The following is a 121,896-nucleotide window of genomic DNA, read 5'->3' on the forward strand; positions in this document are numbered from 1 at the left end:
ATGCAGTCTAATCAATTACCTGCCTGTCTTCTGCTACATCTGCTGCTACTGGTGTATCGATTGCCCTGGCTCATTAATTTCCCCTTCAGCCATTCATCAATATTGTGCCGAAGCTAACATTTCGAATTCCTTCAGCCAGAACTCCCATGGGTTCCACTGGGGCGACATGGAGACAGATCAGATCCCTGTGCGCCTCGGCTCGCCTCGCCTCTCCTCTCCTCTCCCTGTGGATGTCAATTAAAATTGTGGCAAACTCAAGTGTCACTCAAACCACGCATCTGTGTTTTGACGCCCGCCCCCGAAAAAGAGCTTGCACACACACACCAACAAACACAGCGAGCCCCAGCGAGGGGCAAGTGCAACGGCAACGCAGCTCCTGCGATATCAAGTCCACATTCGCATGAATGTGCATATGTAATTGCGGCATGGCAGGAGGTCTCCTCCTCTTTGCAATTGCTGTAATGATTGGAAAAGCTTCTCTTCTGCCCTCTCCACCTTTTCCGCTCTCGCTCCGACCGTTTTCGGTTCAATAATTCAAGCGCTTTCACACTTGAAGCGGCGGTTTGTGGTCACCGATTGAGTGCAATGCGGAACTGGCGTGGCCAACGACGATTGCGGTTGTCGCCTCGACCTGTGTGCGCTGTCTGTCTGGCAAAATAATTATAAAAGAAGACAGACGACTGCAGGTTTCGAGGCTATCCATACCCATTGATCAAATAATTGGTAATCTGGTAATTTTGTAGATTAATTTTTATACCCGATACTCAAAATGAGTATTGGGGTATATTAGATTTGTGGTAAAAGTGGATGTGTGTAACGTCCAGAAGGAATCGTTTCCGACCCCATAAAGTATATATATTCTTGATCAGCATCAATAGCCGAGTCGATTAAGCCCTGTCTGTCTGTCCGTCTGTCCGTCCGTCCGTCCGTCCGTCCCCTTCAGCGCCCAGTGCTCAAAGACTATAAGAGCTAGAGCAACGATGTTTTGGATCCAGACTTCTGTGATATGTCACTGCTACAAAAATATTTCAAAACTTCGCCCCGCCCACTTCCGCCACACAAAGGACGAAAATCTGTGGCATCCACATTTTTATAGATACGATAAAACCAAAAACGCAGAATCGGTGAGGATGACCATATCTTCTACAGTGCAAAATCTGAACCAGATCGTATAATGATTATAGCCAGAATCAAGAAAACAATTTCATTCTTTCTCGCTTTGTCTCTCTCTAACACACAGATTTCATGGTCGGTTTTGTCAATTGCAAAATATGAGTTCAAGCATCTCAGAACCTATAAGAGCCAGAGCAACCAAATTTGGTATCCACACTCCTGTGATATCGGACCTTGACCGTTTCGTGTCCAAATTTCGCCACACCCCCTTCCGCCCCCGCAAAGGACGAAAATCTGGGGCATCCACAAATCTCAGAGACTATTAAGGCTTGAGTAACCAAATTTGGTATCCGCACTTCTGTTAGATCTCACTATAAAACGTATATCTCAGAATTTCGCCCCACCCCCTTCCGCCCCCACAAAAGACGAAAATCTGTTGCATCCACAATTATGCACATTCAAGAAAACTAAAAACGCAGAATCATAGATAATGACCATATCTATCAGACTGCTGAATCTGGATCAGATCGGATCATTTTTATACCCAAAAGGAACAAATCAATTTGCAGTGGCTACGCAGCGCCCGACGTCACGCTCAGACTGATTTTGTGTCTCTCTCGCACGCACTCTTTGTCGTGTGGTTCAATATTAGCGGCGTCTGCCGCAGGAGAGCCATACTGACTTAGTATCGGGGATAACTGTAGAGTTGCGGTGTCCGCAGCAACTCACAACGTTCCACCTCGTTTTTGATTATTTTCACAGGCAAACAAACATGTGCTTCTTCTTTCTGGTATTCTTCTACGACAGACATATTTGATATCTGATATATCTGACGGTGGACAAAATCGTAATACCCCTCTACAAGGGTATGAAATGGCGGCGAAAATAAATCAATTAATTTTTGACATTTCCGCAAACAATAAATAAATTGACGGCAGCGCTTATTGAATATATTGGGCCCTTAAAATATTATAATTTATTTTGCATTTACTTGTTACAGGGAGAAGCTTCCATCAATCTATCATCCCCCATTGCTAATTAACAAGATGCAGCGTGAATTATGGAGTGAATTGTGATGAAGAGCAAAAACCACCGCTAGAGGCTATGATCAAAGTAAACATAATTGTTTAGCAAACTCTGAAATGCGCATGAATTTACCAAAAAATAGTTTGCACTATAATCATAAAATGATGTGGGATTAGTCCCCACAGCGCACTCGGTGCAAAGTGTCATAGCAGTGGAACTCTGTTTGTTCTCCACTCAGGCGATTAAAAAACTTTATCCGGGATTACCGCAGAAATTGTTTGGATTAAACAAACAACAAATTGCTTGCACCAATTAGCCCAGGCTTTGAGCCAGCGCTCTTCAGCAAACTACAGCAAACAAAATAAAAGTAAAAACATCAACTTTTTAAACTTGCTTAGCCAAGTGTGTTCTTCTGGCCAACCGAATCATGGATTGACACTTAACGACTATGAGAACAGAGGGGAAGTGCCAGCCATTGTGAAGTGACTTTTTAATGCAATTGAATTGATTGGGAATCCACAATCAAACCCACAGCAGCTGCCTGATGAAAAGGGATTTAACTAAGCGACAATCGAATGAATGAGTCCCTGAATGAATAGAGAATAGAGGAATAGAGAAGAGTACGGACAAAGCCAGATGCCAAATGCTCAATGTAGCTGCATTTAACAAAAATTGGTAGCGCTAGAAAATAGTGGTGGAAGGAACATGCTCCATCCTTTCTCCTCCTGCTTCTCCCAGCCGGAAAAGTCTTTGTTCGCTTAGTTGCGTGTGACTTTCTATAGGTTGACTGTTTAATCGTGTAGCAGCAGCACGAACATCGATAGGGAGTAGCAGCTATGCACAACTCACACCCTCACCCCCAACCCCTCAACACACCACGCTGATGATGGTGGTGTCAAAAGTTAATGCCAACTCGGCGATTTCCATTTGACCTCGTTTAAACGACACGCAGCTCCCTTTGGGTAAGTCGAGGATGGGATAGGAAGGAGCTATGACATAGAATTTCATTGTTTTTGTACGAATCTCGGTAGCCTTCAGTGTCGCTGGTTATCCTAGGATCCAGAGATGATTTCGGTTGCTGTTAGGGAACTCCTATACAAGGCTTATCTTCTGTTTTAGTTTCGAATTTACATTGAAAAATAATTCTCCACCATTTATCCCACAGATCGCTTATAGAGAGCGCTCAAAGCTACAACGCTTCTTGAAAAAATGTCCCGTAGAGGGACATATCCCAAGGGTATCCAGAGTTCAATTTACACTCTCATTTGTTCATTTTCTCTTCGTTAATTATATTGTTTGAGTCTGAAAATATTTGTTGCCCTTTTTTTGTGGCACCTCCGGCCATTGATAGAGAAATCGGGTGCATATTCTCGTATATTGTGTTGGGTGTGAGTTCTGGGAACGACATCGAATGGGGTCAGCGGGATGGTACGATTAAGGGGGTGAATCTCTTGTCAGGATTCGAGTCGCTTGGTCACAAAATCTCCCGCACTTGTTTCTCGTCACCAGCCACCAATCCACACCACACCGCTCCCAGCCCGAGCTTCCGCGACACACAAAATTCCACCCAACCCCTTCTGCGACTAACATTTGCATAAATTTCGCTCTACAAAAAGCATTTAAGCATTTGTTTAGCGGAGAGGATGGCAAAGGATGGTGGGATTGAAATGACATACGATGTACATGTGTATGTAGTCGTGTATGTATATGTATATGCATGAGTGCTACCAAACGTTACGTATACGCACCGATGCACAGGGAAAAGTTTTTATACCCCCTCCTCATTTGCATATTTATTACAACGTTCGGCAGCGGCTTGGGGGAGATATTTAAGTGCCGGTAAATTGTTGCCCTTAAAGTTCGTTATTGGCTTGCGACCTTTTTTTTGTAGTCAGTCTAGAATTAAACTGATAATATTGCAATAGTCTTTTTAAACTTTACCAGCTGCATGACGATATTGTTTTACACAACTCTGTTCACTTTGATTAAAATCGAACACTTCTTTATATAATGCATCTGCGTCAAAGGTGGTCTTTGTTGAACGGCTTCTCCTGTTACACATTCGATTAACTTTGGATTCAATACTCGTATTCCTATGAATGCAATATATAAGGCGAGTGCGTTGGCTTTTATCGAGCTACCGTATGGCTTTAGTCGATGGCTGACCTCAAAATCCACGGCATTCCACAGGAATTTATCCTCCACATTTGGGGGGAAACCAACGTTCTCTCTCTACCGCAGTTTGCGCCGCATTCTTCATGAGTTATGTTTGCGCCTTTCACGTCGGAAACGAAAGAAATTGCATAAGAAATTCCTGTAAGCGATTTTGCGACTTATTTTTTAATGAAGCCAAAACAGCAATTATTACTGTTCGGGCCAGCCGCTGAAGAATAACCGAAACTTTAACATTATTATTGTATGAGCAGAGAGAGCCGCCTATGTTGTAAAACGTTGACATTCTGCAGAGCTGCTGCGCTCTCCCGCTAAAGGGCTCTCTGCCGCCGCCACTTCGGCAACTACTTTGATCTGCTGCCGCCACTTCGGCAATCACTTTGATCTAACGCCGTCGTCTATAGTTTAGTTCTATGCTAACCCCTCTGCGCATTGGTTGCATATCGATCTCGCATAAAGTTTATCTGGCAATAGCAAGCAATCGGCTTCCGCTAAGCCACCAAGATTAAATACGAATTATAAAGTTTAACCCAAAATCTCTTTTAATTTTTGAAACACATAGGTGCCAAAAAAGCTTGGCATTTCAAACATTGGTGACCCCCCGACGTGATATAAAACCATTGCTTAATCGCGTTCCGTTAAAACACTTATTATTTATACAATATTTTGCTGTTGGGTAGTTTAACTACCAACAAATACATTTGGGTGCACGTTGAAAAACAGTTTAAAGTGCAAATTCAGTGAGAGTGCGGCTGGAATATTTATAGACAAATTCCGGTACTTTAAGCGTCGAATCTCTCATTCTCTGCGTAGCTGCAGCCGCGGTTCTTGACTTTTCGTGTCTTGCATTCTCGCTCTCGCGTCTATACATCGTCGCTTAAGCGGTATTTCATTTTCCGTTGTTGTGTCGAATTGCACAACGGTTAACATGGACAACGATCCGAATACAGGCGCGGGCGGAAATATTGTGGTGGCTGATTCCAGACTGAGTCTGTATAAGCGTAAAAGTCAGTCATTATATGATCGATTGCACAGGCTTGGCGAATCCTTCGCGGGGAATAAAATCGATAAGCTGACCGCCGCGGAAGTCGAGGTGCGCCTTGATATGTTGGCAGAAATTCGAGAGGAATTTCATAAGGCCCATAATGAGTTGGAGGCTCTCGATCAAAACGAGATTGGGAGTGAGCTGCGCGAAATCTTCGATACTCTTTTCATATCGTTGAAAGCTGAGTTGCTGGCTGCTGTTGAAGTAAGCCAGTCACACGCCGCTGCCCATTCTACGACTCTGCCAAGCCATTCCGGACATAGTACCATCATCATGGCTCACCAGCAGCGACTTCCTGAGCTGAAGGGGCCTAAATTTTCTGGTGGATACGTCGAGTTCTCGGATTTTATGGCAATGTTCAAATCGGTGATTGAAGCGGATGCGGATCTCAGTGACATCGAGAAATTCCAGCACCTTCGCTCTTGCCTCGCTGATGCGGCTTTGGATTCGGTTCGATCGTTAGAGCTCTCCAGTGCCAATTATCGTGCGGCTCTGGATATACTTAATAAACGCTTTAATAACAAAAGACTTGTTTTCCAGGCACACATCCACATACGGGACGAGGGCTGCATCATTTTTAGCGGTCCGCGCAATGCACCAGCTGGCCATCGACGAGGGTGAGTCCTACCCTCTTGGCTCAGCTGCTCTGCGGCAGGAGTTTTACGTGTATGACCTTATTTCGGGCGGTAATTCGGTCGCACAGGTCATGGACAAGATGCACCAAACATCAGCTTTACTGTCCCGTGGTAATTTTAGACTTAGGAAATGGTGCTCCAGTCACCAGGAAGTACTTGAGGGAACCCCTGAAGATGACATAGAGAAGTTCCTAAAGTTTAATGATGGAAGCGACATTGCCAAAACTCTCGGCTTATCGTGGGACCCTGCTTCGGATCAGCTGCTTTTTGCCTTGTCCGCACTGGACACAAACTCAAAGCCATCAAAGCGGTCGGTTTTATCTACGATTGCGCGGTTCTACGACCCTCTTGGATTGATAAATCCAGTCATTGTCAGGTGCAAAATCTTCCTTCAGCAGCTTTGGAGAGAAAATTTGGATTGGGATGAAAGCCCACCCTCAGCGTTGCATTCAACTTGGATGGACTTGAGAAATAGTTTGGCAAGCATTTCTCGGATCTCATTTCCTCGCTTGGTTCTTCGTTCTAGTGTGGCTACAGAAGTTTACGGATTCTGTGATGCCAGCTTAGAAGCATATGGCGCTTGCGTGTATGTCGTGTCCAGGGAAGCCCAGTCTTTAAACCACGTTTTGTGCTCAAAGTCGCGAGTGGCGCCGCCAAAGACTATATCGATTCCTAAGCTGGAATTAAGTGGAGCCCATTTGCTTGCGAAAATCATGCAGAATGTAAAGGACATGGGAATCTTTACAGGTCGGTTCTATTGCTGGTCGGATTCATCAACAGGATTATCTTGGATTAGGGACGAGCCAGCTAACTTTCAAGTTTTCGTGGCAAATCGAGTGGCATCAATTCAGGAGTTGACGGCAGCCATGGAATGGCGCTATGTTCCCACATCTTTAAATCCTGCTGATATTCTCTCGAGAGGCTCGCTTCCCAACCATCTTATCCAGTCAGAGCTATGGTTTCACGGCCCATCCTTTTTGCTAGGCTCCAAAGATAAGTGGCCTGTATCTCCATCTAACAACATAGCAACTTTGCAGCTTCGCAAGAGAGGATTGCTAATCACGTCTCCACATGCCGATCTCACGTCCGGATGCAAATTTGCGAATTCATTCTTTCGCATGCAGCGCACATTCGCCTACATGCATAAATTTATACATCGCCTTAGGCATCCAGGACTCACCGTTTCTGATATTCGGCAAGGAACGCATCTTCTAATTCGACACATTCAGCTGGCAAATTTGTGGATGGACATAAAGGAGATTCGGCGCAATGGTCAAGTCATGAAATCCAGTTCTATTAGTTCGCTCAACCCGTTCATCGATCATTCTGGACTACTTAGAGTTGGAGGTCGTCTTGGCAACTCATCGCTAGGATTTGACGCTCAGCACCCGCTCATTCTGCCAAAGGGACATTCCATTACCTTTGCGCTGATAAGATATTATCATGAAAGAAACCTCCATGCCGGACCTCGCGCCTTGCTATCCAAAATTCGGCTGGAATATTGGCCCATTGGAGGTGTTAAGGCAGTGTCAAGGATCGTCAGCAGATGTGTGAGATGCTTCAGGACTAGGCCGCGCATGGTCGAACACATCATGGGAGACCTACCTAAGGAACGTTTGGAAGGATCTCGAGCTTTTGAAGTCACTGGAGTAGATTACTGTGGACCTTTTTTCTACCGATCAGAAATCCGCACGAGGCCTCCGATCAAGTGCTACATTAGCGTATTCATCTGTTTCACTTCTAAGGCTATACACATGGAGCTCGTAAAGGATTTGACCGCCGCATCATTTCTAGGCGCACTAAAGCGTTTTACTTCCACTCGAGGAAGGCCAAGTCAAATTTGGTCGGACAATGCGACAAACTTCGTTGGGGCCAAGAACGAGCTTCTGGAGCTAAAGAAGCTTTGTCTGAGCGAACCGCATATGAAGGAGGTCCACGACTCGATCGACTGGCGTTTCATCCCCCCTCGCTCTCCGCATTTTGGCGGGTTGTGGGAAGCGGCCGTGAAGACCGCAAAATATCACCTGTACCGCTCAGTTGGACCATCTGTGCTTAGCTTCGACGAGCTGCGCACTCTGATCTGTCAGATCACTGCAATTGTTAACTCTCGCCCTTTGCTCTCGCTTTCAGAAAATCCTGATGATTTAGACGTTTTGACTCCTGCTCATCTGCTTTTAGGCGGCCCCCATGAGCAAATCCTCGAGCCTGACCTAACGAAGCTGAACTACAATCGTCTGGATGGCTGGCAGCGGGTCACCCAACTACAGCAAATATTTTGGAGCCGTTGGCGCGAAGAGTATCTCACTCTTTTGCAAGAGCGCGCGAAGTGGCGTACCCCCGCGCAAAACATCTGCGAGAACGACCTCGTTCTGGTGAAGAACGAAAAATCTTCCTCCAATGCGTTGGCCAATGGCTAGAGTGGTCGATGTCGTTTTGGGCAAGGACGGAGGGTGTCGCGTCGCTGACCTGAAGACATCCTCAGGAAACATCAGGAGGGCCGTCACTCGGCTATGTTTGCTGCCCCTTAAGGAATCTGTTGAGAGACTAGCTCCCAACGGGGGGAGTATGTTCGGGCCAGCCGCTGAAGAATAACCGTAACTTTAACATTATTATTGTATGAGCAGAGAGAGCCGCCTATGTTGTAAAACGTTGACGTTCTGCAGAGCTGCTGCGCTCTCCAGCTAAAGGGGCTCTCTGCCGCCGCCACTTCGGCAACTACTTTGATCTGCTGCCGCCACTTCGGCAATCACTTTGATCTAACGCCGTCGTCTATAGTTTAGTTATATGCTAACCCCTCTGCGCATTGGTTGCATATCGATCTCGCATAAACTTTATCTGGCAATAGCAAGCAATCGGCTTCCGCTAAGCCACCAAGATTAAATACGAATTATAAAGTTTAACCCAAAATCTCTTTTCATTTTTGAAACACATAGGTGCCAAAAAAGCTTGGCATCTCAGACAATTACAATACACAAACAGAAGGAGAAGTGGGAGACGTTGCAATGTGGCAGGTAAAGACGGTGGTCTTGCGGGGCAGGAACAATATTTTATGTATTTCCTTTGTTCGCTTCACCTTTAGGCGAAGGCTTTTGTTGGCTTCGCCAGCCAAATTGCTTCTCTTCAAGGAGGGAGTATCCCGTACCTGTACTCCCCGGTTCGTTTCAGCGTCCTTCTTTCCTCTTCCTTTTTTGTTGTTGTGTGCTGGTGACAAGTTGCCGTGTCTCCGATTGGGTGTGGCTGGGTGGCTGTGCACCTGGCTGACACAACCCCCTATCCCGCTGTCGCTGTCTCTATCTCTGGCTCTCCCTCTCTTTGTGAAATATATATTGCCGAAATTAAATTTTAAATGTGTGTGTGCTGGTAAAGTTTAATTAAATGGTTTTATTTGCTTTCTCTGACTGACACCCGCGCACCACACCACACCGCCAAAAGCCGGGGACTACTGGAGCTAAGGCGGCTTATTGTGCCGCCATAACGGAACTTCCTCGCTAAGGATTATGCATTATAATTACATCAAAATATTTATTTATGTTTACCAACATATTCCCGGATGTTTGTGCGTGTGTCTGTGGGTCTGAGCCCAGACAAAGTCAACATTCTGTATTCACAGACAACAATTTATTAATAGATTAAAACACATACCACTCACACAGCAAAATAAATTTAAAATAACGCTAAAAAATAGTAATTTGGGAATTCGCCAAAAAAATCAATGTAATTAAATTTTCTTGAATATAATAATTGCTGTACAGACCTGTTGTTCGCCTCAAAAGATGGAAAAGAGAACAACGGAACTCTGAGTGGAGTGACAGCTGGCAATCAGCTGCACTGCTGATCGCATTTCTAAAATATAAATAAACGAGGGGGAACGTTGTGAGTTGCTGCGGAGACCGCAACTCTAAATTTATACCCGATACTAAGTCAGTATGGCTCTCCTCCGGCAGACGCCGCTAATATTAAACGACACGACAAAGAGTGCGTGCGAGAGAGACAAAAAATCAGTCTGAGCGTGACGTCGGGGGCTGCGTAGCCAGTGCAAATTGATTTGTTCCTTTTGGCTATAAAAATGATCTGATCTGATCCAGATTCAGCAATCTGATAGATATGGTCATTATCTATGATTCTGCGTTTTTAGTTTTCTCGAATGTGCAATATTGTGGATGCAACAGATTTTCGTCCTTTGTGGGGTCGGAAAAGGGTGGGGCGAAATTCTGAGATAAACGTTTTATAGTAAGATCTAACAGGAGTGCGGATACCAAATTTGGTTACTCTAGCCCTAATAGTCTCTGAGATTTTTGAATATCCCCAGATTTTCGTCCTTTGCGGGGGCGGAAAGGGGTTTGGCGAAATTTTGAAACAAACTCGTCTCGGTCCGATATATTAGGAGTGTGGATACCGAATTTGGTTGCTCTAGCTTTTATAGTCTCTGAGATCTAGGCGCTAATGTTTTACTCTAAGCAAAGCCGCCTATGCTACGTGTGTGTTAGAGAGAGACAGGGCGAGAAAAAATGAAATTGTTTTCTTGATGCTGGCTATAATAATAATACGATCTGGTTCAGATCTTGCACTCTAGAAGATATAGTCATCTGCTACGATTCTGCGTAGTTTAGTTTTCTCGTATCGTCGAAATTGTGGATGCCACAGATTTTCGCCCTTTGTGGGGGCGGAAGTGGGCGGGGCAAAGTTTTGAAATATTCTTGTAGCAGTGACATATCACAGAAGTCTGGATCCAAAACATCGTTGCTCTCGCTCTTATAGTCTTTGAGCACTAGGCGCTGAAGGGGACGGACAGACGAAAAGACAGACATGGCTCAATCGACTCGGCTATTGATGCTGATCAAGAATATATATACTTTGTGGGGTCGGAAACGATTCCTTTTGGACGTTACACACATCCACTTTTACCACAAATCTAATATACCCCAATACTCATTTTGAGTATCGGGTATAAAAAGGAGGAGAACTTTGCTGCATTCTGCAGAAAGAAATGTGTCAAAGCTAAACTTTCTTCGGGATGACCCTGCAAAAAGTGTCAGCAAAAAGTAAAAAATTATCTAAGTGGCAGAAAGTTCGGCAAGTTTAAAACTAAATATGGGAGAGTTGGAGACCATCCATTACAGAAAATAAATTAGTGGGTACCGAATAGTTACACTTAGACTTAAATATTTATTTTTTTGGGTTGAATTAAATATATTTCCCACAAATTTTATAATATAGTCTTATATTGAAATTAAATATTTTTAAGTCAAAGTGAATTCTATTTTATTTCACAATATGTTTGCATGTACTTCTCTCAGTGCAGATAAGTGGATGCGAAATGAAGAGTATGCGTAGACTAACACCTGTCTAGCGTAAAATATCTAAATACAAACTGAATTAATCAGAATAATCAAGTTGCTTCATGTCCCATAAAGCTCTTACGCCATTCTGCGTCAGGAAAGTTATTTTCATTACAGTCTTCTATTTGCAGGCAGTTGTTTCGAATCGAACGGAACTCCTCAGCAAAACTGCTTGCCTCTCAATAAAAGAAAAACACCAACCGGAAAGCCATACGAAAAAAAAATTAATTAGCAAAGCCAAATTGAATAAGGACATGAGGCTGCAGAGGGTAGTATCCCTCTTGATCTCCGTCTAGGCACGACGAGGACGAGTGCCGGTCCCTGCCAAGGCACGACCGCAGTGAGAAAAATGTGGCATGCCACTTGGACATTTAATGGTGCTCAATTCAAACACAAATACAAATAGAGCACATAAAGGCATAAGTATACGTGAGAAATCAAAAATGTTCCACATTTACAAGAGAACTCAACCTGCGACGGGGACTACGACTTCCCAGCGATTACCACGACGGGATTATCGAGCACGTACAAAAAATCGAATCGAATCGAAGCGAAGGAAAGGAAACGAATCGAGCAGCTTCAAATTTAGATTGAAGTGAGCGTCGAGCAGGAGAAGGTGTGCGGGTGCGGCTGCGAGAGCGGGTGCGGTTGCAGCTGAGAAAAAAAATGGCGAGCATGGAGGTAAAAAGCTTCACCTTGTTAGCAGCTTGTTTGCTTTTCAATTTCAAAGCTGGAGCCGAAAACGGCAATAAATCCATTCACACAAGTGGCGGAGGAGACGCAGCGCAGCGCAGGGGCGAGGGGGAGGGTGAGTGATTGGAATGGGAAGAGCGGAGAGTGTGAAGAATCCTTGACTGAAGGAGCAGCTGCAAGTGGAACATAGCAGCGAGAGCAGCAGCACTTGGGCCCCGCCTGCATGAATTAAACGGTGTGGCCAGAGAGCAAGCGGATATCGGGACAAGTGGAAGATGGCTGCATTCCATATTTTGCATGTGACCCTTTTACCTTGAGCTTAAGCGTCAGCTGCAGATGCAGCATCAGCATCAGCTTCAGCGTTCAGCGCTCCGGCTAAAAGGGAATAGGCAGCTCTGCCCCGGCCAGATGGCCAGAGCAGAATGTATTGGCCACAAATCGATGGCATCGCTCGGCTTCTAACACAAAGTAAACCGACTGCAGGCCCGTGTATTTATTGACCCCCACCCGCAATATATTTGCCCTGAGCACTGTTAACTTTCCACCGCTCCCAGTGCGGTTTGATTTTATTTCTTTGGAGGAAAGCCAATGCTCGAGGCATGATGTGGCAGATAAAATATTGCCCGTGTAAATAAATCAACAGCTTTTTTGCGGGTCTGTACTCGTTTGTTTGTATTGTACATTGTATTAAAGACAATATTTCATTCGACTGCAGCACGGATCAAAAAAGTATGCTTTACTTTTTATACCCGATACTCAAAATGAGTATTGGGGTATATTAGATTTGTGGTAAAAGTGGATGTGTGTAACGTCCAGAAGGAATCGTTTCCGACCCCATAAAGTATATATACTTTGTTCTGTCTCTCTCTAACACACAGGTTTCAGGGTCGGCTTTGCCAATTGCAAAATATGAGTTCAAGGATCTCAGAACCTATAAGAGCCAGGCAACCAAATTTGGTATCCACACTCCTGTGATATCGGACCTTGACCGTTAGTGTCCAAATTTCGCCACACCCCCTTCCGCCCCCGCAAAGGACGAAAATCTGGGGCATCCACAAATCTCAGAGACTATTAAGGCTAGAGTAACCAAATTAAGTATCCGCACTTCTGTTAAATCTCACTATAAAACGTATATCTCAGAATTTCGCCCCACCCCCTTCCGCCCCCACAAAGGACGAAAATCTGTTGCATCCACAATATTGCACATTCGAGAAAACTAAAAACGCAGAATCATAGATAATGACTATATCTATCAGATTGCTGAATCTGGATCAGATCGGATCATTTTTGTAGCCAAAAGCAAGAAATCAATTTGCAGTGGCCACGCAGCGCCCGACGTCACGCTCAGACTGATTTTCTGTCTCTCTCGCACGCACTCTTTGTCGTGTCGTTTAATATTAGCGGCGTCTGCCGGAGGAGAGCCATACTGACTTAGTATCGGGTATAACTGTAGAGTTGCGGTGTACGCAGCAACTCACAACGTTCATAATCATTTATCTTCATAAATGAAGCATAATAATTTTGTTGACTTCAGGAGCTCAGTCCACGGCTCAGTGCGCCCGTTTAGCGAACTTCATTTGCACAGACTTCCTCGATTGTAAAACAGTTTGAATACGTGAACCTCATCACTTCGGGGAGTGGAACGCTTCAGATGCTCGAAATGTATTCGAATGGAAGACAGTTGACACTACTTTTGGGCTTTGACCTGATGAGGCCGGGTAATAAATGTTGCAGGAGTAATTTGTATGCTAGCCCACGTGACTGGAAGGAAGTGGAAGACGACGGACAAGGGACAGCAGACCGAGCCCTGAACCAGACGCAAAATAATGCGATGCAAATTTCATGTAATCATATGCAAAGTCACCGAGACGACAGCTTCAGCGTTGGAGCAGGTGGTCAGGGGGCCAGAGGGCCAGAGGATGCACAAACTTTATGTTCTTGATGAGCAGGGCATGTCAAGGGCTTGCGAGGTCAGTGAGATGAGATGGTACGAACTCAGAGCTTCATCTGGAGCTAGGAGCGAGGAACGAACATCCCGGATACAATAATGTATTTATATGGCCATAAATATTCATTCGTCAAGCCAGCAAGAGTAATAAAATTAGAAGAGATGCCAGAGACGGAGCTGCATAATCAAAGTGACAAATTCTAACAGTTCTGAGGCTAGCCCCAAGCACCCAAAAATTACCAACTGCATCTCATTAAAATATAATATCTCAACTTGTTAGCTCTCTCCTTCTACCCTCCACCCTGCACCCTCTCCCTCTACCGAAAATGTGGGTCAGGGCCGTTGCCAGCAAAGTTGTCACCTCGAAGACTGCGCCACCGAACCCGTCTCGGCTTCGGCTAAGCGGAGACAGGTCCTCGGATAACTTTTGGATAACTTTTGCAAGTCTTCACTTAGCTGATTATGAACATTTTATGCACATTAGCCAACCTAATGAATTGCAATCAACCGAATTTGTGGGTTTCAATTAGTAACATTATCCAGAATGTGGGAGCTAAATTCGGTTTAAGTAAATGGCGCCAGCGCAATTGGGTCGGCAACTGTAGTTAATTGACGTACACCTGATCAAACACTCTGGGCCCGCTCGAGGAGCTGCAGCTGGAACAGCAACAGCATCAGCCGGAACAACACCGCAAGGGCGGCAGGAACAACAAATGTCAGGAACACGAACTTCGAACCACAAGAGGCAGGAGGCCGCAACACAAATCTTTAATGCCGATGCAACCGCACTTTGCAGCTGCACAGTGGTTGGGAAACCATTTACCAATGGTTTCGGTTGATTGTATTTGACACTGTCAAATATTAAAGGTGAAAATCGAGTGCTATCAGATAGCAAAACTTTGGTATCAATGAAGGAGAGGCTAGTGCTTAAAAGTTAAGAAGCTAGAGCTTATAAGTCGAACTATAGGTTGTAGCGTGCAGGTGTGGGATAGCTGTCGTTTACCCATACTAGTATGAAGAGATTTCGTGTGCACCTCTAGCTATGCTCTGACTAAGCTCGCCGGATTGTCGGGGTTCGTTCTACTCTCTCCTATCACATACTGACACACACTCGCATAATGTTTTAGGTACACATTTAAAAATTAAAAATAAAAGAAGAACCAAACATAAAACTAACAACAGAATCCAGGTTTAACCGGAGCAAGGAATTGGTTATGGGACTAACAAGTTGGTTGTGGAAAGTGTGGACATACTTATCAATTACTCTACTCAAATGATGAGAAACTCCGGTGTTAGTGAGAATCTCTATCTTCTCTACCCTCCCAACCTATGCTATCCAGGTAACCTGACCGTATAGACCCTTGAATAACGTTAAACAGTTATCATCCCACCACTTCGATCATGCCTTTCTGAGGACGGACTCCTGAATTTAGAACATATTATGATTGTACTTCAAAATCAATATCATTATATATATATTTCAATAAATCCCTAATCATATAATTAAATTCTTGGAGGGGGGTTTTCTTAACTTATAATTAAATTCATTTTTTTGCTGTGTCTCGATAGCTTAATATATATGTAAAGAATTAAGAAGAAATATTAGGAAAAATAAAGATTTAACGAGGGGGAACGTTGTGAGTTGCTAAGGACACCGCAACTCTACAGTTATAACCGATACTAAGTCAGTATGGCTCTCCTCCGGCAGACGCCGCTAATATTAAACGACACGACAAGGAGTGCGTGCGAGAGAGACAGAAAATCAGTCTGAGCGTGACGTCGGGTGCTGCGTAGCCAGTGCAAATTGATTTGTTTCTTTTGGCTATAAAAATGATCTCATCTGATCCAGATTCAGCAATCTGATATATATGATCATTATCTATGATTCTGCGTTTTTAGTTTTCTCGAATGTGCAATATTGTGGATGCAACAGATTTTCGACCTTTGTGGGGGCGGAAGGGGGTGGGGCGAAATTTTGAGATAAACGTTTTATAGTGAGATCTAACAGGAGTGCGGATACCAAATTTGGTTACTCTAGCCTTAATAGTCTCTGAGATTTGTGAATATCCCCAGATTTTCATCCTTTGCGGGGGCGGAAGGGGGTTTGGCGAAATTTTGAAACAAACTCGTCTCGGTCCGATATATTAGGAGTGTGGATACCAAATTTGGTTGCTCTAGCTTTTATAGTCTCTGAGATCTAGGCGCTAATGTTTTACTCAAAACAAAGCCGCCTATGCTACGTGTGTGTTAGAGAGAGACAGGGCGAGAAAAAATGAAATTGTTTTCTTGATGCTGGCTATAATAATTATACGATCTGGTTCAGATTTTGCACTCTAGAAAATATAGTCATCTTCTACGATTCTGCGTAGTTTAGTTTTCTCGTATCGTCGAAATTGTGGATGCCACAGATTTTCGCCCTTTGTGGGGGCGGAAGTGGGCGGGGCAAAGTTTTGAAATATTCTTGTAGCAGTGACATATCACAGAAGTCTGGATCCAAAACATCGTTGCTCTCGCTCTTATAGTCTTTGAGCACTAGGCGCTGAAGGGGACGGACAGACGGACAGACGGACGGACGGACAGACGGACAGACGGACAGACAGACATGGCTCAATCGACTCGGGTATTTATGCTGATCAAGAATATATATACTTTATGGGGTCGGAAACGATTCCTTTTGGACGTTACACACATCCACTTATACCACAAATCTAATATACCCCAATACTCATTTTGAGTATCGGGTATAAAAATGGCCATCATATATGGGTAACAGATTCTAAAAGGGTGAGAGGTACCAATACATTATGGTTACGGATATATAAAGGTGATATCAATAGAAAAATATATGTAAAACGCAGGTTACTTCCCAGCTCAGTGCATATATGTACTTGTTCTTATTTACAAACTCACAGCGCTTTTGGTAGGCTAGTACCGTTTATTCCATCCGTGATCGTTGAGCTCAATGATGACGTTGGTGTATACTTCTAAGGAAAAGAAAAGATATTTAATACGAGTATATATGCACGTGAGCGTACTAGAGTGCACTGCTTTGTAATCTCAAGAAAAATTAATGTTGCTCTCATACCCATTAGTTTCCAAAAACCATTATGTTGGCTGTGTTACATAACTAACTATAAAACTGTATACATCGTGTGACGAAAGAGAATGGTTTTAGCCTGGCACATGAAATCTAGAGGAAAAGGGGCGTGTGTTACATCAACGAGTAACTACGATCCTCTATTGACGTGGTCGAGAGACATGTCAGCCAGGCTGAGTAGGACTGCGCCTCCGGAAGAATCCAACAATAATGCAATCAATTCGAGTTCATTATTGGGTGTCGCTGGCGCAGCTAAATCAGTTGACGATGGGTACATTAGCTCCTTAGCTTGACTTCAGGTTGCCGATCCGACTCGACGTCGGTCTGCGGACTACACTTTCATTGGAGGCTCGATAACGGGTGCATCAATGACGCCAAAATTAAAGTTCCGGAGGCGCCTCTTGGTTTTCGCCGTGCATCCACACGGTTGTTGAGGCTTTCGACAGACGACGTCAAGCTGCAGGTCTCGCTGTTCGGTGTTTTTTTCCCCGCGGGTTCACTACTTGTCTTTCGACCCGCCCCACAACTCTCGTAGACCACACCGTATATGCACTCCTATGCAACTGATGATCGCACGAGCAGTACCGTGGCTACGGGCCGCCGTCCTATAACACAAATTCTTATATATATATACTACCACGAACACTTTCCAAACTAATCACGGACATACCAGCCAGGTTTTTCTTTACACTGCTTTCCTGGGTAAATCTCCTGATTCTCGGTCTTAACTGTTCGTGAACTGTTCGTGGGCTAAATATATATATGTAAAGGACAGTGTATCAAGCAGTTAGCACTATCCCATCTAAATTAACATTTGAACTTAAGATACCATCGATAAGACCTAACCGATATAACCAGACTTAACCGATGTTTAAAAGACCTAACCGATAAGGGGTTATCGATACGGGAGTCGGTTGTTGGAAGTAGAAGCAGAAAGTTGAACAAAAAGTCGGAAGAACAGACTCATTAATTGCACATCTTAAATCATACACTTTGTACTCTTTTTCGAAAAACACTATTAATAAACGATACATTATTATTAATCTTACATTTGGGGGCTCGTCCGCGTCGAATACAGAGCTCGGAGTGTGTGAAAAAGAAAAACAGAAGAAAGCAGAAGCTGATGCAAGAAGAGGATTGTTGAAAAGTTGTTAAAGTTGTTGTTTGTAGCTACATAAAGTTGTAAAGTTGTTGTTGGTGGCTATAAACATTAAGTTGAACAATCCAAATTCTGTGAGCCTAACAGTAGACACGGAGTTCAATAAAAGATCGGTCGTTTTATTCGGTTGGAAAATTGTGAAATTCATTGTCGCGCCGCAGCGTCGCCTTGTCCGTGCGCAGTACGTACACAAGCAGAAAAAACACGCACAGACACGTTGTGTGTGATACACACTTATAAACAGAAAAGACAAGCACTCGTCGGTTACACAGACACAAGTCGAAAAGAGCCGCAAAATGATGCAAACACCGCCGCCGTTGCACTGGAAAGAGAGAGAGAAGGAAGAAGCTGTACGAGGAACGTCGCGCCCGAGTGCAAACGAGATGGAAGATTTAGAAAATGCAGAAAACAATACTGATGACAAGATTGATCAAATGATAAAGTTGCTAAGTTTGAAACTGCTTTGCGATGAGGAACGAGAAATGAAGATCGCTCCAGATAATTTTACAAAAGTTGTGAGCGATTGTGATGGAAAATCGGTTCCCATAGAAAAATGGTTTGAGATATGCGAAAAAAATGCCGACGCATATGAGCTTACTGAAAAGCAAAAGTATGTGCAGGCCAGAGGAAAAATGCCCGGTGCAGCTAAGCTTTTCCTTGAAGCTGAATGCGTGTGCTCCTATGAGGAACTCAAGAACGTATTATTGGATGAATTCACATGTAGCTATAACAGTGCAGACATTCATAAGCTGCTGCAAGAAAGAAAGAGGAAGAGTAGTGAGTCGATGCACGAGTACTTGCTGCAGATGAGAAAAATAGCAGCAGTCGGACATGTTGAACACGCGGCTGTTGTGAACGGTCTGGACATAAGAAACGAGTATAAGTATGCCATGTATCGCTGTAAGACCTTCAGGGCCTTGAAAGAAGAGTTCGATATCTATGATCGTTTGAACATATCGGAGAAGAAGGGCAATAACGAACAGCATAAAACGAGTTTCAAGCAGCAAAGTAGGCAAAGCGGTAAAAAAGAATATTGCTATAACTGTGGATCAGGAGAACACAAACGCAAAGACTGCAAAGCCGAAACGAAGTGTTTTAAGTGCAATCAGAATGGTCACATTTCGCGTAACTGTCCTTATGAAGCTGATAAAGTTGATAAAGTTCGCGTCATTTTGGATCGCAGTCGCATGAAAAAAATTCAAATAAACGGCATTGTTGTTGACTGTCTTGTGGATACAGGGTCAGACGTAACCATAATCAAAGAGAGTATGTTGAAGACCATGAAAAACGTTAAACTTTTGAAGTGCACAACTATGTTGCGCGGTCTGGGTCAGATATCAACAAAGCCTGTTGGATACTTTAATGCAGAAGTTACCGTGGATAAGTTGCAGACCACACAGAAGTTTTTAGTAGTCCCCAGTAGCCAGATTGATTTCGACGCACTTTTGGGGTATGATTTCATTAAAAAGTTCCGTTTCGTCGCTGATATGCAAGGATATCCTGTGCCAACAGATGAGCATGCTCTTATATATAATGTAACTGAAGAGTCATCCTTTGTAGCTCCGCCGCAATATCGAAAAGACGTTGAACAGATGATAAGAAACAGTTACCAAATGCCCACAGAAGTTGCAAAGCAGTCTCCAATCCAACTGAAGATAGTTCCCGACGGAGTAATCAAGCCGTTTAATCACTCACCGAGTCGTTTATCAACAGACGAAGCCAGTGCCGTAAAGAAGCAAGTCGAAGAATGGATCGAGCAAGGAATCGTGCGCAAGTCGTCTTCAAATGTAGCGAGCAGAGTTGTCATCGTGAAGAAAAAAGATGGTACACTTAGAGTTTGCGTAGACTACAGGAAGTTAAACAGCATGGTATTGCTGGACTGCTTCCCAGTCCCGATCATGGAGGAAGTCTTGGAAAAGCTGCAGTCGGCTAAGTGGTTTACCATAATGGACCTTGAAAACGGATTTTTCCATGTGCCTATGGAAGAGCAAAGCAAGTCGTATACGGCCTTCGTCACAAAGGAGGGATTATTCGAGTTTAATAAAGCGCCTTTCGGATTCAAGAACTCGCCAGCTGCGTTCATTCGGTTCGTAAGCTATATTTTTCAAGAATTAATCAACTCTGACATTATGCAGCTTTACATGGACGACATAATTGTTTACGCCGAGGTATGCATGAGGAAGACGAAGTTGGTCCTGAAGACAGCTGCGCAGTTTGGCCTAAAGATCAAGTGGAAGAAATGTAGCTTCATGCAGCCACGCATTAGCTTTCTGGGCCATATCATTGAGGACGGGAGAATCTGGCCCGGCAAAGAGAAGACAGCAGCTGTCAGTCGGTTTGCTACGCCCAAAGACATTAAAGCAGTTCAAGCATTTCTGGGACTCACAGGCTTTTTCAGAAAGTTCATCCCTGGCTATGCACAAGTTGCCCGGTCGCTCACGAATCTACTCAGGAAGGAAGCAGTTTTCAACATTGGCGAAGCAGAGCAACAATCGCTACAAACCTTAAAGAATCTGCTTGTAATCGCACCTGTATTACATTTATACTCACGAGAAGCGCCAACGGAACTCCACACGGATGCATCCAAAGAAGGTTTCGGAGCAGTTTTGTTGCAGCAGTTTGATGGCAATTTCCACCCGATTTACTATTGGAGTAAAAAGACTACACAAGCCGAGTCCAAACGTCACAGTTACTATTTGGAGGTCAAAGCTGCATACCTCGCACTCAAGAAGTTTCGTCACTACCTGTTGGGGATCAAATTTGATCTTGCCACTGACTGTGCGGCGTTTAAGCAGACAACAACGAAAGTAGATATACCCAGAGAAGTTTCCCAGTGGATTCTGTATATGGAGGACTTTACATTCAAAGCAGTACACCGCCCAGGGGACAGAATGAGACACGTGGACTGTCTCAGTCGTTTTCCGCAGACATGCATGTTCGTGACGACGGAGCTAACAGCTCGGATAAAGAAAGCACAGCAGGATGACGATTTCATCAAAGCCACAGTTGAGATCCTGAAGCAGCACCCATATCAAGACTACAAGCTTAAAGGAGGTCTTCTCTTCAAATCTGTAAATGGCAATGACGTATTGGTGGTTCCAAGGCTGATGGAAAGGGAAATCATTCAAACGAAGTTGGTCATTTCTCCACAGCGAAGACAATGCACTCAGTTCAGCAGCAGTACTGGATTCCGCACCTTGAACGGAAAGTAAATAAGTTGATTACTAATTGTATCAGTTGTATAATTTTCTGCAAAAAGTTGGGCAAACAAGAAGGCTATCTTCATTGCATTGACAAGGGTGACACACCACTATACACGCTGCACGTTGATCATTTGGGACCAATGGATGCGACAGCCAAGCAATACAAGTACATTTTTGCTGTGGTAGATGCATTCTCCAAGTTTGTGTGGCTGTTCCCAACTAAGCCAACAGGTCACGAAGAAGTTGTGAAGAGGCTGAGCGATTGGTCATTTGTGTTTGGTTTTCCCAAGCGCATAGTCAGCGACAGAGGAGCAGCGTTTACATCCAACGCATTCAGCGAGTTTCTCAACGAGAACAAAGTCGAACATGTGTGTACAACGACAGGTGTGGCGAGAGGCAACGGTCAGATTGAGCGGGTGAACCGTTCAATTTTGGGTATCATCGCAAAGCTCTCAGCTCAGGAGTCAACGAAGTGGTACAAGCATGTGCCACAGGTCCAGATGGCGATTAATTCGCATGTGCATTCTACGGTGAAGTCGTGGCCATTCGAGGTCATGTTTGGGACAAAGATGCACAGACAAGCTGAAAGTCGACTATTGGAGGTGCTCAACGAGGGGTTGGTTACGCAGTTTAACAACGAGCGCCAAGAACTGCGTGACCAAGCGAAACAAAACATTGAGAAGGCGCAAGAGGTGTACAAGCGCTATTATGATAAAAAACGACGACCTGAGCACGGCTACAGACTAGGAGACATGGTCGCGATCAAGAGGACGCAGTTCGTCGCAGGACGCAAGTTGGCCAGCGAGTATCTAGGCCCATATGAAGTCACCAAGGTAAAGCGGAACGGTCGCTACGACGTCAGAAAGGTTGCTCAAGTCGAGGGGCCAAATATCACAGCAACGAGCAGTGACAATATGAAGCTATGGCGTTTTGTCTCAGAGAACGATGATATATTATCATCTTGGACAGATGAAGATGAGCAGGAGGGCCGAATGTAAAGGACAGTGTATCAAGCAGTTAGCACTATCCCATCTAAATTAACATTTGAACTTAAGATACCATCGATAAGACCTAACCGATATAACCAGAATTAAGCGATGTTTAAAAGACCTAACCGATAAGGGGTTATCGATACGGGAGTCGGTTGTTGGAAGTAGAAGCAGAAAGTTGAACAAAAAGTCGGAAGAACAGACTCATTACTTGCCCCTCTTAAATCATACACTTTGTACTCTTTTTCGAAAAACACTATTAATAATACTTTAATAAACGATACATTATTATTAATCTTACATATATATAGTGACATATCCATAATTCCCCACATCCCATACACATTATGTTTATATACAATTCATCCACCCCATCCACACAAGTAACAAGACCCCACTCAAGAATCAATAACTGTTTCTTCCCATACTCCAAGCTAGGGCCCCCCATAATATAAACAATGGACCACATTGTTTCACCAACATTAGAATCACGCCACTCTCGAGAAATCGATTCTTTAGAATCACGCCACTCATGAGGACCAATCAAAGCTAGACATAAAACCAAGGAGTATCACATTCCTAGCTCCGTCATGTAATGCAACACCGATCGCCAGCAGTGGATGCCTTTCATCAAAGCCGACGCATCCCCAAATATCGATCCAGGCACGTACGCCACCGACACGAAGATTCAGCCGAGGAAATCAACGCTCGAAGCCAGAGTCGGGAGTTCCAAGAGAAGGGCTCATGGAAACTAGCCAGCAGCAGAGAGATCAGTTCCGTTTGAGACAAGCAGACGTAAAGTTAAGTCGGGGAATTCAACCAATCTTGTGACATAAAGAAATTAAGTACTAAAAATAAAATATTTTTTAAAAACTAAATTTCGAGTTGCGGATATTTAACTGGCGCAGCCGGTAGGATTTCGTTTAAAATTAACTCCTATATTTCGGTAATGGTCAGCTTGTGTAATTTCTCATTACTGTGATCACGTAATCCCGGAATCGTTAATAAAATTGTGAAATCCGCCAAAGAACCTATGTGTTACGAGCACATACGATTTGCAAAACAAAAATTAAGTGAACTGAAGTAAGCGGAGATAGTGATCCACCAAGAACAGTGAAACACTAAATACAAAATCAAAAAACTTACAAGTGAACCAAAATAAAGTTAAAAACTACTGAAAACAAAACAAAACCCAATCAACACCAACAACATGGCGTTACCACCACTATCATTGAGCGAAATCCACTTGAACCAGGCACTGCTGTCCATCAGACAAATACCTGCCTATGACGGTTCATCTGGACAGCTAAGCTCATTTATCAAACGAATCGAATATGTATGCGGATTATATCCAACTGAAGATCTTCGCCAACAAAGGATCCTATTTGGAGCGACCGAGATCCAACTGTCAGGACAGGCACAACGCATATCGCAAATGATACAACCCAACACGTGGCTCGAACTGAAGACGGCGCTGATCAACGAGTTCAAAAATCACACACCATATGAAGAACTCTTACGACAACTATACACCACCAGATTCAACGGCAGTCTTCGTAAGTTTATAGAAGAATTAGAGATAAAAGCATTATGAATAAACAATAAGCTAAGCTTAGAAAACATACCAGAAAATAATGTCATTTATAAAAACGCTTTGAACAACACAATTAAAGATGTCATTACTCGAAAACTTCCTGACAGAATGTTCATGACCTTAGCAAGAAAAGATATTACCACATTGTCTAATCTTAAGAAGGCAGCACAAGAAGAAGGATTGTACGAAGCTAGTACAACAGATTCAGGTACAAATAAAGATCAATCGAAATCGTCTCAATCAAATCGAAAGAATGTTGGAAACTATTATCCAAATTATAATACTACTAACTATCACAATCAAACTCAGAGTTCATCTGGAACAGGTCAGACTAATCGAACAAATCAAAATTAAAATCCTGGATTATACAATGATTTAAAAAATTCCTTGAATCAAGGTAGGGCTCAGAATCCATTCAATCAGCAAATATCTCAAAACCAAGCTAGTGGGAGTGGACCCAACCAACCTACTAAAAGAGGGAGGGAGAGCCAGAGTGGCCAAACGAAGATGGACGTAAATTTTAATCAAGCCGCCTCGGAAGAAACCGAGGAGGACCCTATATAAACATTACCATTAATAAAAGAATATTAAGGTGTATCGCTGATTCGGGATCATCGATCAACATCATGAAAGAAAATTATACAGATTCCGAGATAAAAGACGATAACCTTACGGTCCATACCATCAATGAACCTGTCCGTTTAACTAAGAGTATAATGAGGAATGCGAACAAAACATGTCCGTCCGAACAAAAGTTCTACATACATAACTTTTCCGAAAATTATGATATTTTATTAGGAAGAGAATACTTGATGGCAAGTAAAGCCGTCATCGATTACAGAAATGACACTGTAACACTAGGAGCTAGGTCGTACACAATCATTCAGAGTGGAGAAGCTATTGAAGCCGGCAAGACCGCACAGAAGTGCACTGATCCCTCTACAAAAGAAGAGAAGATCGCACCTAAGTGCCTTGACCCATCTCCAGAGGGAGATCAATACTTCGCTTCCGCTCTAGACAGTGAATTAAGGGAATGTAATCAATTAAGATTGGAACACTTAAACGACGAAGAGAGGGAAGAGTTAAAGAAGGTCTTATATGAGTTTAAGGATGTGCAGTACAGAGAAGGTGACAATTTGACTTTCACAAGTACAATCAAGCACGAGATCAAAACTCAACATAAAGACCCGGTCTACAGACGACCATACAAATATGCCCAGATACATGATCAGGAGGTAAATCAGCAAATCAAAGATATGATCAGGCAGGGAATAATTCGAAAGTCGAATTCTCCTTACTGCTCGCCCATATCTATGATTCCGAAGAAGATAGATGCTTCAGGAAAGCAAAAATATCGAATGGTAGTAGACTATAGAAGTCTAAATGAAATAACAGTTAAGGACAAATTCCCAACTCCACGAATGGATGAAATCCTAGACAAACTAGGTAAATGTCAGTATTTTACGACAATCGATTTAGCAAAAGGTTTCCATCAAATACCCATGGAACCTAGCTCAATCCCCAAAACTGCGTTCTACACTAAGCATGGACATTACGAGTTCACTCGTATGCCCTTTGGGCTAACCACTGCCCCAGCTACCTTCCAAAGATGTATGAACAATCTGCTAAAAGAGTTAATCTTCAAAGATTGCTTTGTATACTTAGATGACATCATTATATTTTCATGAAAAAGGAAACTGAATTCCTAGGTCATGTAGTCACTACTGAAGGAATAGTACCAAATCCAGGCAAAATCTCTGCCATTGTCAAATTTCCAATACCAGAAACGACTAAACAAATAAGGTCATTCTTAGGTCTGTGCGGGTTCTACAGGAAATTCATTCCTAATTTTGCAAACATAGCAAAACCCATGACACTCAAACTAAAGAAAGGAGCTGTCATAGACCCCAAGGAAGAAAAGTACGTCGAGGCATTTGAGAGACTAAAAGTACTCATCACCTCAGACCCTATCCTTGCGTTCCCAGACTTTGACAAAATGTTCACGGTAACAACCGACGCTAGTAACATAGCATTGGGAGCGGTTTTGTCACAAGAACACAAACCGATCTGCTACGCTAGCAGAACCCTAAATGAACATGAAATAAACTATTCAGCCATCGAAAAGGAATTATTAGCGATCGTATGGGCAACCAAGTATTTCCGTTCATACCTGTTCGGTAGAACATTCGAGATACAAAGCGATCATAAACCCTTGATTTGGTTGAACAACCTTAAGGAGCCAAATATGAAATTACAAAGGTGGAAAATAAAACTGAATGAGTTTGATTTTAAAATGAAATATCTACCAGGCAAAGAAAATCATGTAGCTGATGCCTTATCAAGGGTAAAGATTAATGAAAAACTCCTTGGAGAAGCTTCCAATAGCGTTGGTGCAACTGTACATAGTGCACAGGAAGACAATCTAAATCACATTGCTATCACGGAAAGACCAATTAACTATTACAATCGGCAAATTGAGCTAATAAAAGGCAATGAAGATAAGGTAGAAACAATTCGTTATTTTCACAAGCTAATCATCAAGATCACGTATAAGGAAATGACTAACACCTTAGCGAAGGATATAATAAAGGAATATCTATGCACCAAAAAGAGCGCATTATATTTCCATAACGAAATAGATTTTCCTCCATTCCAAAAAGCCTATTTAGAAATCATTAATTCTAACAGTATAACCAAAGCTATTAAATCAAGCACGAAACTACTAGATATTCAGAATCACGATGAATTTAAAGAAACCATATTAAAGAATCATAAAGGCTTACTCCATCCAGGGATAGAGAAAACCGTCAAATGGTTTAGGGGAAAATACTATTACCCGGATTATCAAAAACTAATCCAAAACATCATAAACGAATGTCCTACTTGTAATATTGCCAAAACAGAGCATAGAAATACGAAGTTGGCATTCGAAACTACACCGGAAATACTGAACATCAGAGAGAAATACGTCATAGATTTCTATATGGTTGGTAACCAACAGTTCCTATCATGTATTGACGTATACTCGAAGTTTGCCACTCTTGTAGAAGTAAAAAGTCGTGACTGGTTAGAAGCAAAAAGAGCCATCATGAAAGTTTTTAACGAGATGGAACAAATAAATTCTGAGAAAATACTAAATATAAAAACCTCCATGGCTAAAATCCGATACCAACGAAATTCTAATAATTTCCAACATTCCCAAGGACATTACAAAAGTACCAATCTATAAAATCGTTCCGTATCCAGACGAATTAAATAACATGTTAACAGATATGTCATACGACAAGTACTACATAAAAAATGAAGAAGTATTTGTTAAAGAAACTAGATTGAAAACCAATGACAATTGTATAAAAGGAATTTTAATGCAAATTCCCACTAAATGTCCATATTCCAAAACTTTTCAAAACTTTCAAATAAACTTTATTGGGATGGATTATTACTAATCACATGGAATCTTCCAAAAACAACGCTAAACCAGAATTGTGTAAACCAAGAAATCATAGCGGAAGGAAATACCATTATAAAAATCTACAACTGTTCAATCCGATTAAATGAATTTACAATATCAAACACAATGTTAGATTTTTCCCAGAATGTTTATGTCAACAACAACATAACTAAAATAAAACCACTGTCGTATGTCCAAACTAATGAAATAATTATGCATTACACCAAATATAGTAACCTATAACAAATAAGTCTACTAATTTCATTTGTCATAATTATATTAGTACTACTAAGTTATGTAGCTGTTAAATTTAAGAAAACTTCTAAAAGAGTCACGGTTAAATGTATTAACCCTATAATAGAAGCTGAAGAGGAACCAACCTCAGCCACCGCACTTGACACCCCGTCACTATACCCGAGGGTAATCGCCTAGGGACAGGCTAATAACAAACGTTGGGGGAGTGACATATCCATAATTCCCCACATCCCATACACATTATGTTTATGTACAATTCATCCACCCCATCCACACAAGTAACAAGACCCCACTCAAGAATCAATAACTGTGTCTTCCCATACTCCAAGCTAGGGCCCCCCATAATATAAACAATGGACCACATTGTTTCATCAACATTAGAATCACGCCACTCTCGAAAAATCGATTCTTTAGAATCACGCCACTCATGAGGACCAATCAAAGCTAGACATAAAACCAAGGAGTATCACATTCCTAGCTCCGTCATGTAATGCAACACCGATCGCCAGCAGTGGATGCCTTTCATCAAAGCCGACGCATCCCCAAATATCGATCCAGGCACGTACGCCACCGACACGAAGATGCAGCCGAGGAAAGCAACGCTCGAAGCCAGAGTCGGGAGTTCCAAGAGAAGGGCTCATGGAAACTAGCCAGCAGCAGAGAGATCAGTTCCGTTTGAGACAAGCAGACGTAAAGTTAAGTCGGGGAATTCAACCAATCTTGTGACATAAAGAAATTAAGTACTAAAAATAAAATCTTTTTTAAAAACTAAATTTCGAGTTGCGGATATTTAACTATATATATATATATATTTATTTATTCCCGAGTAAACACGTCCGCTTTAATCAATCGATTCTCAGTCAATAACTCCAGCCCAACTTCTGCAAGTTCAGCTAAGCGGTACCGAACCAAAAGCTCGAAGATCGGATGATCTTAGGAACTTTAACTGTATAATGGGATGATCTTTCGCCCAATTGAGCGAAATTTTGGTCAAGCTTTTAATCTATGCTCTCCCTACGCTACGCTACTCTCTTGGGTCAAGGTAAACGTGACGTCTTTCGCTTAAATGCGTGCGCTGCGCGCCGACTCTCTTTAGAAAGCTTTTCGGAAAGCTTGCAGCTTACGATCCACTTTCGGAGTTACTAAGTATCTGCACTTTTAAGCATTACCAAAAGAAAACTGTGCTTACCCGTGATGTTCCATACTCTTTCCCTAAATTCGGCCCCTACACCACAGTTGAAGACGTAATTGTTCTTACAATGAGACTTAAACTGAAGAAGGCCATTTACTAAGGTTTAAGCTGAATATCTTTTAAGTGATAGACTCCTAAGTTTTTCTTATCTTCGCTAGCTAATTGGTAATACATTGTCCCCACTCGGCGAATAACCTTGGCTGATATAAACACAGGCGCCAGCTTAGCGCTGAACATTTTTAAAGCGTTGCTCTGACAATTCCGGGCATACACGACGTCTCCAACTTTAAGTTGACGGACCCGGCTACGTAAGTTGTATGTCCTCGCATTCTGCTCGTGTGATTCAGCTACCTTTTGCTGAGCGGCTTGTCGACATACTTGTACTACATCTGGATATTCGACTCTGGTGTCATCCGATAGGAGATTTAGTCGTCTGAGTAGTTCATAATCCTTTCCGTTAAGAATCATATTCTGCCCAAATGCCAGAAAATACGGCGAATACCCTGTGCTTCTATGGATATTGGCTCGTAACGCCGCACTAATTTCAGGTAACTTGTTGTCCCAATTAGTATGATCTTTGCCGACGTACGCTCTTATAGCCGCTAACACGGATCGGTTTAACCGTTCAATGGCATTGGCTTGCGGTGAGTATATTGCAGTGCAACGGTGAGTTACCCCGAATCTGGTAAGAAATGACTTGAAATTCCCAGAGACAAACTGCGAACCATTATCGGTGAGTATAGTCTCAGGGACCCCGAAAGTACTAAATAACATATTTTCTAGGAAGTCACACACCTTACTTGAGGTAAACTTCTTGAGCGGACATAAGAAATGAAATTTGGTGTTGTGATCTACGATTGGATACGGGCCCAACAAATCCAGATAAAGCTTTTGAAAAGGTCTTTCTGAATTCATTGGCTTACCCATTGGTGGTCTTAAGACGACATTAGCACTTTTGGTCTGGCGACAAACGTCGCATTGTGATACATAGGCTCGTATTTGTGTAACCATTTTTGGCCAAAACAAGTACCTTTTTACTTTTTCAACGGTTTTCCCAATACCACTGTGGGAAGCGTCTGGGGGGTCATGAGCCCTGGAAATTATATCGCTGGTAAGACCTGATGGAATCCAAAGCTTCCAAGTTTGTTTATCTGCTATCGCGTCCCCTGAGGATGGTTCGGTTCTTTTATACACCAAATTATCGTCAACCTTCAAATCGGGTAATTTAAGTTGATTAAGCCTTATGTGTTCTATTAGGTCCATGTATTCTTTCGATTTAAACTCTGTAGATGTAAGGTCGACTATGGGTCCGTTGCCGTTCAACTCTCGTAGCTCGGGCTCATCTTGGCGTGACAAAGCGTCGATGTGATATTTGAAAATTAAATCCCTGTAATTTTATAGCCCAGCGGGCCAAGCGACCTGACAAAACTTTTTGCCTCATAAGCCATTGTAGGAACGCATGGTCCGTTATAACTTGGAAATCCTGTCCTTCTACGTAAGCTCTAAACTTCTTTATTCCTTTAATCACTGCCAAGCACTCGAGTTCGGTGACCGAATAGTTTCGTTGCGCCTTGGAAAGTTTCTCGGACATAAAAGCTATAGGTAACTCTATCCCTTCCTCGTTTAATTGAGCTAGTACGCAGCCCAAACCAAAAGTGCTTGCGTCACATATTAACAAAAAGGGTTTCTTAAAATCGGTGGTGACAAGGCGTGGTAGCTATCAACTGGTCTTGCCGCAAATTTCCCTGGCAAGCAATGCAAAACGAGTCTTGGTTGATCAATGCCGAAGCTAAATTTTCATTACTACGGTGGACCGCCATGATTTGTATGAATTTCTTAATAATAATAAATAAAAAAAAAATAATAATAATGAAAATAAAATTATGAAACTAATATGCAAATATGAGTTAATGAATATGAAATTTTTCTTATTTCCGTCGGTAAATAATTAATATGTTCGCCCTCTCCAGGCATGATCTAGGTGGTCTACTACTAACTGTACGTTTCCATTTGAATAGTTGAGTAATTAAGTTGGGTATGTTGGCCAGTTCTATTACCAGTTTCGAAGGTATAAGTCCGGATAATGGACAGTCTCTACTTATCATAAATAGACGATCGTGATTCCTAAAATCTGTGAGTTTTTCCTAACACAAACTAGAGTTTGATAAGGGAATCTCTACAGCCAAGCTCGAGATAATTTAATGAATATAACTTTGAGTCGGGGTATCAGTCTTTTGAATAACTCCCGCAGTTCCCTAAGTCAACATCTTTAGTTATCTCGTTGGTGGAGTATATCGTGATATTAGCATATTGTAACTACCTATATAAGCTAGTCCATCCGGCGTAAGAGACAACAGATTATACATAGGTCGACTTTTCCAACCATGAAAAATAGTCGTAGATTCCGTAGGCAACAGCTGTCGTACTCCCACCCGGAGAGATCTATCAGTATGGCATTACCAGAGAATTATTGTTTTGGATGGAATATAGAGCTATGGTGGAGCCTAGCCCCAGAATGACATGCCTCTGGTACTAAAGTTAAGTACCAACTTTACGAGAGATCATGTCCCTTCGGGCCCCACGTTGGGCGCCAATTATTTAGCGTGCAGGTGTGGGATAGCTGTCGTTTACCCATACTAGTATGAAGAGATTTCGTGTGCACCTCTAGCTATGCTCTGACTAAGCTCGCCGGATTGTCGGGGTTCGTTCTACTCTCTCCTATCACATACTGACACACACTCGCATAATGTTTTAGGTGCACATTTAAAAATTAACGAGGGGGAACGTTGTGAGTTGCTGCGTACACCGCAACTCTACAGTTATACCCGATACTAAGTCAGTATGGCTCTCCTGCGGCAGACGCCGCTAATATTGACCCCACACGACAAAGAGTGCGTGCGAGAGAGACAGAAAATCAGTCTGAGCGTGACGTCGGGCGCTGCGTGGCCACTGCAAATTGATTTCTTGCTTTTGGCTACAAAAATGATCCGATCTGATCCAGATTCAGCAATCTGATAGATATAGTCATTATCTATGATTCTGCGTTTTTAGTTTTCTCGAATGTGCAATAGTGTTGATGCAACAGATTTTCGTTCTTTGTGGGGGCGGAAGGGGGTGGGGCGAAATTCTGAGATATACGTTTTATAGTGAGATCTAACAGAAGTGCGGATACCAAATTTGGTTACTCTAGCCTTAATAGTCTCTGAGATTTGTGGACGCCCCAGATTTTCGTCCTTTGCGGGGGCGGAAGGGGGTGTGGCGAAATTTGGACACGGTCCACGGTCAAGGTCAGATATCACAGGAGTGTGGATACCAAATTTGGTTGCTCTGGCTCTTATAGGTTCTGAGATCCTTGAACTCATATTTTGCAATTGGCAAAGCCGACCATGAAACCTGTGTGTTAGAGAGAGACACAGCGAGAAAGAATGAAATTGTTTTCTTGATTCTGGCTATAATAATTATACGATCTGGTTGAGATTTTTCACTCTAGAACATATAGTCATCCTCTACGATTCTGCATTTTTGGTTTTATCGTATCTTTAAAAATGTGGATGCCACAGATTTTCGTCCTTTGTGGGGGCGGAAGTGGGCGAGGCTAAGTTTTGAAATATTTTTGTAGCAGTGACATATCACAGATGTCTGGATCCAAAACATCGTTGCTCTAGCTCTTATAGTCTTTGAGCACTAGGCGCCAAAGGGGACGGACAGACGGACGGACGGACAGACGGACAGACGGACAGACAGACATGGCTCAATCGACTCGGCTATTGATGCTGATCAAGAATATATATACTTTATGGGGTCGGAAACGATTCCTTCTGGACGTTACACACATCCACTTTTACCACAAATCTAATATACCCCAATACTCAATTTGAGTATCGGGTATAAAAATGACCATCATATATGGGTAACAGATTCTAAAGGGGTGAGAGGTACCAATACATTATGGTTACGGATATATAAAGGTGATATAAATAGAAAAATATATGTAACACGCAGGTTACTTCCCAGCTCAGTGCATATATGTACTTGTTCTTATTTACAAACTCACAGCGCTTTTGGTAGGCTAGTACCGTTTATTCCATCCGTGATCGTTGAGCTCAATGATGACGTTGGTGTATACTTCTAAGGAAAAGAAAAGATATTTAATACGAGTATATATGCACGTGAGCGTACTAGAGTGCACTGCTTTGTAATCTCAAGAAAAATTAATGTTGCTCTCATACCCATTAGTTTCCAAAAACCATTATGTTGGCTGTGTTACATAACTAACTATAAAACTGTATACATCGTGTCACGAAAGAGAATGGTTTTAGCCTGGCACATGAAATCTAGAGGAAAAGGGGCGTGTGTTACATCAACGAGTAACTACGATCCTCTATTGACGTGGTCGAGAGACATGTCAGCCAGGCTGAGTAGGACTGCGCCTCCGGAAGAATCCAACAATAATGCAATCAATTCGAGTTCATTATTGGGTGTCGCTGGCGCAGCTAAATCAGTTGACGATGGGGTACATTAGCTCCTTAGCTTGACTTCAGGTTGCCGATCCGACTCGACGTCGGTCTGCGGACTACACTTTCATTGGAGGCTCGATAACGGGTGCATCAATGACGCCAAAATTAAAGTTCCGGAGGCGCCTCTTGGTTTTCGCCGTGCATCCACACGGTTGTTGAGGCTTTCGACAGACGACGTCAAGCTGCAGGTTTCGCTGTTTTTTTTTTTTTTTTCCCCGCGGGTTCACTACTTGTCTTTTCGACCCGCCCCACAACTCTCGTAGACCACACCGTATATGCACTCCTATGCAACTGATGATCGCACGAGCAGTACCGTGGCTACGGGCTGCCGTCCTATAACACAAAAACTAATCACGGACATACCAGCTAGGTTTTTCTTTACACTGCTTTCCTGGGTAAATCTCCTGATTCTCGGTCTTAATTGAAACTCAACTCAAGAGGTATGGCGTAGATGCCAGAACTGTTCGTGGGCATTCCCGAGTAAACACGTCCGTTTTAATCAATCGATTCTCAGTCAATAACTCCAGCCCAACTTCTGCAAGTTCAGCTAAGCGGTACCGAACCAAAAGCTCGAAGATCGGATGATATTTGGAAACTTTAACTGCATAATCGGATGATCTTAGGAACTTTAACTGTATAATCGGATGATCTTTCGCCAATTGAGCGAAATTTTGGTCAAGCTTTTAATCTATGCTCTCCCTACGCTACGCTACTCTCTTGGGTCAAGGTAAACGTGACGTCTTTCGCTTAAATGCGTACGCTGCGCGCCGACTCTCTTTAGAAAGCTTTTCGGAAAGCTTGCAGCTTACGATCCACTTTCGGAGTTACTAAGTATCTGCACTTTTAAGCATTACCAAAAGAAAACTGTGCTTACCCGTGATGTTCCATACTCTTTCCCTAAATTCGGCCCCTATAAGGTATAGTTGAATCCATTGTGATCAAAACATCCGCAGCTAAGTGCCACTGAAGTTTGAGCTCAATAGTTCGGCTTGGTTCCACAGTAAAATTGTTATGTTTGCATTATTTTACGAAAACTCAAACACAAACTTTGGCTGTCCTTGCCCCACTGTTTTCATGGTGCTAAATGTTGTCCTCCGTATAAATAAAATATTTATAGGCAGATAGAGGGTGTGAAGGTTCTCTACTGACCAGAGGCCCTTGGTGGCATCCTTGTTAATCAAAGAGTAGCTACAGCTCCAGAGGTAAGTGAAAGGCACTTAACAAATGCTGGAAGATGGGAGAGTATGCCTAATTTATGGGCAACATGGCATTAAGTTAATTATTTATGCCTGGCCAGACACGAGCCTGAGGAACCGGAGTCGGGCTCAGTCCAGGTCCACACCAGCGCAGTCCTACCGTCTTCCGCATGTCCTGCAGCATTAAATCTTTTCCCCGAAAAAAGCAAGAAAAAAACCGGAGAACGGACAGCGGACAGCGGACTCCAGACCACCGCGCAAGTGTTGTTCTTTAATTTCAAAGTGATAAAAAGTTAACACGACAGACAGAGTGGCAACTTTGGGCCGGGCCCAAGGACATGCGCCAACTCCCACAGAGCGACAGACCGACTGTCAGACAGACGGGCATTCTGCAAAGGATGAGAAATGGTCCTTCTATTGGGTGCCTGCGCCACTAGTGCGTCTCTTTCCAGTACCATTGCCTTTTCTGCTTTATCGCAGTGAATAAGTGGGCTACAGATTGCGTCGAAAGCTTCTATATAATCAGTCTCAAACTGATGTACTGATATGTATTCGCTATGCGAATTTAAAACTTTAATCGCATTAATGCGAAAATTTGGATAGCTTTCGTAGACGTGATCTATTTTCTCTTTATTCATTTCTAGATATTATCTAGGTTATTTGTTATTAGGTTATTTTGTTATGCTTAACATAGAGTGTAAGCAGAAATTGCAAAACCAATACTATCGTGATAATTAATAACAGGATCCACAATGAGTTTATGTCATCCGTGTGATCAATTATCTTGACGTTGTTTACAACGTTGGCAGTATTGTCTTTTGCCTCACTAGAATCACTAAACCACCCCATTATGTAGGTTTAATTGTTTTTATATATTCAATGAAAAGAATTTTTTTTTCGTTCTAACGTTCGTGAAAGAAAAATGAATTTTATTTCCAAAATCTTGATTTAGTCTTTCATTTAAAATTTTTCTTTTAATCTATATGGGATTTTATAAAGAAAGAGAAAATATATATCCTGTCACGGTCGCCATGTAATAAGTGTGATAATAATAGTAATAATGTGATAATAAGATAACTTCAATTCTTGGAGCGTCTGCTCCGCAGTGTTACTTTATTCCGAATGATTCTTATAATTTCATGTTGGGTTCAGCTAACCCGAAACATGCAATGCTTATATCTATGTCTTATATTTATGTGTAAGTATATTGGTGTATGCATATTTGTATGAATGTACATGCAGAAGGCATGGATTTTCCCTAATTCCCGATTACACCGATTGCATTGACTTGTGTGGAGGATTCTGAGGGCACACAGACGGAGACAGAGGAGGGCCCCAAGGAGACACCCAGGCACACAATCAAGGAAAATGAATTGCTAACGATTTATTTGCAGCTCAGCTCGCAGATCTCAGATCTCAGGTCTGTCTTTCAGCTCCATTTTTCGCCTCCTCCAATCTTCACATTTAGAGCAAATTTAAAACAAATGAATCTGAATCGATTCGACTAGACTCGAATGAAACTAAATATCAACAGTGTGCATATGGAATCACGTCCGCGTTAAAAGCGATTCTGGACAGACCTCATGTCGGGTGGTGCAATGATGCATCAATTTTGATATTAAATAAAATACAAATTTATCAATTTTGCACCGACATTCGAGCAGAATTCATTTGCACACTCTCATTTGTTGCACCGACCGCAGGAAATTCAAATTTTTCCTTTGATTACATTTGGCTGTGAAATATGGAGTAATTATGACAAAAATGTTTTTTAATTTGAAACTAATGGAAATTCATAGATCAATTAGACCCTTTTGTTTCCCCCAAAAGGGAGAAAAATGATATGATTTCGAAATATGAAGTACAATAAACACATTCAGCTCATCTTTCAATCATGCGTTAAGCAATGTTTGCTACCAAATTTGGTTGCTCTGGCTCTTATAGGTTCTGAGATCCTTGAACTCATATTTTGCAATTGGCAAAGCCGACCATGAAACCTGTGTGTTAGAGAGAGACACAGCGAGAAAGAATGAAATTGTTTTCTTGATTCTGGCTATAATAATTATACGATCTGGTTGAGATTTTTCACTCTAGAACATATAGTCATCCTCTACGATTCTGCATTTTTGGTTTTATCGTATCTTTAAAAATGTGGATGCCACAGATTTTCGTCCTTTGTGGGGGCGGAAGTGGGCGAGGCAAAGTTTTGAAATATTTTTGTAGCAGTGACATATCACAGATGTCTGGATCCAAAACATCGTTGCTCTAGCTCTTATAGTCTTTGAGCACTAGGCGCCAAAGGGGACGGACAGACGGACGGACGGACAGACGGACAGACGGACAGACAGACATGGCTCAATCGACTCGGCTATTGATGCTGATCAAGAATATATATACTTTATGGGGTCGGAAACGATTCCTTCTGGACGTTACACACATCCACTTTTACCACAAATCTAATATACCCCAATACTCATTTTGAGTATCGGGTATAAAAATGACCATCATATATGGGTAACAGATTCTAAAGGGGTGAGAGGTACCAATACATTATGGTTACGGATATATAAAGGTGATATCAATAGAAAAATATATGTAACACGCAGGTTACTTCCCAGCTCAGTGCATATATGTACTTGTTCTTATTTACAAACTCACAGCGCTTTTGGTAGGCTAGTACCGTTTATTCCATCCGTGATCGTTGAGCTCAATGATGACGTTGGTGTATACTTCTAAGGAAAAGAAAAGATATTTAATACGAGTATATATGCACGTGAGCGTACTAGAGTGCACTGCTTTGTAATCTCAAGAAAAATTAATGTTGCTCTCATACCCATTAGTTTCCAAAAACCATTATGTTGGCTGTGTTACATAACTAACTATAAAACTGTATACATCGTGTCACGAAAGAGAATGGTTTTAGCCTGGCACATGAAATCTAGAGGAAAAGGGGCGTGTGTTACATCAACGAGTAACTACGATCCTCTATTGACGTGGTCGAGAGACATGTCAGCCAGGCTGAGTAGGACTGCGCCTCCGGAAGAATCCAACAATAATGCAATCAATTCGAGTTCATTATTGGGTGTCGCTGGCGCAGCTAAATCAGTTGACGATGGGGTACATTAGCTCCTTAGCTTGACTTCAGGTTGCCGATCCGACTCGACGTCGGTCTGCGGACTACACTTTCATTGGAGGCTCGATAACGGGTGCATCAATGACGCCAAAATTAAAGTTCCGGAGGCGCCTCTTGGTTTTCGCCGTGCATCCACACGGTTGTTGAGGCTTTCGACAGACGACGTCAAGCTGCAGGTTTCGCTGTTTTTTTTTTTTTTTCCCCGCGGGTTCACTACTTGTCTTTTCGACCCGCCCCACAACTCTCGTAGACCACACCGTATATGCACTCCTATGCAACTGATGATCGCACGAGCAGTACCGTGGCTACGGGCTGCCGTCCTATAACACAAAAACTAATCACGGACATACCAGCTAGGTTTTTCTTTACACTGCTTTCCTGGGTAAATCTCCTGATTCTCGGTCTTAATTGAAACTCAACTCAAGAGGTATGGCGTAGATGCCAGAACTGTTCGTGGGCATTCCCGAGTAAACACGTCCGTTTTAATCAATCGATTCTCAGTCAATAACTCCAGCCCAACTTCTGCAAGTTCAGCTAAGCGGTACCGAACCAAAAGCTCGAAGATCGGATGATATTTGGAAACTTTAACTGCATAATCGGATGATCTTAGGAACTTTAACTGTATAATCGGATGATCTTTCGCCAATTGAGCGAAATTTTGGTCAAGCTTTTAATCTATGCTCTCCCTACGCTACGCTACTCTCTTGGGTCAAGGTAAACGTGACGTCTTTCGCTTAAATGCGTACGCTGCGCGCCGACTCTCTTTAGAAAGCTTTTCGGAAAGCTTGCAGCTTACGATCCACTTTCGGAGTTACTAAGTATCTGCACTTTTAAGCATTACCAAAAGAAAACTGTGCTTACCCGTGATGTTCCATACTCTTTCCCTAAATTCGGCCCCTATAAGGTATAGTTGAATCCATTGTGATCAAAACATCCGCAGCTAAGTGCCACTGAAGTTTGAGCTCAATAGTTCGGCTTGGTTCCACAGTAAAATTGTTATGTTTGCATTATTTTACGAAAACTCAAACACAAACTTTGGCTGTCCTTGCCCCACTGTTTTCATGGTGCTAAATGTTGTCCTCCGTATAAATAAAATATTTATAGGCAGATAGAGGGTGTGAAGGTTCTCTACTGACCAGAGGCCCTTGGTGGCATCCTTGTTAATCAAAGAGTAGCTACAGCTCCAGAGGTAAGTGAAAGGCACTTAACAAATGCTGGAAGATGGGAGAGTATGCCTAATTTATGGGCAACATGGCATTAAGTTAATTATTTATGCCTGGCCAGACACGAGCCTGAGGAACCGGAGTCGGGCTCAGTCCAGGTCCACACCAGCGCAGTCCTACCGTCTTCCGCATGTCCTGCAGCATTAAATCTTTTCCCCGAAAAAAGCAAGAAAAAAACCGGAGAACGGACAGCGGACAGCGGACTCCAGACCACCGCGCAAGTGTTGTTCTTTAATTTCAAAGTGATAAAAAGTTAACACGACAGACAGAGTGGCAACTTTGGGCCGGGCCCAAGGACATGCGCCAACTCCCACAGAGCGACAGACCGACTGTCAGACAGACGGGCATTCTGCAAAGGATGAGAAATGGTCCTTCTATTGGGTGCCTGCGCCACTAGTGCGTCTCTTTCCAGTACCATTGCCTTTTCTGCTTTATCGCAGTGAATAAGTGGGCTACAGATTGCGTCGAAAGCTTCTATATAATCAGTCTCAAACTGATGTACTGATATGTATTCGCTATGCGAATGTAAAACTTTAATCGCATTAATGCGAAAATTTGGATAGCTTTCGTAGACGTGATCTATTTTCTCTTTATTCATTTCTAGATATTATCTAGGTTATTTGTTATTAGGTTATTTTGTTATGCTTAACATAGAGTGTAAGCAGAAATTGCAAAACCAATACTATCGTGATAATTAATAACAGGATCCACAATGAGTTTATGTCATCCGTGTGATCAATTATCTTGACGTTGTTTACAACGTTGGCAGTATTGTCTTTTGCCTCACTAGAATCACTAAACCACCCCATTATGTAGGTTTAATTGTTTTTATATATTCAATGAAAAGAATTTTTTTTCGTTCTAACGTTCGTGAAAAAAAAATGAATTTTATTTCCAAAATCTTGATTTAGTCTTTCATTTAAAATTTTTCTTTTAATCTATATGGGATTTTATAAAGAAAGAGAAAATATATATCCTGTCACGGTCGCCATGTAATAAGTGTGATAATAATAGTAATAATGTGATAATAAGATAACTTCAATTCTTGGAGCGTCTGCTCCGCAGTGTTACTTTATTCCGAATGATTCTTATAATTTCATGTTGGGTTCAGCTAACCCGAAACATGCAATGCTTATATCTATGTCTTATATTTATGTGTAAGTATATTGGTGTATGCATATTTGTATGAATGTACATGCAGAAGGCATGGATTTTCCCTAATTCCCGATTACACCGATTGCATTGACTTGTGTGGAGGATTCTGAGGGCACACAGACGGAGACAGAGGGGGGCCCCAAGGAGACACCCAGGCACACAATCAAGGAAAATGAATTGCTAACGATTTATTTGCAGCTCAGCTCGCAGATCTCAGATCTCAGGTCTGTCTTTCAGCTCCATTTTTCGCCTCCTCCAATCTTCACATTTAGAGCAAATTTAAAACAAATGAATCTGAATCGATTCGACTAGACTCGAATGAAACTAAATATCAACAGTGTGCATATGGAATCACGTCCGCGTTAAAAGCGATTCTGGACAGACCTCATGTCGGGTGGTGCAATGATGCATCAAGTTTGATATTAAATAAAATACAAATTTATCAATTTTGCACCGACATTCGAGCAGAATTCATTTGCACACTCTCATTTGTTGCACCGACCGCAGGAAATTCAAATTTTTCCTTTGATTACATTTGGCTGTGAAATATGGAGTAATTATGACAAAAATGTTTTTTAATTTGAAACTAATGGAAATTCATAGATCAATTAGACCCTTTTGTTTCCCCCAAAAGGGAGAAAAATGATATGATTTCGAAATATGAAGTACAATAAACACATTCAGTTCATCTTTCAATCATGCGTTAAGCAATGTTTCATGGGTCGCCTTTTTAATTTCAGCAATTTCCCCACATGCGGCTGCAGCCCCACCAATCGACTCCGCCGTCTGTGGAGGACTGAATCCATGGTTATCCTGTGGATGCTGTCCCCCTTTTCTGTGCATGGCTATCCTGTGGATGTTGTCCCCCTTTTGCCAGCAGCATCGGAGTCTGCGTACTGGCGTAACCCAAACAAATACTGGAAACACTTCACTCTTGCATTCGAGGCAAATTACTTGAATTTCATTCGCGTTTGCACCTGTTTTTCGGGAGCTGTTCCACAAAACTCTCTATAAAAGCATATGTAATGAGTATCAGATCTGCGTAGAACTCATTCCCCACCGATTACATATTCACAAAGTATAGGTACTAAGGGGAACAAGAAGAAACATAAAAGAGAAGTCAAAAAGCCTTGTGGTCGCGATTTAAAATGCTAAGTCTCCTGTCGGCAGTGAGAAAAGTCAACTCTTGAAAGTGAAATATTGTTTAGCGCATGAGGGCAAATTGCGGTAAAATTAATCCCGCCTCCAGCCGCCATCAAAGCCCCCTCAAAGCCACGTTTATGTGTGTCCGGCCGTGCGCAATTGTACGATTAGGCTAATGAGGTGTGCAGGGCACGAAGCGACATGGCCCGGCCCGGCCTGGCCTGGCCAGCAGACCTGATTGATGGTCCTGATTATTCAGCCTGTCAGGCTAGCAGAAGCCAACTGGAATGTTTGATGCAATGAATATTATCTGTCCAATCCGAAAACCAAAATGTTCGCCCATTTTTAAACCTGATTCTGCTGTTGTTGCCGCCTGCGGCGTGGCATGTGTAAAATTACCCAATTTAAAATGCATTTTGGTGCATTAGGCAGGGCGAGCGTGGGCTTGGATGACGGGGACAGGGAAGGGAACGGGGATGACCAGCATGTGCATGTCAGGACGACAAATTTGAATATTTTCGACGTTTCTAGTTTCTAGTTCTCTGCCGCAGGTATCAGGGGAAACCATTCTTATGAAACCCTTTTCAGGGTGGCAGTAGCACATATTATATATAACACATATTATATTATATATAAAGGGTGGGCGCTTGAGTATGAGTGCCATTATGGCTGCAAGGTTCCATTAGGCCAATACTGTTGACTGTTGGCTGTTGTTGTTGCTTTGCTCGACCCAAATATTGCTTCCTAAGTGGCAGGCATCAAAACCGTTAGGAAGAAATATTGATGCACTCAAGCGTTATGGGAAAACGCTCAACCAAACACCATGATAAATTCAATAAATTATTCAATCGAATATGGCCAGACGAGAGATCAGGCGGTAGCCAAGTCTTAAGTTTTGTTTGCTGGAACTTTGCACATTTAAAATTCTCACAATTCGGTCTTCCTCATTGTTGAGGCACTGACGCTGGCACTGGCACTCGCAGCGCCAACGTAGCGGATGTGTAATATGTTATATATTATTCTTGCAACCTCAATGGCAGGCAGTCTCGTTGCATGCAACAGTCTCCAAGAAAGACAGAGGGCGAGCGAGAGAGAGAGACAGAGAGCGTGGCAGAGAGGGAGAAGCGGTAGCAACACTTCTTGGTGACACATTCATAATTAAGCTTTCTACACGAAAACATCATAAAATATGAACAAACACTTCCTTGACACTGACAAGAAGTTTTAATTGCTTTTCCGCATGCAACTCTGCTCTCTCTCTCTCTGCCTCTCTCTCCATCGACTGTGTGTGTGTGTGTGTGTGTGTGTGTGTGTGTGTTTGGGTGTTTGTTTGTGTATGGGTGACTGGAATGAAGACTTCTTGGTATTCGATTAAATTGCTTCCCCTGCATGCAGCCTTCCATCCGGCCATCCATCCATCTATCTATCTATCCTTCCAGCCTCTGCCACTAGACACACGTGCCAAAAACGCTGTGCAACATTCACGGGTACGTTTTCGGAATCTACTCGTATTTTGATGAATACACTTCATGCATAACTGAGGCGTTTGCGTCAGGACCAGAACCCCATAAAGTGACAATGCTTAAGTAGGAGCTGCCATGGGGTATGGAGTCAGGGGTCAGGGGCCACACTAGAATCAAATATACCTTAATCAGGGAGTTTCGCCCCAGCCTCTCTGAAGGGAAAACTTCATTGTCAAGTTGACAACTTTTTCCAGCAAAATGTGATGTTAATTACTCGTGTGCGCATTTAACCCTCTTCTTACTTTCTCTACCCCTGACGGGGAAAACTAACCAGATCTGACTTAAAAAAAAATTTGTGGTTTGTTTTCACTATTTTAATGGCATAATTTTTCATCTAAAGCCAAAGTTTCTGGTATCCCTACTCCGGTGGGGGGCGAATTGGCTCGTTAACACAGCCATAAAGAATTGAATCTAGTCCTGCTCTTGACATTTACGAAGCATCGTTGGCTGCGACTTGTACTCTGACTGGGACTTGGTCCTGTTACAACTGCCCTTCCTACCCTATCTTCGTACCTTGATGCCGCCCTTGCAGCTCAGCATTCGCCCTCTGGATGTATACGTTTCCACAGAACACGTCGTAATCATTTGCGCCAGTTGTCTTATCGCTTGAAAGATGGTCGAGAGCAAAGCTTTTTGTAATTGGTTTTAGATGGCCCCCTTAAACCCAACTCCTTAAAAACCTGCTCCCCACCCTCACCAACCTACCACAATGCAATGCGTTGTAGCATCTTGTTAGACAGTTGTAGACAATTTGGTAAGTCTTTACAAGAGATAATACCAAAAGATAAAGCGTGAAGACAAGGGTTTAAAAGTCAGACAGTATCTGTTAGTTTTTGATTCGACATCAAGAATGTCGCATCATACAATGGCAGCATGATAGATATCTTATTTGGAGGCGGACATCCAACCTGCTTTTATTTGATAGGTTTTCCACACTTTTTAAACACACTGTACCGCACAGTCGGGGTCAGAGGAGAGAGCACAATTGCATTGTTGACTCGCCACAAAAACAAGAAGGCAGAAAGCAGATGGAATCCACGTGCAAAACATTAAGAGCGATGCAATTTTGCAAATTGTCTTCAACTGTGAGAATGCTTTTCACTCCGCTTTTACCCTTGCCGTTTCTCAGTGTGCCCTCCCCATTTTCTGTGGTATTGCCAAACCCTTCGGGCTGTTTCTGAGATGGTCGGCAGATGGCAAAAGATGCGGATGGAGAGGATGTCGAGCAGAAGGCGGACGAAGGACGAAGAAGGAAGAACAGAGACACCGTGCTCCTGCTGAATGAATGCATGTATGCAGCTATGCATTGCTCCGAATAGCTGTGTGCGAAAATTAGTCGCTTCACGTGCACGTTGAGGTCAGTAATTAACGCAGGGAAAGCGAAGGCAAGCGTGTCCGTGACCCGGCCTTGGCCACGGCCACGGGAATTTGCCCCAGAAGTGCAAGACGACCGAGAAATGTGGCATGTTCGATAGTTAACCGTAAACGGAAACGAACGCAATGGGGGGCCAGCCAGAGGAAGAGGAGGAGGCAACCAGAATGTACTTCCCCCGAGCTGCTACCGTAGCAGGAAAAAGTAATTTTGGCCAAAATGCTCTTATTGACATAAAATACATCGTATAAATAAGGGTGATACTTAGTACACTCTTAGGGGTGGCCCTTTTAACCAAGAAACTTAGTTAATTGCATTAAGCACGGACAGAGTATACTATTACGGACTTTGCGATGGACCCATCTGCTCGCTCGCAGGACGGCAGCTGTGAGAGTTCCACGAGTACCAAGGAGAAGATGCTTAAGAGAGTTAAATTATGCATATATATACATATATATACATATATACATGTAAGATATTATTTAGAGTATTGTTTATTCGTATTATTATCGCGGTGGCCTGGTATGTGTGCTTACAAAAGTTCTTAATGTTACGGCTTATTTCTGATGATTTTCTGCTGCTGCTTGAGTCGCGTCCGTAATCTGCTGTTCTCTCCTTCTTACACTCGGTCATCCTGATTAGTCATCAGTCCCTGATGACCATGCGTCCTCGTTTTCTACAGAAAAGCTCCATAGTTTCATGTTATCATTGACAAACTCCTCAAAGCTTGAAGATGTAAATGCTGCTCCACGATCGCTTACTATGCGTGCCGGATTACCAAATACATCAGACCACTCCCTTAACTTCTTGAGAACTTCGTCTGCTCCTGTTGTTTTTGTGGGATACATCCATACGAACTTACTGAAGCTATCAACCATTGCGAAGATGTACTTGTACTGCTTTGAAGTAGCATCCATAGGCCCAAGTGATCCACGTGTATAGTATAAAGCGGCTGTGATCCTTTGTCAATTTGATGCAGAAATCCCTCTTTTTTGCCAAGCTTTTTGTTGTAGATTATACATTTCATACAGTTTCCTATGATCTGCATTACTTTTCCTTCCAGATGTGGAATCCAATAGCTCTGCTGTACGGTATGCATTGTTTTTTGAGCGGCAAAGTGTCCTGCGTTGTGAGCGTCGGTTATTATTTCTTTTTCTAATGACTTCGGTATTGCCAGCAAGTCCGTGCCTTGCACCACTTTGTATACGAGACCAGCTTTCAACTTAAAGTTGTCATATGGTTTACTTTTCAAAATTTCGGAAACTGCTTTGATCATCGTATCCTCCTGCTTGGCTTTCTTAATTCTTGCTGTGACTTCCGAAGATACCATCATGACATCAATTGGGTACCTACTCAGGCAATCCACATGCTTCAGCCGTTCTCCTGGTCTGTGTTCCACTTCAAAGTCGTAGTCCTGCAAGTACAGGACCCATTGGGCTAGCTCCCGCGGAACGTCCTTCTTGCTTAACGTTTGCTTGAAAGCAGCGCAATCCATTACGAGCTTAAAGTTGGTTTCAAGTATGTACTGACGAAATTTTTTGCACGCTAGGAAAATTGCTTTGGCTTCCTGTATATAGCTATGCTGTCGTGCTTCAGATTCCGAGGTTTTCTTACTCCAGAATAAGATCGGATGCAATTGTCCTTCGTGCCATTGTAACAACGCCGCTGCAAACCCGTCCTTTGACGCATCAGTGTGTATCTCGGTTTTTGCATTCCTGCGATAAAGTTTCAAGACCGGCTCTTTCACCAATGCTTCCTTTAATGTAGCGAACGCCTGCTGCTCCTCCAGACTTATTTTAAATGGGACATCTTTTCGCAGCAGATTGGTCAGTGGTTTGGCGATTAGCGAATAGTTTCTTATGAATTTACGTAAAAACCCAGTTCATCCTAAAAACGACTGCACAGCCTTTATGTTTTTCGGCATCGGGAACTTGCTGACGGCTTTGGTTTTCTCCAATTCAGGCTTGATTTCCCCTCCTCCAACTTGATGACCCAAAAATGTAATGGTCGACTGCAGAAATCGGCACTTCTTCCTCTTTATCTTCAGCCCGTATTCAGCTGCTGCATCAAAAACCTTCTTCAGCTTTCCCAGGCATATCACAACGGGCCAAAACCGGCCTAAGTGTGCTGGGCTCCGAGCGAGCTTGGCGGCCGTCTCTACCTAACCTAACCTTTCCCAGGCATTCGTCGGCGGTTTCAGCGTGTAAAACGATATCGTCCATGTACAGGTCAAGAATGTTTTCATTTATAAGGTTTTGAAATACAAAACTTATAAAACGGATGAAAACTGCTGGCGAATTGCAAAAACCGAAAGGCGCACGGTTGAACTCAAAGAGCCCTTCCTTCGTTATGAACGCCGTATATTTTTTGCTGCTTTCTTCCACAGGAACGTGGAAAAACCCATTTTCTAAGTCCATGATGGTGAACACCTTAGCATTTTCCAGTTTTTCCAGCACCTCTTCAACGACTGGAACGGGAAAGCAATCTTTCAAGACCATCTTGTTCAACTGACGATAGTCCACGCAGATCCAGCTGCTCCCATCCTTTTTCTTGACAATTACAGTCCGACTGGCGAAATTTGATGATGAGCGTCGTATTATCCCAGCGTTGGCCCATTCATCGATCTGCTGCTTGACAACGTCGGCTTCGCTGATGGCCACTCAACTTGGCGAATGTCGAAACGGCGCTATTTTCTCGTCCGGTACGATCTTCAGCATGATCGGGCACACTGCAGTCTGCTTCTTTTCAGTAAAGTCCTGAATCATTGATTGGACGGCATCTCTGAACTGCGATGGAATGTTTATGTCAGTATTTGCTTCGACCACGTTGTAAATATTTATCTGTTTGGTGTCCTCAGTTTCCTCCCCCGGCAGGGGAGAAAACTTATATCCTCCTGGCGTTGATGTCATTGTGAACTTGGATATAAAGTCGTGTCCAAGCAACAATTCGCATCCGACGGCATGATCGGCCACCACAAGGAATTTGTGTGCCAGTCGCATTCCGTCGATCTCCACTTCTGCCGTAAACTGCCCAGCGGAGCGTGTGATGTTGTTTCCAAGTCCCCTCAAAGTTGACGAACTGGCTTGCAGATGGATACCACTCATTTTGCCGAGCACTGACATCTTTAATAGGGAAACATCTGCACCGGTGTCTATGAGCCCCTTGACTTGCACGTCGTTAATTTTAAGAGACTTCAGGCGTTTTTCCTCGTATGCAACGTTTACGGCAGCAGCACTCGGGCAATCCTTAGACATGTGTCCAGTCTGATTGCAGCGGAAACACTTTAATGCAGCTCGGCAATCCTTGCGTAGATGCTCCTGGGATCCACAATTGTAGCAGTGTTGCTTCCTTTCATATTTGGTGAAATTGGACTTCTTTCCGAACGGCTGTGTTTCGTCTTTTTGTTTCGGGGCCAAGCCCCCATCCACCGCGAGCGTTCTTTCGTAGATTTCGTACTTCTCTCGCATCTGCTTGTATGAGCTGCATCCATATAAGGTGTACTTATAATCCGTTTTTACATTCAGTCCGTCGACAATGTATCGAATCACCGACTCCGTGTCTGTTGTCCCACGTGCAGCAATGCGTTTCATCTGTAGTACATATATATGTATTCGTGAAAACTTTCGCCGGCAATCTTCACTCGCATAGACAATTGATTGTGAATTTGCGCACTGCATAAACGCTCACACTCAAACTCCTGTAAAAGTTGGTGACGCAATTGGCCGTACTTATACACTGCTGTGGACTCGAGAAAAAGAGCGGCTGTACCTGTCATTTTTGCTCGGGCTTGCACGTTTTTTTTTTTTTTGTCATTTAGTCCGTATGCTTCAGCGTTTAGCTCGAAGTTAATAAACCACTGCTGTACCGACATATTTTCTCCGTTGAATTCTGGAATAATTTTGTCAAAATTTTCCACTACCAGCTTTGCATCATTTTTCTTGTTTTGCTGCATATTCCCGGCTGGTGGTCCACTTGTATTTTCCATTATAATTCTACTGCGCAATACTCTTGTGGGCAGCCGGCTTGAAACAAGCCTTTTTTCTCGGTTCTTCTTTTCACCCACTCGCTGTCTCGCTTCCTCTGCTTGCGGCTTCTGAGAGTCTAATGCGCAGTTTTTTTGCACCAAATTTTTGCTTTTCCGTCTCGCTTCGTCTGCTGCCGGCTTCTGAGACATGAGACACACAATTTTTGATTTTTTTCCACTTTACACAGGCAGTACGCGACTGGTTGAGCCCCCAAATGTAAGATATTATTTAAAGTATTGTTTATTCGTATTATTATCGCGGTGGCCTGGTATGTGTGCTTACAAAAGTTCTTAATGTTATTGCTTATTTCTGCTGATTTTCTGCTGCTGCTTGAGTCGCGTCCGTATGCTGCTGTTCTCTCCTTTTCACTGCTTCGCTCGGTTCCTCTTCTTCTCTGTCCGCTGTTGATCTGCTGCTGTTACTACTGCTGTTGCTGCTGCTGTTACTACTGCTGTTGCTGCTAATCAGCTGCTCCTCTGCTGCTGTTATTACTGCTGTTGCTTATCTCCGCTGCCCCCTCAATAGGCCAGCTGGCCCACTCCTTCTTACATACATATAAACAACATTATGTACAATGAGTTCTACCAGAAGTTGATTCAGTTGAAGAGTTTTTTCTTTTCAATTAACATTCAAGAAATGCTCAATATTTTGTTAGTTATTCCAGCAGCGTTTGATATTTATCCTCAGATCTTGAAAACATATGTAATACATTCGCTAATGTATATTTAATTTACGATTGAACTTTTCATTTATTATTCAAATAACCGAAATTTTGTATGGGTTTCATATTTATTATTCAATTCAATTACTCAAGTGTTTCTTTTTGTGGGGTCCAACGGCTAGATGGAACTGATTTTCATTCGAATTTTTCTTTTTGGTGGTCAGCAAATGATATGCATGATATGGCAGTTTATTTTTATATGTGCTCACACACACATACACATACACAAATGTAAGCGTTAAATAATTTAGCAAGCACTGTATTTGCAATTTTGTGGTAGAACTATTATGTTCTATTATTTCTCACTGAGGGAATACATTTGAGCTATTTCGACTTCGCTTTACTTTTCTGCTGAACTTTAGCGTTAGACCCTGGGGATACAGTTCTCGTGTATGCCACATGGCTTCATTATCGGAAATCCCCGGCTTTTCTATGGCAAATGCATTATGCTTTATGTCAACCTGTGGTGATCTTTTCCACATGAAGAGTTCTACGAGGGGTTTCAGAAGAAGAAAGTAAAAGATTTCGGCCAGTGAGATTACACTAAAGCCCATAAACAGGCCCATGACGCCACCAATGTTAGCTGGAGTGCACGAAAGAGTAGAATAAAGTTATCTGTCATAGAGACAGTAGTGATCAACTTACACATGAACTCTGTCTATCCGACATAGGCATTCTTCATATTGCCGTAGTAGACGGACTCACGGTAGTAGACATTGATGACTGCTATGTTCTCACTCAGATACGATTTGTTCTTGCTCTCCACCAGAGGATTGGCCAACTGGAATTTGCTAGTGGCCAGGGGAAAGGAGAAGCTGGCCAAGTAGCTGAGGTCGAAGCATTGTGGCGTTGCTGTAGATCTGCGGATAGTCAAAGGGTATGCAGGCACACGACTCGTACAAGTATCCAGCCATGCAAGTTAACGTACCCAATTCTATTGAGCTCTTATACGAGTTGTAAACAATCTTTGGCTTTCCAAAACGAAAACAATTTCAATCTTGGGCCTCCGCCTAATTGATTTTTAAGTTAAACAATCTCAAGGGCTCCCGCCGCAATCCCAATCTTTGACACTCGCCTAAATGGAAAACCAATGTTTGCCCACACCCGGCTTCTCATAAACAATCTCACTCCCGGCTTTCTGCAGATCCTGCACTTTAGGCATTTTACAGTTCTCTCTTTGGATGACGAAATCCAATACTCGGGATGGCGAAATCAATTGAAATGTTTATAGAAAAACTATTCCCGAAAGGTATCAACGCTGCAAAGATCAGAAAGTTCAAGTCAGTCTTGATCCAGAAGCGACACCGCAAAGTCGAGCTAAAAATTAAGATCGCGCAAACACTTTGCCCGGAATCCTTTGTGACCCTCTACTTAAATCTATATCAGTGAAGTTAGAAGTAAAATAAAAACTTTTTAAAAACACAATCCGCTACCGCAGTTATTTAATTGGCGCCCAACGTGGGGCGACGTTGTATAAAAAGCACCGAATAATAAAAGTGTTGCGTCGTGCCGAAACCCGAAGGACAATTAATTAATGGAATAAATCCTTCAGATATAAAAACGCGGAGTGACTGTGAGATATAAGATAAGAAAAAGTGAGATAAAAAGGAAACAAACCGGAGCTTAGGGTGTGCAAAAATAAATACAATATACAATACAAATACAAATACAATACAAAATACAAATAAATACAAAAGCTAATCAAGACAATTCAAAAATACAAAAAAAACAAAAAAACCAAAGTTTTTAAACAAAACCAACCAAACCAAAACACAAAGAAAGTGAAACTATCAGCTAAACCAAAGAAGGAAGACCCCCAGAAGACCCAGTTAAACAAAGAAATTTAAGAAGGAAGACCCGTTCGAAGACCTGTCAGCCAAATCAAGAAGGAAGACCCGTTCGAAGATCTGTCAGCCAAACTAAGAAGGACGACCCCTACCGGATAGTTCGTGAGCAAAAGTTGTATTAATAAATATATAAGTTCAATTAGGTTATATTAGATTATAAAAACAAAAATATAAGAAAAATTTAAGGTGGTTCAACTAAATTTAGATTTAAAAAAACTAAAAATGATTAACTCACAAACAAGGACCGATCTCACTGCAGATCTGGTCAAACAATTGATAGCATTTCAAATTTCACAAGTACAGGAGCAAATTGTAAATTTAAAACAACAAATAGAAACTAAATCCGATCAGGTATCAGATTATCAGGCAGAAACAATAGACGAGACAATAAAAGATGACACCACATTAAAGGTAATAGAATCCCTACCAATTTTCAATGGTGGATTAAACCAATACGTAGGATGGAGGGAAGCTGCAGAAACTGCAGTGAAGTTATATAAGAAAGGAAGTAAGCAATATTATATTGCCTTAACAATTTTGAGAAACAAAATAACAGGACCAGCACATGACGCACTGACCAATCACGGGACAGTTTTAAATTTTGATGCCATACTTTCACGACTTGACTTTGTTTACAGTGACAAGAGACCAATTTACATAATAGAACAGGAGTTAAGCGTTCTCCGACAAGGGAACCTTTCAATAATAGATTTCTATAACGAGGTTAACAAGAAAATGACCTTGTTAATAAATAAGACAATAATGACTCACGGAAAGGACAGTGAAATCACGAAAGAATCAAATAAGAAAATTAGAGACAATGCCTTACGCATTTTTGTCACTGGCCTAAACGGCCAGATTTACCGAATGCCTTGGCAAAGGTACAGGAATTGCAATCAAATAACATTCGGGCCCAATTTGCCTACCAATTCAGTGGCCCCAGAAATTCAGGGAATAATAACTACAATACATTAAGATTCAACCAACGACAACCAAGGACTAATAGTTCACCATTCGACCAAAAAAAGGATCTTCAGAGGAATAACATGTCATGGGGACAACCCTATTTCTTGGGTAATAGACAACAAAATCAGGCCCCAGAACCAATGGATGTAGACGAATCGATACAAATCAAGAACCGACAGAACAGCAATCAATTCAGGGGAAATAATAATAATAGAAATTATCGGGAGAATACTAACGGTTATTATAGGAGAAATAATAACAATTATAACCAAGCTCAGCATTTTAGGGCAAACGTAGTACCTAATAATCAGTCTAACGAAAATCAGGCGCAGAAACGAAAGCCAAACGAAATGTCGGAACAACCGGCTAATAAAGCAATGCGGATAAATAACATTGAGGAGGACCATTTTTTAGATCAGCCCCCGAAGTAGGTCTGCCCTACTTAAAAAGATTGGATAAAAAAATAAACAGAGAATTAAAAGTTTTGATAGATACGGGAGCAACTTTCTGTTATATAAAAAAGGGAATTTACGAAAATAAAAAAGAATTATCAATTTATAAAAAAGTTGCTACAGTGAATGGGTTTTCAATAATTAAATATTTCCATAATATAACTATTTTCAACACAAAACAAGTGTTTTATGAAAAAGATGGAATGGAGGCAGATTTACTAATAGGATTTAACCTATTAAAGAAAATCGGAGCTGTTATTGATACAGGAAAGGGGACTTTAAGTTATAAAGACAATGAGGAGAAACTAATATATGACGAGGTACTTTCTTTAAACAAATTAACCTTTATAGAAGGAAAAACCATCCTTCCGTTGAAGGAATATATAATAAAAAAATATTTTGAAGAAGAAAAAGAAATGAAAAGTGATTCAGTAAAGGTAGAAGGAAGTTTATATAGCTTGGGATCAAAAAATCCTGAGAACGCCGACGAAGAATTATCCGTCAATAGTTTGGGATTCAAATATCCTGAACCCGCCGTCGTTGAATTATCCGACATCCAAAGTTTTAATAGTTTGGGATCAAAAAATCCTGAGCACGCCGACGTTGAATTATCCGACACTAAAAGTTCGAATAGTTTGGGATTAAAAAATCCTGAACACGCCGTCGTTGAATTATCCGACAATGAACAATTTAAAAGTTTGGGATGCAAAAATCCTGAACGCGCCGTCGTAGAAATATCCGACATTCAAAATTATGCAAATTCTGAATTGAAAAAAATGAAATTGTATAACACAATAACCTACAGAGAGGACAATTTAGAAAATCTCAGAGAGAAAATGGTATCTATCATCGAAGAAGACCATGCCAATATAAATTTACAGTTACCGTTCAGAACGGATATAAAAGGAGAGATTAACACTGAACATGATAGACCGGTATATGGCAAGCAGTATCCATACGCTTCTTCGGTTAACGATTTCGTTAATAACGAAATAAGTAAAATGTTAGATGAAGGTATAATCAGACCTAGTAAAAGCCCATATAATTCACCGGTAATAGTAGTACCAAAGAAGGGAGTAAATGAGGACGGAACTCCTAAACATAGATTAGTAATAGACTTTAAGAAACTTAATGAAAACACCATACCGGATAGATACCCTATGCAAGATCCTTCAGTAATCCTTGCCAATTTAGGTAAGGCAAAGTATTTCTCGGCCATTGATTTAGAGTCAGGTTTCTATCAGATTTTAATGAGGGAATCAGATATTGAAAAAACATCTTTTTCCATAAATAACGGCAAATATGAATTTCTAAGAATGCCTATGGGATTGACGAACGCTCCCAGAATTTTCCAAAGAGCAATGGACGATATACTTAGAGAACAAGTTGGGAAAACTTGTCACGTCTATATGGACGATATAATAATATTTTCAAAAACTATAGAACAACATAATAAAGATCTAATTCATATAATACAGATATTGCAAAACGCTAACATGAAAATTTCCCTAGAAAAGTCTAAATTCTTTCAATTGGAAACCAAGTTTCTGGGATACATTGTTTCCCAAAATATCATTAAAACAGATCCAGACAAAATCTCCACAATACAAAACTATCCAATTCCTAAAAATATCAGAGAGCTACGTAGCTTCTTAGGACTAACAGGGTATTACAGAAAATTTGTCCGAAATTATGCTACAATTGCCAAACCATTAACAAAATATCTCAGTGGAGTAAATGGGAAAGTTTCACGAAGGGCATCCAAGAAAACATTAATACAGCTGGATGAACCAGCAATGGGAGCATTTAATAATTTAAAGGACAGTTTAATAGCACATATTGAATTAGTACAACCAGATTACAATAAAAAATTCACATTAACCACAGATGCATCGGACATAGCAATAGGTGCAGTTTTGTCGCAAGATGGGAATCCCATAACATTTATTTCTAAAACTTTAAGTAAAACCGAGCAGTTATATGCTACTAATAAAAAGGAATTATTAGCTATTGTATGGGCATTAAAAATTTGCGAAATTATTTATACGGAGTGAGTGGAATTGAAATACATACAGATCACCAACCTTTGTCCTTTGCAATGTCGCAAAAAAATCCAAATGTTGAAATGAAACGTTGGTATTACTTCATAGAAAGTTTCACACCAAAAATCATTTATAAGCCAGGCTCAACTAACGTAGTAGCGGACGCTTTATCTCGGATTAAAATAAATCATATGACAGATAGTGATGTCGACCAGACAGAATCAGAATCAGACATAAATACTTAGCATTCAGCAGAGAGTAGTTTTGAAAACGTCATTCAAGAGACTAGCAAGCCTCTAAACCAATTTAAACAGCAGCTACTATTAGCGCAAGGGAGATTCACAGTTCATGAGTTAGTAAGAGTTTATGAAAATACCCGACATATTATTGAATTTGATACGGTAGACAATCTGCTAATCATTTTAAAAGAATTTATTCAGCCTCACTTAACCACAGGAATACACTGCACTTTAGAAGATTTATACCTTATCCAAAATAAGCTAAAGGAAAACTTCATAAATAAATTTCTCTTCACGAGAAAGTTCCTCCAAGATGTAGTAAATTCAGAAGATAAAGCTATAATTATAGAAGAAACACATTGCAGAGCCCATAGATGACTAGACGAAAATTACAAGCAAATAACTAAGCTGTATTATTGGCCAAACCTGCACAAAAAATTAAAAGAATATATAAAAAATTGTGAGATCTGTAACAAAAACAAATATCACAGACACCCTGTAAAAATTCCAATTGGGGAAGCTCCCATTCCAGCAAAAGAAGGAGATCAATTACACTTAGACATATACTATGCCCAAAACCTAACATTCATAACTTGTATAGATTCTTATTCCAAATACTTGGTGGTCAAGGAAATTCAAAGTAAATTAAACATTGAAAATAAGGTAATGGAAATTTTGCAACACTTTCCGTTAGCAACATCTTTAATGACTGACAACGAACCAAGCTTTACTTCAGCACAATTTAGATCATTCATACAAAGAAGTAACTTAACTATTTATTATGCTGATCCCAGCCACAGCACCTCAAATGGTCAGGTAGAAAGGGTATATTCCACACTAACAGAAATAGCGCGGTGCATCAAGGATGAACTAAATCTAACAGATTATTCAGAAATAATAATAAGGGCGCCACTGAAATATAACCTGACGATACATTCAACGACCAATCAAATGCCATATGACATATTGTATAACAAAATAGAACACAAGCATAATCCAATATTACTTAAGGAAGCTCAGACCAAAATGCTTAAGCTACATAACAAAGATAGAAGAGAAAAAGATTATAAAATAGGAGAAGTAGTTTATGAAAAGAAATTCGGGGAAAGGAATGAACTTCAATCCCGATACAAAAAGCAGGTAGTCAAAGAAAATCGACCGAATAAAATTATAATCAACAATAGAAACAGAATTATACATAAAGATAACATCAAATATTAAAGATTTTTTTTCCAGAAAATGTATGCGAATATACTAATACTGACTTTTGTTATATTGACGACTTCGGAAGTAATTGACTATACGCATAGTGACTATCTATTGCTCAAAGACGACAGAGACGTTTACACTTATGAAACATACGCTGAACTTTTCCATATTACTAATTTGAGTTTTTATAGAGAGATAATTGATAAAGAATCCAAATATGTCAACAAATCAATTAATTCAGACGATGAGTGGGAAATATCAATGGACTTAAGTCTATTAAAATTAATGATTTCAGAATTAGTTCCAAAACGGAATGAAAGGGGAATAAATGAATTAGGTACCATTTGGAAATGGATAGCAGGCAGCCCTGATCATGACGACTTTTTGAAAATACAAAATAAAGTAAATTAATTAACTGAAAATAATAATAAACAATTTGTAATAAATTCCAAATTTTTCAAAGAAATTGAATTGCTATCAAATTCATTAAAAAATGTCATCTTCAATGAAGAAACGATACTGAGAAAGCATCGTTTAAAATTAATAACTTTTGACCTACTAAATTTAGTTGATACCATAACCCTCTTAAAAGTAAACATTTTCAATACAAAAATTTTAAATAAAAACGAAATAGAGGACATTTATAAGCATGAAAAACATCCTGTTGAACTGTCTGATCTGCTGGACATTGCAACGGTTAAAATAATTCGAAATGCTGATTTAATAATCATTTACATAAAATATCCTCAAATTAGAGATATTTGCAAATTTTACCATGCAAGAGCCATCTCACAAAATGATGGAATGTTAGTTATGAGTGAAAAAGTTTGTGAATGTAAGGAGAAATACTATTTAATGAATAATTTTAAAAGTGAAACTTTTAACAATTACGCACAAATAAATTTAAAGAAGACCTGTTTCACCAATTTACTTAATGGCTTTAAAGCCAACTGCACTAAAAAAAGGGAAAAAAACAAAGAAATAGACATCATTCAGGATTGTGCCATATTAGTTTCAGGCAAAAATATCGTAGACAATACTACTTTGTTAGGATCGTATCTCCTTATATTCAACAACACAATTGTAATAAATAATATAACCCACATAAATGATAAGGGTAAAATTCTAAGATATATATCGCATCATAGATATAGCGATTTTGAATTAGTTGATTATATACAATCGAATGATAAGCAATTTTCTTTTGATAATGTTAATATTTTAAATCCCCTTATAACATTAGGTAATACGGCCTTACCATTAACAACATTATTCTTAATCATTTTGATATTGATAATGTTATTTTACTTCGGCTATAAATTAACCAAATTTGTACTTATTAAATCAATAAGAATACCGTCAGAAGAAATAGTGGAAAGCAACATTCAAATACTGTCAGAAGAAATTAGAGCTCTATCAGAACTTTAAAATGTATCGGGACGAAACATTTAAGAATGGGGGGAGTTAACGTACCCAATTCTATTGAGCTCTTATACGAGTTGTAAGCAATCTTTGGCTTTCCAAAACGAAAACAATTTCAATCTTGGGCCTCCGCCTAATTGATTTCTAAGATGTACAATCTCAAGGGCTCCCGCCGCAATCCCAATCTTTGACACTCGCCTAAATGGAAAACCAATGTTTGCCCACACCCGGCTTCTCATAAACAATCTCACTCCCGGCTTTCTGCAGATCCTGCACTTTAGGCATTTTACAGTTCTCTCTTTGGATGACGAAATCCAATACTCGGGATGGCGAAATCAATTGAAATGTTTATAGAAAAACTATTCCCGAAAGGGATCAACGCTGCAAAGATCAGAAAGTTCAAGTCAGTCTTGATCCAGAAGCGACACCGCAAAGTCGAGCTAAAAATTAAGATCGCGCAAACACTTTGCCCGGAATCCTTTGTGACCCTCTACTTAAATCTATATCAGTGAAGTTAGAAGTAAAATAAAAACTTTTTAAAAACACAATCCGCTACCGCAGTTATTTAATTTGCATTCGTGCTCGCAATTCAGCCGGCTGTAGGTCTTGTAGAAGATCAGTTCCTTCTCGTTTCCGAAAAGCCACTGGCGACCATCCCGAGAAATGGAGCGAATGGCTGGCACTGCCTCGGCTCGTACCACCTCCATGCGGTAGTTGGTTTCATAGCCGATGGCGGTGATGAGTCCTGCCTCCTTAACAACAGGTACTTCGGTTGGATTGTGGAAGTAAACCTGCAAAATAATTTAAACACAAGATTACTTGATGGATATCAGATCAATCTTACCTTGAAGCCGGGTCCATTAGTAGAGGAGCAGTAGTACTCGCTCATCTGGGCATCGAGAACAGCACTAAATCCCAGTGTAATCCCAGTCCCTAGAAGTTCTTGCACTAATTACATATATTTTTTTCTATTATCCATAGCCACTCAACAATGGCTGTCGCTGGATAATATTTGGCTGGTAATTTGTCGGGATAACCTGTCTCTGGATTCCATTTGACCGCCTCAAACCCATTTTTATACCCGATACTCAAAATGAGTATTGGGGTGTATTAGATTTTTATACCCGATACTCAAAATGATTATTGGGGTATATTAGATTTGTGGTAAAAGTGGATTTGTGTAACGTCCAGAAGGAATCGTTTCCGACCCCATAAAGTATATATATTCTTGATCAGCATCAATAGCCGAGTCGATTGAGACCTGTCTGTCTGTCCAACTGTCCGTCCGTCCGTCTGTCCGTCCGTCCGTCTGTCCGTCTGTCCGTCCCCTTCAGCGCCTAGTGCTCAAAGACTATAAGAGCTAGAGCAACGATGTTTTGGATCCAGACTTCTGTGATATGTCACTGCTACAAAAATATTTCAAAACTTTGCCCCGCCCACTTCCGCCCCCACAAAGGCCGAACCACTTGGCGTAGATGTTCACGATGAGATTGCATGTGATCACCAAGGCGACCACAAATGAGCAAAAGAAAAATGATCTAATGTCGGTTGTAGGGGTTGTATTTTTAATTCACATCTCCTCTCACCTCTCCCAACTGCTGAGACCGGAGTCTCCCACAAACTTCAGTCCATGCGGGCCCGTGCTCTTGAGGAATTCTTTGAGACTCCTGCCAAAGCTCCTCAACAGAAACATAGAGGATCCCTCCCTTTCTGGTTTCTTTGATGACTCCATTGCAACTATTGAGCTAATTCCTGCTAACGTCTTCCCACATTAAAGACCCAAATAATTAATGCGTCCTATCGATTGCGGTGATTTGAGTCGAGTCAGAGAAGATCCTTTCAAGTTAATTACTTTGACAACAGTTGCCGCAAGCATTTTCATTCAATTAGGTTTACGTACACTTGTCGTGCGGTCGTGTCTGATAGGATAAGCAAATTGTATCCGCTTCCACAAGTCCCACATCAAATTGTTGGAGCTTCTCTGCCCTGTGAAATAGTTTTTAATTGATTTAAATATACTTTTAATATGATAAAGTTTCACTCTACCTCGACTGAAGTGCAGCTCTCGCTTGCGAAGTTTTCCGCAACAAATATGTGGCGCTTTGGCCCCAAAAAAGCTTTAGCCTCATTTGCAATGAAAGCTTGGCCGCACGTGATGAAAAAGCGAACCATCGTCAGTTCTGGAACTCCAAGCCCTGCGATCGTTGTTTACCTTAAGATATATGTATATACTAAAATGAAAATCCGGAGCAATCCGCTGCCCCGGCGGCTGGCAGATGTCTTGTGCTTCCTGCTCATCGGCGTCTTTCTGCCGATTGTGTTCATGTTCGAGATTATTGTGGTTCTGCCGGCATTCCACGAGCCGGGCGGCTTCTTCCACACCTTCACCTTCCTCATGGCCATGTTTCTGGTGTTCAACATCAAGGGGAACATGATCGCATGCATGATGATCGACACCAGCGTAATCGGTGAGCCAGACAGTGTCCAGCCGATGGCCCAGTGATGGGAACTACTATGAACCATTTCAATCCACAGTCAAGCAAGTAAAGCCGCCGCCGGAGCAGTCGGCGGAGCGCCTTGAGTGGCGCGAGTGCACAGAGTGCAAACGGCTGGCCCCGCCCAGATCGTGGCACTGCAAGATATGCGGCGCTTGCATACTGAAGCGGGATCACCACTGCCTATACACGGGCTGTTGCATCGGCCACCAGAACCATCGCTTCTTTATGGGCTTCATTTTCTATTTGTTTGTGGGCTCTGTGTACGCCCTGGTCTACAACTCGATCTACATGTGGATAATCCATAGCAGCATATACTCCAATTGGCTGACAGTCCTCAAGCTGACCTGCCCCATGTTGCTGCTGTGACCGGCGGCTTCTGGACCAACATCTACCTGCTCTTTTACAGCCTCAATGTGCTGGCCTTGGCGTACGGCATCCTCCTGTTGGGCTATCATGTGCCGATTGTGCTCCGTGGCGGAGTTCCCGCCGACCGCACGAAGCAGCGAAAGCTCAAACACAAACGAGGAGTCAGGCAGAACCTAAGAAGTGTCTTTGGAGTGCGCATGCACATAGCCTGGCTATCGCCACTCATTCGCAGTGATCTACCCGACGATGGCTACCACTGGAGGGCCTCTACCTCTACCAAGGAGAGCGAGGACTGATCTGTGTTTGAGCTAGGTTAAGATAGATGTATTTTTGGGGCCTCCCAACTGGGCAGTCCGTAGATGAGTACCGTGACTATTGCTGGAATTTCTTCGGGCTGGATGCAGGCAAATTGCAGTATGGTGTAGTTGCAGCCGACTCCGCCCGTGAGTATGGTTGCCACCACCACCCGTTCCACTTGACTCTCGTCCAAGACCAAAATCAGGTTGTGAGGGAGCGTACGCTCCACCCACATTTTTTCCGCCCATCAGTTCGCCGTAATTTTCCCATTGGAGGGACCCGAGATTACGTTACTAGAATTCAGATTTTTGACTTTTCTTTATTGACTTTTCAGTTTTAGGTTAAGGGGGGGGAAGGCCACGAAGGCTACATGACATTAATTTTATATATTATACGGCCCGAGGGGTCTCTAAGCCCCAGGTAGCTAATTATCTTCTTTAAAGGGTGGGGGGGGGGGGGGGGGGGACAAGAACCAAAACCCAACAACAACGACGCAGCAGCAGCCAAAACGAGAGAGGAATACACCGAGGACCGAAAACCAACGGCATCGACGCAGCAACGGCGTGAATACACCGAGAAAGCATAAAACCCAACGACAACGACGCAGCAGCAGCCAAAGAGGGAGAGGGATACACCAAGAATCGAAATCCAACGGCACCGACACAGCAACGGCGAGGAATACACCAAGAACCGACACCTAACGGCACCGACGCCAAAACGGGGAGGAATACACCAAGAAACAAAACCCGACAACAACAACGCAGCGGAAGCCAAAGAGAGAGAGAAATACACCAAGAGCCGAAACGGTAGCCAACAGCATCAATTCAGCGACGGCCGAAGACGAGAAGCGCCGAAAAGATAAGCCGCCAGCGTCGACGCAGCAACGAAGCGCTGGAACAGTAAGCCCACAGCAGCAACGGCAGAAGAGAGGGGAAGAGGAGGCTTTCGACGAATACAAGCGTGGGAGTTCAGGGGTAAGCGAGTCTCTGGACGTGCAAATTAAATAACTGCGGTAGCGGATTGTGTTTTTAAAAAGTTTTTATTTTACTTCTAACTTTACTGATATAGATTTAAGTAGAGGGTCACAAAGGATTCCGGGCAAAGGGTTTGCGCGATCTTAATTTTTAGCTCGACTTTGCGGTGTCGCTTCTGGATCAAGACTGACTTGAACTTTCTGATCTTTGCATCGTTGATCCCTTTCGGGAATAGTTTTTCTATAAACATTTCAATTGATTTCGCCATCCCGAGTATTGGATTTCGTCATCCAAAGAGAGAACTGTAAAATGCCTAAAGTGCAGGATCTGCAGAAAGCCGGGAGTGAGATTGTTTATGAGAAGCCGGGTGTGGGCAAACATTGGTTTTCCATTTAGGCGAGTGTCAAAGATTGGGATTGCGGCGGGAGCCCTTGAGATTGTACATCTTAGAAATCAATTAGGCGGAGGCCCAAGGTTGAAATTGTTTTCGTTTTGGAAAGCCAAAGATTGTTTACAACTCGTATAAGAGCTCAATAGAATTGGGTACGTTAACTCCCCCCATTCTTAAATGTTTCGTCCCGATACATTTTGAAGTTCTGATAGAGCTCTAATTTCTTCTGACAGTATTTGAATTTTGCTTTCCACTATTTCTTCTGACGGTATTCTTATTGATTTAATAAGTACAAATTTGGTTAATTTATAGCCGAAGTAAAATAACATTATCAATATCAAAATGATTAAGAATAATGTTGTTAATGGTAAGGCCGTATTACCTAATGATATAAGGGGATTTAAAATATTAACATTATCAAAAGAAAATTGCTTATCATTCGATTGTATATAATCAACTAATTCAAAATCGCTATATCTATGATGCGATATATATCTTAGAATTTTACCCTTATCATTTATGTGGGTTATATTATTTATTACAATTGTGTTGTTGAATATAAGGAGATACGATCCTAACAAAGTAGTATTGTCTACGATATTTTTGCCTGAAACTAATATGGCACCATCCTGAATGATGTCTATTTCTTTGTTTTTTTCCCTTTTTTTAGTGCAGTTGGCTTTAAAGCCATTAAGTAAATTGGTGAAACAGGTCTTCTGTGGTAATTGTTAAAAGTTTCACTTTTAAAAGCCCTTGAGAAAGGCCACTGCGGAAGCACTAACGAAAGCGTTCCGAGAGCGCATCGTGTCCCGGTTTGGCGTGCCGAAGGTGGTGATCACGGATAATGGCGTCCAGTTCACCAGTAGAGCTTGTAAGAGGTTTTTGGAGCAGATGGGTGTACGGCATCAGTTCCCGGCCCCGTACACGCCGCAGGAGAACCCGACGGAGCGAACTAATCGGACAGTGAAAACTATGATAGCTCAGTTCACCGAAGGGAACCAGAGGAACTGGGATGAGAAATGGCCAGAGATAATGTTGGCCGTAAATTCAGGGGTATCCGAATCCACCGGGTACTCGCCGGCGTTCGTGGTCCAAGGGAGAGAGCCGAGGCTACCAAAGGCTCTATACGATGACGAAGCGCTTGGCACAGGACAGGGCACGCACACTCCGGACGAGAACGCGGCCAAGTTGAGAGAGGTGTTTCAACTGGTGAGGCGGAATCTCGAAAGAGCGGCGCAGGACCAGGCGAGGTATTATAACCTGAGGAGGAGAGCGTGGAAACCCACGATTGGAGACAAGGTATGGGCCAAGCAACACCATCTATCCAACGCGGCCGAAGGGTTTGCGGCAAAACTGGCCCCGAAATATGACGGGCCCTACACCATAATGGATTTCGTGTCCCCGGTCATTTGTAACTTAAAGAAGGACAGCGAGAAACGGACGCGGACCGCGCATATAGGGGATTTAAAGCCACAACCCGGGGAAGGAACCCCCAAAACAGGCCCGGGAGCCGAAGCGTAGACGACGCACAAGGAGGGGCAACGGGCGAGGCATACGGAGAAGGGTGGACGAGCACGGAAGACAGAGACTAACGGCAGGGGCAGAAAGGAGAGTCCCAGCTGGATGCCACGCAGGACAAGGTCGTACGAGTTACTCTTACAACTAGGGTTCAATAAAACTAAGAACCACGCGTGTCACGCAGGACATGAATCGCCCACAAGGGAGGAGCGGGTGGCCCAACTTGATGCCACGCAGGACAAGGCCGTACAGGATGCTCTTACAACTAAGGTTCAGTAAAACGGAGCAGCAGACGGCGGCCGGCGGACCAATACAGCTGGACCTACAAGAAAAAAAAAGGGAGGATTAGCTCGTCAGCCAATTGGAACTGATCAAAGGCAAAGAAGGTAGAAGACACCCGGGTTACCACTATCCCGGGGGGGCGGGTTGCGTGGTGCGTCGACGGACGAGGGGGCGCCCGAGAAGGGGGTTCCGAGATGAGCAGAAGTTCGGGTCCGGGTCCAGGGCATAGAAGCCAGCTGCTAACGTCGGGGATGGCGGGACAAAAGCGGATGCCGCCCGTGCGCGGTCTACCGGCTGGGGAATCGGATGATCCCTGGGTCCGAGGCGCTGCACGAGTGACATCCGCGTCTAAGCCGATCCAGAGACGGGCGGAGCTGGCCACGGGGGGCGGGCCGATGTTTGGCAGCACGGGCGAAAGGTCGGAGGACCTATTGGTCACGGGCTGGGAGATCGGTCAGCACCCTGGACTGGAACCCAAGGACGGGCTGGAAGAAAGGCAAGGTGAGATGAGGAACCCAAGAACTCGGGAGGCTTACCAGATCCAAGGCGGAGCCGGGCAACACGTCGCCAGACCTGGAAGTAGAAAGGGACAAAAAAAAAAAATAAAAAAAAGGGGAAAAGGAAGAAAATTGGGAACCGGAGGAAAGCTAACAAAATTAGGGGGCACCCTAAGGTTAACGCGGCGAGAGGCGCGGATAACTTTCAAAACGGGAGCGAGCGAGAGAGCCAGCTGGAAGGCAAGAGAGAGCCGTCCCACGGGCCCATGTAAGGCACCGTTACATGGAACGGTGAACACCGGCACGAGCCCTTATAAAGGCGGGAGCAGCGCTCGATCAGGTCTTTTCAAAAGTTGACCACGTGGAAAAAAAGAAAAAGGGTTAGATGCAGCAGCATTTAATGAGGTACCTAGCGAAGCAGCGAAAATGGATTCGCCGCGGGTATCAGGCTATGGGTTATACGCAAAGTCGGCGGCCAGGCGTACCAGGTCGAGCGCGAGGAGCAAAGGTCGAGTAGGAGTAGGTCCCCGGAGCTACAATTGTTGGCCTCACCGCTAGTGTCAACCGCGGGATCCATGGGACCGACGGTGTCCCCCATGGTATCGCCGGGGTACACCGAGGCGGAAAGTGACCTAGAATTGGTGAGCTGGGAGCCGGCGCCACGGAGAGAACGCAGACGCGAGGAGCCCCACCCCAAGCGCGAGGAGCCCCGGACCAGCAGTAGCAAGGAGCCCCGCACCAGCAAGCGCGAGGGGCCCCGCTCCAGCAAGCGCGAGGAGCCCCACACCGGCAAGCGCGAGGAGCACCGGGCCAGCAGACGCGAGGAGTCCCGCACCGGCAAGCGCGAGGAGCCCCGGACCAGCAGGCACGAAGAGCCCCGCACCGACAAGCGCGAGAAGCCCCACCCCAGTAAGCGCGAGGAGCGGCCTGAGGGAGGAAGGAGGGGGCGCACGGAGACGCGGAAGGAGGAGCCCAGTGAGCGGGCCTCGAAGCGGGCGTCCACGCGTTCGACGCGTACGGCCAAGGAAGAGGGCGCGCGGCGAGGGGATCAGCGGCCGACAGACCCACAGGTCGAGGAGCCGCAGCCAACGCCGGCCGAAACCGCGGTCAAAGAGCCGCAGACAACGCCGATCGAGACCGCGGTCAAAGAGCCGCAGTCAACGCAGGCCGACATCGCGGAAGATAACGCGGCCGCTGAGGCACGACGCCTCGCGGAATGGCACCGGCGGTTCGCGCTGGCCGCGGCGGCGGAGGAGCGGAGACAACGGCGTGTATGGGAGGACGCCTTGACGCTGGCAAAGAGGCTGAAGGCCACGCAGGAGGCTGAAAAGGCGGCGCAAGAAGCGGAGGCGGAGCGCCACGAGCGAGACGTCGCGCACCAATGGCGGTGTATTAGCCGGGTCGACGCAGCGGAGCGAAGGGAGACGGCGCGTCTGCGGGCGGAAGCGGAGAAGGCAAGGGCGACGCGGGCGGAGGGCGCGGCCGGCGGGCTGGCGGTGATCTCCAGCGACGAGGAGGAGGCGGAGTGCCCACCAGCGCCGAAGGCGGCTCGAGTCCAGTCGCCCGAAGAGGAGTGGCAGGAGAGGCTACGACGAGCCGAGGTGGAGGAGGAGGAGCTCTGGCAGCCACCCCCTGAACACGTCGAGTCCGAGGAGGAGCCACGGCCGCAGGCCCCACCGTCACCGGGGGCAGAGGAAGAGCTGTTCCGGCGTCGGCCGCCGGCTGACGACGCGCGCGGTCAAGGGGGTCAGCAGCAGCAGCGTCAGCATCAGCAGCAGCAGCAGCAGCAGCAGCAGCAGCGTCAGCAGCATCAGCAGCAGCAGCAGCAGCACTGCCACGGGCCACAGGGAGCCGCCATCGGGCCGTTCGTCTCGCAGGAGGTGCGCTCCGCGGTGCGAGACGGCATGATGTGGCACGTGCAAACGCTGCACATATCGTGGGCCTCTGGGCCCGCGCCCCAGCAGCCCGGGCAAGAAGCGAGGGAGGCTCGACTGTGGGAGGAGGCACCACGCGCCAGTGACGAGCGGGACCCGAGGCGGCGGGCACGGCCACAGGAGTCGACAGGCCCAGCGGTGGCACCCACCGCCGAAGAGGTGCCCGAGGAGGCGCCCGGGAGGACGGCAGAGGTCGAGACGGAGGGCACGACGAACACGCCAACATCACTGACGGCGGAGGGCCCAGCGGCGGCGCCCGAAGCCGAGGTGGCGGCCGACGGCGAAGCGGATGACGGCGCAAGAGCAACGGCGGAAGCGAAGAAGGACGAGGCCGCGGACCAACACTCACCTGAGCCTTGGCGATGGCCGGAACCCGGCCAGGGCGAGCGTCCGAAGCTGGGCCGACAGGCGTCGTGCCCAGGGGAGCGGGCGGAGGCGCGCCGGCCCGAGCTCCAGCGCCAGGCATCGTGGCCCCAGACGAGGTCGGCGGACAACTCACGGTGGCGGGCCGTCAACCGCGAGGAGTGGCCGGCCGTCGTCACGCGCTCTCTCGCGCGGATAAAGCCAACCGCGAGGAAGGTGAAGCGTCTGGTCAACGACGGGGGCGTCCGGTACCGGCTATTGGTGTCCACCGACCGGCAGGAGGTATTCCGGGCTAGTTATTGAGGAGAAAAGAAGAGTAGAGAAGAAGAATGGAGAAGAAAGTAACTTAAAACAAGAACAAGTAAAAAAGGAAAAAAAAAAACAAAAAAAAAGGGTGTTTTAAAGAAAAAAACATGGTCTTACCTTGCAGCAGAGGGACAGCGGGGAATCGGGGGAGCTTGAATGAAGGCGGCGGAAGGCGTCAAAGCGGGGGGAAAACTTACCCGAAGCATCCAGAGGGCCGGCGGAAAGCAGGCGGCCCAGCGAAGGGTAGTAGAAAAAACCAGACGCGCACAAGGTAAACGAAGAAAACACCCGGCATCGCGAGAAAATGGTACGTTTCCAGTCCATTGAGGAATTCGCGATCCGGAAGTAGAATACGCACGCTGCGACATATCGAGTAGAGCACAGAAACGACCCTACGCTGTATCGAGTGGAGCGTAAGGGCAACGCTGTGTCATATCGAGTAGGTCAGAATAGCGACCGTATCCTATACCGGGCGGGGCAAAGGAAAAAAGCTCCTATGCGAACTATCGGTAAGGGGGAATCGAATCGATCGCGCTCATCGGAGAGGGACGGCAACACCGCAAGGCGTGAAGCCGAAAGAGGGCGCCAGGGGGCACCCGGGTCGAGAACAAAGCACGCGCACCGGTCGCGCGGGGCTTTTGAAGCATCCCAAACCTGGGACGCGGAAAACCGGGGTTTTCCACCAATAAAAGAAAGGGGGAAGTGTGAGGAAAGGTATTCCCACACGTAGGGGGCAGTGCAGGGTTAAGCGCTAACGGCCGTTATCCGGGGATATCCGGAGGCGGCGAATTCCCGAGGAGAGCTCTCCCGGGGACCCAAGATGAGAGGGGAGGACCCCTGGAGAGAGAGCCGCGGGATGACGGGATCGGGCCGGCAGTGGCCCAGCGCATGACCAAATATGGTCATGAGATCACGCCACCAGCCAGGTCCCGTTGGAAAGCGACAAGGGAATGAAGGAACGCCGATGGAAAAATACGGGCACCGCATGGCGGAAAGTGCCGTTAGCGCCAGGCGGCATCGGCGGCGCTGACGCAGAAGCGAGCCTATAAGAGGAGGGCCGCGACCAGGAACAAGGGACAGTCAGCAAACGGAGCTAGCAAGAGTGAAGTGCACAGTGAGTGACAAGAGTGAGACCAAGCGAAGGGAAAAGAGCGTTAGAGGATCACACGTTGTGTGAGGATTGAGAGGCGGACTCGAGCGTGAAGCCAAGAGCCAAAGACCCCAATCCCTTGAACCAACGGTGCCACGCTTGACGCGCAACCCACCAGGAGTGAGGCACCCTCGGGCCGCAAAGCCAAGGGAGTCGAGTGAGAGCGAACGCGTCAGGCGCCTGACTGAGAGGCGGATTTGGGCCACGTGCCAAGTATCGCTAGCCCCAGTCAGTAGAGCCGGCGGTGCCACGCTCTGCGACGCCGTGGGGGGCCCAGGGAGCGCCACGCTCATCGAACCCCAGAGGAGAACCCCGAGGAGGACCCGCACCGGAGTCGGAATAGAGTAAGATAGACTTAAGATACCAATAAAGCATACTAGCATACCAGTACAAGACCCAACCCGTGCCATCTTACTTGTCGTCGGGGCAACATACAAATATTGTTGCAGCGAGCCTACCGACCGCTGAGCCAGCCCAGCTGCATCAGACGGGAAAAGAACGGAACGTTACAGTACCTAATTCATTTATCCCCCTTTCATTCCGTTTTGGAACTAATTCTGAAATCATTAATTTTAATAGACTTAAGTCCATTGATATTTCCCACTCATCGTCTGAATTAATTGATTTGTTGACATATTTGGATTCTTTATCAATTATCTCTCTATAAAAACTCAAATTAGTAATATGGAAAAGTTCAGCGTATGTTTCATAAGTGTAAACGTCTCTGTCGTCTTTGAGCAATAGATAGTCACTATGCGTATAGTCAATTACTTCCGAAGTCGTCAATATAACAAAAGTCAGTATTAGTATATTCGCATACATTTTCTGGAAAAAAAATCTTTAATATTTGATGTTATCTTTATGTATAATTCTGTTTCTATTGTTGATTATAATTTTATTCGGTCGATTTTCTTTGACTACCTGCTTTTTGTATCGGGATTGAAGTTCATTTCTTTCCCCGAATTTCTTTTCATAAACTACTTCTCCTATTTTATAATCTTTTTCTCTTCTATCTTTGTTATGTAGCTTAAGCATTTTGGTCTGAGCTTCCTTAAGTTATATTGGATTATGCTTGTGTTCTATTTTGTTATACAATATGTCATATAGCATTTGATTGGTCGTTGAATGTATCGTCAGGTTATATTTCAGTACCGCCCTTATTATTATTTCTGAATAATCTGTTAGATTTAGTTCATCCTTGATGCACCGCGCTATTTCTGTTAGTGTGGAATGTACCCTTTCTACCTGACCATTTGAGGTGCTGTGGCTGGGATCAGCATAATAAATAGTTAAGTTACTTCTTTGTATGAATGATCTAAATTGTGCTGAAGTAAAGCTTGGTTCGTTGTCAGTCATTAAAGATGTTGCTAACGGAAAGTGTTGCAAAATTTCCATTACCTTATTTTCAATGTTTAATTTACTTTGAATTTCCTTGACCACCAAGTATTTGGAATAAGAATCTATACAAGTTATGAATGTTAGGTTTTGGGCATAGTATATGTCTAAGTGTAATTGATCTCCTTCTTTTGCTGGAATGGGAGCTTCCCCAATTGGAATTTTTACAGGGTGTCTGTGATATTTGTTTTTGTTACAGATCTCACAATTTTTTATATATTCTTTTAATTTTTTGTGCAGGTTTGGCCAATAATACAGCTTAGTTATTTGCTTGTAATTTTCGTCTAGTCATCTATGGGCTCTGCAATGTGTTTCTTCTATAATTATAGCTTTATCTTCTGAATTTACTACATCTTGGAGGAACTTTCTCGTGAAGAGAAATTTATTTATGAAGTTTTCCTTTAGCTTATTTTGGATAAGGTATAAATCTTCTAAAGTGCAGTGTATTCCTGTGGTTAAGTGAGGCTGAATAAATTCTTTTAAAATGATTAGCAGATTGTCTACCGTATCAAATTCAATAATATGTCGGGTATTTTCATAAACTCTTACTAACTCATGAACTGTGAATCTCCCTTGCGCTAATAGTAGCTGCTGTTTAAATTGGTTTAGAGGCTTGCTAGTCTCTTGAATGACGTTTTCAAAACTACTCTCTGCTGAATGCTAAGTATTTATGTCTGATTCTGATTCTGTCTGGTCGACATCACTATCTGTCATATGATTTATTTTAATCCGAGATAAAGCGTCCGCTACTACGTTAGTTGAGCCTGGCTTATAAATGATTTTGGTGTGAAACTTTCTATGAAGTAATACCAACGTTTCATTTCAACATTTGGATTTTTTTGCGACATTGCAAAGGACAAAGGTTGGTGATCTGTATGTATTTCAATTCCACTCACTCCGTATAAATAATTTCGCAAATTTTTAATGCCCATACAATAGCTAATAATTCCTTTTTATTAGTAGCATATAACTGCTCGGTTTTACTTAAAGTTTTAGAAATAAATGTTATGGGATTCCCATCTTGCGACAAAACTGCACCTATTGCTATGTCCGATGCATCTGTGGTTAATGTGAATTTTTTATTGTAATCTGGTTGTACTAATTCAATATGTGCTATTAAACTGTCCTTTAAATTATTAAATGCTCCCATTGCTGGTTCATCCAGCTGTATTAATGTTTTCTTGGATGCCCTTCGTGAAACTTTCCCATTTACTCCACTGAGATATTTTGTTAATGGTTTGGCAATTGTAGCATAATTTCGGACAAATTTTCTGTAATACCCTGTTAGTCCTAAGAAGCTACGTAGCTCTCTGATATTTTTAGGAATTGGATAGTTTTGTATTGTGGAGATTTTGTCTGGATCTGTTTTAATGATATTTTGGGAAACAATGTATCCCAGAAACTTGGTTTCCAATTGAAAGAATTTAGACTTTTCTAGGGAAATTTTCATGTTAGCGTTTTGCAATATCTGTATTATATGAATTAGATCTTTATAATGTTGTTCTATAGTTTTTGAAAATATTATTATATCGTCCATATAGACGTGACAAGTTTTCCCAACTTGTTCTCTAAGTATATCGTCCATTGCCCTTTGGAAAATTCTGGGAGCGTTCGTCAATCCCATAGGCATTCTTAGAAATTCATATTTGCCGTTATTTATGGAAAAAGATGTTTTTTCAATATCTGATTCCCTCATTAAAATCTGATAGAAACCTGACTCTAAATCAATGGCCGAGAAATACTTTGCCTTACCTAAATTGGCAAGGATTACTGAAGGATCTTGCATAGGGTATCTATCCGGTATGGTGTTTTCATTAAGTTTCTTAAAGTCTATTACTAATCTATGTTTAGGAGTTCCTTCCTCATTTACTCCCTTCTTTGGTACTACTATTACCGGTGAATTATATGGGCTTTTACTAGGTCTGATTATACCTTCATCTAACATTTTACTTATTTCGTTATTAACGAAATCGTTAACCGAATAAGCGTATGGATACTGCTTGCCATATACCGGTCTATCATGTTCAGTGTTAATCTCTCCTTTTATATCCGTTCTGAACGGTAACTGTAAATTTATATTGGCATGGTCTTCTTCGATGATAGATACCATTTTCTCTCTGAGATTTTCTAAATTGTCCTCCTTGTAGGTTATTGTGTTATACAATTTCATTTTTTTCAATTCAGAATTTGCATAATTTTGAATGTCGGATATTTCTACGACGGCGCGTTCAGGATTTTTGCATCCCAAACTTTTAAATTGTTCATTGTCGGATAATTCAACGACGGCGTGTTCAGGATTCTTTAATCCCAAACTATTCGAACTTTTAGTGTCGGATAATTCAACGACGGCGTGCTCAGGATATTTTAATCCCAAACTATTAAAACTTTGGATGTCGGATAATTCAACGACGGCGGGTTCAGGATATTTGAATCCCAAACTATTGACGGATAATTCTTCGTCGGCGTTCTCAGGATTTTTTGATCCCAAGCTATATAAACTTCCTTCTACCTTTACTGAATCACTTTTCATTTCTTTTTCTTCTTCAAAATATTTTTTTATTATATATTCCTTCAACGGAAGGATGGTTTTTCCTTCTATAAAGGTTAATTTGTTTAAAGAAAGGACCTCGTCATATATTAGTTTCTCCTCATTGTCTTTATAACTTAAAGTCCCCTTTCCTGTATCAATAACAAATCCGATTTTCTTTAATAGGTTAAATCCTATTAGTAAATCTGCCTCCATTCCATCTATTTCATAAAACACTTGTTTTGTGTTGAAAATAGTTATATTATGGAAATATTTAATTATTGAAAACCCATTCACTGTAGCAACTTTTTTATAAATTGATAATTCTTTTTTATTTTCGTAAATTCCCTTTTTTATATAACAGAAAGTTGCTCCCGTATCTATCAAAACTTTTAATTCTCTGTTTATATTTTTATCCAATCTTTTTAAGTAGGGCAGACCTACTTCGGGGGCTGATCTAAAAAATGGTCCTCCTCAATGTTATTTATCCGCATTGCTTTATTAGCCGGTTGTTCCGACATTTCGTTTGGCTTTCGTTTCTGCGCCTGATTTTCGTTAGACTGATTATTAGGTACTACGTTTGCCCTAAAATGCTGAGCTTGGTTATAATTGTTATTATTTCTCCTATAATAACCGTTAGTATTCTCCCGATAATTTCTATTATTATTATTTCCCCTGAATTGATTGCTGTTCTGTCGGTTCTTGATTTGTATCGATTCGTCTACATCCATTGGTTCTGGGGCCTGATTTTGTTGTCTATTACCCAAGAAATAGGGTTGTCCCCATGACATGTTATTCCTCTGAAGATCCTTTTTTTGGTCGAATGGTGAACTATTAGTCCTTGGTTGTCGTTGGTTGAATCTTAATGTATTGTAGTTATTATTCCCTGAATTTCTGGGGCCACTGAATTGGTAGGCAAATTGGGCCCGAATGTTATTTGATTGCAATTCCTGTACCTTTGCCAAGGCATTCGGTAAATCTGGCCGTTTAGGCCAGTGACAAAAATGCGTAAGGCATTGTCTCTAATTTTCTTATTTGATTCTTTCGTGATTTCACTGTCCTTTCCGTGAGTCATTATTGTCTTATTTATTAACAAGGTCATTTTCTTGCTAACCTCGTTATAGAAATCTATTATTGAAAGGTTCCCTTGTCGGAGAACGCTTAACTCCTGTTCTATTATGTAAATTGGTCTCTTGTCACTGTAAACAAAGTCAAGTCGTGAAAGTATGGCATCAAAATTTAAAACTGTCCCGTGGTTGGTCAGTGCGTCATGTGCTGGTCCTGTTATTTTGTTTCTCAAAATTGTTAAGGCAATATAATATTGCTTACTTCCTTTCTTATATAACTTCACTGCAGTTTCTGCAGCTTCCCTCCATCCTACGTATTGGTTTAATCCACCATTGAAAATTGGTAGGGATTCTATTACCTTTAATGTGGTGTCATCTTTTATTGTCTCGTCTATTGTTTCTGCCTGATAATCTGATAAATGATCGGATTTAGTTTCTATTTGTTGTTTTAAATTTACAATTTGCTCCTGTACTTGTGAAATTTGAAATGCTATCAATTGTTTGACCAGATCTGCAGTGAGATCGGTCCTTGTTTGTGAGTTAATCATTTTTAGTTTTTCAAAATCTAAAGTTAGTTGAACCACCTTAAATTTTTCTTATATGTTTGGTTTTATAATCTAATATAACCTAATTGAACTTATATATTTATTAATACAACTTTTGCTCACGAACTATCCGGTAGGCGTCGCCCTTCTTAGTTTGGCTGACAGATCTTCGAACGGGTCTTCCTTCTTGATTTGGCTTACAGGTCTTCGAGCGGGGCTTCCTTCTTAAATTTCTTTGTTTAACTGGGGCTTCTGGGGGTCTTCCTTCTTTGGTTTAGCTGATAGTTTCACTTTCTTTGTGTTTTGGTTTGGTTGGTTTTGTTTAAAAACTTTGTTTTTTTTGTTTTTTTTTGTATTTTTGAATTGTCTTGATTAGCTTTTGTATTTATTTGTATTTTGTATTGTATTTGTATTTGTATTGTATATTGTATTTATTTTTGCACACCCTAAGCACCGGTTTGTTTCCTTTTTATCTCACTTTTCTTATCTTATATCTCACAGTCACTCCGCGTTTTTATATCTGAAGGATTTATTCCATTAATTAATTGTCCTTCGGGTTTCGGCACGACGCAACACTTTTATTATTCGGTGCTTTTTATACAACGTCGCCCCACGTTGGGCGCCAATTAATTAACTGCGGTAGCGGATTGTGTTTTTAAAAAGTTTTTATTTTACTTCTAACTTCACTGATATAGATTTAAGTAGAGGGTCACAAAGGATTCCGGGCAAAGGGTTTGCGCGATCTTAATTTTTAGCTCGACTTTGCGGTGTCGCTTCTGGATCAAGACTGCCTTGACCTTTCTGATCTTTGCATCGTTGATCCCTTTCGGGAATAGTTTTTCTATAAACATTTCAATTGATTTCGCCATCCCGAGTATTGGATTTCGTCATCCAAAGAGAGAACTGTAAAATGCCTAAAGTGCAGGATCTGCAGAAAGCCGGGAGTGAGATTGTTTATGTGTAGCCGGGTGTGGGCAAACATTTTTTTTCCATTTAGGCGAGTGTCAAAGATTGGGATTGCGGCGGGAGCCCTTGCGATTGTACATCTTAGAAATCAATTAGGCGGAGGCCCAAGATTGAAATTGTTTTCGTTTTGGAAAGCCAAAGATTGTTTAAAACTCGTATAAGAGCTCAATAGAATTGGGTACGTTAACTTGCATACGGGCTGCTGAGCGGTGCGATAGGTAGGGAACCCAGAAAGAATAAAGTGAAATGTAGTATAACAGAAACATAGCACGACCACCAACAATATATACACTAGGGAACCTGGAGGCCCGAGGCTTCATCTTCCCTGCCCTTCCTCCCGCCTCTTGCCCGAGTCTGTGTGATTCCATCCACTAGTTCGTAGCCCGACCGGATCCTGAGGCCGCTGTCCGGCGATTGCCTAGGCGTTCCCGGTGATACCTGTCGGCGTTCCTTCCGCATGATCCCATCCCGTAGTTTGTGACCCCGCAGGGTCCCGAGGCCGCTATCCGACGATCGTCTAAGCGCCCCCGGTGACTCCTGTTGGTGTCTCGCCTGATCCCCGTAGTTCCCTGGGTCCCGAAGGGGCTGTCCGGCGATTGCCTAAACCCTCTCGGCGATACCTGCCCTGTATGATAAAGACTTTCGGCGATTGCCTAAGCGCTCTCGGCGATACGCGTCGGTATTCTCGTACTCGTAGTAATTCTTAGTTCGGCGGTGTCCCGTAAGTGCTATCCGGCGATTGCCTAGGCACTCTCGGCGATGCTTGCCGGTATCCCCGACCCTCGTAGTAATTCTAGTAAAAATATTTCACAACTTTGCCCCGCCCACTTCCGCCCCCACAAAGGCCGAACCCCTTGGCGTAGATGTTCACGATGAGATTGCATGTGATCAACAAGGCGACCACAAATGAGCAAAAGAAAAATGATCTAATGTCGGTTGTAGGTGTTGTATTTGTAATTCACATCTCCTCTCCCAACTGCTGAGACCGGAGTCTCCCACAAACTTCAGTCCATGCAGGCCCGTGCTCTTGAGAAATTCTTTGAGACTCCTGCCAAAGCTCCTCAACAGAAACATAGAGGATCCCTCCCTTTCTGGTTTCTTTGATGACTCCATTGCAACTATTGAGCTAATTCCTGCTAACGTCTTCCCACATTAAAGACCCAAATAATTAATGCGTCCTATCGATTGCGGTGATTTGTGTCGAGTCAATGAAAATCCTTTCAAGTTAATTACTTTGACAACAGTTGCCGCAAGCATTTTCATTCAATTAGGTTTACGTACACTTGTCGTGCGGTCGTGTCTGATAAGATAAGCAAATTGTATCCGCTTCCACAAGTCCCACATCAAATTGTTGGAGCTTCTCTGCCCTGTGAAATAGTTTTTAATTGATTTAAATATACTTTTAATATGATAAAGTTTCACTCTACCTCGACTGAAGTGCAGCTCTCGCTTGCGAAGCTTTCTGCAACAAATATGTATGTGGCGCTTTGGCCCCAAAAAAGCTTTAGCCTCATTTGCAATGAAAGCTTGGCCGCACGTGATGAAAAAGCGAACCATCGTCAGTTCTGGAACTCCAAGCCCTGCGATCGTTGTTTACCTTAAGATATATGTATATACTAAAATGAAAATCCGGAGCAATCCGCTGCCCCGGCGGCTGGCAGATGTCTTGTGCTTCCTGCTCATCGGCGTCTTTCTGCCGATTGTGTTCATGTTCGAGATTATTGTGGTTCTGCCGGCATTCCACGAGCCGGGCGGCTTCTTCCACACCTTCACCTTCCTCATGGCCATGTTTCTGGTGTTCAACATCAAGGGGAACATGATCGCATGCATGATGATCGACACCAGCGTAATCGGTGAGCCAGACAGTGTCCAGCCGATGGCCCAGTGATGGGAACTACTATGAACCATTTCAATCCACAGTCAAGCAAGTAAAGCCGCCGCCGGAGCAGTCGGCGGAGCGCCTTGAGTGGCGCGAGTGCACAGAGTGCAAACGGTTGGCCCCGCCCAGATCGTGGCACTGCAAGATATGCGGCGCTTGCATACTGAAGCGGGATCACCACTGCCTATACACGGGCTGTTGCATCGGCCACCAGAACCATCGCTTCTTTATGGGCTTCATTTTCTATTTGTTTGTGGGCTCTGTGTACGCCCTGGTCTACAACTCGATCTACATGTGGATAATCCATAGCAGCATATACTGCAATTGGCTGACAGTCCTCAAGCTGACCTGCCCCATGTTGCTGCTGGTGACCGGCGGCTTCTGGACCAACATCTACCTGCTCTTCTACAGCCTCAATGTGCTGGCCTTGGCGTACGGCATCCTCCTGTTGGGCTACCATGTGCCGATTGTGCTCCGTGGCGGAGTTTCCGCCGACCGCACGAAGCAGCGAAAGCTCAAATACAAACGAGGAGTCAGGCAGAACCTAAGAAGTGTCTTTGGAGTGCGCATGCACATAGCCTGGCTATCGCCACTCATTCGCAGTGATCTACCCGACGATGGCTACCACTAGGCCCTCCAGTGGAGAGAGAGCCATCTCCTCTACCAAGGAGAGCGAGGACTGATCTGTGTTTGAGCTAGGTTAAGATAGATGTATTTTTGGGGCCTCCCGACTGGGCAGTCCGTAGATGAGTACCGTGACTATTGCTGGAATTTCTTCGGGCTGGATGCAGGCAAATTGCAGTATGGTGGAGTTGCAGCCGACTCCGCCCGTGAGTATGGTTGCCACCACCACCCGTTCCACTTTACTCTCGTCCAAGACCAAAATCAGGTTGTGAGGGAGCGTACGCTCCACCCACATTTTTTCCGCCCATCAGTTCGCCGTCATTTTCCCATTGGAGGGACCCGAGATTACGTTATTAGAATTAAGATTTTTGACTTTTCTTTATTGACTTTTCAGTTTTAGGTTAAGGGGGGGGGAAGGCCACGAAGGCTACATGACATTAATTTTATATATTATACCCGAGGGGTCTCTAAGCCCCAGGTAGCTTATTATCTTCTTTAAGGGGGGGACAAGTCGCGATCACGGCGGACGCCACTGGCATTTCAGAAGCAAAACCCAACAACAACGACGCAGCAGCAGCCAAAACGAGAGAGGAATACACCGAGGACCGAAAACCAACGGCATCGACGCAGCAACGGCGTGAATACACCGAGAAAGCATAAAACCCAACGACAACGACGCAGCAGCAGCCAAAGAGGGAGAGGGATACACCAAGAATCGATCCCCACCGACACAGAAACGGCGAGGAATACACCAAGAACCGACACCTAACGGCACCGACGCCAAAACGGGGAGGAATACACCAAGAAATCGGTGAGCCAGACAGTGTCCAGCCGATGGCCCAGTGATGGGAACTACTATGAACCATTTCAATCCACAGTCAAGCAAGTAAAGCCGCCGCCGGAGCAGTCGGCGGAGCGCCTTGAGTGGCGCGAGTGCACAGAGTGCAAACGGCTGGCCCCGCCCAGATCGTGGCACTGCAAGATATGCGGCGCTTGCATACTGAAGCGGGATCACCACTGCCTATACACGGGCTGTTGCATCGGCCACCAGAACCATCGCTTCTTTATGGGCTTCATTTTCTATTTGTTTGTGGGCTCTGTGTACGCCCTGGTCTACAACTCGATCTACATGTGGATAATCCATAGCAGCATATACTGCAATTGGCTGACAGTCCTCAAGCTGACCTGCCCCATGTTGCTGCTGGTGACCGGCGGCTTCTGGACCAACATCTACCTGCTCTTCTACAGCCTCAATGTGCTGGCCTTGGCGTACGGCATCCTCCTGTTGGGCTACCATGTGCCGATTGTGCTCCGTGGCGGAGTTTCCGCCGACCGCACGAAGCAGCGAAAGCTCAAATACAAACGAGGAGTCAGGCAGAACCTAAGAAGTGTCTTTGGAGTGCGCATGCACATAGCCTGGCTATCGCCACTCATTCGCAGTGATCTACCCGACGATGGCTACCACTAGGCCCTCCAGTGGAGAGAGAGCCATCTCCTCTACCAAGGAGAGCGAGGACTGATCTGTGTTTGAGCTAGGTTAAGATAGATGTATTTTTGGGGCCTCCCGACTGGGCAGTCCGTAGATGAGTACCGTGACTATTGCTGGAATTTCTTCGGGCTGGATGCAGGCAAATTGCAGTATGGTGGAGTTGCAGCCGACTCCGCCCGTGAGTATGGTTGCCACCACCACCCGTTCCACTTTACTCTCGTCCAAGACCAAAATCAGGTTGTGAGGGAGCGTACGCTCCACCCACATTTTTTCCGCCCATCAGTTCGCCGTCATTTTCCCATTGTAGGGACCCGAGATTCCGTTATTAGAATTAAGATTTTTGTGTTTATTTTATTGACTTTTCAGTTTTAGGTTAAGGGGGGGGGGAAGGCCACGAAGGCTACATGACATTAATTTTATATATTATACCCGAGGGGTCTCTAAGCCCCAGGTAGCTTATTATCTTCTTTAAGGGGGGACAAGTCGCGATCACGGCGGACGCCACTGGCTTTTCAGAACCAAAACCCAACAACAACGACGCAGCAGCAGCCAAAACGAGAGAGGAATACACCGAGGACCGAAAACCAACGGCATCGACGCAGCAACGGCGTGAATACACCGAGAAAGCATAAAACCCAACGACAACGACGCAGCAGCAGCCAAAGAGGGAGAGGGATACACCAAGAATCGATCCCCACCGACACAGAAACGGCGAGGAATACACCAAGAACCGACACCTAACGGCACCGACGCCAAAACGGGGAGGAATACACCAAGAAACAAAACCCGACAACAACAACGCAGCGGAAGCCAAAGAGAGAGAGAAATACACCAAGAGCCGAAACGGTAGCCAACAGCATCAATTCAGCGACGGCCGAAGACGAGAAGCGCCGAAAAAATAAGCCGCCAGCGTCGACGCAGCAACGAAGCGCTGGAACAGTAAGCCCACAGCAGCAACGGCAGAAGAGAGACGCGGAAAACTAAAGCGAAGTAACGACGCGCCAGCAGCGAGACAGAGACGCGAAAGCCGGCCCTCTGCCGCCGCGGAAGATGACGACGCTAGCCGCCCACGCTGACGCTGGATCGGAGAGCCAGCAGAACGCCGGCTCTGAGCTGGGAAAACGTGAAAGAAGAAAGATTCGTTTGGAAGCAGTCGTAGGAGTCGGACGTGTTTGCGGATAAAATTCGAGTGGCGTACGAAAAGTAAGGCACGTGGCGGGCCAGATCCACGCCAACGCGATCAGTGACACAGAGGAGATCCTGCATCTACGCCGTACCCACGGGGAAGAGGAGGCTTTCGACGAATACAAGCGTGGGAGTTCAGGGGTAAGCGAGTCTCTGGACGTGCATACGGGCTGCTGAGCGGTGCGATAGGTAGGGAACCCAGAAAGAATAAAGTGAAATGTAGTATAACAGAAACATAGCACGACCACCAACAATCTATACACTAGGGAACCTGGAGGCCCGAGGCTTCATCTTCCCTGCCCTTCCTCCCGCCTCTTGCCCGAGTCTGTGTGATTCCATCCAGTAGTGCGTAGCCCGACCGGATCCTGAGGCCGCTGACCGGCGATTGCCTAGGCGTTCCCGGTGATACCTGTCGGCGTTCCCTCCGCATGATCCCATCCCGTAGTTTGTGACCCCGCAGGGTCCCGAGGCCGCTATCCGACGATCGTCTAAGCGCCCCCGGTGACTCCTGTTGGTGTCTCGCCTGATCCCCGTAGTTCCCTGGGTCCCGAAGGGGCTGTCCGGCGATTGCCTAAACCCTCTCGGCGATACCTGCCCTGTATGATAAAGACTTTCGCAGTAATGTTTAGCCCGATAGTGTCCCGTGAGTGCTATCCGGCGATTGCCTAAGCGCTCTCGGCGATACGCGTCGGTATTCTCGTACTCGTAGTAATTCTTAGTTCGGCGGTGTCCCGTAAGTGCTATCCGGCGATTGCCTAGGCACTCTCGGCGATGCTTGCCGGTATCCCCGACCCTCGTAGTAATTCTTAGTTCGACAGCGTCCCGTAAGTGCTATCCGGCGATTGCCTAGGCATTCTCGGCGATGCCTGTCGATATCCCCGACCCCCGTAGTAATTCTTAGTTCGGCGGTGTCCCGTAAGTGCTATCCGGCGATTGCCTAGGCACTCTCGGCGATGCCTGTCGATATCCCTGACCCCCGTAGTAATTCTTAGTTCGACAGTCTCTTGTAAGTGCTATCCGGCGATTGCCTAGGCACTCTCGGTGATGCTCGTTGATATCCCAGACCCTCGTAGTAATTCTTAGGCCGACAGGGTCCCGTAAGTACCGTCCGGCGATAGCCTAGGTACTCTCGGCGATACTTGTCGGTATTTCCGCATAGCAAAGTTCCCCTTTCCGCGTCGTAGTAATTCTTAGGCCGACAGGGTCCCGTAAGTACCGTCCGGCGATAGCCTAGGTACTCTCGGCGATACTTGTCGGTATTCCCGCATAGCAAAGTTCCCCTTTCCGCGTCGTAGTAATTCTTAGGCCGACAGGGTCCCGTAAGTACCGTCCGGCGATAGCCTTGGTACTCTCGGCAAGACTTGTCGGTATTCCCGCATAGCAAAGTTCCCCTTTCCGCGTCGTAGTAATTCTAAGGCCGACAGGGTCCCGTAAGTACCGTCCGGCGATAGCCTATGTACTCTCGGCGATACTTTTCGGTATTCCCGCATAGCATAGTCCCCCTTTCCGCTTCGTAGTAACTCTCAGGCGATAGCCTAGGTACTCTCGGCGACACCTGTCGGTATTATCGCATAGTAAAGACCTCCGTATTGATTCTGAGTTCGGTGGGGCCCTGAAGGCGCTATTCGGCGATAACCGGAGTGTTCGCGGTGAAACCAACTGCCCCGTCCATGCTACGATCGCTCCCGTCCGCGGGACTGCGGCCCCGTCCCCCATCGTCGGTCCGAAATACGGAGTCCCGGCAAATTGTAAATATTGCTGTAATTTCGACCCTGGAGTAGACTGAGATATGTACCCCAGCCCAGGATCGCTTCCTTACAGATGGCGCCCGAGCAGGGACTCCGGGATTCCGTTATGTTTTGGGGCGCTAAGTGGAACAGTCGATCAGAAAAACGTGTAGCAGGGGGAATCGGGACTGTACCATGCGCAAGCACGGCCAGTCGGAATCATTAGGACAAGAATAGCTGTATATCTCTGTAAAACCGCACGTGAGGCCGCCCATCATTCACGTACAGCCGAGGCTGGCTTCCCTAACCTCCGGGAAGCAATAGCGTCAGCACGTGAGGAGGAGAGCGCCGCGGCGAGGCGGCAGAGAAAGAGAACCGAGCCGAAGCTGAGCAGAAATCGCTAGAGAGAGAGCGACACGTACGCGGCGAGCAGCGAGTTGTGAGCGGTAGAGGTCGAGCGAGCGTCGGAATCCTCCCGAAGACCAACCAGCCCGGCTAGATATTTCGTACTCAGATCCAGAAGACGATAGTCAACGCCCGGCCCTCAGCGAGAATAGTCAACGCCCGGTCTTCAGAGCAGTCAGTCAACGCCCGGTCTTCAGCGCGATCATTTAATGCCCGGCCTACAAAACGATAGCCGAGAGTAAACGCCCAGCCTTCAAAGTGATCAGTCAGCGTTCAGCCATCAACACGGGACGAGATACAACGCTTAAATCAACGAACCCAGCACGACCAGGACCACAAGGACAATCCCCAGGACGACGACAGCAAGGACTATCGACCGGCCTTGCCAGGATCAACAGTCAGGACAATTCCAAGGAAAACGATAGCAAGGACTATCGACCAGGACCCCAAGCAGCAAGGACGCCAAGGACGCCTCCACTGGACAACCGTGTTAACCCAAGGACTCCGGTATTCAGTGCGTTACCTAAGAAAAGATTCTACCGGAGGGTCAATACGTGATACTACCGTCGGAAACGCGAAAGACCTCGAAGTGCCAGTTCGACCACCGTGTTTCGACATGGGAGTACAGTGGATTTCGTATCGGCGCAAGGACGAATTGCAGGCCATCGCCGCCGAATTCGGCCTCGGCCTGTCCACCGGGACAGTGGACGAACTACGCAGCCGGATCTCGGCCTTTATTTCGCGCGGTGAGCATCCAACTGCCATCGAAAAACGGATCAAAGAGCTCGGAATGGTCTTCGACAGCGCGCCCAGCCCGAGAAGCCCGAGGAACACGTCCCCGTCGCCGGGACCGAGTCAGCGAGAGCGAAAGGAAGGGATCTGTGCGGAGCAGCCTCTATCTATCATAATTCCCGAGTTCCCACGTGCAGCTCACGGCGACTCTGGCCGGCTTGAAACCACGACTGCCCGGCGACATGGTGACAATCACCACCAGCACCGCTTCCCCGAGGAAGCCGGAACTTCGCGACCCGGAAGGGAAGAAATTTCCTGCGCCGCCCTGGCCGATAAACTGCGCAATTGGGGTCTGAAGTTCGACGGACACTCGGATGCGCTGGCTTTCATCGAACGGTTGGAAGAAAGGGTCGACTCATATGGCGGAAGCCCAGCACAACTGCCGCGAGCCATCTCCGGGCTACTAACTGGCAAGGCAGAAGGATGGCTTAGGACGTTCCAGATGCAAGGCAAGCCAAGTTCCGGACCAAGTTCCGGAAGGAGTTCTTGGAGTTCTTCCTACCCCCGCGATACTTTCAGCGCTTGGAAGATACGATCCGCTCCCGTCGCCAACGACCCCGAGAAGCCTTTCAGGACTACTTGATCGACCTCCGACTCATGAAGCAACGAGCTCAGTATACTCCAGACAGGGAGCTGGACAGGATCTACGAGAACCTTCGGCCGGAATACCAACTGTTCACCCGTAGACATGAGTTCGAGACGTTGCGAGAACTGACCCAATTGATAGTAGCGTACGAGACAACGCGGGACCGCGAACAAACCCACCCAGCTAACGACCGCCCAAATACGAAAGCCAGAACGCCAGTCGAAGGCTCTTGAAAGCAGAAGAGAACTACTCAGCCACGGAAAAGGAGTGCTTAGCCATCGTCTGGGCCATCAGGAAATTACGATGCTACCTGGAGGGCTACCACTCCGACGTCATCACCGACCATCTCGCCTTGAAGTGGTTAAACTCGATCAATAATCCAACCGGTCGCATCGCCCGTTGGGCGCTGGAACTCCAACAGTATCGATTTGACGTGCTTTACCGACGCGGAAGCCAAAACATCGTAGCAGACGCTCTTTCCCGGCAACCTATCGACCCCATACAGCGAGCCCTAGAAGACCTGCCCACCTGCCCCTGGATACAAAGGTTGCTCAAACGTATCCAGTCACGACCTGAGGAATGCAGAGAATTTATAATCGAGAACGGACAGATCTACCGGCAGCCTGGACACCGACCAATCGAGGAAGAATCTCACCAGTGGAAGTTATGCGTCACCAGTGGCCATCGTAGACGAGTGTTAGAAGAATGCCACGTGGGGGGGCCACGAAGGCTACATGACATTAATTTTATATATTATACGGCCCGAGGGGTCTCTAAGCCCCAGGTAGCTTATTATCTTATTTGAGGGGGGGGACAAGTCGCGATCACGGCGGACGCCACTGGCTTTTCAGAACCAAAACCCAACAACAACGACGCAGCAGCAGCCAAAACGAGAGAGGAATACACCGAGGACCGAAAACCAACGGCATCGACGCAGCAACGGCGTGAATACACCGAGAAAGCATAAAACCAAAGACAATACCAAGATGTCGCATGAGCGACCAAAAAGCTGTTCTATGGCGGGGCCTAACATTAGGACCCCAAAGGCACGAGGGAGCGCGCGGGGTTTCAATTCCCTTTTCGCCTGTACTTCGTCTCTACCGCGACCCCGCTGCCCATCGGTTTCGTCTGTTCGGCAATGCCTTCACCGTCGAAGCGGTGGTCGCGGATCGCCGATGTCATTGGAGCGGCACAGTGGGACCTTTGGCCGTCTCAGCTTGCTAAATTAGTTCATCAATAAATATTTACACACTGAAAAAATGTTAAACTTTGAGTGCTTATATCTCCTAAACTAAAACTATCTTGAAAATTCGATTGGAAAATTCTCTATTAGATGCGTACATTAAATTTATCTAAAGCACTCATACAATTTTTGGACTATTTCGGCTGAGTCCCCACTGTGCCGCGCCAAAGACATCAGCGACCACGCTGCCCTACGGTTTCGGCACGCAGCACTGACATGCTTTCAGTGCGCTTGTGTGTGAAGCTAAAAGCCGTATATGCTGCGGGCGAAACCGGTTTATGGCCGTGCCGACCTAGGACATACACACATATACACAACTACAAGCATATTTCTGGGTTGGCTCGAGCATGATGCAATTATACAAGGTGGTCTCGTCGGCAAAAGTTAGTCCCTTAACGTATGCTAGCAATAAGTGCGAGTGAAGGGCACATAGTATAGTGAGTGTGAGTGAGACGGTATATGTTGATGTTGATTAACCCTTAACAGGCCCGTGGGTTTTAAAATTTTAAAATAAAATGATTTTACTGATATATTAATAGTTAAATTTTATGCAGCCATTAATAATTTTTCTTCAACATTTTTAGTTATATTAAAATGTTCTTTTACATAATATATAAAGATTACTTCTAATTCTGTGGTATTTTTTTTATATGCTTTTTTATAATTTTGTTGTTGTCGGGACATAAGGGTTAAGAATATATCAAAAAATTCGTCCGTGAACAACCTTCATCATCAACAAGCAAGCATGCACTGACGATAAGGGACAACACGAACGAACTTCGGCTCCCGACGAGACCACCTTGTATAATTGCATCATGGGCTCGAGCTCGTGCTGACCGAGGCATTGACGAAGCCGAGTAGCACTTCGGAGGCGAAGGTAGCGTAAAAGAGAATTGAAGTACTATCCCCGCGCGCCCGTACCATGAAGCGTCAAACGAAAATTGAACGAGGGGGAACGTTGTGAGTTGCTGCGGACACCGCAACTCTACAGTTATACCCGATACTTAGTCAGTATGTCTCTCCTCCGGCAGACGCCGCTAATATTAAACGACACGACAAAGAGTGCGTGCGAGAGAGACAGAAAATCAGTAGCCACTGCAAATTGATTTGTTCCTTTTGGCTACAAAAATGATCCGATCTGATCCAGATTCAGCAATCTGATAGATATGGTCATTATCTATGATTCTGCGTTTTTAGTTTTCTCGAATGTGCAATATTGTGGATGGAACAGATTTTCGTCCTTTGTGGGGGCGGAAGGGGGTGGGGCGAAATTCTGAGATATACGTTTTATAGTGAGATCTAACAGAAGTGCGGATACCAAATTTGGTTACTCTAGCCTTAATAGTTTCTGAGATTTGTGGATGCCCCAGATTTTCGTCCTTTGCGTGGGCGGAAGGGGGTGTGGCGAAATTTGGACACGAAGCGGTCAAGGTCCAATATCACAGGTGTGTGGATACCAAATTTGCTTGCTCTGGCTCTTATAGGTTCTGAGATCCTTGAACTCATATTTTGCAATTGGCAAAACCGACCATGAAACCTGTTTGTTAGAGAGAGACAGAGCGAGAAAGAATGAAATTGTTTTCTTGATTCTGGCTAAAATCATTATACGATCTGGTTCAGATTTTGCACTGTAGAAGATATGGTCATCCTCACCGATTCTGCGTTTTTGGTTATATGGTATCTTTAAAAATGTGGATGCCACAGATTTTCGTCCTTTGTGGGGGCGGAAGTGGGCGGGGCGAAGTTTTGAAATATTTTTGTAGCAGTGACATATCACAGAAGTCTGGATCCACAATATCGTTGCTCTAGCTCTTATAGTCTTTGAGCACTAGGCGCTGAAGGGGACGGACGGACGGACGGACGGACAGACGGACAGACAGACAGGGCTCAATCGACTCGGCTATTGATGCTGATCAAGAATATATATACTTTATGGGGTCGGAAACGATTCCTTCTGGACGTTACACACATCCACTTTTACCACAAATCTAATATACCCCAATACTCATTTTGAGTATCGGGTATAGGTTAGGTTAGGTTAAGGCGGTAGCCGGAAGGGGGGGGATAAGAGCCTCCCGCCCCCAAGCTCACTTGGACCTATAAAAGGTCCGTTGTGTTGCCGCATGGGCATGTGCCCCTTCGCGTTGCCCGAACCGTGAGAGCATACTACTGCAGGTTAAGGGCAGTCCCATCCGGTGGCTTGGATGTATTTGGACAAGGTCCCTGGTTTGATTACGGACAGGTCCGAAATGTCCGTGAGGAAAGCGGCCCCGAGAATACGAAGACGACGATTTCCAAGGGCTGGGCAGTGGCAGAAGAAGTGGGGGACCGATTCCTCCTCCTCCTCGTCGCGACAACTCCTGCAGAAGTCGTTATGAGGGATTGACAGTCTAGACGCGTGAGTGCCGATCTGCCAGTGTCCCGTAATGGCTCTAGTAACTGCAGAGCACTGTGCTCTGCTGAGTTTATACAGCTCTGCTGAGCGCTTCTTCGATCGATATGGCCATATCAATCTTGAGACTTTACAGGAAACGGTTTGCTGCCATCTCCTATTGGCATTTTGCTCGAACAATTCGTGCGTTAGGAGCCTGCAGGTAGCCAAGGGCATCGCTACTTGCTCCCTCTCCGGTAGGAGAGGAATCGTAGTACCCTGCCTGGCTAGCTCGTCGGCGGCGTCATTCCCCTCGATGTCCCTGTGGCCGGGGACCCATATAAGGAAGAGATCTAACTGCTCTGCGATCTCGTGCAGAGACCTGCGGCAGTCATTTACAGTCGCTGAGTTCGACGATATTGAGCCTAGAGCTTTGATAGCTGCTTGGCTGTCCGAGAAGACGCACACTAAGTGCGTATCTAGAAGTAATTTGGAGACAATCGAAATGGTCTCCTTGATGGCTTCAACCTCCGCTTGGAACACACTACAGTGATCCGGGAGCCTGAAGCAATGACTGATGTTCAGCTCGCTGCAGTAGACTCCGCCTCCCACGCGGCCGTCTAGCTTTGAGCCATCAGTGTAGAAGTGGACCGCATTTGCAGGTCCTGGTTCGCCCATCTCCCAGTCCTCCCTAGATGGGATTGATACCTGGAAGGGCGTCGAGAGGTGATCACTGGGGATACAGTAATCTGTCCTCTCTGGTAATTGCGGGAGTCTCATCAGGATTCCCGAGTGCCCAACCGCGGATGCTTTCCACAGTCTGGCTTCTCTCATTCTGAGGGCGGAAAGTGTTGCCACCTTCTTTCCCATGAGATCCACAGGGAGGAGGTCCAGCACAGTATCCAGGGCTTCCCCTGGAGTAGTGCGTAGCCCGCCAGTTATGCATAGCTCTGCCATGCGTTGAACTCTGCTGAGTTTATTGAGGCATGTCCTTCTGTCCAAGGCTGGCCACCATACCACCACTCCATAGAGCATGATTGGTCGTATGATGGCGGTGTAGAGCCACCGAACTATATAGGGGGTCATTCCCCATTTTAGTCCGATGGCTTTCCTGCAGGTATAGAGGGCCACTGTGGCCTTCTTTACTCTATCCTCTATGCTCAATTTCCAATCGAGCTTTCTATCGAGGATTAGGCCAAGATACTTGGCGTTGTTGCTGAAGACTAGCGTTTCCCCACATAGTCTTGGGGGAATCAGTACCGGAACTTTGTACTTCCTAGTGAAAAGCACCAGTTCCGTTTTAGACGGGTTGACGCCTAACCCGCATTTGTCTGCCCATTTCGACATTTTCGTGAGAGTAGTTGTCATGCACTCACACAATGTCTGCGGAAATTTTCCGGAGAATGCTATGGCAACATCGTCCGCGTACGCCACCACACGGCAGCCACCCCCTCTATCTCCCGCAGCAGTGTGTTCACTGCCACGTTCCATAGGAGGGGCGAGAGGACTCCGCCCTGCGGTGTGCCTCTGCTGACAAATCTGGTACACGTTGACGTCCCCAGTGATGCCTCAACCGTCCTGCATTGTAGCATCTGATCGATCAGGCTCACCGTCCTGGAGTCAACGCCCAGATCCGTCAGTGCGCCCGTGATGGCGGTCGGAAGGATGTTGTTAAAGGCGCCTTCTATGTCGAGGAAGGCTACTAGGGTGTACTCCTTAAAATTAAGGGATGCTTCGATGATCGATGTGATCGAGTGTAGGGCCGTTTCGGTGGATCTTCCCTTCCGATAGGCATGCTGGGAGTCTGAGATCAGACTGGACGGAATGCACGCCGTTAGATGCAGCCCCAGGAGCCGCTCCATCGCCTTTAGAAGAAAAGACGATAGACTTATGGGTCTGAAATCTTTTGGGGCAGTGTGCGAGGGCTTGCCTGCCTTGGGTATGAATACGACTTTGGTCTGAAGCCAGGTGTCAGGAATGCACCCGTGGGAGAAGATTCCCTCGTAAATTATTTTGAGCCAGTTAATGGCTTTATGTCCCGCGTGAATCAGTTGGGCAGGGAAAATGCCGTCTGGCCCCGCGGACTTGTAGGGTTTAAAGCTTCTGATCGCCCAGGAAATGTTTTCCTGGCTTAGCAGTCCCAAGATGGCATTTGAGGCGACAGAAGGAGGCGCGAGGTAGTTGGGTCTGTTTTCATCGCAGCCAGGGAAGTGGGTATTTAGGAGAAGATTTAGCGACTCCTCGCTGGACGTAGTCCACGACTGGTCGGTGTTCTTCAAGTAGCCCAGGGTGGGTGTTGTCTTCGAGAGAACTCTGCGCAAGCGTGAGGCTTCTGAGTTACTCTCGATTTCGCTGCAGAACTTACGCCAGGAGGCGCGTTTGGCTTTTCTAAGTTCTTTGTTGTAGGTTGACAGACTGGCCTTGTATTCGGCCCAGTTTTGCTCAACGTTTTCAGCCTTAGCTTTATTGAAGAGTCTCCGGGAGGCTTTCCGGAGTTCACCCAGTTTCGGATTCCACCATTCAGGTTTCTTCCGGCCTCTGTTCTTGCCAGAGGGGCATGCTTTGTCGAGCGCCTTATTGCAGGCGTCGGTAAAGATCTTAAGAAGACGAGTCGTGGCCTCCGTGGAGAACTCCTCCTCAGATGGGGGCTCAGGGAGAACACGACAGAGGTAATCAGAGTACCGAGTCCAGTTTGTCCGCCTGATGTTTCGGAATCGGACTGGCTTCGGTACTGAGAAGGAGAAGACAGTTTCCACGTACCTGTGGTCCGAGAAGGAGTGCTCTTCCAGGACCCTCCAGGATACAATGTTACGCTGTATCTCATGAGAGGCAAGCGTGAGGTCCAGGACCTCCTTGCGGTTTTTAATGATAAAGGTGGGATCACTACCCCGGTTTAGTAAGACCATCTGAGTGGTCAGTAAGTAACTGAAAAGGTACTCACCCCTTTCGTTTGTGTCAGTGCTTCCCCACTGACAGTGATGTGCATTGGCATCGCACCCCACAATTAGGCCGATGTCCTTGGCCGAGCAGTCTGCGATTAGAGCCCGGAGAGGCGCGTGTGGAGGGGGGTCTGGTTGTTCATGCCCCATGTATGCGGAGCAGATCCTCAGTGAGCGCTCCTGGCCTTCGAGGCTCACTGCGGTGTGGTCTTCATTGCTGAAATTTGGGAGCAAAAATAGGTGCAACTCTCTTTTTGCAAGAATGCAGGTACGAATTTTACCTGCGGTTTCAGCTACATATAGCTTGTAGTCAGAAGTCCTCAGACCGGAGACCCTGTTTCCGAGGATCCAGGGCTCCTGAATGAGGACTATGTCGGCTCCATCATTGGCCAGGTGGAGCAGTAGAGCAGCGCATGCTGCCTTACAATGGTGGAGGTTTATCTGCAGGAGCGTCAACGACATTCCTGAGGCTCGCCTCCACCATTGTTACTTCTAGATCGCTGTCAGGGGACTCCGGCTCCTCCCCGACAACGATGTGGCTGAGACCTCTGGCTAGGTCGCTCTCGTCGAACGCGTAGTCGTCCAAGATATCGTCCGACATCATGGACGCCGCATCCGACGCCGGGTTGTCTTCCTCGCACGAGGCCCTCTCTTTCGGGATCTCCGGCAGCTCCGGGTCTGGCTCGACCTCCACTTGCCTGCCCTTGCGATCGGACTTGTAAGTGGATATGGTGACCTTCTTGTAGCCATAATCCACTACACCGTCCGACTTTGCGAGGAGATCAATGGATTCCTCATTTAGGACGAGGATAACCTGGCGCCTCTGCCCTTGGATATCCTCCACCTTTGCCACCTTCCAATCGGCTGTAGGAAGGTGGGGGTTGCAGACCTGCAGTAACCTGAGGATCTTCTCAGGCTCTGCAGGCTTAGCCGAGACCCACGCTCTGGCTCTCGGGCGACTAGGGACATCTTCCCACTTCACGGCCTCCAGTTTCGCCCCTGGATAGACCTCTTTTAGGGCCGCCACCGCCTTCATGTAGAGGGCCGCAGAGCGAGCGTCTTGGCAGGCGATGGCTTTCACCTTGCCTTGATGCCACCCTGCGTCCTCACACTTTGGCGGTGGTCCGCCGTTCTCCTCCAGTTCCAGTAGGAACCGGTCCTGGAGCTCGTTCTCCACCAGGTGCCACTTATCGCGAGGGACATGGCCGTCCTCGGCGCCCCTGTCCAGGACACCGATCAGGGTCCTGCCCCTCGCCACCTCAGCGAACGACCGGTTCGTGAGGTGGGTCTTCACCCGCTTGGCTTGCTGGGCTTGGCCTGGCTGATTTGCGGGGTCCTCCGCTGAGCGTTGCCGCTTGTTGGCGGCCTTGGCTGCGCCCTTTCCGGCTTTGGCTGGCTGGAACAGTGGAAGGATTGAGCAGGCCCACAGCCTCTGCTCCTTTCCTTCGGCTGACGCCTTGAAGTTCGGGTCTTCGTTGGACAGGATGAAAGCCGCTCGTCTCCTGTCCTGGTACGACGGCTTTCCACCCCGTGGTGCAGAGACGCTGCCCGCCGGGGCTCCCATGGGTTCTTCGGTCCCGGTGCGCTCACCAGCCGCGATTACGCTCTGCTTGGCAGCCACCCCGGTATCCGCTTCGCCCTTGGAGCCACCCGACTTGGAAGGACCCGATTGGCTTTTCGGGCCCCCCCTCACTGCGGCTGCTGCCTGAAGACGGTGGACCGACTCAGTCTCCTTCCCCGTCTTCTTTGGACCCGGTTTCCCAGGCGCTGGTGCAGAGGGATTAGCTTGTCCCTCCGGTACTTTAAGAGGAGTACCGAGCTCCTTTGCGGCTTTGTTGGTTTTTATTTGTTTATTATTTGGCATAGTAGTTCCCACGAGTAGGCGGGAAGGGGATGGTCACCCGAGGCATAGCCCGCTTGCCCCGGGAAGCCTGATTTAAACTGGAGGTCGGCAGGTATCCAGAGTCCGCATATTAGCGACCGGGCACCCCCCCGGCCATGCATCCCTCGGCATATAACAGTGTCACCTTGGATTGGGGGAATTTCACTGAGAGTTTTATTCTCTCCGCGCGACTACCATTCGCCAGCATCATAGCAGAGACATGACCGTGCTAGGACCTGTTTCCAGCCGCCCTCACGGGGAGAGTATAGTCGCACTTCCACCGGTGTGCACAGTTACGGCGGGTGACGGTTCGCTCGCAACCCTCTGTGTCCTAGGGGGGGGGTGTGAGACGCAGACCGCACCGGGTATTACTAACCGGAGCGGCTGCGCCTCAGTTCCGAGTTCACAGTTGTGCGAGCCGACCCGTCATCCGTTTGTCCCCCTGTAGCACCCGATGGCTGACGGCCAGTATCGGGTATAAAAAGCATTTGTTCCTCATGCGACATCTTGGTATTGTATAGTCTTTGATAAAACCCAACGACAACGACGCAGCAGCAGCCAAAGAGGGAAAGGGATACACCAAGAATCGAAATCCAACGGCACCGACACAGCAACGGCGAGGAATACACCAAGAACCGAAACCTAACGGCACCGACGCCAAAACGGGGAGGAATACACCAGGAAACAAAACCCGACAACAACAACGCAGCGGAAGCCAAAGAGAGAGAGAGAAATACACCAAGAGCCGAAACGGTAGCCAACAGCATCAATTCAACGACGGCCGAAGACGAGAAGCGCTGAAAAGATAAACCGCCAGCGTCGACGCAGCAACGAAGCGCTGGAACAGTAAGCCCACAGCAGCAACGGCAGAAGAGAGACGCGGAAAACTAAAGCGAAGTAACGACGCGCCAGCGTCAGAGACAGAGAGACGAAAGTCACCGGCGCAGCGTAGACGCCGAACGACGGCGCCGGCCCTCTGCCGCAACGGAAGATGACGACGCTAGCCGCCCACGCTGACGCTGGATCGGAGAGCCAGCAGAACGCCGGCTCTGAGCTGGGAAAACGTGAAAGAAGAAAGATTCGTTTGGAAGCAGTCGTAGGAGTCGGACGTGTTTGCGGATAAAATTCGAGTGGCGTACGAAAAGTAAGACACGTGGCGGGCCAGATCCACGCCAACGCGATCAGTGACACAGAGGAGATCCTGCATCTACGCCGTACCCACGGGGAAGAGGAGGCTTTCGACGAATACAAGCGTGGGAGCTCAGGGGTAAGCGAGTCTCTGGACGTGCATACGGGCTGCTGAGCGGTGCGATAGGTAGGGAACCCAGAAAGAATAAAGTGAAATGTAGTATAACAGAAACATAGCACGACCACCAACAATCTATACACTAGGGAACCAGGAGGCCCGAGGCTTCATCTTCCCTGCCCTTCCTCCCGCCTCTTGCCCGAGTCTGTGTGATTCCATCCAGTAGTTCGTAGCCTGACCGGATCCTGAGGCCGCTGTCCGGCGATTGCCTAGGCGTTCCCGGTGATACCTGTCGGCGTTCCCTCCGCATGATCCCATCCCGTAGTTTGTGACCCCGCAGGGTCCCGAGGCCGCTATCCGACGATCGTCTAAGCGCCCCCGGTGACTCCTGTTGGTGTCTCGCCTGATCCCCGTAGTTCCCTGGGTCCCGAAGGGGCTGTCCGGCGATTGCCTAAACCCTCTCGGCGATACCTGCCCTGTATGATAAAGACTTTCGCAGTAATGTTTAGCCCGATAGTGTCCCGTGAGTGCTATCCGGCGATTGCCTAAGCGCTCTCGGCGATACGCATCGGTATTCTCGTACTCGTAGTAATTCTTAGTTCGGCGGTGTCCCGTAAGTGCTATCCGGCGATTGCCTAGGCACTCTCGGCGATGCTTCCCGGTATCCCCGACCCTCGTAGTAATTCTTAGTTCGGCGAATGCCTAGGCACTCTCGGCGATGCCTGTCGATATCCCTGACCCTCGTAGTAATTCTTAGGCCGACAGGGTCCCGTAAGTACCGTCCGGCGATAGCCTAGGTACTCTCGGCGATACTTGTCGGTATTTCCGCATAGCAAAGTTCCCCTTTCCGCGTCGTAGTAATTCTTAGGCCGACAAGGTCCCGTAAGTACCGTCCGGCGATAGCCTAGGTACTCTCGGCGATACTTGTCGGTATTCCCGCATAGCAAAGTTCCCCTTTCCGCGTCGTAGTAATTCTTAGGCCGACAGGGTCCCGTAAGTACCGTCCGGCGATAGCCTGCCTAGGTACTCTCGGCGATACTTGTCGGTATTTTTGCATAGCAAAGTTCCCCTTTCCGCGTCGTAGTAATTCTTAGGCCGACAGGGTCCCGTAAGTACCGTCCGGCGATAGCCTAGGTACTCTCGGCGATACTTGTCGGTATTCCCGCATAGCAAAGTTCCCCTTTCCGCGTCGTAGTAATTCTTAGGCCGACAGGGTCCCGTAAGTACCGTCCGGCGATAGACTAGGTACTCTCGGCGATACTTGTCGGTATTCCCGCATAGCATAGTCCCCCTTTCCGCTTCGTAGTAACTCTCAGGTCAGGTACTGTCCGCCGATAGCCTAGGTACTCTCGGCGACACCTGTCGGTATTATCGCATAGTAAAGACCTCCGTATTGATTTTGAATTCGGTGGGGCCCTGAAGGCGCTATTCGGCTATAACCGGAGTGTTCTCGGTGAAACCAACTGCCCCGTCCCATGCTACGATCGCTCCCGTCCGCGGGACTGCGGCCCCGTCCCCCATCGTCGGTCCGAAATACGGAGTCCCGGCAAATTATAAATATTGCTTTATTTCGACCCTGGAGTAGACTGAGATATGTACCCCAGCCCAGGATCGCTTCCTTACAAGGTTAATATTGGAAATCAACTTATCCTGCATATAAATAAAAAATTAGTTCATATTTACATCGATACAAATGATAGAAGTCCAACCTTTTGTGTGACCTCCACAGTAAGAAACGTTTCAGATATGTTGTAGCTCATTTCATAGATGGGCACGGCCTGGGATTGCATCATTCCAAACTGTACTGAGTATCCAATAGCATCAGTGGCGAGAAGAATTGCCGACAGCAGCAGCCACACGACTTTGTCCATGCCCGGAAACTGAACAAAACACTTCGCAAACAATTATCAGTTATTGCAATAGATGTTTTGACAAGAAAAGCAAACATTACGATAACAGGCTTCAGTTCAGATAATTTATTGAGTTATTAAAAAGAGGAGCGACTTTTCAGCCGATTTGCACTTTGCGTATAACCGATTTGCACTCATCGTTCCGGAACACACGATGATAGCTGGTGATCTTGCCCAGCGAGGAGATAAAGTTCTCATCGTGGGTGATGATGATTAGCATGAAGTTGGACTGCGTCTGACGCTCCTCCACAATGCAGTTGAGGGCATCGCACAGCGATGTGATGTTGATGCGATCCAGGTTCGTGGTTGGCTCGTCCTGAGCCAATACTCCACAATTACTGCTGAACGTCTCGGCTAGAGCCATCCGGATGATGAGAGGCCAGCACCCGTTGGCCGGCGCTGCAGCGCCCACGCATCTCGAACTCCGTGTTGTTCTTGGACTGGACCACGCGATAGTTGTAGGTTTTGCGGCGATCAGCAGATGCATCTGTGTTGAACTCGTCGGTCTTCACTTGTATGTAGTCGATGTCGTTTCCGCGATAGATCATACGCCAGTATTCCCGGATTAGTCGGTTGATTTTCTCCATCTTCTCCGCATGGAACTGTATGAGGGCCCATTCCAAGGCAAATCGAAGCTGGGCCAAGTCATCAATACTGTGACGTGTGACAACCATCTCGTAGTTGCCTTTTCTGAAATTCTTAACCGCCTCCCTGAATCGGGGTTCATCGATCTCCCGCTGCAGTCTCTCCACCTGACTGCGAATCTCGCCCAGCTGGCCCAGCAGCACTCCCTTGCGCACTGTGCCAGCTTCCCGTCTCTTGGTTAAATCCATCCCTGCTGACGTTGCGCAAGTCCAAATTGCCCAACTTTTTGGCCAGATTCTCACAGGTTTTTCTCAGCTCTGTTTCGTTATCCTGCAGCTGCTTGAGCTCGCGATTGTCTTTCAGGTCGCGCTCAACGGTCTGCTGATTAAGACACTCGGTGTTTACGCTTTCCACGGTTTTCGATTTTATTTCGGCTTGCGCTTTATCTCATACGATTGTTCCTTGAGCTTTTGGGCATTGGCTTGCTCGTTTAGATCTTGGATCTCGCGACGCACCTTGTCGTAGGCACCTTGCAGGGAGCGGCGATAATTGCTGGCGATGGGCTCCTTGAAGAACTTTCCAAAATTATCCGAGTGCCGACTGCGCACGCGATGGATCTCCTGGTTCTTCTTCTCCAGCTCCTTTTTCTTGAGATTCATTTCGGCCACCAGCTTGGCCATGGACCCCAGGAACGTCAGTTTCTCATCCAGTTTTTTGAAGAGAGCCTGTTTTTGGGCTATGTTAGCCTTTTTACCGGCTATGATTTCCCGGAAATTCTCCTGATTGAAGTTTTTCGATGTGCGCTCATAAATGGCATCGGCGTCGGCTATCTGCTTCTCCAGCAGCTTCAGTTCCTGCATGGAGGTTTCAATTTGCTGAACCTTTACCTTCAGTGTCTCACTCTCCCGTTGGCTGGCCTCCTTTTGCTTTTCCTGCGCCGTTACGCCTTGTTCCGACCTGGTTAAATCAATGCGCAGTTCGTCGATCTTCACCTGCCTGGCCTTATCCGCGTTGTCGTTGTGCCCGGAGACTTCTGTGATCTCACAGTGCTTGCTCAAGATGACCCCTTCGATGTGCTGCAGTAAGTCAACCAGCTTCTCGGGCTCTGCCATCAGATCACCCGGTATGGGAATTTGCAACTCATGGCAAAGATCCTTGACCCGCTTTACCAACTGTGTCTTGCACGCCTGCTCGCTCTGGTGCCGCTGCTTGGCCAGGCAACATTTCTTGTCTTGCGCGGTCTGTGTCTGATGCGTTTCTGTGTGGGATTTTTTTAGCTTGGACAATTGTTCTTCCGTTTCGGAGCGTTTGTGTTTCATTTCGGACATTCGCTGATGAAAGTTGTCGATCTCTAGATCCAAATCAACCAAAGAACCCTCAAAGTGGGTCTTGATTTTCCTGGAAATGGCTGAAATTTGCTCCTTGCAGTTCTTATGCCTGTAAAAGAATCGTTGGATAGTTAGATTTCGGGAAAGAACAATCTGGAACGTACGTACTTGGTGTCCATTTCCACTTTTTGCGCCTGATGTTTTCCAATCTCATATTCAATGTCTCGGATTTCCTGCAGCCTAGACTCAATGGGTTTCATCTCCTCCTCGCATTCGCTGCACTGCGCTTTGATGGAATCACATTTTTTCTGAGCCTTCTGCAGGCCCAGCGTTTTTACTTCCATCTCTTGCTTAAAATACGCCACATGCTTCATTCCGGCCTCTGTTGTATTAATACATCGTTATGCTGGCTTAAAACGACAATTTTAGACACTCACCCATTACCTTGAGCTCATCCATGGCTTCCTTGCGCATCTTAATGATCTTATCCAGGGCTTTGTTGTACTCGGTAATGCCAAAGATAGCATCGAACTTCTCCTTTAATTTCTTGGCCTCGTCCAGCGGCCAACTGGAGTCCTCTTGGTGACAGAATAGGACGTTGTTTATGATAGCCTTCGACACGCCCATGAAGTCAGAGATGGCCAAATCAATGTCCACTGTGCAGCCGCTCAATGAGTCCTGGTTCTCACGTTTTGAATGCCCCGCATCAGTTATAAAGTTGATAGTGGAGTCCATAGTCTCAAACGAGACCTTGCCACGCTTGCTGGAGACTTTCATGGTGCGACAGATGGACACACGGGCACCGCGCTTGTCCCGAACCTGCATCTTGATTTGCGCCAAGGATTCATTCAGGCCAAAGATCTTTGGGTCGTGGACAAAGCTCTTCCCTCTGTCACTACCAGGCGGGGACTCTCCCGTCAGAGCATACTTGATGCAATCAATTACTGTGGTCTTTCCACAGCCATTCTCACACAGAATCAGGGTAACAGGCGACAAAAATGTAAGGCTCTGGAAACTCAGTTTATTAAGTTTATATATAGCTGAAGTTAAGCCACAGCTTACCTGAAGATCTTCTGCATTGGATCCAAAGCTACGCACACCCTGAATGGACAGTTTATCAATTGACGACATGTTTTCTTCCACTCACAAAATGCAAAAGTCGGATTCAAATGATTTTCCAGTTTCACAAGACGCAATTCTGCTGCCTGGCTGCCAGGGATGGAGTGATCAGAATCAACAGGCGTTTTTTCGATACAGATATCGATAATTTAATCGCATAATAAACTAACCATGAAATTGAACTAATTGTCTAAGAAACAACCCAGCTAGGATTCTTAAGTAGTAAGAAATACAATATGTGTATTATTATTACACTACAATTCATTGAATTGAATACTCAGTAGCATCCATCCCTAAACTGTAATCGCCATCGACGGTGTATCGATATTATTATATTATTTAACATTTTAATACGGAAATTATCAATGAAAATGTTTCGAAAACAGTTGGGAAACCTGTCTCGTGTCTCCACACAACTTCAGCGCAATGTTGTGCAACTCTCCACGAATGCGGAAGCCTCTCCCATTGAGGAAGTAGCGGCAGCTAGCGTGAACGAGTTCCGCACGGCCGTTGCCAATCCCGGCGAGCACTCGGCCCTTCATGTGGCCAAATTCTACACCATACCAGTGGAGCAGAAGAAGCAAATCTTCACCGGCGGTGGCCTGCCCAAACAGTACGAACAGCAGATAAAGACTTTCACCGAACCCTGCCTCATGGTGCGGTCGCCGGCGCTGGAGCTGCTCCACTACATTAAGAACGCAGATCTGACAAAGCCCGTGGTGCGCTATGTGCTCTATGGAGACAATGGTGTGGGCAAGACATTGACCATGGCCCATGTTCTTCACTACGGAGCTATAAATGATTTTCTGCTGGTGCATGTGCCCTGGGCGCCCATTTGGATGAAACGGCCCAAGGAGGCATCCAACACCTCACAGGAGGGTATGCTTGATCTGCCCTTCGATGCGGCCGCATGGCTGGTGCATTTCAAAACGCAGAATGCCAAGCTGCTCCAGCAACTGCAGCTGAAGACGAGTATGTGTGGAGCAAGCGCGAGAGTACACCGGCAAGCTCGTCCCTTATAGAGCTAGTAGAACATGGCATAGCGCGCATAAAGTATGCCACCGATACAACAGTCGCTTTGATTTCAGAGCTGAAACAGCTTTCGACGGCGGGACAGTGCAAAATAATGGTGGCCATCGATGGCTTCAACGCCTTTTTCCACCCCGAGACTCGTATCTTCTCGGACAACAAGCAAAGGTTGACCCCAGATCGCATTACGCTGACACAGCCCTTCCTAGACATCACCAACTACGACTGGACCAATGGAGTTTGCATTCTGTCAGTCGATAAGATCACCATGACCGAGGGCTACATGGACTCGTATATGCCACGCTATCTGCTGGGTACAGAGGGCTTTGAGCACATCGACCCCTTTGTGCCCATTCATGTAGAAAACTACACGGACAAGGAGTTCCGCAGCTACATAAACTACTACTTGGACCGCCACTGGATCAACAAGACGCCGCAGGGCTTCGAGGAGCAGCTAAAGTTCATGAGCAATAAGAATCCTTACACGCTCATGCAGCTCGTAAAGGCATTGTAGGGAGGAGCGGACTACTGATAGTCGTATCCCGTATTTGTTAGCTAATAATCATAAATAAAATGACTTGTTAAAGAAATGAAAATCAAAAATGTTTGTCCAATTTTTTTTTTTTGATAAATTATGGATTTAATCAATGTTTTTTTTTGTTTGTTTTTGGTGCACATTTAGTCAACATGGCGAATTCAAATGGGGGAATTTATTTAACGATAATCAGCGCTGTAATGCACTGTAAAATATATAGTAAATATTCGAATATATGTATTTGTATGTATTGTATATATGCATATTGGTTTCAATAATGGTTTCAAAAATCAATACAAATCAATGATGGTTGTTTCACTTTGTGTGTGTGTGTGTGTGTGTGTGAGAGAGTATGTGTGCGGCTTCAGAAGCGCATCTTCAACTAAATCAAACTCAAACTCAAACTCTAACTCCAGTACGGCACCTCTACAATAAAGCGATTAAATATCTTCTACATCGTATATTTCTTTTCCACATCTCTATACGTGGATGGGGGATGGGATGGGATGGGTAACAAAATAATAAGAATAACTAAGCTGCAATTTAACATTTGTCGTCATATTTCGTATGTATATTTGCATAATTTCTATTACAATTTTAGTTGCTGCTTTCAACAACAATAACAATTATGTATTTATGTATGTCGGAGTCGGTTGTGGCCCATGCTCTATGTGTACGTTAATATTATCGTAGTCGAGTCGTAGGCATGCATTCCTCGCCTCGATCTATGTAAATTTATTCTTCTTTGCTCCGTTACTAGTTCCTTCTTTTGGTTTTTATGTAGTTATGCTGATGCTTTGAATATATATGTATATGCGGTGTATGTGTACGTGTGTGGTTGTGTATTACCAAAGACTATACAATACCAAGATGTCGCATGAGGAACAAATGCTTTTTAAATTTTCGTTTGATGCTTCATGGTACGGGCGCGCGGGGCTAGTACTTCAATTCTCTTTTACGCTACCTTCGCCTCCGAAGTGCTACTCGGCTTCGTCAATACCTCGGTCAGCACGAGCTCGAGCCAACCCAGAAATATGCTTGTAGTTGTGTATATGTGTGTATGTCCTAGGTCGGCACGGCCATAAACCGGTTTCGCCCGCAGCATATACGGCTTTTAGCTTCCCACACAAGCGCACTGAAAGCATGTCAGTGCTGCGTGCCGAAACCGTAGGGCAGCGTGGTCGCTGATGTCTTTGGCGCGGCACAGTGGGGACTCAGCCGAAATAGTCAAAAAATTGTATGAGTGCTTTAGATAAATTTAATGTACGCATCTAATAGAGAATTTTCCAATCGAGTTTTCAAGATAGTTTTAGTTTAGGAGATATAAGCACTCAAAGTTTAACATTTTTTCAGTGTGCAAATATTTATTGATTAACTAAGTAATTTAGCAAGCTGAGACGGCCAAAGGTCCCACTGTGCCGCGCCAAAGACATCAGCGACCACGCTGCCCTACGGTTTCGGCACGCAGCACTGACATGCTTTCAGTGCGCTTGTGTGTGAAGCTAAAAGCCGTACAATATGCTGCGGGCGAAACCGGTTTATGGCCGTGCCGACCTAGGAGCCGGATTTTTAGAAGCTGATAGAGGACGTTTCAAATTGCCCTGGATATAAGTTGCCCACACGTAAAACGCTGTCTAATGTGCTACTTCCAAATATACACAGTGAGTTAATTGCCAATGTGAAAGAGAAGATAGCATCTGCATCTGGAGTTTGTCTCACAACTGATGGATGGACATCGCTAACCAATGAGAGTTACATAGCTGTAACCGCACACTTCATAGACAAGACGAATATGGAACTATCTTCGCATATGCTAGCTTGTGAAGCGTTCGGTGAGAGGCACACAAGCCTCAATCTTTGCTCTTTTCTTCAGAGTGTTGCAGCTGATTGGAAAATTTTAGATAAAATTACTGCAATTGCATCAGACAATGCTGCCAATATCGTATCAGCGATAAAATTGGGAAATTGGCGCCATATTCCATGCTTGGCCCACACTTTGAACATCATTGTACAGAAAGCACTGGGACCAATTGACAGTGTAAGGGTCAAAGCAAAGGCAATTGTAGAATTTTTCAATCGCAGCTCATCCGGATTCAAGAAGCTCAAAGAAATTAATAGCCAACTAAATCTTCCCGACCTTAAGCTGACACAAGATGTGCCTACACGTTGGAACTCAACATACAAAATGTTTCAGCGCTTGTCTATTTTAAGAGATGGAGTTATGGTGGTCATTTCCCTTCTACGCCCTGAACTAGTACTGACCCAGGCAGAATGGGAAATTATTGATGGTGTATTGCCAGTGCTGCAGCCATTTTCTGAAATAACAACTGAAATTTCAGCAGAGAAAGATGTCACCTTATCAAATGTTATTATAATGGCCACATTGCTGCATCAATCCATAGCCAAAGCTATTCCAAAAGATGATTTTCTACGGGCAGTCGTAGAAAAACTCAAAGAGCAGTTGACCGTACGTTTTGGGGATTTGGAAAATAATATTTTGTATGCAGAGAGCACCATACTAGACCCAAGATTTAAAAAACGGGGTTTAGGTCCGATGAATGCTATGAAAAAACAGTTGCAGCTCTACAATGTAAGATCGCTCAAACGGGATTGGTTGATAATGTTGCTGATGATCTGTCTTCACAAATCGAAACCGTCAAAACGTCGCCAACCAAAAGTGGACGAGTATGACAAGCAGTATAACCAAATAACAAAGCCAAGCTGTAACACGGCTGCTGCCATTAGAGAGGTAGATAAATACCTAGCAGAAGAGAACATCAATAGAAAGCAGGACCCTTTGATCTGGTGGACGCAGCGAAAAAATGTATATCCACGACTATACGAATATGCGTTGAAACGTCTTTGTTTGGTGGCCACGTCGGTGCCATGTGAGCGCCTATTTTCTGCAGCAGGAGAAATAGTCCGCAAAAGACGAACGCTTTTGACGCCCAATAAGGTTAAAAGCCTTATGTTTTTACATAATAATATGTGAAATACTTAAAAATGGTGTGTATTTTATAGGTTTTAAAATTATAATGGACAACATAAGTAAAATTGATTATTGTTTTTCAGCCCCGACTTCTAAAACATAAAAAATGGAAAACGAGATACTTAATTGAAACTGTTGGTTGTGTCCTAACGATATCAAGTACTAAGTACGAATTAAAATAAATTTAAGAAGCTAAAACGTCAATAAATTGTAGTGCGTTATTTACATATAAGCTTAAAACTAGATATGAGACTTTAAAATTGAACTAAGAACAAAAAGACCGATAAACAAAACAGGCCAAAGAACAAAAAAGAACGAACTAAAGGGACAATGAAAAAAAAGAACGATGAACAAAAAAGAACGAACGGAAAAGAACGATGAACAAAAAAGAACGATGAACGAAAAAGAACGAATAAGATGAACAAAAAGGAACGAACTAAAAGAACGACTTAGTTCACTGCATAAAAATGAACGAACGAACTTATTCAGTAAATTGAACGATGTTTACCCAACACTATAGGACATACACACATATACACATAACTACAAGCATATTTCTGGGTTGGCTCGACCTCGTGCCAGGCTCGCTTCTTCACTTCTTGTTTAGCAATCATTGCAATCAGTTGTAAAAAAATATGAGCGGAATAAGAAAAGGTGATGCAAAGTCCGGCCGGCAATGCATTGTCAAGACATGCCAAAAATCAAGGCGTACCAATCCTGGTATAAAAATGTTTAATTTTCCGCCTGCAGACAGCATTTTTGGTCAAATTTGGCGCGAAAAATGTTGTGTTGCACTGGAGAATTATGAACAAAAACTGATTATATGCGATGATCATTTTTCTAGCGCATATATAGGGAAGAAAAAGTTGAAAAGCGAAGCTATTCCAACTTTGAACTTAGAAATTGAACTGGAAAATAATTCTGTTGAATTTATTGAGCCCGAAATTGTTGCAGAAAAAGAAATACATATCTATTTGCGAAAAATGTAAAAAAAATTCTAAGTCAAATAACTTTTATAAAAAGAAATGCAACAGGCTTCTGGCAGAAATAAAAAAGTTAAAAAAAGAACTTAAATCTAAAAAATATATTCCTAAAAATAAAAAGTATGTTGTCAGTCAGAAAATAATAAATAATAAATAAAAACTCAATAAATAATACAACCAACGACTTTTTGAACCAAAAAACCAAAACAGAGCACCAAGATAAACCAAAAAATCGGACCATCCAAATTCAAGTCGAGCATCAATGTGCTGAGTCATTCCAGATGGCTTCCCGTCGTCATCGATTCATATTTTGTTTTTGTATTCTTTCTCTCGAGACACACCGACTCGACGCTGACCGACGCATTGACGAAGCCGAGTAGCATTTCGGAGGCGAAGGTAGCGTAAAAGAGAATTGAAGTACTAGCCCCGCGCGCCCGTACCAGGAAGCGTCAAACGAAAATTGAAAAAGCATTTGTTCCTCATGCGACATCTTGGTATTGTATAGTCTTTGGTATTACATATGTACTATGTGTAATAAATCATATCATATATATGGATATATATAGTGTATTCATACACAGCTGAAATAGGTTTACATTTGTGCTGGCAACGTAACGAATAATAATAATAATAATAATAAGCATCCTCTAATCGTAAACGTAATAAAAATGCATTAAACAAAAAAAGGTAGTTGAAAATGCAGGGGAGTTGGATAAATAAAGCATAAAGGTCAAGCAGCATCGGGGTTTGGGGGTATACGTATATGCAGACGAAAATACTTAAATATGAAAGGATATATATGTACCTAAATAAAAAACTAATTCGTCAATAATAAAATAATAATAATAATAATAAAGAATCAAAAGAAAAACAAAAACAAGGACATTTGGGCCAACTGGGGTCCTTCCTGAATACAAAAACAATTCAATCCAATTCGTTTCAACTCGATCCACATTGAGGGGTTCGGTTCGGGTTCTTACAAATGCTCGCAGAGTCCAACGCACACACACAGACACAAGCGCACAGATTCAAATGTTTCCAGCGCGGACTCCCCGATTTTGAATCAAATTTGGAGGAGTGCCAGTGTCGTTTGTGTGGGTGTACAGGTGGGGGGTGTGTGTGTTTGTGGGGAGGGTGATCGATCCTCTTCGTCATCTGTTTCTTAGAGCATTCGTCTACTTAGGCTAGTTTTCTTAATCATACATTTACCGATTCGATTCGTTTCGTTTTTGGTTTCCACTTTCTCGAAATGTTGGTAAAATCAATGCGTGATAAACTGTTCAATGATTTTTTTTGTTTTAATGATTACTTCTACCTTTGGAGCAGCGTGCGTTCGCGTGGATGGGTGTGGATGGGTGTGGATCCGTGTGGATGGTACGATGGCGATGACGATGACGCTGACGTTGATGGGGTGGCCGCGAAATGGTTCAACAATGGATGTGCACTGTATGTATATTATTTTTTGACAAACTGATAGGGAGCAGCGGGACGGTAGCGCATGGTCTGCTGCACTGTGCCACCAATGCCGCCGCCTGTGGTGGCCACAATGCTATTTGCCATTATACCGCCACCGCCGGCGTTGCCCAGGCCTGCATTCCGACCATTGAAACTGGCCGCACTGACCACCATTCCGGGCGGCGAGGCTCGCACAATCGTCTGTGGTTGCATAGTCGTGTGCATGGTATTTCCCCGTTGATTGGCTGAAATAAGGATAGAAGTAAGTAACAAAACCCAAAAGTTTTCCAGCCTCGACACTCACGGGGCACGTATGGCTTTGGCTGGTGGTAGGCGTTCGTGTGTGAGCGATAGTAGACAGTCTCTTCGTTGTGGTGATAATGCGAGTGCTGCGGAAACTTGTGTCTGCAAGCAAAGGGATCCAAATCAGTGAAACTTAATAATTGGACACCCACTACTGGGTAGCAGTACGCACCTGTAGTTGCCGCCAGAGCGATTGTTGCCGTTGCCATTGTTGCCACCAGAGAGAGGCGGTCCGCTGCTGGCAGCCACATTCGACTGCAGCTGGAGCTGGCGCAGTGTTAGTTTCTTAGCCGCCTCGGGATCCTCCATGAGTTCCCTGTACTGCTCCTGGCGAATGTCGTCGTGCTTATCCGGTGTTAAGTAGCGCCTAATCTCGGCCAGGGCGTAGGCCACGCGGGCGTACGCCTCGGCGGGTGGGGCAATGGTGGATACTTCGACGTGGAGCGGAAGATTCAGGTGGGCGTATTTGGCGTCTGCTGAGTTTCGCAGCTCTTCTTCGCGTGCCCGGTCCTTCATCGAGAAGCGACCGAGTATGACGATTTTACACTGCGTCTCCTCTTGCAGACGGCGCAAGGAGTTGCCCTTGGGGCCGAGCAGCTTGCCGACGTAGTTGAATTTCTTATCCTTAATGGGCACGTGCACCTTCTGCGACAGTTTGATGGTGCGCTGCTGGTAGACATCCGCGTACTGGTCTCTCGTGGGTGTGCGCCCATTTAGCTGCACCCGCTCCAAGGCTGAAAGATGGCCAGAAAAAGGGAATATTGAGCACTTGGCAAGCAAAGGGCAAGCGACACACGCATCGAATCGATACCTTCGTCGATTAGCTTGACAGCCAATGGAAAATGGTTCTCCATGCGCGACCGCTCTGTCATCAGTTCCTGCATGTATTTCTGGATGGCCGGCGCCGGCTGAGCTTTTTCGATATCCCCATTCGCATTATGTTCGTTCTCGTGCTCGCCATTGCTGGCAGCACCTGTGCCCGTCGCAGCCACAACGCCTACCGCTGCCGCCACTACAGATGACCCTGGGCCCACACGCATTCCGTTTTCCGCCATTTGTCCTGCTTCCCCCACGGAGCCCGTTCTCAATTAGTCGCCTCGTTTAATGCCAAATAGTGGGTGGTTATCACAGTGCACGGCACGTTTCGCAGTCAATTCGATTCGGTTTCGGCAAATGTGACTGCAACCTTTTTTCTCTCAAGTGTGTATTTTATTCGTATATTTTTACTATGTTTACGCCGAAATATGGCAACACTCCGCCGACTTGAGATGTGCTCGTGTGCTCGCCCGCGTTCTGTTAAGCGCGATTCCATGGCTGTATGAAAGCACTTGACGTACTGTTAGGTGCACACGATTGTCTATCGGCTGTTATCCAGCCGAAAGTCGAAAAGTGGATAACGGATAACGTACACATTTCCCCTTCAGGTGGCGCCTTTGGTAATTACATGAAAGTGTAGTTACTATTTAGCAAAATTGTAGCTAGTGTGTAGTTAGCATGTAAGGAAATTAATTTAGTGGTAATTTTTGTTGACCGGTTTTGCTTAAACCTTATTTTATAAACAATCCAATAAAAGCAAGTATTAAGAATACACCAGTTAAATAGAAAATTGATTCATCAATCGTACAAAATTGAGTGGGCATGGCTAAATGTTCCATATAGATAGTATTATTCAACGGAACAAAGAATATGAGGAATTGGTCGTTTTTTTGAATCGAATTTGAATTCGCCGCAGTTCGCCGCAGTTCGCTTTAGCTACAATGAGTCCCATTCCATACACCAACATGCTGCTATTTCCATGCACACATACCCCGTCTTCCAAGGCTCAGTAGGTATCAGGATCGACATAAATATATACAAGATACTAATAATGTACTTGAATATGTCTAAAGAATATCAATTTGAGAAAAGGTCTTTATAAATCACGTTTCATCTTCATATACAATTAACGAAATAGGGTGTACAAAGGCTATACACGCATCATGTCTTCAAATACCAGCAACATTGAGACTGTTTTTTTGTTGAACTATTTTGTTTAAACCTTGTTTTAGTCAAAATGCAATAAAAGCAAGTATTAAGAATACACCAGTTAAATAGAAAATTGATTCATCAATCGTATAAAATTATGTGGGCATGGTTAAATGTTCTATATAGCTGAGAATATTCCACGGAATAACAAAAACGAGGAATATGTAAAATACAACTTTAATTCGTCAGTATATTCACGGTATATTTTTGAAATGAGACAGTATATTTTGGTATATTACTGAGGGTGCGACCGTATATCTTATCAATCCGCGGTCACACTGTTTACCACATACATACTTTTTTCGGACAAATATTTTTCAATTTTTCCAAAAATTTTCCAAATAGTGGAATTCGCCGATCTTCCACTTAAAGCAGCATATATTTGAGTACTATGCCGCGTGACTACGATAGAGACTACAACGAGGACACAGCAGACTACAAGCGGAAACGTAGAGATGAGCCAGCAGCAGCCGGCGGGGGTGCTCCGGAGACTTCCGAGGCGGACGGTAGCCACAACGCCAGTCACGCCGGACTGCGGGACACACCCCAGTTGAACGAAAAGACAAATGGTTATCTGCAGGAGTGCTTGCAGGAAAAAAAGACACTGGAGAAGAAGCATGTCATAACAAAGCGTCTGTTGGACGATGGTCAGTAGCGTAGCTAAGACACGTAAAAAGTAGCGCATATAATCGATTATCCATTCGCAGAGGTCGAGAAAATCTTGGTTAGCGGCCGCATACCCAAGCCGGAGATCTACGCCAACGTGTACAGCGAGAAGCCTATCCGTGTGGCCCAGAAAGTCCTCTTCCCGATCAAGGAGTATCCCAAGTTCAATTTCGTTGGCAAGATCCTGGGTCCCAAGGGCAACACACTCCGTCAACTGCAGGAGGAGACAATGTGCAAAATGGTCGTTATGGGCCGCAACTCGATGCGTGACCATGGCAAGGAGGAGGAGCTGCGGATCTCGGGCAATCCAAAATATGCACATCTCAGCCGTGATCTGCATGTGGAAATATCTACAGTGGCCCCGCCAGCGGAGGCCTACCATCGCATCAGCTATGCCCTGGGTGAAGTACGTAAGTTCATGATACCTGATGCCAATGACGACATACGCCTCGAACAGTTGCGTGAAATGGATGGAAAGGAGCGGATATATAAGAAATCGCACCATTACTCGAAATCATATGGCGAACACGGAGCCTATAGTACTCGGTATGACTTTTTTAAGCGATTGATGATTTAACAATTATTGAGGATTGATTTTCTTACAGTACACCGCCACCAGCCTCGTCCAAACCGAAAGTTTACTCAATCCTGGAGAAGGCCCGGTATGTTATGGATGATCCAAACTATGGCATAGTTAAGACCCATAGGTAGGCTAGCCAGAATATATTTTCCCAATCCTGATTGTCCAATCCATGACATCACATCCGTTGAATAGATCAAGGGACCATGAACTGTACGACCATCATGGGGAGTACGACCGATATGCAACACCGCCGCCACAGTCGTCGAAGCACCATGCCCAGTACGACAGCACCTCCTACGAGCGTGATTACAGGCGTGAGTACCATCCACACTCTTCCTCCTCATCGTATGCGGCGGCCTATACAGGTAAGATGACTTCTACGTAAGATATATTAATGTTTTCCCCACAGCAGGACAAAGATAAAACAGAGATTGCGAAAAGAAACAAATAGAAAGGAAACTAAACTGTTAAACTAACATCGCGCAAAAAAAAAAAAAAACCGAAAACCAAAAGTATCGAAACATAAGAAAAGTAAATTTTAAAAAAGAAAACCAGAAACCGCGTCTCAATATTATGATCAACGGAAACACCCATCCCACCATATTTAACAAGATTTTAAATGCACTATGCCAACAAAACCAAACAGTAAAACGGCCAGAAATCATCTTCATTAATTGAAAGACTACTAACATGTATGTCCAGAAAAGAACAGATCGAAAAACCAAACTACAACCAAAGCACATTTGCTTCAATTCACATAAAAAACCAATCCTTAAAACAGCATCAAGGAAATCGCAATTAACGCTCAAAATACATACATAATATGTACAAACTGTGATATGTCTCAATTTTCATCCAAAAATTGATGCAAAGTTTGTGAAACCTTTTTTTAAACGCGAACAAAAACAAAGTAAATTCAATGCAATCGCAGAGGTAAAGATTTAAAGGAAAGATTTCCCAGGGTGTAGTGCATTCAAAACCGGTTAAGCAATTTATTTATGTATTTCCTTTTCGTTTTACCCATTTTATATATGAATATCTTAGGAGAGAATAATACAGAAAACAAACCAAGAAAAGAAAAGCACCACAGAGACAAAAACAATGAAAAATCTAAACAACAAATAAAATTCTTTTCAAAATAGCAAAACCAAGCAACGGTCGCTCCTCATCGTCATATCGTCCGACCACCACGGGCTCGGGATCACATTCATCTGCTCAGTACGAAACTGGATCACGTTCTCGTGAAAGCGTGCGTTACCGCTCGGCTCCATATCCGAAAATACGTTAAAAATACTACAAAACAACGTTAAGCATAAAGAATAAAAGTAATATTCCAAACAAATTATCGAAAAGAAAATGTTAAACTTCAATAATCCAACCATACACACATATTTAATATATTGCCTTCAACAAACAAATAAAATGAAAAAACGCTAATTATTTATTGCAATTGTTCCAATATTCGAATAGTGTTCAAATCCGAAAGCAATCAAAGGAAAATCCAAAACAGAAATTAATGCATCAAATTTTATACAACCTTAAATCTTTGTACAACAAAAGCGAAAAGCAAAACAAAACAAAAATTAATTTTATTATAGTTAAAAACGCATTCAATTCAATTAACAAAAGAAGAGAGCAGAGCAGAACACAAAAACAAGAAAACCCCAACAAATGAATTCATTTCTAAAACCATCACAGCGAAATGTTAGTCTAAGTTTTCCAATTATTGTTCCATAAGATAAACCAACAAGAAATAAAGTCGAGACAGGCACATGTTACACAACGACCAAGTAAGTATCCTCCACGGACCGCCCCAAAACCAACAACAAAAAACAAGTTTCGTAATCAATTATTAAAACAAATTAAAGAAAACAAAAAAAACACCAATTTGCCGGCTTCGTTACTATTCCCCCCGAAACGAGTATTCGGATACGTTCAACCAAAGACTATAGTCTTTGGTTCAACGTTGTCCTTTCAATGTACGAGTATACTTTTATTTTTTTCTGTTCATGCGATTCAACGTTTGTTTTGTATTAATTTTAATATTATTTTTAAAATTTAACCCTTGTGCTGAATACAACAGAATATGTTTGCCGCAACACAACCCTAAAATAAAAACAAATTATAATAAAAAAAGAGAAACGTACATTATTTGTTTTTCTCTCGGGGTGGGCACTTTTGCGCCCAGACAGAGTTATCCTGTCTTGTCTGGGCTGGAGGAAGCCCAGATATACAGATATAACAAATTAAGAGAATACAATATTTATTTCACATCTTTGAGATTAAGTTAAATAACATTATGTGGGTCCACTGCTGCCCAAGTCCAAGGGCTTATCACAGTTCACTTAAAAGTTAATGGCGCCATCTAGAAACATCAGGCTGTCTACCGACGAAATGGCCAGTTCTACGTCTCTCTTTTGAACTGTTTTCTTTTTGGACTGTGCAGTGTAGGTGTAGGACTCCCGGGCCAACGAGGCAATGAACAATTCCACCGCTTTGGTCACTGCAAAAACCGCTTCATGCGTGGCCACATGCATATCGGAATCCAGCTTCATTATGTTTCGCACGCGTCCCAAAGGCAACTGGGTTAGCTTTGCCTCAGGCTCGTGATCGGCAGCTGACTTGGTGGCAACTAAAATAAAAGAGTTGATGAAGTGGAAACGCATTTTTTTAAAAGTTGGCTGTTTTACCAGGCTTTTCTGCGGCAGCGTTTTCTGGAGGCGTCGTATCTTCTGTTGCATTCACATCCACTGTTTCATCTTCTGCTTCGGCCGCATCCAGTGGTTCTGTCTCCATTCTTTGTTCAACCTCCAACTCCGGCTCTTCGGAGTATTCAGTCTGAAATATGTCTTCGCTAGCCATTTTATTGTTTATATTCGTTTGTTGTTTATTTCCAGTATTAATGCCGTCATAAGTATCGATAGACATCGGCCTGCTGGAGCTAGTTCAAAGCGATTTGAACTACTTGCAATGTTTATACAATCGCTGCAAAATTTAGGGCTGTCAGATTTCTAGGAAGTCTTAATAAACTAAACTATAACTATATAAAATTAATCCCAAATAAGAATAAACATCAAATGATCACTCTGTTAATCTATAAAAATAAAATCTTAAGAGCTGCTCGTCGCAGAAAACTATCGAGCCCCTGCATTGAAACATGCAATTAGAATCAGAAGTCGCGGGTCTAGAAATTTCAATCGTCAATAAAACAACAGAAAAATTGCGCCAATTTGCACTAACTCAGATAAGATTTCCGTTGAAGATATATCCCAAAACAATATCCATGTTAATATTTTCATCACCTCTTGCACCTTCAAACTTGATCGATATATTGGCTTAATAATCTATCATCTCTAGCACTATACACATAATTTTCCAGTGCCACAAAAGTTGAGACAAATTGTTTAAATATGGAAGGTTCAGGCGAATTTATAGAGAAATTCATTGAAAAGCCTGTGCATGATCATCAGCCGCGCCTGAATGAGGTGGCTCAAAAGTTTTTGTCCGACTTAGATGAGGAGCGTCAGCGTTTGTCCGCCGAATTTTCCTTATGTGCTCTGCTAATTGACGAAGGTAAAAATCTTCTTGATTAAAAATCAATTTCAGCATAGGTGTGCAGCTATTAAAATGTACTTTAACGATAAATTGGAACTTTACAGCTGTGGACCGTGTTTACTGCACAGGTCGCATTCCTGGCAAAGAATTCTATGCCGATGTGTATAAGCAGAAGCCAATGAAAATCACACAAAAGGTGTTTGTGCCTGTCAAGCAATATCCAAAGGTAAGGGGGAATAACCTAACATTCATTCACCAGCTACCACATCCGACTCCCTCTGTTACTTGCAGTTTAATTTCACCGGCAAGATATTGGGCCCCAAGGGCAACTCGTTGCGCCGCCTGCAGGAGGAGACGCAGTGCAAGATCGCCATTAAGGGGCGCAGCTCTATTCGCGATCGCAACAAGGAGGAGCAGCTGCGAAATTCCGGAGATCCGCGCCGTTCCCATCTACAGAAGGATCTGTTTCTGGAGGTCAGCACTGTGGCTACCCCGGCCGAGTGCTATGCCCGCATTGCCTACGCCCTGGCCGAGATCCGTAAGTATCTAATTCCAGACAAAAATGACGAAGTGTCGCACGAACAGCTGCGCGAACTCATGGAAATGGATCCCGAGTCAGCCAAAAGCATCCATTGACCGAATCTTGAGGCTTACAGTTAAATTGTTGAAACTAATAATGATTGAATCGGTTTCTCAGTTATGTTATTGATCTGATTGCAGATCTGTATTCGATAAGAAGTTTGGGGCTGGCAGCAGCAGTGCTCCAAAGTATATAAACCTCATCAAGAGAGCCGCGGAAAATCCGCCCGAGTAAGTTAATTGTAAAGTATAATTTTGTATAATTTACTGACCAACCAGGATTACCCAACCAACCGGAGCGGCCTTGCATCTGAGCAGAACTTACTCCCCGACCAAAGATTGATCATATCATAGCTAATATAAAATGTTGTTGTTTATAGAGCCGAAGAGGCAGAGGAGGCGGTCTACGCATACGAGCATCCACATCGTAAGCCTCCCAAGCGTGGCCCACCCACCGGTTATGAGTACAGCAAACGTAAGTGGAGTTGATAACGCCTTTTGTTTAAAGTCGTAGTTCGTAGAGACTAGATCTATTAGATCTCCTCTTTTCCCTCACTCTAAATTCTAGGGGTCGCACTTTCGACGGGTTTCGTTGGGGTAGTTTGTAGCACAACAAGTGACTGAAACTGAAACTTCTAAAGCAAATAAAAAATAATGACTAATTTTATAATAACAATCAAACGTTTTATATTTAACGACCTAAGCCATGTTTGAAACACGCATAACATACAAAAAGTAATAATGAACCAATTTTATAGCACGTCCATCAATAATACCGACAAATGCAGCGGCTTATAAACGTCCACAGCCATATACAACCGACATGAAACGTATGCGCGAACCGCCCATCAAGTCCTATAAACCCAATACGTATACCATACTCAAAAAATATAAATAATATCACAAAATTCAACTCAAATAAACCCGAGTTGAACTCAAGTCAAGTTGATTCCACCTCTACTCCATAAATGAATGAAAAATTAAGGACAATGTTTATGTTTATAAAACCTAAATCCGAAAAGAAATATCAATGAGAAAAGTCAATTGCTTCTTGGCCTGACAAGATGACAAGATTATGATATACGATGAATGATGAATGAATAATTATAAAATTCGAAGAATATTAATTTAATCTTAACTCGTAATTTCAATAAATCTACTCGAGCTGTTTGCTTATGTCAGCGGACCGGAGCAGACGCCCTATCAATTATCTATTACAATTACTGTTTCGAATTATGATTTCCTGATTGCCACATATATTAATTATTCTTCTCCATAAATGTGTAATAAAATGAAAAACATCATGAACGAATATAAAGAAAGCATTGTCCAATCAGAGCAAATTAAATATAATCTAATCTAATCGAATCTAATGAATCGGCTGATCCTCCCATAATCAATATACAATATATACTTTATATTTACACGAGTCTGTAGCAGTAGAGTCGATAATTAAAATAATCAATATTATAAACTGATTGAATTATCACAGATCAAAATTCCATTTGTGACATCAAAGACATCAAGAGCCTTTAAAATAAGCAAATAAAGAATTATGAATTTATAAATCTAAAAAGGAAAAACCGTTTAAATAAACTATTAAAAATGCTGCATAACAACATTTTGACAAGTATTGTATATTTCATATTTTCCCCATATCCAAAGCAAACAAAAAATACGTTCATATAGTTAATAGAAACTTTGCTTGACTCCGGGTGACTTGATGGGTAAGTATCCGACATTTGATTATATCCATTCTGTATGTTGTGAACTATACGAGAATATGTATGTTGGAAGCTTGAATAAACAACAGAACGTGAACCAAAATGAATTTTGGGTGTTTTTCTTGTATTGAAAATATTATGTCACTATGGAGTGGAAGAAATTAAACACGCTCGAGTTGGATTTTCACAAATATGGGTATATTATTTCCTAAATCTTTAACAATCGATCTTTGATCTCCTACATTCGATATTGCAGTCGGCTTCCTGTAAAGCTGGCAATCCAAATTTGCTTCATAAAAGCGGCCTCGTCGACCCTGGCTCTGGCCACAGCGACTATGCTCACAATTCTCAGGGACAGTATGGGACTCCCCAACGAAATTGTCCTCGAACAGGGCTGGACTCTCACTCTGTGGGATCATCTAGGGGAACGGGAATATACTATTTGTATTGCGTCCTTGGCTTTGATCGATAAGAACTCACTTTGTTGTTTCGTTTTGAAGCAGATTTATGTTCCTGACTAGTGTCCTGTGTGTGGTGTGTCCTGTCCGCTATGCAGTTCGCGACTGAGCAGGAAACTAAAGTTCTTGCCGCCACCAGCACCACCCTGGAGAACCATATGGCAGGCATGCCCTGCGCATATTGCGGAATTCCTCCTGCGCCTCCTTCCACGCTGCGCTGCAGCTGCAGGGGCAACAACGCATTGTTGTCTCTGTCTCGCCTACCCTCCCGCAATCCATCCTTCCCCACGCGTGAAAAGTGAGCTATGGAATCCTGCCCATACATCCATACATATATAGGGGTGGATTTTGTTTTCGTTTCGTTTGCTTTATCAACATTTTGAATGGATTCAGCTGGGTCTATAGCAGCTCTAGTTTATTTCACTTTTATATCCGACAAAATTACATTCAGTTGTATATGTATACATATGGTAATATTCTTCACATATCAATCATATCCTTCATATATCCTTTGTAACGATTCATTAAGCCACTTGTTATCGCATCGGTAACTGTCCGTTGTTTGTTCCGCTAAGTTCAAAAAACAATTATACACTAATAATTAGAATTATAATATAATAAGATTCATTAAGCACACGTCTAAAGCCAGCAGCATTCTATATGCAATTCGATCCTATACGATTAAATAGCATTCTAAGAGTTCAAATTTCGATACCTAATTGGATTTTCAGCTAAAACTAAAACCTATTTAGTTACAGATACATATACAGATCTACAGGCGATATAGTAGTCCTGCAAGTTTGGAAGAAGAGGAAGCTAAAGTTTGAAGCATAACTCAGATAATCTGTTGATCAGTAACGTAGCCCTAGGAAGATTTGCTTCCACAAGATCTACACATACATAAATATAGTAGTATATTCTATAATACAATAACAAAGCAACACCTAACTAACATAATTCGCCAAGAAATCGATTCCTTCCTTAGATATACCGACAAACATACAGTGTTTCAAGAAAGCGTTTTTACAAGGAATATGTTTGGTAAGTGTTTAAAATACTCGTATCTTAATATTACTGATCTCTTTAGGGAAACTATATGATAATAGTAGAAGAAATCACAAGGCAGATTGGGGAAACACACACAATATAATGTGAAAATAATTTCTTGACATACTGTATCTTAGTAACAAGCTCGTTTTTTTGGTGCGCATCTCCAAACATTACCCGGGCTGGGAGGTTCAGTGCCGGTGGTAGAATTGCGTTAAATGAACTTGGCCCGGTTCAGATTTAGTAGCGAACTGCCAACTGGAGGGCGGCCAAGAGCAGGAGCATCCAGAGGCCAGAATCCTGCAAAACCGGCGCCGACCCTTCGGCGGAAGTAGGTTGTACGGTGGCCGAAGCAGGAGCCGGGGTGCTTGGCTCCAGTCCAAGATGGATGGTCACCTCTCGACGCACATCGGGTGGCATCACATGGCAGGAGTATTTCTGCCCGTCCGTGGCATTGGCCGCCACGGGCACGGTCAATGTAAAGTTTGTGTCTAGGCCGTAGACTGTGCTGAATAGGGTGTTGCCGTTGCTGATGGGGCTGTCATCCTTGTACCAGAGTATGGCATGGTGTTGGGCTGGCAGAAGAGAAGATTCAATTAGAGTCGTGTACGGTCTATGCATTGATTAGCCACACTCACCCTTGTAGTTCTTGACGGGGCACTCCACTTTCACACTGCTGTCATTGGGCCCCACATAGACGTCCACTTTCGGCTGGTCGAAGTACGGAAGCGGCAGCTTGGGACCTGCTGTGGACTTGGCCAGGTTTCCAGGCGACCGCTGCGGCTCCTCTTCATCGTACTCACTGTAGTCTGTACTCGCCTCGCCGCCACCGCCTGCACCTCCTCCGTTTCCAACTCCAGCTGCGGTTGTGGCGGATGATGGTTTGCCTGGGTGTGCCTCGGGCAAGGTCAGCACACCTGGAATAGATTTTAATTATTTTCGGGGCACATTATGCATTGAAAAACCACTCCAAGAAAGCTCTTCAACAGATTTCCGTGTCTGGCGATAGTTGAGTTCGAGCCTATGCCTCTGTCTATGCCCTAAGGCCCTGGCAACATAAAACCATTAACGGAACCGGGCCAATCCCCTTTCTGTTTTCCCGAGGAGCGTGTCAACGCCCATTCTGGATGACCGAAACCAGCTGAACCCGACTCAAGTGAACTGAGGCAATGGAATGGGACGGGATGTGCGAGTATGCCACACATACGTGCCACAATTCCCATTGCTTTGAAGTCAGGACGTCAAAAGTATCATCACGGAATGGAATTCATTTCGGGACTTGAGCAGGAATACGTATACGCTCCTTCCTCCCTCCTTCCGCACAAACACATGGATTTACATACGCCACGTTTTTTTCGGTTGGTATGTGTACATATGTACGTATATGTACTGTATATGTATAGATTTGGATCAAGGATGTACATCGCTTTGCGTTGCGTCATTCGACAGTTTAGCGCATTGCTTAATGCCAGCTAAAAGTGCCAATTTTACTTTGTATTTTATAGAGATACATGCATACATACATTATTTAGAGGTTTGATTTTTTTAGGCAGGTGGACGTGTGTGTGTGCCAAAGTTATTAGTTTTCTTTGCTCTCTCGTTAGGAAACGAAACATGACAGGACAAGACACCTTGCTTATCCTTGCACAAAAATGTAAAATTGTATATGTCGGTGGCATTTTGGTGTTGTCGTTTCCAATGCCCCCACTGCAAAGATCACTTGCTACCGCATATGCGCATGCAGCGGAATTCTTTCGTCTCCTTATGTCGCAATCTCTCGGACTCGGCTTAACAGCGTCCCCGAGCAGCTCTAACGCTCTCGGGCTATCATACGCTCTCGCTCGCGTCTAAGCTTGCTGCGTAGCATTTTGGCCCGTCAGCCCTTGCATGGGCAGTCTTGAGCTAATCGTCGCAGCTATTAGACTAACATCCTCGCATCAATCGTTCGCCCCAATCATCCCCATATGTACATACGCGATAAGTTGGTTTACATATGCAAATAAATTGTGAATTATAAACAGCCTCTTGACTTTCATTAACTTCAAATTGCAACAGTTGTTAAAAACGCTTAATAGCTTAACATTTGGTGACCCCGACGTGATTGTGCAATAAATAATCCATCAGTGCAATCACAAACTAATATAGCATTCAAAGATCTTAACTAATTGCCATCTCAACCAGTGTCATCGACCACATAAGTTATCCATACATACATATGTATATACACCGGCCTCCCCTGCATATTCGGTAGTGCACGGAGCTGTTGGCTTGCGCTTCTCTATTCGGTCATCTTCCCGCAAGAAACGTTTCTTACACCGGTCGCCTTTGTATATACAGTTCGTACATAGCTGTTCGCTTGCTGGGCTCGGTTCTTGTCGTCTATTGCTCGTGTTACTCTTTGCGATCATCTTCCCGCAAGAAACGTTTCTTATTTATTTATTTATTTATTAAATTAACAAATTATCTGTTAATAATGGTGCTTAGTTACTAAAGGCGGAAAAAGATAAGTTAAAAGTTAGCTAAATTTAAATGATTATAAATATTGCATGCAATTAGTTTAAGAGACAGTTCAGGGGATAGGGTTTGACAGAGAGAGTTATAATATGGCATAAAACCCTAAAAGGTTCATGATCAGCATAATTAGACCTACATATGGGTAGACGGATAGGCCTAAAAGTACGGGTAGGTCTAGATGGAACGGCCAAGTCAATCTGACCCAAGAGAGTTTGGGAGTCAACAGTCCCAAAAAGGAGATTGTGCACGAACATTACGCCATTGCATATTCTGCGATGGTGCAACGACGGCAGGTCAATAAGATTTAGCCTAGACCGGTAGGGTGGCAAGATTCTACCCGAGTCCCAGTTAAAGTTCCGAAGGGCAAAAATTAAAAATTGCTTTTGCACGGATTCAATAACAGCCTGCTGCTCTTTATACTGCGGGCTCCACACACAAGAACAATACTCCAATATAGGACGTACTAATGAGATGTACAGTTGTTTCGTAACGTACGGGTCGTCAAACTCCTTGGACCAACGCTTGATGAACGCTAAAACACCCTTAGCTTTATTTACAGTTGCAGCTATATGGGTGTTGAAACACATCTTATGATCAAAAAGAACTCCGAGGTCATTTGAACTCGAAATTCGCTCAAGGACATGATTTCCTAGAACATATGAGACAAAATGAGGAGCGCGACGGTAAAATGTCATAAGTTTGCATTTGGAAAGGTTCAGAAAAAGAAGATTAGTTGAACACCACAATAGTAGTTCACTTAGATCAAGTTGAAGAAGGCGTGTGTGCAAATACCAATCAGAGTAAGAAAGACAGATTTTGACATCATCAGCATACATTAGTGTAGTAGAGTATGTTATAACTTGAGGAAGGTCGTTCACAAATAAAATAAACAGAAGCGGGCCCAGATGACTTCCCTGTGGCACACCTGAAGTAACAACAGTATTTGACAACACGTTAGAAAACAAAACACGTTGAGTACGGTTAGAGAGATAGGACAAAATCCAATCTAGAAGATTCGTTGGGAACCCTAATAAAGAGAGCTTGTGAATAAGCAGAGCATGGTTCACAGAATCGAATGCCTTGCTGAAGTCCGTAAAAACTACATCCGTCTGCAAACCAATTTGAAAACCACGGTGGATTAGGTTAGAAAACTCAAGAAGGTTAGTCGATGTTGAATGATGTCTGAAAAAACCGTGTTGCGACGGAGATATCAAGCTGCAACAAAGATGTTGCAGTTGCCGGGTGACCAGGAACTCAAGAAGCTTCGGGATGGCGGAAAGCTTTGCGATACCACGATAGTTTTCAATGTTTGATCTTGAACCTTTTTTGTGAAGCGGAATGATGTAGGACTCATTCCAAATTACTGGGAGACAAGACTGTTCCAAGGAGAGGTTGAAGAGAAAGGTCAAGGGTTTGCAAAGGGACTGGGCACAGTGTTTTAAGATGCAACTTGGTACCTTATCTGGACCCGCAGAAAACGATATGTCCATAGATGACAAACCTTCCAGAACAACGCTTTCCTCGAAAAAGGGCAGAAAAATGCTGTTAGCTTGAGGTAGCTGGTACGGATACGGAGTGGATGCGTTGTAAATATGAGACGAGTACGTTGTTTGGAAAAAGTTAGCGAATAAATTTGCAATACCAACAGCAGAAGCTTCTGTTTTGTTCTGGTAATGAAGGGACGGAGGAAAAACGTTTGACTTGCGCTTAGAGTTAACGAACGAATATAATTTTTTAGGATCACTACGAAAGTTACTACTACATTGTGAAAGGTAATGATTATAACACTGACTATTGACGGCAAGGAACAGAGAGCGAGCGGAGGAGTATAGAGCTAAGGCCAACGTGGATCCCGACTTCTGGTACTTTTTATAGAGCCGGGATTTATTATTTTTTAAGTATGACAAATACTTGGAGAACCAGGGAGGCTTGGACGATACAGGTACAGTGATATCTGGAACAAACGTATTAAGGGCGGAGTAAATAGAACTATAAAACGAGTTAACAGTTGCATCTATGTTCGGTAATGAATAAAGAAACGACCAATCAACACGCGAGAGATGTAGATCTAAATCGATAAAGTTTGTTTTGCGAAAACACTTTATGTGACAAGGAGCCATGGAACTGTCAGCACCTCCAGATTGTGTACACTCCAGTGATATCAACAAAGTTGGATGGTAAGGATCTTCAGGGAGAGATATTGGGCTTGCTCTAGATACCGTAGCAAGAGAACCATCGTTAACAAAAACGAGGTCAAGAAGTCTGTCCCTAATGTTTTTAACGGCATTAATTTGGACAAGGGAAATATCCGTTAGCCCATTGATAAAGTCATTATGGCAATTGGGAAACAACAGGTTAGCGTCATTACAAGGCAGCCAAGAAAGAAATGGGAGGTTAAAGTCCCCCATGACAATAATTCGATCATTGCACCCTAATGCAGAAACAACATTATTAATTGCTGAGAGGTGGTGTAAGTAAAGCTCAGCATCAGACCTGGGAGGAATGTAAGAGCAGGTTAAATAGAAAAATGCGGAGCCAACACGAACTTTGACTGCAACAAATTCAATTCCATGAATGTTATTGAATGGGAATAACTCAGATGAGAAAACAGATTTAACTGCAATCAGAACCCCACCTGCAAAAGATGGGCGGTCCATTCTATAAATAGTGTAACTATCAATGAAAATTTCATGATCATTGACAGAGGAGTTAAGCCAGGTTTCGGTAAACGCGATGGCATCGAAATCAAAGGACGCGCTATTAGTATGAATTTGACGCAATTTTCCCAGCAAACTGCGGACGTTCTGATAGTGCATGGAAAAATAGTACATCAGTTTTTTGGAGCATGTTCGGTAATTCTTGGACTCGAGTTCGAATCTTTTAGAATGAACTCATGCACAATTGTATGCTCAGGCCATATTGACGGTTCTAGAGAACAGGATAGTAAAGAATCAGGGAGAAGAATTTTAAAGGATGATATGTTGCGCTTATGTTTAAATGTAAATTTAGTCACAACTATATCAACAGGCGAAGTGTTAAGTTTAGCGGCAAGATGTTGTTTAACATCCTCCGTTGTAGCCTCAGGAATAAGACGAGAAACAAATATTGCTTTCCGAGGGACCACTGCTCTAAGTTGAAGTCCCGAGCGAGAACGAGATGGTGGAGCCACTCCTAAAAGAGATCTCGGTACAAGGGCAGAGGAATTGTCAGCAATGGCTGTAGCAGGAATTGGAGTAGGAATTGGAGCAGGAATTGGAGCAGGAATTGGAGCAGGAATTGGCAAGACGTCGTCAGCAACCAGCACACCCGCACTAAGAGCACTCATCGCGTCAGAAGTGACGGCCACAGAAACTGCAGGGATGGGATTGATGCTGTTGGGAAGTTGGGTGCTCGAAGGAAGCACATTGCTCGGTGTAAAGAACTCCGGAGCCACCGTTGGCGGATTTACAGACAACGGCGTGGCATGACTACACGGAAATGCTTCCGATGGATGAAGGTGGGAGGCAGGCGTACCAATCGGATTAGGTTGCAAGAGATTGGTATCATTATGCGGAATTTTCCGTCTAGGCGATTCGCTCAAGAGTTTGAGACCAAGAAACTGTGATTCAAGGGCAAGAAATTTCTCGTTGAGAGCCACAAATTGTTTCCGGACATCCAGAAACCCAGTTCGAGTCTGTCTCATAAATGTGCGCATTTCGGCCTCAATCTCCCGACAAGCCAGACATGACCAAGACAGGCCCATGCGTTTCGAGATCAGATCATTCAGCCGGCCAAAATTTCCACCACCAGCACATTTTATGTGGGCAAAATTGTCGCACAGCCAGCAGCTAAGAAATGAATCACCAATGATAACACCACCGAATTCACATTTCTTTGCACTGCAAACAATTGCCATTATGGGCAGTAGTAGAATCACTGTGCACGAATAAAAGAAGAACGGAGTGAGATAGCAGGTAAAGTAGGAGAGCA

General features: G+C 44.4%; 10 protein-coding genes and 3 pseudogenes across 10 annotated transcripts; 8 read left to right on the top strand and 5 right to left on the bottom strand.

Annotated features, from left to right (window-relative positions):
- Window positions 1-45,161: 45,161 nt before the first annotated feature.
- LOC117193511 lies at window positions 45,162-48,091 on the bottom strand. Its single transcript, XM_033398256.1, has 2 exons — window positions 46,345-48,091; window positions 45,162-46,256 (listed from the first exon to the last, which is right to left on the bottom strand). Exon 1 carries the CDS (start codon window positions 47,848-47,850, stop codon window positions 46,834-46,836), a length of 1,017 nt encoding a protein of 338 aa, XP_033254147.1. The 5' UTR covers window positions 47,851-48,091; the 3' UTR covers window positions 45,162-46,256; window positions 46,345-46,833.
- Window positions 48,092-59,332: 11,241 nt separating this feature from the next.
- LOC117193336 lies at window positions 59,333-60,303 on the top strand (annotated as a pseudogene).
- A 4,191-nt stretch (window positions 60,304-64,494) lies between these two features.
- Window positions 64,495-75,328, top strand: LOC117192956 (proteoglycan 4-like). Its single transcript, XM_033397679.1, has 3 exons — window positions 64,495-65,289; window positions 65,797-66,266; window positions 75,241-75,328. The coding sequence occupies exons 1-3, from the start codon at window positions 64,495-64,497 to the stop codon at window positions 75,326-75,328; spliced, it is 1,353 nt and encodes a 450-aa protein (XP_033253570.1).
- Window positions 75,329-75,793: 465 nt separating this feature from the next.
- LOC117193248 (probable palmitoyltransferase ZDHHC24) lies at window positions 75,794-76,682 on the top strand. The gene is made up of 2 exons (XM_033397991.1): window positions 75,794-76,025; window positions 76,093-76,682. The coding sequence occupies exons 1-2, from the start codon at window positions 75,794-75,796 to the stop codon at window positions 76,680-76,682; spliced, it is 822 nt and encodes a 273-aa protein (XP_033253882.1).
- A 78-nt stretch (window positions 76,683-76,760) lies between these two features.
- LOC117192957 (probable palmitoyltransferase ZDHHC24) lies at window positions 76,761-78,143 on the top strand. The gene is made up of 2 exons (XM_033397680.1): window positions 76,761-76,881; window positions 77,554-78,143. The coding sequence occupies exons 1-2, from the start codon at window positions 76,761-76,763 to the stop codon at window positions 78,141-78,143; spliced, it is 711 nt and encodes a 236-aa protein (XP_033253571.1).
- Window positions 78,144-94,493: 16,350 nt separating this feature from the next.
- LOC117192683 lies at window positions 94,494-97,617 on the bottom strand (annotated as a pseudogene).
- Window positions 97,618-97,790: 173 nt separating this feature from the next.
- Window positions 97,791-99,097, top strand: LOC108160239 (28S ribosomal protein S29, mitochondrial). Its single transcript, XM_017294096.2, is given in 2 exon segments — window positions 97,791-98,448; window positions 98,451-99,097. Coding segments are annotated over 2 exon segments (1,176 nt in total). The 5' UTR covers window positions 97,791-97,847; the 3' UTR covers window positions 99,026-99,097.
- A 1,507-nt stretch (window positions 99,098-100,604) lies between these two features.
- On the top strand, window positions 100,605-102,218 carry LOC117192682 (zinc finger BED domain-containing protein 1-like). Its single transcript, XM_033397411.1, has 2 exons — window positions 100,605-102,052; window positions 102,119-102,218. Exon 1 carries the CDS (start codon window positions 100,839-100,841, stop codon window positions 102,036-102,038), a length of 1,200 nt encoding a protein of 399 aa, XP_033253302.1. The 5' UTR covers window positions 100,605-100,838; the 3' UTR covers window positions 102,039-102,052; window positions 102,119-102,218.
- A 1,351-nt stretch (window positions 102,219-103,569) lies between these two features.
- On the bottom strand, window positions 103,570-106,026 carry LOC108160240 (KH domain-containing, RNA-binding, signal transduction-associated protein 2). The gene is made up of 4 exons (XM_017294098.2): window positions 105,588-106,026; window positions 104,949-105,510; window positions 104,778-104,878; window positions 103,570-104,718 (listed from the first exon to the last, which is right to left on the bottom strand). The coding sequence occupies exons 1-4, from the start codon at window positions 105,829-105,831 to the stop codon at window positions 104,474-104,476; spliced, it is 1,152 nt and encodes a 383-aa protein (XP_017149587.2). The 5' UTR covers window positions 105,832-106,026; the 3' UTR covers window positions 103,570-104,473.
- Window positions 106,027-107,074: 1,048 nt separating this feature from the next.
- LOC117192695 (KH domain-containing, RNA-binding, signal transduction-associated protein 2-like) lies at window positions 107,075-109,802 on the top strand. Its single transcript, XM_033397434.1, has 5 exons — window positions 107,075-107,448; window positions 107,509-108,013; window positions 108,073-108,174; window positions 108,243-108,415; window positions 109,193-109,802. The coding sequence occupies exons 1-5, from the start codon at window positions 107,193-107,195 to the stop codon at window positions 109,336-109,338; spliced, it is 1,182 nt and encodes a 393-aa protein (XP_033253325.1). The 5' UTR covers window positions 107,075-107,192; the 3' UTR covers window positions 109,339-109,802.
- Window positions 109,803-110,296: 494 nt separating this feature from the next.
- LOC117192696 (DNA polymerase epsilon subunit 4-like) lies at window positions 110,297-110,998 on the bottom strand. Its single transcript, XM_033397435.1, has 2 exons — window positions 110,741-110,998; window positions 110,297-110,682 (listed from the first exon to the last, which is right to left on the bottom strand). Exons 1-2 carry the CDS (start codon window positions 110,976-110,978, stop codon window positions 110,396-110,398), a joined length of 525 nt encoding a protein of 174 aa, XP_033253326.1. The 5' UTR covers window positions 110,979-110,998; the 3' UTR covers window positions 110,297-110,395.
- Window positions 110,999-111,404: 406 nt separating this feature from the next.
- Window positions 111,405-113,805, top strand: LOC117192698 (annotated as a pseudogene).
- Window positions 113,806-114,084: 279 nt separating this feature from the next.
- LOC117192697 lies at window positions 114,085-116,340 on the bottom strand (the record flags this gene model as incomplete). Its single annotated transcript, XM_033397436.1, has 3 exons — window positions 114,085-114,327; window positions 114,389-115,988; window positions 116,052-116,340. Coding segments are annotated over 2 exons (624 nt in total), but the record flags the coding sequence as incomplete, so codon positions are not given.
- Window positions 116,341-121,896: the final 5,556 nt, after the last annotated feature.

This window comes from Drosophila miranda (genome assembly GCF_003369915.1).
Source record: "Drosophila miranda strain MSH22 chromosome Y unlocalized genomic scaffold, D.miranda_PacBio2.1 Contig_Y2_pilon, whole genome shotgun sequence".
NCBI lineage: Eukaryota > Metazoa > Arthropoda > Insecta > Diptera > Drosophilidae > Drosophila > Drosophila miranda.

What these genes read in the sequence shown, in the direction of transcription:
- LOC117193511 (XM_033398256.1), bottom strand. Translation starts at nt 47,850, where the DNA reads ATGCAGTGCGCAAATTCACAATCAATTGTCTATGCGAGTGAAGATTGC.
- LOC117192956 (XM_033397679.1), top strand. Translation starts at nt 64,495, where the DNA reads ATGGGACCGACGGTGTCCCCCATGGTATCGCCGGGGTACACCGAGGCG. An exon ending in CGGAGCGCCACGAGCGAGAC is followed by an intron (nt 65,290 to 65,796) that starts GTCGCGCACCAA and finishes TTCGTCTCGCAG; the next exon opens with GAGGTGCGCTCCGCGGTGCG. An exon ending in AAGCTGGGCCGACAGGCGTC is followed by an intron (nt 66,267 to 75,240) that starts GTGCCCAGGGGA and finishes GCTCCTCAACAG; the next exon opens with AAACATAGAGGATCCCTCCC.
- LOC117193248 (XM_033397991.1), top strand. Translation starts at nt 75,794, where the DNA reads ATGAAAATCCGGAGCAATCCGCTGCCCCGGCGGCTGGCAGATGTCTTG. An exon ending in GATCGACACCAGCGTAATCG is followed by an intron (nt 76,026 to 76,092) that starts GTGAGCCAGACA and finishes TTCAATCCACAG; the next exon opens with TCAAGCAAGTAAAGCCGCCG.
- LOC117192957 (XM_033397680.1), top strand. Translation starts at nt 76,761, where the DNA reads ATGTATTTTTGGGGCCTCCCGACTGGGCAGTCCGTAGATGAGTACCGT. An exon ending in AGTTGCAGCCGACTCCGCCC is followed by an intron (nt 76,882 to 77,553) that starts GTGAGTATGGTT and finishes TTCAATCCACAG; the next exon opens with TCAAGCAAGTAAAGCCGCCG.
- LOC117192682 (XM_033397411.1), top strand. Translation starts at nt 100,839, where the DNA reads ATGGAACTATCTTCGCATATGCTAGCTTGTGAAGCGTTCGGTGAGAGG.
- LOC108160240 (XM_017294098.2), bottom strand. Translation starts at nt 105,831, where the DNA reads ATGGCGGAAAACGGAATGCGTGTGGGCCCAGGGTCATCTGTAGTGGCG. An exon ending in TGTCAAGCTAATCGACGAAG is followed by an intron (nt 105,511 to 105,587) that starts GTATCGATTCGA and finishes GCCATCTTTCAG; the next exon opens with CCTTGGAGCGGGTGCAGCTA. An exon ending in GCCAAAGCCATACGTGCCCC is followed by an intron (nt 104,719 to 104,777) that starts GTGAGTGTCGAG and finishes TCCTTATTTCAG; the next exon opens with CCAATCAACGGGGAAATACC.
- LOC117192695 (XM_033397434.1), top strand. Translation starts at nt 107,193, where the DNA reads ATGCCGCGTGACTACGATAGAGACTACAACGAGGACACAGCAGACTAC. An exon ending in AAAGCGTCTGTTGGACGATG is followed by an intron (nt 107,449 to 107,508) that starts GTCAGTAGCGTA and finishes ATCCATTCGCAG; the next exon opens with AGGTCGAGAAAATCTTGGTT. An exon ending in CACGGAGCCTATAGTACTCG is followed by an intron (nt 108,014 to 108,072) that starts GTATGACTTTTT and finishes ATTTTCTTACAG; the next exon opens with TACACCGCCACCAGCCTCGT.
- LOC117192696 (XM_033397435.1), bottom strand. Translation starts at nt 110,978, where the DNA reads ATGTCTATCGATACTTATGACGGCATTAATACTGGAAATAAACAACAA. An exon ending in CGCTGCCGCAGAAAAGCCTG is followed by an intron (nt 110,683 to 110,740) that starts GTAAAACAGCCA and finishes CTTTTATTTTAG; the next exon opens with TTGCCACCAAGTCAGCTGCC.